The sequence below is a fragment of the Lontra canadensis genome, unplaced genomic scaffold (genome assembly GCF_010015895.1).
Source record: "Lontra canadensis isolate GAN:19392208 unplaced genomic scaffold, GSC_riverotter_1.0 scaffold15, whole genome shotgun sequence".
NCBI lineage: Eukaryota > Metazoa > Chordata > Mammalia > Carnivora > Mustelidae > Lontra > Lontra canadensis.
In genome coordinates, this window is record NW_022631009.1 from 17,378,588 (window position 1) to 17,522,766 (window position 144,179).

General features: G+C 42.6%; 1 protein-coding gene across 1 annotated transcript; it reads right to left on the minus strand.

Moving 5' to 3' along the window:
- Window positions 1-18,806: 18,806 nt before the first annotated feature.
- ATP6V1C1 (ATPase H+ transporting V1 subunit C1) lies at window positions 18,807-60,122 on the minus strand. The gene is made up of 13 exons (XM_032858552.1): window positions 59,933-60,122; window positions 43,472-43,642; window positions 42,422-42,489; window positions 36,185-36,270; window positions 35,463-35,557; window positions 33,742-33,833; window positions 32,629-32,727; window positions 30,781-30,849; window positions 23,656-23,748; window positions 23,473-23,566; window positions 21,970-22,067; window positions 21,028-21,154; window positions 18,807-19,709 (listed from the first exon to the last, which is right to left on the minus strand). Exons 2-13 carry the CDS (start codon window positions 43,601-43,603, stop codon window positions 19,614-19,616), a joined length of 1,149 nt encoding a protein of 382 aa, XP_032714443.1. The 5' UTR covers window positions 43,604-43,642; window positions 59,933-60,122; the 3' UTR covers window positions 18,807-19,613.
- Between the last annotated feature and the right edge of the window lie 84,057 nt (window positions 60,123-144,179).

The following is a 144,179-nucleotide window of genomic DNA, read 5'->3' on the forward strand; positions in this document are numbered from 1 at the left end:
CTGCTTCACAGAAATGCAGCCTTTCTTCTGTTTTGGAATTCAGGCATCCCCCCAAACATTCCCCCGCCCTGCTCCCAAGCCTGCAATGCCCGGTCTCCCTCCCCAACACCATCACCAGACCACCAGGTGGCCTGAGGTCACACGTGCCTTCTCTGGGCCTCAGCTTTCTAGATCATCACCAGCTCACCTACCCTAAGCAACCGCCATGACATCCTCTGGCCCCAGCAGAACATAAAGATCCTCGGTCCGCAAGGAAAGATCTGAAAGGGACCCCTGAACTGGAGAGTAAATGATATTCTGGATCCTTGCAATACCGCTGAAGAAAAAACCCATGAGCTTCTCCGGGGTTGGGATCTTTTTCTCTGGTTTTCTAACTCCTGCTTTCTAACTCCTGTGACCAACACACAGCAGGCACTGAATAAAGGTCTCCTCAGGAAAAGAATGAACGACAGCATCGCCCTGGTCAGTGCACTCGGACCTCCCTTCAAGAATACCGAAGTTCGGTATGTAGTCCACGAGCCACTGGTGGGCACGTCTAACCAGAACACGAGACCCGTAGCCGAGTTGAGAGACTGTGGGGGAATCATAAGTTCCTTGTCCTTCTGCCGAGACCATGTGAAGTCGCAAGTGTTCCTGATAGGGGCAGACACAGGCTGCCCTACAGAAGCCCTGTCAGCTCCAGGGTTTTACACCAGGTCAAAGCTTCACGAGAGACTCCATGATGGGTCAGTAATAGATGGTGGGAAAAGACATTAGGCTCGAGGGGCGCCTGGGGGGTTCAGTCAGTTAAGCATCCGACTCTTGGTTTCTCCTCAGGTCATGATCTCAGGGTCGTGGGATCCAACTCTGGCTCCACGCTCAGTGGGGAGTCTGGTTGAGATTCTCTCCCTATTACCCTCCCTTGCCCTTGCCCTTCCTCTCACCCTCCCTCTCATTCACTCATAAATAAATAAACAAACATCTTAAAAAACAAAAAAGAAATGGAGCTCTAGCTTCTCTCCGTGATTCTCCAGAAGGAGCACTGACCCCCCAGCCCTGAACCCATCTTCTTCAGTCAGAGCCCCCAGCTGCCACTGACATGCCCAAGAGAAAGGCCCAAGGAGGAAAAATGCAAAGGGAGAAACAAACCAGGTGGAAGGCAGCAGGGTTACCTGCACAATATGTTCCCCTGAGAGGGAGGGAAAAGAGTCACCCAAAGGGAGCTCGTGTAGGTAATGGAGACGCCATATTGATGCTTCGAGAGAGCTGAAGGTCCTGGAGGGGCCAAGCGCACTTTTAAAATAACTGATAACACATGTACAGGTTTGAGCAAATGTTATTTTACCAAGTTTTTAAAACGCAAACTTCGGCTTCCTTTAAGAGAGTCCCAAATATTCAGTGTCACTGTTGCCTTTGGGGAGGGGGAAATGTCGCTGACAAAAATGTACCAGGGCCTGAGTCCAAATGAAGCCAAACAAAATTCCATGGCCTGGTAGGTGAGGGTATGCCTTTTGAATTTTCAGGATTCTCCAGAAATCCATGCACATGGGCTGGATGACTTACAGATAATTTGAAAGGCAGTCCTCCTCCTCTTTGCTGTCTATCAAGGCACAGGACAACCCAGGCAAGTGGGGACCTCTGACAACCGATCACAGGACGCGGCATCTGCTAGCCAGGCATTCCGAAGGGCATCAGGAAAGAGGCACCGCTCCGAAGCGGGGCCCTCCCCCGTCTGGCTCCTGTGAGCTCTGAACCTGGCCTGTTCCTACTTTCACCCTCGTTCACGCCATTCCAGCCACATGGACCTGAACTGTCTTCGTGCAGGCTGAGCCATCTCCTGCCTGAGCTGCTCCCTCTGCTGGGAGGCTCCCACCCCAGGCATCCGTAGAGCTGGCTGCCTCCTTATCTCCTTTGTTCACATCTCTCTTCTCAGAAACACTGACCTCCTCCTGAAAACTACAAATCCCTCCCCCGATCTCCATCGTGCTTATCATCCTCTTAGACTCTCCGTTCTCCTTTGTTTGCCTGTGGTCTGTCCTCCCCTTCTAAATGTAAACTCCTTGAGGGCAGAGGCTTCTTTCTTCCTGTACACTGACTGCTATATCCCTAGCACCTAGATCTTGGCTCTGAAAATACCTCTTAAACGGATGAAGATTATGTATCAGATTTGAAAAGTCGCTTTGTCTTTTTGAGAGATCACAAAAGAACAAAGTTGAAGAGTTTTAAAATGTTATCCGTGATTTTTTTACCCACGTCCTCCTTGAAATACTAATACTATAAGTGTTTATCACAAGCATCTCTAAGAAGGCTAGAGTTTTGGCACGCCTGGGTGGCTCAGTGGGTTAAAGCTTCTGCCTTCAGTTCAGATCATGATCCCAGGGTCCTGGGATTGAGCCCCGCATTGGGCTCTTTGCTCAGCAGGGAGCCTGCTTTCCTCCTCTCTCTCTCTCTCTCCCTGCCTCTCTGCCTACTTGTGATCTGTCAAATAAATAAAATCATTTAAAAAAAAAAAAAGGCTAGAGTTTTTAAAATGGATACAAGGCTTAAAATATTAACTGATACTGTTTTCTGTTTTTTTTTTTTTTCCTTCCTTCACGTGCCTCATTCTGTCCACCACTTCCCTCCACCCCAGCTCTGCCTTCCACTACAACACATACACATCCTGTTACAGGTTTTTTTTCCCCCCACTTAAGCATCTAGACCATTTTGTAAAGCGAAAAATGCTACAGTGGGAGGAGAATAAAGGAATATTTTTAGCTTGAAAAGCCTAGGCCCTGAGAAAACTCAGAGTACAGATAAATCAGGGTGAACATAGGCCAGATTTTCATACACTCAGATTAGAAAAAGATTCTCCAGGCTTTGGGGGGCAGAGAGTAGGAGGGCAACAGGAATAGGGAGAAGAACCCAAGACATGGGGCCCTTGTACCTGACAGGGCCTTTGGTTGAGGAGCTAAGTCACCATCCTCAGCCTCTACCCCACTGGCCACCAGATACCACCAGGGCTGGGGAGCTCACTGGATGTTCTTCTCATTGACTTCCTGTTACAATACTTCTGGCTGAAAGTAACACATCTGTCTAAAGATAACATAACAACAGAGACAACTAATCATTTTATACGAAGTCCTAAGAAAGAAATCTTAAGGTTGGCTTGGCAACATAATGTTATTTAAGTTTTTTTTTTTTTAATTTATTTGACAGATCACAAGTAGGCAGAGAGAGAGAGGAGGAGGAGGCAGGCTCTCTGCTGAGCAGAGAGCCCGATGCGGGACTCGATCCCAGGACCCTGAGATCATGACCTGAGCCAAAGGCAGAGGCTTTAACCACTGAGCCACCCAGGCGCCCCAACATAATGTTATTTAAAACCCAGGCTTTTTCTTCTCTTACCTCAGAAGACTGGGTGGTTTTGTTTTCTTTTGTTTTTTTCTTTCTTTCTTCCTTTTTTTTTTTATAGGCTTGTCACCTCATGGATGCAAAATGGCTGCCACAGCTCCAGGCATCATATCTCATACAACTGCATCCAAAGATATAATGAAAGGAGACAGGAGAGGAAGATTCTTCTTGTGTATATTTCTTTTTAGTGGGGAGGAAAATCTTTCCTACATGCTTTTCAGCTGACTTCCCTTTACAGCTCGGTTATAGTCAGGACACACGGTGGTCACAAATCCCACTGAACCCTGCTAAGGCCAAAAAAGGGAATTTATTGATATGTTATAACTTAAAAATCCAGATACACATCAGGCTTCAGAAAATTCTAAATCCAGGGGCTCAAACTAGGTCAGCTGAAATCTATTGGTTTCCATTTTTTCAGTCTGCTTTGATTTTCCAGGTTGGCCTCATTTTCTGGCAGGCTCCTCCCTTTCCTGGTCAGGTCAAGATAATCACCTCCGTCTATGGGTGGCCATTCCATCCAGTCATCTGTCCCACTGGAAGGAGAGAGGCCTCCTGACCAATAGTTCCAGCAAACGTCCCAGGTCAATGTCTCAGGGGACTGGTGTGGGGCGGGTCCCCATCCCTGACCGCATGGCTCTTAAGCTGTGTCGTCAGCTGGCCTGCCGGCTCGGCACCACCTCACACACACCGAGAACAGGGGCTGGAGGACCGGGATACCATTACCCAAAGGAGGAGGGCCAGATCTGGGCTACGAAAAACGATCAACAGACACCTTGCTCGCCGTGTGGAGGACAAGCTGCTATACGGCAGAACAAAGGACTCTTTGGCGGACAATGACCACAGGATCGTCAAGGAGGAGAACAACATTCACAGTGACATTCCAGGGAGTTAAGAGGGATGACAGGTGTCCCAGGCAGAATAAGGGCCCCCTCAAAAGGTCTGCACCGTAGTCCCTGGGACTGTGGATATGTTGTCTCACAGGGCACAAGGGCCTTTATGGATGTGATGGGTCGGGGGTGGGGGTGGTGAGAAGCTGTGCTGTCCCGTGGCTGGCACTGAGCTCTAGGGAGCCCTACGCAGGGACCTGAGACAGACTGCTATCTGCTCCAGGGGGGGCCCAGTCAACAGCCAGCAAGGAAACGGGAACCTTTGTCGTACAACCTCGTGGAAGTGGATTCTGCCAATGACCCAAAGGGGGGCGAGGAAACGGATTACCCCCCAGAGCCTCCAAGACACAGCCCTGCAGACATTTTGCTTTCACTAGGTGAGGCTGCGTCCGACTTTCGACCTACCGAACTGTAAGATGATCAACCTGTGTTGTCAAAACTGCTGAGTCTGCAGTAACTGGTTATGGCAGCGACAGAAAACTAATACAACTGGAATGGCCCTGGCTAGCGCCTCCCGGACGGGAACGGCCTAGGGGCAGCGGAGAGGCCTCAGGGGCGTTTTGCCCACCGATTCCCCACTGAGAACGGCAACAGGTGCCTTAATGATGTGATCTCATCCGAGCCAGGGAGGCCGAGAGAAGAACCCAAACACTACTCACGAACAAAGGGGCTTCGTGCCAACGTCGCACGCCCCCGCAGAGGCTGAGTCAGGATGCAGCCCGTGGTGTGTGTCGTGGGAAAGCGCCCGAGCTCCTTCTACCACATCATGCTCAGCAAGTGCAGGAGAGACCGGAAATGGGCTGAAGACAACAACAGGCCAAAACACAGGCACACACATCCCACAGTGGGGGCCGAGGGCCAAAGGAGGCATAGGGGAAAGACTTCACAGGGCAAGAGAGAGGCGCATTCGAGCAGGCCTCATCGGAGCAGGCCCTTCCTAGGCAAAAGAGAAACATGCAGATGTGAAGGCGGCGTGGGGGCAGCGAGTCCTTCAGAGACAAAGAGAGAGAGAGAGAGGACAGAGGCTGGGGTGGGGTGGGGGAGGTGGTGAGCAGAGGAAGCAGGTTGACAGACAAGAGTAAGGCTGGAAAACAGGGTTGGAATCGTATCTCCAAAGGGCTTTGTAGGCCATGGTTAGGAGCTTAACTGTATGTGCAATGGGGATCCACGAAGATTCCTAAGCAGAGAGCTGCCTGGCCGGGCTACGTTTGTAAGAGCTCCTTGGGCAACACCCAGCAAGGGCTGGGGCTTGGAGACTGGAGGCAGGCAGGGGGCCCCTGCACCAGTCTAAGATGGAAATTACCAGGCCAGTAGAGAGAGCCGTTATTTGCTGAGTGTCCCATCTGTGTCTGGGGAAAGTGCTTGGTACTCACCGCCAATTCCCACAATGACCCGATGAAGGAGTTACCTTCTTTTTATGGATTGAAGAGACAGACTCAGAGAGGTTAGTTAGCTTGCCTAAGGTCACACAGCTACTAAATGGCCAAGTTAGGATTTTAATTTGAACTCCTGTCAAGGAGCCAGATGTTAAAACCTTTGCTTTGAACCACAGAAGAGGGAACAGAATTAAGAGCTATTTTAGAAATAAATGGATGGAATGTGGTAATCAGTTAAAAGGGAGGAAGGCTGAGGTAGAAGCATGAGGTCTCTGCTTGATTGATGAGGCGTGGGCTAGAACACAGGAGGTGCAGGTTGGGGGAACCTATAGCGATCCCCAACCAGGGGCAGCAGCACAGCCCTGGGGGCATTTGGAAATGGGCAGGGGTGGGAGCTGTCTTAGTGGTTCCAGTGACTGGGTGGAACCAAACATCCTTCCGGCTATAGGACTGTCCTACTCAGCAGAGAACGGTCATATCCCAAATGCCAAAAGTGCCCTTCCAAGAAATACCAAAGACAATCTCAAAGCACATCTACCTCCCAGACCAGAGAGATGTGGAAATGAAAGACTGAACTTCAGAAAATCATTGACACCAGAGTGCGTGAGATTGGATGACACTTAGGAGAACTCACAATGAGAGAATGTTCTGGAACACCTGCAAAGTCAGTATCAAAGTGTGGTCTCTGGAGCAGCCGCAGCATCACCTGGAATCCGGTTAGATGCAAAAACCTGGGGGGGGTGGGGGCACCAACTGGGGTACCCTCGGGGTGATGGTCGTGCAGCCAAGAGTGAGAACCGTGGTGGAGGGGCTGGGCAGAAGGTGGGGGAAACAGAGGAAGAGCAGAGAAGGAATGAGAGTTCCCGGGGGAAAAAATGGTCAGCAGTGACAGATGCTATGGAGTCAAGCAGAGCATCCACGACGGAACAGGATGCTTTCCACGACTTTGCCAAGAATAGTTTTAGTGGATGGGCAGAAAGTGGCAGCAGCTTGGGTCTCAGCAGGCTGAGGACTGTTTGGAGTTAAAAATAAAGAATGGGGAGTAAAAGGAAGAGAAGGGATCAGTAGTAACTTGAGAGGGACACAGGGTCAAGGGAGAATTTTTAAGGATGAAACAGAATTATATTTTTAATGCCTCAAATAAAAAGGGGAAAAATAAACAGGAGAGAAACGTATAGGAGTGCCAGAGGTCTGTGCACTGAGAAGTGGGCACTAGACAGTAAGATCTGAGCAGTGCTGAATGCGGAAGGGCAGGGAAATGCTGCCTGAAACAGGACACACCCTTCCAGAAATGGGAAGGACGGAGGCATCGAAGTTGGAGACATTAAGAAAACAAGGTCATTTAGCACTTGGCATAGTGCCTGGTGCCCAGGGAGCTCCCAGGACTGACAAGGCCCATTGCTTCAAGTTCCATCCCAGTTTGCCCACTCAATAGCCCTGTGACCTTGGGCAAAGTAACAGACCTGTCCAAGTGTGTGTCTCCCGTCCATGAAAGAAGAGGCCAGATCTCACGCAGGGAACAGAGGGGCAGGAGTTAGGAAAAGACCTTGAAAAATGAGGAAACTTAGAGCAATTCCTGTGATGCACGAGAGGCCGTTGACCAGCAACCAGTAAAAAGAGCATGTATAAAACACGATAAGAGGGTGCATGACCAGAAATGTAAGAGCAGAGTGGTGTCAAACTACAAAGTGATGTCCCAGCTCTGACCAGAGGCAGCTTCTGTACGTGTCCAACAACATACAGCTCCCCCGCCCAGGAGCTGCCGTGATGGTTAATTTTAGTGTCAATCTGACAGGGCCACAGGGTTCCCAGGGTTGGTCAAACACTATTCTGGGTGTTTCTGCACGAGATTAGCCTTTCAGTCGGTGCACTTGCGTAAAGCAGATTCTCTCCCTGGTGTGGGTGGGTCTTACCCAATCAGTTGAAGGCCTGAATGGAACAAAAGGCTGACCTGTCCCAAGTCAGACAGAATTCTCCTGCCTCATGGCCTTCCAGCTAGGACAGCAGCTCTGGTTCTACAGCACTTCTGGCCTCTGGACTCAAACTGGGATGTGGATCCTGTAGATTCTGTACTTTCCAGCTTCCATAATCCTGTGGACCAACACATTATAATAAATCCCTTTTGTATACGCATACACACAGTTGATTTAGACTGCAGAGCTCTACTTACACGGGTTTGTTTATGGTACAGTATTATAAATATATTTTCCTTATAATTTTCTTAGTAACGCTTCCCCTAGCTTACTTTATTGTAAGGAATATAGCACATAATCCATGTAACATTAAAAAAATGTGTTAATCAACTGTTATCAGCAGGCTTCTGATCAATAGCAGACTACTAACTTTTGGGGGAGTCAAAAGTTATATGCAGGGGGCACCTGGGTGGCTCAGTCAGTTAAGCCTCTGACTCTTGGTTTTGGCTCAGGTCATGATCTCCAGGTTGTGGGATCGAGCCCTGCATCTGGCTCTGCGCTCCCTGTGGAGTCTGCTTATCCCTCTCCCTCTGCTCCTCCCTGCTCTGTCCCCATCTCTTACTCACAAATAAATTATCTTACCAAAAAAAAAAAAAAAAAAAAAAGCTATACACAGATTTCCAACTGTGCAGGACAGGGGGTCGGTGGCTCCAACCCCCACATTTTTCAAGGATCACCTGTGTATCACATTGGTTCTGTTTCTCTGGAGACCCTGACGAATACACCGCCTAATGCATGATCTTATCATTCATTCCCTCGGCTTATGAAAGGATGTGAAATGGCTGCACAGCGACATAAAGTTCCAGGCAACTCAGCTTTCTTTTCAACGGCATTCCTTGTAGGAGGAAGAAGCAGGTTCATGGGAAAGGGGTGTTCTGAACCGAAGAGTGAAGACAGAAGAAAGAATAAGCAGAGGAATTACCAAGGTGGGACAATCCAAAGGGAGCCCAAATGTTAAAAGAAAGATTTTGACCAAACACAATTAAGAAGAAAGAACAGGGGGTAAAACCAGGAAACAACAACAACAACAAAAGCAAAAAAAACCCCCAAAAAACAAAAAACAGTGGCATCAAAGGCAGAGGAGGGGGAAGAGAAGTCTAATCAACGTTGCTGTTGCCCTACAATTTTAATGTGGGGTTTTAATGAGTTTTTGGAAGCTGATTAAACCAGGATGATGCTGTGCACCGTAGCACAGCTGGAGAGTTCACTTTCCCAGGCAGTAGGAACTGTAGCTGTGTGTCTGGGTGGCAAGATAAGAGCGTTCCAAATCATTTATTTTAGAAAATAAATTCTCACTCAGGGGCAAGCAGCCAACTAAGTTCTGGAAAGCTCGGACTATGGAAAATTTGACACTTCCTTTCAGCATAAGTACCTACGACACAGGCCCCATTCCAGAACCAACACGCACACTTCCCAAGCGGTCCACTCGCAGTGCTCCCGTCTCTCCAGAGATGCACCAGTTCCCCTGAAGAATGTGGGGGATCTGCTGTAGCCAAACAAATGCCTTGAATGACTGAAGAGGCAGAGGAAAGACGGAAGTTAGAGCGGTGGCAAATCACGTGATAGATTTTCACTTCCTACATTAAGTTAGTGGACGGAGATCACAGCCTCTGGTCTCTCAGCAAAAGGCCTGAGCAATCTGAAGCCAACAAAAAGACAACTTTTCTGAGGCACCTGGGTGGCTCAGTCTGTTAAGCATCGGACTCTGGGTTTCTGCCCTGGTGGAGATCTGAGTGTCCTGAGACAGAGCCCCACATGGAGCTCCACGCTCAGCGTGAAGCCTCCCCGATAGTCTCTCCCTTGCCATCCCCCTGCTCACGCTCTCTCTAAAAGAAATGAATAAAATCTTAAAAAGAAAAAAAAAAAAGGAAGAAGACAATGTTCCCCTTGAAGGAGTGTGGAAGCAAGAAATTCAGACATATTGGAAAAATCAGTTAGAACCCAGAGCAACCCTTCCATCCCCAAAAGCTCTGCTGTCATGTTGGCTTTCAGCGGAGGACAACTCTGCTGCTAGTTACAAGGCAGTTATGTATCAAAGATGATTTAAAATGCCATTTTATAAACATGCAATGACCGTGATTCTGAAGATATCAGGGAAGCTGAAAAAAAAATCTGTAATAAGCGTATAAATTGTTAGGTCCTGGTATCTTCACGGACATTCGCAGGAGAGTATTAAGTATGTTTACGAGACACTCTTAAGAGAGTGACAAGCCTGGGTGGCTCAGTGGGTTAAAGCCTCTGCCTTTGGCTCAGGTCATGATCTCAGGGTCCTGGGATCAAGCCCCGTGTCGGTCTCTCTGCTCAGCGGGGAGCCTGCTTCTCCCTCTCTCTCTGCCTGCCTCTCTGCCTATTTGTGATCTCTCTCTCTCTTGCTGTCAAATAAAATCAGTCTTTAAAAAAAAGAGAGAGTGACAAGGTGAAGAGCTTTTGGGGGCAGCGTCGGGCACCTCTCTGGTGTGGCGAGGGCCCCACAGGCCCCCCCCACAGGATGAACCAGCACCTGCTACGAACATGCCAAACATGACAGAGAAACTGCGGTTATAAACACATGAGTAAGCCTGCTGCTGGTGTGATCCTCAAGAAACGTAAATTAGACCTTACAAGGGGTTCCCCTGTAGAAGAACAAAGTCTCAGTTCACCACACTTGTACACCCCGCTCCGCCTGCGCTCGTTTCCCTTTCGACACCCCCTCGGCTCGGGAAGCTTCCGCCGCGATGACCGGCCATGTGGACTCTCTGAGCTAGTTCTCTCCTGGGGCACTTTGCATCTGCTGTTTCCTCAGCCGGGGATACTCTCCCCCTGTTCTGGCCGGCATCTGCCCCCCACCGTCTGCTGTAGCTCTCCTGACCCCCTCCCCACCCAGGTCACTATCACCTCCCACATTCAGAGGTGGACGGGTCTGTTGGCACCAGGCACCAGCCACCAGCAGGTGAGCTCCCCTCCCTGCTCACTCCTGCTCCTGCTCCTGCTCTGGCAACTGGTACTGAGCAAGAGTGGGCCGGGGGAAGGAGGACTGTACCCTCAGGAACGCACAGCACCCAAACTCATCAGTAACTGGCTGTTGAAAGAAGGAATGAACGAAGAAAGGATTCTTGTATCTAGACAAGTCATCGGGCACATGTACGCTAAACCAGGCCAGTGAATGGACCTTTTCCTCGGAGACTACTGGGAAGGCGGGCTGAGTGCTGACACGGTGTCCGGTGACATCAGAGTTCCCTGAAACAGCTGTGTACCCGCCCTGGAAACAGAGGAGGGCTCTGGCGGCGGCTGCAGCCTCGTCTCACTGGGATAAAGAGTGGAACGAAGGAAAGCACTAAAGATAAACAGAGATTAACAGAAAAGGAGACCATAAAAGCTCCCCGTGAATAGTGAGACCACGGAAAGGAGTAAAACCCTAAAACACCAAAGGGAATTCAAATTAATTTTAAAAACTACATTGACATAAACATATGAGCCAAAAATTGAGAAAATTTGTTGAAAATTTGAGTTTGTGCTTCATAGGTTTTTTGAAAAATAATACATAGATCATAATTTATTCTTGATTATACAATTCAGTGACTTTTGGTATATCTACAGGGCTGTCCAGTCATCACCATTATCTAATCCCAGAACATGTTTATTCCTCCAAAAGAGACCCTGCATCCATTAACAGCTGCTCTAAATTCCTTCCCTCTCTGCTCTCCACCAAACACTCATCTGTTTTGTGTATCTTTGGATTTGCCTAATCCTATCATCTCATGTGATGGGAATCAGACACTATGTGACCTTCTCCCTGGCTTCTTTCACTCAGCACAATGTCCTCAAGGTTCAGCCATGTTGTGGCATGTATCAGAACTTCATTCCTTTTCATGGCTGAGTAATATACCCTTGTAGGGACATACCATCTTTTGTTTACCCATTTACTCATCATAGGTGGATGGCCACTTGGGTCTCCACTTTTCAGTTATTATAAATAATTCTGCTACACACTTTCATGTACAAGTTTTTTTTTTCTTTTCTTTTCTTCTTTTTTTTTTTTAATGGTCTCACAAGAGTTCAGGCCACATTTTTTTTTTTAAGACTTTATTTACTTGACAGAGAGATCACAAGTAGGCAAGAGAGGCAGGCAGAGAGAGAGGGGTAAGCAGGCTCCCTCCTGAGCAGAGAGCCTGATGTGGGGCTTGATCCCAGGACCCTGGGATCATGACCTGAGCTGAAAGCAGAGGTTTTAACCCACTGAGCCACCCAGGCTCCCCCATGTACAAGCTTTTGTGTGAATCTATGTTTTCAATTCTTTTGGGGAAACATACACACACACACCCCTTGGAATCTGCCCATCATAGCTATTATCCTGGTGGGTTTTTAATGAAGGAATTTGCATTCTAAATAGATATAGTTAAAGGGAAACTAATTTCAATTCACATAAGCTAGAGAAACCAAGAAACAAAAGAGAAACAAAAATCAAGTAGTATAAAAAATACTACTAACAAAAGTGGCCATTAGCATGTTGAACCCCCTCTTCGAGGCATGTATCTTTTCAAAAAATCTGAACACACCTTGAGGTTGAACCCTCACAATATTCCTCACCCCTCTTCTGTAAATGAAGAAATGGAGTCAGACCCAGGGTGGGAGGCTGCCTAGATCACAGTCGGACCCGGCCCAGCAGACAGGGCCTGCTCCAAGTGGCCAGAAGAGAAAGGCAGACCCTTAGAGCATTCATAACAATTACCCATGGTCTAAATTCCCCCATTAAAGAAACTGCAGACAAAATTAAAAACAAACATTGAACAATATCCTTTCAGAAAACACACAGAGAGGCTAAATTAAAAAGAAGGGAACAACGCAGTTTGAACAAAGGGACTTTCTTCTGTGGATAAATGAGGAGGAGCTCCTCAGGCTTTGTGAGCAGTGACCTGACAGGCCTCTGGCAGCGGTGCGAGGTGGTAGGAAGGTTAGTAGAGAGAGAACAAGGCCAGTTAGGAGGCTCTCAAAACAAGCTGGGGAGAGAAAGGCCTGGGAAGGGGAGACAGGAGAGGAGCTCCAGAAGGCCTGAGTGCCTGGACGCAATGAGACAATGTGGGAGAGACAATGAGCACACAGCAGAGGGGAAACGCAGGGCTGGGGAAGGGGTTGACTTTTTGACCACGCCCCCACCTCCTTGGGCCAGCTGTCCTGCAGAGCGCTGCCACTGAGGCAAGATCCGGGCCAACACACCACCAATGAAAACAACCCGCAGATGGGTGCTATCCTTTCACATACAACTCTCCCCTTTCCAAGGTTCCCTGTAAATTGTCACTCTTCTTGCTAGAGAAGTCTCTAGTAAGAGCTTCTAGCTTGGACCTCTTCCCTAGTCTATGAACTTCTTAAATTCCTAAGGGAGTCAACAGAGACCGAACAGATGTCATTCAAGAACGTGTGCTGAGCATCTCCTTGAAGTCTCCCTACAGAGCCTGGCGAGCGAATGCCGTGCAGTGAGTGCTCAGTGAGCACTGACTGATGGGAGAAATTACATCCCCTTCAGAACCACACAGCTGTGTTTCCAATTCTGCTGATTCAATATTTCCCATCAGAAACAGCTTTTGGTCTTTCAATATTGCAACCAGTTTACCCTCATGCACATAAAGGCACAAAGTGTATGTAGTCGTCTCTTGGGACTGACGTGAAAGCCGTCTGTGTAGCAATCTGAGCCCCATCAACAGTGACTCAGAAAGCAATTCCGTCCTCGTGTCTCAGGCTGGCAGGGAAATCAAATCCGGCAGTCAGGGTGAACATAAGCCAGGCTGGCTCTCCCAGTTACAGGAACACAAAAAGCCAAAGGACATGGGGCATATTGGGAACTCAAAGGCAAGACACCTCACGACTCAAACTTATGACCAGCTAGGCCTGTGCTGGCCAGTGCAGTAGCCACTGGCCACAGGTAGTTATTTGCATTAATTAAAGATTAAGAATGCACTTCCTCAAACACAGCAGCCACATTTCAAGTGGACTACGGCCCCATGTGGCAGAGGCTACCACAGTGGGTGGCAGAGATACAGAATGTCCATCATCATGGAAAATTGTTCTGGACAGTGCTGAACCAGGCCAACTGTAGGGTTGTATTTGGGGCTAGGGAGGGGGGTGTAAATAAGTCTATTCTTCACTCACTGATATTACAGGTTGACTTTCTGGACAGATATCCTCAGGGATGTTTTCAGACATCTGATTTCACAGGTCACTAATTACAGTACTTTTTCTCATTTCCCACATCTCACTGTGCCTTTTAACTGCTCAGCATCACCCCCCCAGTAACAGAAACTATGCCTGATTCATAGTATGTGCTCAATTTGCTGAACAAATGAACATAGGTGCACACAGATGGACAGACATGTCGATATAGCTTTACTTTTTTCATTTTGTCTTTGGGGAAAACAGTCACTGGCTGGCACCAGTGTTTGGGATCTAAATATTGCTTCTATGCACACAGACACACAGGCTGGAGTAAGTCACAATGAATATAAGTTACCTAAAACTTTCTGAGAACTTTGTATTAATAACATTAATTTAAAACAAAACATCCCAGATCAGAATACTATTTGGTGTTTGTGGGCTTCTCTAAATTGACTGTATGTTTCATAACCAACCACGAGGGAGCGTGGGGGAATAAACTACCTGTTTGCTTCTAAATGGCACGAGGGCGCCCTCTTGCGGTGAAATGTAGTGCCCATGAAAACACAATTCCGTTTTAAAGAAACAAGTTACCTTCATGCTTCTAGCAATTCATTAAAACCTGTACTGACCTGTAACTACTCTGAGAATCAGCTCAAATAGGCACCTAGTTAAATATAAAATCTGACAAGTTGTATTGGTGAAAAAGATAATTAAGAATGATCTGTCACAGAATTATCCAAAGAGGTCATCCACATACAACTAGAAAAACAGTGAAATACACCAAAGTTGCTCTTTGGATTTGATATTCTAGAGAGATTCTGTTCACCCTCTGGTTTTAAAAAAGAGGATTTGTAAGTTCACGTCTATACAGTGTTTCCTTTTTTGACCTAACCTCAACAATAATCTTTGCTGCATCCAACCTTTCTCACTTTTGACTTAACACCCTTTGTTCCCTCATGCAAACCATTCTTGGAAAACCTGTTTTGGTTGTTCTTTTCCACTTTTATAAGCAAAATAAATCACACCCAAACTGGGTTTTCAAGAAAGGACAGGGATGTGATTTTGGTCACTTTAGTTTTTGCAAATTCCAATTTGATATTCTACAGCCTTGCAAGGGTAGAGGACATCTACGCTGATCAGCTTCTGCTGAGGCAGAACTTTCTGGTTCTGTTGATTAATAATGTAGAATGCTTCTTTAGGTGGCAGAGCTGGGGAAGCTGATTTATTCATAATGATCCTACTGAACGCCGTCTGTGTGAATGAGAAATTACTATTTGAACGAGACCTCAAGATGCTCCCAAATCCTCAAGCCAACGACCCTGTATCTGGGGGTTCAGGGGAAGATTCTCTCAAAGGCCGTCTCATTTAACTGGCTTATCACCAGCATCTGAGTCTCCTGGGTGTTTGTTAAAAATGTAGGTTATTCCTTCGATCTACACAGGACTTACATACCACATCCCTGTGGAGCTGGGCAACGAATCTGCATTTTTATTAAATTCCCCAAGTAAGAACCACTGTAGATCTAATCAATTTCAATTTTAAACTGTCGGATAATCTGTTTGTGTTTGCTCACGAACTTCTTCGTTTTAAATTTTCTTCTTGCATTATCTTAACCATTCCCGGTGTGGAGGATGTTGTACTGCTTCTCCTGTTTCACTTTCTTCTCCAACTAAACCATCGCTATTCCTACTGCTGATCACTTCCACGGTTTAACCTTGTTCCCTTTTTCTCCCACAAGTCATGGGGCCCAGATCCAAAAATAGTCTAAAGGTGAATCTGCTGGTAAATAAAATAGTCCTGGTGGGCAAAAAAAAAAACAAACAAACAAAAAACAGAATTACATTCATATATTAATCTAAAGCTATCCAGGTTAGAAAAATAAAGACCCTAAATAAGTTTACATTACTGAAATGGGTAAACTTCAGATTACAGACAACTAAATTAGGGAAGTTTTCAATGCACTTCCTTTAGAACATAATACAGTTACAGACCTAGGATAAACCATCTTTCACTGATGTTAACAGAAAAAAAGAACCACTTTTTTTCCTAGACAATAGCAAGGTTCTCATTATTAGCTATTCTATATTTGTATATGTGGTTTTTAACCTAGTGCATTTGACACTCTGAATTTTTTAAAGATTATCTTAGAGAGAAAGAGAAAGAACAGGGGTGGGTGGCAGGAAGGGGCGGAAGGAGAGGGGGAGAATGTCTTAAACAGACTTCACGCTGAGCATGGAGCCCAGTATAGGACTTGATCTCACGACCTCAAGGATCATGACCTGAACTGAAACCAAGAGTCAGAGACTCAACTGACTGTACCAACCAGGCACCCTGTTACTCTAAGGAAAAAAAAGGAAAGAAAGAAAGGAAGGAGGAAGGGAAAGAGGAACAAGAGAGAGGGAAGAGGCAAGAAGAGAGCAGAGCTAAGAGGAGAGGGCAGAGGAGAGGAGAGAGGAGAGGGGAGAGGAAGGGAGTGATGGGAAGGAAAGGCAGAAACAGCTGAGAATAAAAATAAATTAAAAATATAAACATCTAGATAAATTTATATTTTATTTCTAACATTTGGACTATTTGAAGTGAGAGCAAAGAAAAGTTCATGGTTGCAGAGTATCTGTGATGCACAAAGTATTACTTGAAAGGTATTAGTTGATATATGCTCGTTTGCAAAGCTACATGGGGGGTGCCTGGGTGGCTCAGGATTAAGCCTCTGCCTTCGGCTCAGGTCATGATCCCAGAGTCCTGGGATCGAGCCCTGAATCGGGCTCTCTGCTCAGCGGGGAGCCTGCTTCCTCCACTCTCTCTGCCTGTCTCTCTGCCTACTTGTGATCTGTCAAATAAATAAATTTAAAAAAAAAAGAAAGAAAGAAAAGAAAAGCTACATGGGAGTCTTCCTCCCAGACCACAGAGTGTCTGCCCAAGAGCAACTTTAGGAGGCAGGAAAACGCTCCAGGTTGAGGAACGTGGGCTCCTGAAAGTAGCAGGCAACAGGTACATCATCACCCGTCACCGACAGGAACGTCTGCGCTCCTACATTCCCTCCAAATACCAGCACAATTTAGTATCTCATGAACCACATCTAATGACTTTTCTTTTCTACATCACAGTCTTTCTTGGACTAAGCTGAAGGAAAAGTGTTTGGCTCACTCATACAGGACTCCACAGAGGGCAGAAGGCATGATATGGACAAAAGAGCCCAGCAGTCAGAAACCTTGGGTTTGAAGACTTACTCTAACCGAAAATCTGTGAGAGCTAAGAAAAGAAACTCACTAAAGTCCTTTGCCCCTAAGCCTCCACTAGTAGAATGGGGACCACCAGTCCCCCCAGTACAAACATGGGGAAGGGATGAGGCAACAGGTACTGAGAACACTGGCAGAATGGTCTCGAACAGACACCCAATAAATGTCTAATGAATCTCAAAGTGACCTGAGCCCCATCCTAGAGGAGAACCAGGAGACTCTGAACAAAGCAAGAGGAGTCGGAAGAGTCCCTTTCCAGGAACGGTAGCACCCATCAACAATTTATATAAAAAATCCAACATGGACTGAAGCTCAGAGATACTCAAACTGCTTTAACATTATGCTACATCCACAAAGTCTACTCTATGCACACATTACTTCCTTCCAACCTTCAAACTCCACAATGTCATGAATCTTGATGGTGAAAAGAAGCTGGAGGCACTCATCTAGGATTCTGAGTACATGCCTCAAGCGCTCACCGGGCACCATTTCAAAGCACTACATGTGCAGGTGGGATCTCTTTCACTCAGCACAGCAGCCCTGTTGGGCGGGCACTCTAGTTACCCCCATTCTATGAAGCAGGGCTGGGGTGTGGAGATCACAGGGCTCGTTAGCAGCAGAACTGGGCTTGGGCTCCACAAGAGCTGGACGGCTACATCTCAGCCACTCTGTGTCCCTGAGATACTACAGTGAAAGTCCTGACACACACTGGGATTTTAAACTTGAAGTGACCCTACCTACCCGCATTGGAACAATGTTACCATCCAGGTAAAACCCAGAAGTCACCACGCAGCCCACCAACTTGCTCTTCAATGCCAAAAACACAGCCTCCAGCCCAGATTATGCCCAATATCCAGAGACGAAGATGCAAAATATACTTGCAAAAAAAGACAGAAAACTACAATTTTCTGACACCAAAACCAAAAATCTTCAGCTACCTCTTATCCAAAGGAAAACTGAAAATAAAACCTGCATCCTCAAAATGTCTTAAACTTAGAATTCTGACAGGGAACTTGGCAGTATGTGTCAAAACTTTAAATATGCATACCCTACGACCTATGAAGCCCGCTTCCAGGGTCCCTCTTACAGAAATACTAACACATTTCCATACTAAAGATACCTGAAGAAGGAGGTCTACTGCAGCAGTGTTTGTCAAGAGCAAAAGCAAAAAATAATGCGAATATCCAGCCAGTCAGCTATCTTATGGGGGAAATACACGATGGAAAACCATGCAGCCAGTGGGGGGGAAAGAGGAAGCTCTAGACAGACTGCCATCTAGAGATTCTGGACATACTAGCAAGCAAAACAGCAAGTGATAGAATATATGCAGTCTGATCCTACATTTATTTAAAAATAAACTAGGTTTGCACGTGTGTGATACATACATAGAAAAAGGCCTGGAAGAACACATCAACTCCCTTCAGAAGAAATCGAGGGGGGTGGGCAGGCAGGCAGGATCATCTCTCAGTTTTTACCTTCTAGAAGCCTGAATATGTTCGAAGTTAATTTCTTTTGAAATAACATAAATTTGTGAAGTAAAAAGGATTTGGGAGGCTAATTTCTAGAAGGAATAGAATAGTTCAGAAATGCCCTTAACACAGAAACTCCCTTCTCCCATCCGCAGGCCTGGGAGTGCACAGGAAAGGGAGCACGGTCACAGAACCTCCTGGAAAAGCTCCTTCAGTCGTCCAGTTCAGAGATCTTTACAGCAAACTATGCCTCCTTTCAGACGACGTCATAAATGACATACAGGTCCCAACAAAGGCTTGTCTAGTTAAAAAATCCTAGGAAGGAAACATGTAAAATCAGGACTTACACAAAACAAATGACTGAAGCCGCAAGGTTTCACTACACTTTATTCGAAGTCGGCCCTACTTCCTAATTATTCAAGGGAACTCAAAATCTAGTGTCCAGACGTAAATATCCATCATGTATTGAAAAATAATCTTTACATTTGTGCTGTGACCAGAACTGGCACACTGACATCCTACGCGAGGCAGACACGATCGGTCGGCCCCCGGTACGCAGCAGAAGTCTGGAAGTGGCCCAGTAAGTGCGCTCTGCTCTCTTTTATAACCTCTCAACCCGGACCGTTATCTTGTGAAGTTACACACACCACAATACACCTTTGCACAGGTAATTTTATTCTCTCCTGTGGGTGTCAACAGTGCTCACAGATCGGAATTTGAAACATTCAGAAAGCACATACCTGAATATCATCACATTTCGTTACTTCATGATTCAGTAACTACTCAACAGTTATGTCTACTAAATACAGTGAACAAAATGGTACAAGCGTTTACCATTTCCTTGTAAACAAGGCTTTTGTGCACAACAGTAACAAATGGAATTAATGCACACCACAATATCAATGAAGAAAGACCTTCTCTTTAAATAAACTATTCTGTTTATAAATAAACTCTGATTTTTTTTTTTTAGTACACATTTACAGACCTGATCAATAAAAAGAAATAAGACATTTAAGAAGAAAATATGGAGAGATGGACCACAATGAAGAACTCACTAGGAAAAGTGGTCAGAAGCAAGCAAAGGACAATCGGGAGTTAAAAGTACTGTCATACTGCAGCCTAGTTCTGTTAGATTACACCAACACAAGGACAGGATTGTCTGGGAAGGAGCTCATTTTTACTTGAATTCCAGCAAGTTGCAATCAATCTTGTAGTACACATAGGGGTAGTATTCCTGTTGACTCAAGTTTAAGCCGGGAATATCCATAGGAGCCTAGAGAAAAACAGGAAAGTTATCCAAATGAGTACTGACAGAAATCAAAGGGAAGAAAAAATTAAGTATTACCATTTACCTTCTGATTGAACACCTACACTGGCGCTAGGTGTAGATGTTTATGCTAATTGATTCTGATTTGGGCATTATTACTCCTATTTTGCCAATGAGGAAACACAGTGGGTAGTAAAGCCAGATTGAAGCCCTCACAGACTCCAAACCCTGTATGTGTTTAACCATGACCCTATGATCCTTTTTTATGCATAATGTGTAAAATTATTTTTTAAATCTCGGGCTTGGGGTCTTCAGTTTATGGGGCATGTGGTTTCTTAAAATGTTGAATAGAAGAAAACCAAGTACGATTTTAATGATATCACTTACTATTTATGAATGTTTTAAGAATATACTGGTGGGAGGGGTGCCTGGGTGACTTGTTCGGCTGGGCGTCTGCCTCACGCTTGGGTTGTGATCTCGGGGTCCTGGCATCAAGCCCCAACTTGGCTCCCTGATCAGTGGGAAGTCTGCTTCTCCCTTTCCTCTACCTCTCTCCTCCACTCATGCTCTCTCCCCCTCTCTCAAATAAATAAAATCTTAAACGAAAAAAGAATATACTGGTAGGAAATTATGTATCAGATAGTTGAACCTCATGTATTTTCTTGACAATTACATGAAAATGTAGAAAGTAATTTCCTGCATTTTCTTCTATCAAGAAAAACTGGTGTGTCATGGGTTCTAATTAATGTAAATGTAAGTTACTACCATCCTAAAAAGGAAAAAAATCAAGATTATTTGAAATAAAAACTCACTACAGTTTTAAACATCAGCAAGAGTTTGCTTATACTGTTTGAAAACACACTTTGCTTACACTCACGGTCTGAAATAAGAAAGAAACATACCAGTTTAGAAAATACTTTAAAATACCCTTTAAAATACTCCTATACCGACTTTGCTACTTGTCCCAAATACAACTGAATTAACTACTTATCTTCTTCTCTGAAATTTAGTAACTTCGGTAAACAAGTAGGATAGTATGGCTGCTTGCTTCTTTACTTCTGCAGCTATAAACATCTGATCTATAGCAAGACAATGACTGGCGTAGAAGCAAAAGCACTGCTCTAACTAGTATAAAACACAGTAAACAATGTCAATTACCTGCTGTGTTTATCTAACAAATTAACTGAGGACCTCAAAGTAATAAAAAAAAATAGATTAAATAAACAATATTTATTATCCCTTTTCCATTTATCTCCTTCCAATAATTTTTTTCTGAAATTCATTCCAGTTCCTGCTCCTCCAAGGCACCTAAATAAGTGCTTACATCAATAATGGCCGCCGCGCTGCTGTCTAGGTGTTTGTACAGTTCGTGTAATACTTCTCTTAGTTTCTTCACTGTTTTCTTATTGGGCTGAAGGAGCATTGCTTGGAAGTTCACCGGCAAGCCATACCTTTTCAGGAAGCAAATGTTCAGTATGTAACACAAGTAAACATATAAAGAGATTTTCTTTTCAAAGCAAATATTCTTGTAGTCTTCTTTAATCAGTTAATAGAGAGAGGGTACCTCATTTTAAGGACAAGTTCAACTAATATACAGAGAAACTCTGATCTTCTCTGGTCCTCACTGTCCACTAGAAATCTTACCTTAAAATGAGAGCCCACTGCCTATTAGGATTTACTTTTAATTACTCTTTAATTTTGAATCTATGAGTACCCTCAGCAATAATATGTACGCTTAGGAGTCACCTTCGTAAGGAAATAACACAATTACATCTTGAAAAGTCAATGAAATTTACAAATGGCAAACAGAGCTACAGATAAGTATTTTGAACTACTTTTAATATGAGCAAAATATACAGAGGGTCACAAGATGATTGAGATTTTTAAGTATCTCAAAATGATAAACTACTTTAGGTTAATATGAAACAGCAATTTCAAATAAACCATCAGTATACCATGTACCAAACTACATGGAAAGTATATGAAAGATCTTCTTTTAAACAAATATTAGCTAACTACTTTATAATCTACTCTTAACTTTACACCAGCAACAAACCAGGGAGTACAGCAGTATGGATCACTTTTTCCAAACCTGGCATCAAGGGCAAGACTAATATGAAGGTAGGATACTGACAATCTCTCTCTCATGGTTGTCCTTTTGGTTTCTCTGCATCAATTTCCTATTACGGCTGTTGTAACAAAGAGGTCTAATGTAAAGGGATCCATAAACCCTTCATTTCCAAGTTTCTTGATCAACTTTCTTTACCTTAGAACAGACTCAACAAAAACCCTCAACGCTTTCACATGAATCCACGCAATAAACGCCTCACTGAAATTCACTTTCAGCCACCGTACAAGTGGTCCCTATAAAAAGGAAAAAGAAAATCACCAATTTGGTCTTGAAAATGGCAATTAGAAATAAATAAATCAAATATTTTTAAAGGAGTGACTATCCAGTAAGAATTTACAGGAGAATTAAATCACATAATAATTCACTTTAAAAACGTTTCATACACTTCATCTTAAGTAAGGTTAAAAGGTTAGCCACTACACTATAACCTCAGTAGACACCAAAATTCACAGAACCTATTTCACTACACAGAAAAAGGCGTAATAATGAAAGCAGTTTAAACTGATATACAATATAGATATGCCCTAGATTTGAAAACCAAAATATAAAAAACTTAGAATGCAATACATGTCAGACATTTAAAATAGAATTCAACTTATAAACAACTTCTCAGGAACAGGATAAACAGTTACATATTAAGTTATTTAATACATATCTCTAGGTCTTAATTTTTTCATAAAATATCAGGCATGTTGATCTAGATCCCTTAAACCTCTTCACATTCCGAATTTTTAATGATTCTATTATGTAGGATAACTTCTCTTTGAACTTAAAATATTTGGTATAATTGCCAGTACTAAATAAAAACACTCCTTTAAACAGATTTTAAAATAACTTAATACTGCCTTTCAGTACATAAAAGACATACGTGATCAGTTCAGCTGAATTATTTAGTGAATGTCACTAAGTTCATTTGATGTACCAACAAATTAATTTAAGCAAAAAGGACAAGACAATGTGAAAATCTTTGGTTAAAGTATCTGTTCTTTAAAAAGGCTCCGGACCTTCTTAATAAGTTGGTTCTACTGGGCATTACTTGGTTAGGATTAGTTTTCTCCCAATGGAGATGATATGGTTTATAAGTACTTAGGAGTAATTTTAAATGGGATTTGCTTTTATTTTCTTTTGCATTACAAGAGAAATAAATTTTCACTCATCACCCCTTTCATGCAAGCTTCTAGTCTTCACAGTAATCCAGCACTCAAAGATGACAAGGAAGTTGGCACCATCTTCCCTTGTCACTTTTCCACCCCCTTTCCCAATTTTGCCTCAAACATACGAACTCTCCAGTGGTTTAAAAAGAAATTCCTTCAGTATAATATTGCAGCATTAAAAAAATTTGCCACAAGGAAATGAAAATTCTTCCTGAAAGAACAATTACTCAGTTAAAATAATACCTCACTACATTGCATTTAAAATTAATTCCTGATACAGATTTGGATGGAGTAATTAACTTTAAGGCATGGATTTTCAAGATCTAAGTTTGCTTAGAGAAAATTCATTTTGGTTAAAAGAAAAAGTAATTAAAATCAAATGTCTTAAAGTAATATCAGTTTTCTCTTTTAAATAAAAAGGAAAAAGCAATACTGTCTTTTCTTCTGCTTAACACTGATAATACTAAATATTAAGAACACATACAAACTGCTTTTTCTTGTCGGTAGAAAGCCTGTTCATTTCTTCTTTATCTGCTTTCATCTCCTCTTCATTATACTGGAAGTCACGAACGATGAATCTGAATTTGCAGTGGGGGAGAAACAAAATTGTCTACACTGTGTATATAGGAGATCCAACCAATTAAAAAACAAAAAATAATAATCTTACTTGTTCTCCCTGGCTTTGTGTCTGAAGTCATCAACTGCCTTCCTGAACAAGGTGACATTACAAAGATAACTGTCTTGGTCCTCGGAGAGAACACTATGGGGAAAAAACCCAAAAAAGTCCATTTAAAGCTTTATATTGATTGCTCTCTTTCACACCAAGGGCAGAATTCACAAACAGGAGGAGGAACAGTAAGGTGTGGTAGCCCTTCCCAAACCACCTCCAGGCTAACCACCTGTACTGCCTCAGACACTGTGGGCGCTCCATGTTTATGATGTGTTACTTTACAATGCCTTAACAGCCCTATGCCATCTACCTCTTCCTAACCCAACGAAATCCAACATTTAATCAAGTAAAATGTCCAAACTCTAAGAACCATGCTTTCCCATCTATCAGTGCCAGGCCCGCTGAAGCAAAATCAGTAACTACTTTATTCCAGAGGTTCCCTGCTTCCTCGCTTATTAATAAGCACCTTCTTCTCTTCTGGAAACCAAATTCTCTCTACCTCTCTCCAGCCCAGCCCTGCCCAGCCCACGAAGGCCTGGATCACCCTCTCTGAACTGCCAATACCTCCTACCTTGGATCCTTCCTTCCCCGCTGCCCCCAACATCCTAACTCAAAAACAGACAAAGGCAATGGTCTAAACATCCTTTGACAAAACACTTTTCTGCATCTCAGGGCTTCCTCCTAGGCTCTAGAAGAATCCCAGCGAGGTGAGAACTTCTATCCAGTCATGGGTCTCGCGGACATCACTGGAAATACTTTCCCAGACATAACTATAGGGAAATTTTAACTGTCATATAAATTCCTATGGGGAAAAGCCGTTTGGAAAGGCAAACCATACTGTTCGTGCATACGAGAACTCTCGCTTGGCTCTCAAGTTACCTACAGCTACTCATGTAGAGAATCCCACAGGCGGGGTCTACAAAGCCATACACTGCATTGTTCAACAGTGATGAGGCTGGGGCAGGAGCATCACTTAATTTTGTATGGAGGGGTCTCTTTTCCCTTTTACTTTCCAAGTATTGGGTTTTTTTGTTTGTTTAGTTTTTATTTACAATGTGGTACTTCTGAAATCCCCAAAAATAATATTTTACAAACCTGAGTGCTTGTGGAATTCAAAGATACTTTACTAAATATGAGGGAGAAAAAAAAAAAAAAGCAAGTTTAGTTTTTCCAAGAAGTCTAAGAACTGCCTGGTTAGCAGTCAATTCAGGTAAATTCAGGAGGCAGTGACAATACTTAATAGCAGTAAGAACGGCTGTAAGAACTAAGGCAATCTGACTCTTCGTCTACCTCTCCAGCAGCAGGACCGGCACATGCCTCTGGGAGGACTGATCACTGTCATCGCTGACAGAGAGAAACTCAGCTACTCTGGATCTGGAACATTAAAACTTCCTTTTCAAAGAGGTGCCTTCTTGGGGCACCTGTGTGGCTCAGTCAGTTAAGCGTCCAACTCCTGATTTCAGCTCAGGTCACAATCTCAGGATTGCCAAGAACAAGCCCCCTACTGGGCTCTAAGCTGCAAGTGGAGCCTGCTTAGGAGTCTCTGGGTCCCTTCTCTCTTCCTCTGCCACTCCCCCCATCCCTCTCTTATTAAAAAGAAAAAAAAAAAGGTATCCTCTCTGGCTGGCTCTGTCAGTAAAGCTAGAGTGTGTGACTCTAGATCTTGTGAGTTCAAGCCGCACACTGGGTGTGGAGAGTATTTAAAAATAAATTATTTTAAAAACGTAAGAATTAGGGTGCCTGGGTGGCTCAGTTAGTTAAGCGTCTGCCTTCAGCTCACATCGTGACCCTGGGATCCTGGAATCGAGTCAGGAGTGAGGCTCCCTGCTCAACAGGGAGTCTGTTTCTCCCCCTGCCTCTGCCTGCTGCTTCCCCTGCTAGTGCTCTCTCTCACTCACTCACTCTCAAATAAAATCTTAAAAAAAAAAAAAAAATTTTTAAATTAAATTAAATAAATAAACAAACAAACATAAATAAATAAATAAATGGTGCTCTCTCAAAACTGTTACCCTTAGTTCTTGCTCCTGGTGCCTATCACATCCAAGGCAAGGCAGCTATCCAGCTGACAAAACTCAGTAACAAATCTTTCATGATCTTCAGGTCTCCCAGGCTTACCTCTGTAAAATGCACACTGTGATCCAAAAAATCCAAATCCAATCTGACAGGTGAGTGCAGACCCCTAACAATATTCCTTCACTACCATAGTTATCTTCTAACTTCACACAGTACTTTGCTGTTTTAAAGACCATTTGAAAAGCATCTGATGTCTGACACAGCTCTGTGACAATGAGCAGCGTGTCTATCATGTAGAGACCTGGGTCACAGCAAAGTTGTTTGGCTTATTCAAAATCCTTATGGTGAAGAAGCTAAGATTAAAAATTCAGTCTTAGGACTAAATCCTGCTGTGCTACCTTATTAAGAAAAAATAAATGAAACCATTTGCTTTTCCTTCTACCCCCAGAAAAGATATTCCTTAAAACATTATAAAAAACAAACCATGAGTCCTTGGTATAACAGACTTTCAATCATTTAACATGTACTGAGCCTCTATAAATGTGACCGGCTCTTGTTATGTACCAGGAATAAAACTAAGACAATTTGGTTCACGGACCTCAAAGCATGGGTCTAATCCAGGAAACAGAAATAAGTCATACAATACAGAATTGCAAATGTTACAATAGAAGATATATGTGACATATTAGGGCAAAAAGGCAACTGATACCATCTCAGGGGAGATCAAAGAGTTTCACAAAAGCAGTGATGCCAACCGGAAGTGTGAAAGACAGGCAAAGGAGAAAACATGCCAGTAGAGCCCCACATGCAAATGCACACAGGTGTGGAAGAACACGGTGCATTTGGGGCTCTGCCAGAAATAGCCAGAGCTAAGCGGAATACAGGGATGGGTGTGTGCACATGCTTGTGTGCCAGTAATAGACTGGTACACCACAAAAGTGAAAATGGCAGCAAAGCGGGAGACTGATGAGAGGGAAGAGAAGAGCGGAGATAAAGGAGACCAGCTAACGGCAATTCCAACAGTCCAGGCAAGAGATGGAGAAGCAGCAGCTGTAGCTGGGGGCGGGTAGGGGGAGTCAAAGTCAGTTGAACCATAAGAGGTTGTTGGTATGTGACCATTTTTAACCTACAAAACAGCAATTTTCTATGAGTCAACCAAATGCTACTGAAGGTAGAAATAACACGGCTGTTAGACTGGGTCGTGGGAGGGCAGGTGGGGAGGGAGAGGTACGAGTCCAAAATGACTGACTACCATGGTCTGGTTTGGTAACTAGGCACATGCTGCTGCCACACACTACAAGGGAGGGGGCGACTGAGGCTGACATTCGGGGGGATAATATCCTACTCATAGTTACCTGTGGTGCAGACACGTATAGTGCCCAGGAGGGACCCAGGTGTGAGAGTCTGAAACTATGGAGTTAGCCAGGCTACGAATGGAGACTTCAGAGTCCCAAAGCTGCAGGCAACGGTCAGAACCCTGGGTGTGGCTGAAAAGGCGCTGACAGAAGAACAGGCCGTCCCACTAAGACAGAAGAGTCCGCGTCTAGACTTGCCAATACTCAGGGCTACCAGATTCTCTTGAGCTCACTCAGGCAATTCAGGCGTAAAAGCCCGCAGGCTGCATTACAGATTAATTCAGGGAGGGAATGTACAGGAGGTCACAGGGGCAGAGATGATGGTGCAGGCAAGACAATAGCTAAAGTGATCACTCGAGAGTCCAGGCTCAGCGGGAGAAGAAACATGGCTGGAGGAAATCAACAATGTCAGAGCAAAGGGATAGGGACTAGAAATGTGGACAAGGTCAAAGAGCAGGTTCTGGAACAGCAGAAAAGATGGAAAGAGGTCTCAGGTCATGATCCCTGGGTCCTGGGACTGAGTCCCACATGTCAGGCTCCTTGCTCAGAAGAAAACCTGCTTCTCCCTCTGCCTGCTATTTCCCCTGCTTGTGTGCGCTCTCTGACAAATAAATAAATCAAATCTTTTTAAAAAATAACAAATAAATAAACAATGACAACACAAAACTCAAGTGGAGGTGATGATTTGTGAGCTGCAGGGATCGGGGAGATGAGAAGCCAGAAGCTGGAGGCATTTCAAATCAAGCCAAAACCAGCATGACCTTAAGTGACATTATGAAATCAAGGCACAGAAACAAAATGAAAGCCAGACGGAGAGGAAAGAGTTAAGAGAGTGTCGTCTTTGCATCTTGGACTGTGCCTGGAAGGGAGCTTAGTTTAGCTTAACCCAGGCTGCACCAGTCCTACTAGGTTCAAATAAATGATCCAAACGCACTGCTTCCTTTAGTTCTGCTGTTTCACAGTAGGAGCACCCACCTCACGCAGGTATAACCAGGCCTGAAGGAAACTGCCATGTCTTCAAGACATTTCATGGCATTTTCAGTCACCCACGTGGGTAGCCATGCTTCTGGAGCTCAGCGCTCTGCCCACTGCTTCGGACTTCTTAGCTTGGTCCTGAAACTCAGAACTGCCATCTTCTCTGTCCCTTAATTAATCTTTCTATGTCACTGCCAAGGTATCTCTCCTGCCTTTCTTCATAAAAGTTATCTTTGCAATCCCTGCTCTGAAACACAGGGAAAACTTTTCTCTGCACAATGGCAAGTACAGGTTTTCCTAGGCTTTTGTAGCTGGGTTCCTCTAGCTCCCTCACCAAAAACCTCTGGGGGACACCAATGCGTCTGTGGTACTGTTTCCAATAACACAGAAAAGGCCAAAGTTAACTAGTGATCAGACCTGGTCAGACTACCTTCACAAGGAAAAGCAGACAAAAAGGAAAGTGGCAATCCTGAGTGCAAGTGAAAAACACCTGTCTCTGAACAGTTTTTCCAACAAGAAGCAGAACAGCAGAACAGTAGCCCAGCCTCCACTTCCTTGGCCATAACTGTGCACAGCACTGACACACGGCTCTGCGCTTCTCCATACAACAATGCTGGGAGTTCAAAAGTGTCCAATGATTTTAAGACTTAAGTAGAATATTTTACAAATAGCTGGATTCTAAGCATTTTTTGAGTGAAATTATCTCCTTCAGATTTGAAGACCATATTTTTCAATTCATTCTTCTACCTCGCAATTTCACTTTCTTCTTCACTGCTCCCAAGAGTAAGGACTCAAGTGCCAAAAAGCAACAAGTAAAAGTACTACTTACTTGAAAGTACTACTACTTACAAGTGACTTAAAAATGAAGCACTTTGAACAATTACTAGCATATAGAAGCAACTCAAAATTGTTAGTTATTATGATAAGCTAAAAATCCAGCATCAAGTCTTAGAGATGCTTCCTGAACAGTGGACAAAATTCCAAATTAAGCCACCCCAGCCTGTCTGCCCCACATGAGTGAACCAGCCTGTCACAGGGCTAGGGGAGCTGCTGCTGTTCTTGTGGACTAAATTTAAACAGCTGAACTTCCATGTCAGTGGTTCCAAGTGTCTTCTGAATAGAGACACAAGCAAAACAGAGGTTCTCACGGACCAGTGGTCAGGGAGCACTTACTCGTCATTTAGAAGACAGGTGCTGTCTATACTGAACTCTTACTGGTTGGGATTTCTTTCCTTTAAGCTACTAGAGTAACGTTCAAGAGATGAAATCTCTGAAGTAATATATTTAAAGTTCTTCTTTCAGAGTAAATCTGAAACTTATCTACATACCACTCCCCTGGACTTTGGGTCTGGCATATATACAACCTGTGAGGACATTCTGTAAACACTGGGTCCTTGGGTCTCCTCCTTCCCTGCCTCTCAGACATAAAGTCAACCTCTATGGCTTTAATGTTCTACAGAGTACAAAGGTATAAGAAGTTGTCATCTGTCAAGATAAACAGCTTCAATGGGAAACTATATGAAGATTAAGGCTTTCCCTTGGTCTTCAGCTGGTGTGAACGGAAGGTACTCCCCAAACTGCGGGGGCGGAGGGGATTGTGATGGGCAGAGGTTTGTGGTTTAGTTCTCAAACAAAAATCAACATTTGTGAAACTACAACAATCATATTACCTTATATTTTGTATAACTTATCAAGACTTAAAATAGTCTCATCGTGTGTACTGGGAAGGTGCTATGTGCATTTTACAGACAAAGAAAAATGAGGCCCAGAGAAGGTAAAAGACTTACCCCAAGTCACACAGCAAGTTGGTAGCAGAACCAGCAACAGAACTCAAATCCCTGGATCCAGCACTCTTTCCATTATACTAAGCTACCTCCCATATGACACAATGAAACTGGAAAAGAAAATATTGCATGGGCCTAACCTTACTAATACCACCTCTTTACTATGTGCTATAACCTTTTTCTCCCCACAAGTTGCCACCTCTTGAGGCACAGCCATACAGAAGAACCCTAGGGGGCTGCATATACACTGTATTTAATACTTTCTCAAAGAACATCTCACAGTACAAGACCCAACATTAAAAAACCTGACTTTTAGTCCTAATTTGTCATTGGACATTGGCACAGCCAATGCAGTCAAATGCCTTGGGCCAACTATTGAATTCTTCTGTATTTTTACTTCTTTATCCACAAGAATAACTGACCCAACTCTTCACAGAATTGTAAATATCAAATTAGACAATGTATATCAAGCCACAAATTTAAACACTTAGTACAAGTTTTTTTTTAATGCAAAATAAGATTAGGTAGAATCCACACTCACTGGAAAGTGAAAGCAACATGATATTCTAGCAGCCATTTTGATATACTTCCTTTGCAAGAGAAATGAAGAATTATAGACACGGAGTAGATATACAATAAATATCGAACAAAGAATTTTCAGAAGGTGGCACAGCATGGCAGAAAAAGTACCACACCAGTGACCTGGGTTCTAATTCTAGCCCTGCCATTAATGAGATGTGTGACTCTGGGCAAACCCCTTCACTGCTGTGGCCTCAAACTTCTCCATCTATAAACATGAGACAGTACAGATCAGACTGTACAAGGTCCCTTCCAGAGGTCTGTAACTGTGATAACTATTAACTTTATAAGGTGAAAAAGATGATCCTGAAACCACAAATTTACAAAGAAAAGATAAAGCTATTTCCTAACCCAACATCCCAATTATAAAAAGGAATTCTAGGAAAGAAACGGGTTTTACAAAGACTACTACTTACTTGCTAGACCTTGGAACTACCATTTCAGCTAGTGTTTCGTACTGCTTAATCCAGTCATTGTGGTTTAACCTGCAGAAAAAATACAGTAAGTAGCGGAAAAGAAGAAACAATCCCTGCCACATCCAGAAAGAGAAAAAAATATGGGACAAACAGGAAATTCAACTAAGTATACCTCAAATCTATGTAACCAAAAACAAAAAAAACATTTTTTGAGTTTTATACTGAGAATGAATTTCAAACACAGTGAGTGGTGAAGCAGGAACTACAAATACAGTTCACCACTCTTACATCCAGTAACTATTGCAAAAGAGGCACATCCTAGAACTAAGTTTGGAAAGGAAGTAAGCAAAGTACAGATTTTAAATGACTTTCAAACTTCAGAGTTAATATGCTCATTACCTTATTAAAAATAAATTAATTTAAAGGCCATATTGAAATCTCTATCATGTCTATTCACTCGCTGGATCAAACTGTATTTACTAAAAGCACAGCGTACCAGGAAGGATTGAGTAAATTAAGTGACAGCAAACCATGCTGTACAGAACATTGTGCAACAAGCCTCCATAGAGACCAATGGTTTTGGGTGTGTGCAGAAAGACAGTTATGTTTGCAATTTAATGAACTTCAGTATTTGTAGGTCACAGAGGGAATAATTCAACACAAGGTATCCTAGGTCCTATGTTTCAATTACAATGCACAGAAAACTAAAAATTTCTGATCTTAAACACAAACTTTCAATAAAGATTGCAGCAAATCTTTCACCCAAGGAACGTTATTTTCCTACACAGTATAAAGACACAGATATACAGAAGTTTATTATAAATAATCAGTGCTCTAGTATTCTGCAGTAAAGGGAGAAAAGCTGATGTCAGATAATATTGCAGACACGGTAAATTCAATGCAGGTGCTTTTTCCCAATATTCCCAGTTTCCTAACCAGATAAAAAATGCAGAGCAAAGCAAAGGATGAATTTGTGCAATGATACTATGAAGAATCCCCAAATCTCTCACCTCAGTTTGGATCCTCCAAAGATTTCCTGACAGCGAGACTTTAGTCCAAGTCAGAAATGAAACCATTAATAGTGTTTCTCTCTCATACATACACGTGCAGTGTGCACAGAGTTCTAATCCTTCCTACGAGTGTCCAAAGGTTTCATTTTACCAAGATTAACTATGATCAAAGACTAACAAAGAAGACCTAATCTGAAGATTTCAAAGGGTTCTCTAACCTGGCAAACCATGCCCAGAGCCTATGCCTGTTTTTGTAAAGACAGTTTTCCGGAAACACAGCCACATCCATTCTGTAGGTACTGTGTATGTCTGCTTTCAGCTACAACCAGAGAGTTGACATGGCAGAGTTGAACAGCTGTTGAGACCCTTGGGCTTGCAAAATGTAAAATATTGACTATATGGCCCTTTAAAAAATAAATTTGCTAACCCCTGGCCTAATGCATCCTTTGCTTCTTAAAGGGTTTAATTCATCCTAACCAATCATGAAGATTTTTCAGAAAAACAAATACAAAGAGCTTCTTACTTTGAAAAATCTAAAGTCTGTATTTTTTTTTAAAAATCCAATAATTTAGCATTATTTAATTTTTAAATAAGCCCACTCTACTAACCTGTTAACTTGGATTAGAATCGCAATTTGTAACTGATGTCTCCATTACCAGATTATGAACTCAATTCTACTACGTGTGCCATAGGAATACATGTTGGTTCACAGAATGAAGGACAATTTAACAGTCCCTTTACCACTGGGTTCTAGTGGACACTTCAAATTCCAGTATCAGATACTAACATTTTTCTTATATTTTAACAAATAAAAAACTTTTGTAATTAAAGGACATACTTGGGAACTACAACCAGTAACGTGACGAGATACTCTGAATCAAGAACAAAGTCATCCTTCTTCACAATTTCCGCTAAACTTCTAGTTAGCAAACTTCCTCTGAGGAATAAGAAAAAAATAATCAGGCTGATAATGCCTCCATAACACAAGTAAAGAAAGAGCAGGCTAATTACATTCACATATATATACTATATATACATCTTATGAAATGGATTAATCTTATTAATGTCTTTACTTTGTAAGAAGTCAAAATTTAACTATTTCCCATCCCCACTATTAAAGAAATGTCAACATTTATCAAAATTTGCCTCTAGTATCTTCCTTTGTGTTTGCTTTAATTATTATAACTCAGCTCTTCTCTTGATTACATATATAATACCTCGACTGGGCAAGTGTTGTTCATTATATGTCAATTAAAGTCTATTTCACGATAATTACAAAATTATATCATCTAAGGACAACCTCTGATTTTCCTCCCTCTCCCTGGGTATCATCTGATACTAGGCAATTTTGGTGAGTTAACCCAATAATCAACTCTTTCAAATCAGTCTTCATTTGGTCTCCCAGTACATTTCATAATGAAAATGACTTGCCCTGTTTGTACCACTGATGGTATCCAACCAATTTTCTCTCTGGAATATGAACATGTAACTTGAACAGTTAAATGCTTAAAGCTACATTTGCAGTAGTCATAGTACAATGAGATCATGAAAACATGTTCTAGTTTTTAAAAACCTAACATGTAAAAAAGCTGAATCTGCAAAACAGAAAAGCACATAAATTACACTGTAAAAGGATTCTTTGGTAGAATTCATTTAAGCAGCAGGTAATAGTTATGCAATTAAACTATGATTTAATTTAAAACAATTTCAGACAGTTTTTCGGTAAAAACTCAAATGCATAAAGGTATAAACTAAACAAGTACAATAAATTAGCCTCGCATCTGTTTTGACTAGCCTGAGTTAATAAACTTTTCTCCAGAAGTAAACAAACACTATTCTGATTACAGAAACAGCATAAACTGGAATTCACTAGACCCCAACAACAGCTCGTTCAGTGCATGCTAGAGTGCTTCCCCAATTCTTAATATTAACATATACTTGATATGCTTACGCATTCTTCCGTTCCAAATTCTGAAGATTTCCTTTCAAGTTATTATATGCGGATGCTCTAGATTTCAGGTCATTGTCAATTTGAGTCACTCCCTTTAAAAATGAAAAAGAAAAATAGGCAAAATTTTCCTAAATCTGCCTATACTAACACAAATAAAGTAGTCGTACCTCAATATTTACTTTAAAAACCACCATCACTGGTTGCTGATGTAAGAACTATTATTTTAAAAGCACAACTTTAAAAGGTCATTTTAAAATATAACCTACTTCATTTTTAAAAAATGAAATTTTTTCCATTTAAAAAATAACCTACTTCATTTTTAATAACCCTGATAATTTCTATATGAATCTTTTCTACCAAAGATAAAGTTTTAGTTCACATATATTTTAATTACTGTTATGACATTACCTCTTAAAACACGTAAATGGAATCTAGGCCACTGGGTACAGAAATTATTAAAAGGCTTTAACTTCACAAGGCTGAAGGATGAATTTCCCAAAAGTAATAAACCACACAGTTTTGTTGTTCACAACACCAGTTATTACACAAACTATTTTTGCAATTAAATTACAATTGTGGATGAATATATTTATAAATGTTACAGAAGCTGATTTTTCAAAAAGAGGCCATTTCTAAAGCTATTAACAATTTAGGAAGAAAGTACAAATTGAAGATTTAACATGTGAAGAACTAGTTTCAACTCAGCTCTACTATTATTAGCTGGGTGGCACTGGGGTAAGTCAATTCACCTGTGTGAGCTACTTTCCTCATATATACTAGTATCAGATAATGATCAGATCCTTGATAAGGATCAAAAGAAAATAAGGCTCAGTCATACTAAGAGCACCATATTATATAATCAAACTACTCATTTTCATTAAATTAAAATGATGGCTTCAGTTTTAAAATCCTTAATAATCTACTCATTTATATATTTAACTCTAGAGCATACTGTTCAAATAGTCATTGGGAGCCAGGAAACAAATCTGTCCAAGTGATTTAAACCATAGTTTTCACCCAGATTATAACAATGTTGACAATTAAAAGGGCACTATTTGCCCTGTTTATAGCTTCAGGTAAGACTTTTACATTTTCTCTCAAGTTCAAGGACTACAATATAAAAGGAACTCTTAACTTGGTGAGTTCATGGATGAGCTTTACAGATCTGCGCACGCCCTGAAACTGTACATAAAATCATGTGTATGAGAATACATGCATTTTGGGGGGGCGGGTAGAGGACTGATATAGTGAATGTCAAAAGGGGTCAGAGAACCCATAAAGTTTAATGTCTAATTCAGACTATACATAACCATGCTAAAGTAATCATTGTCATCTATCTGAATGACTAGTAAATCTTCGATTCCAATTTCCTGTTCTACACAATCTCAATTACCCTTAAATTTGTATAAACAATAAACATAGAATTTTAAAGTTTACTTTCTTACTTAAACACCGTTGAATACAATATTTAAGTTAACCCCTTGAGTAAGTGGTTAACTGAAAGTAACCACAACTTGGATAATGTACACAGCAAAAGTGTTATATTTTAACATCTTTCTTTTTTGGTAAAGCTGTACTAAGGGTAGCTCCCATTTGCATCAATCATGTATCATTTAGCTGCTTTGTCAAAGCCTAAAGAGTATTTCCCAGCTAAATACTTACAAAATAAATAAAGCCATTATAAATCAATGTGTCCTACCCATGTCATTTTTTAATCTTACCTTGGCAATTATTTCAGAAATATTTTTCAGGGACTGCTTGATTGGATACTTAGCCATGTCCCACTGAAACCTTGTTATATAAGTAACCAAGTCAACTGAAATAAGGAAATAAATTAATTACCGAGAAGCAACAGACTGTTTATAGTTTCCAACACAGCAGTAACTTTCTAATGCTGAAATTTGCTTTGAGAAAATCAGTAAAGATGTCATCATCGCTGGAGAGTCCTGATTTTAAAAACGTGGAACTGTATTAAGTAACATGGATTAATCAACATTTTTACCTTGTAATCTGACTCTCTTCTTACTCAAAATTCTGTATTTTTATATATACACGTGTATGTGCATATTAGTGCTCCTTCTAATCTGAGGGCTTAAAAAACAGAAAATGCATATACCCATGATATGTCTCATATGTAGGAGAAAGAGACACAAAGATAAGAAACTACTGCAAACTATCTCCTCAATAAGTAGAATTTGACAAAGGTATGTTCTTTCTTTGCCAACTTACTCCAAATGAAACTAAATCTTTTAAAACCAGGTGATAATTGTTTCCAGGAGTCCAAACTTCAACAATCTTCAAAACACAAACCCTTCCACATTCAAATGAAAAAAATAAAAAATGCAGAGTCAAAGAGACACTCAACAACTATTCCCTGTTTTTGTAGCTAAGTCATTCATTCACCTTATGTAAGTCAGTATCAAATCCTGAAATATTAGCTTACCTCCATTGGCCAACAGATTCTCTTGAACTTTATCTTTACTATCCTCCAATACATCAGCCATATACTGAGCCACTTTTTTAACCACCCTTGGGAAGAGAAAGAAAAAAAAAATCAACAACCATTTTCAGGAAAAAGACCTAAATTCCATGCTATACAATGAACATATCTCATATACACATGAATCTGACTATGTATGTTCCCATTATACCTATCTGTATAATACAGAACAAATGAGTCATTACTTCTATAAAAAGGTTTTAAGGATAAAAGGGACAAAGATTTTGTTATATATGTGAAGATCAACTGAGTAACTGTAGAATTTTAAAGAGACTACAAGCGGTATGTTTATTAAGTCTAGAAAGAAAGTAATGACAAACTAGTGAGAAAAATACATTATATGACAAAAATGGGTCAATGAATCTGACTGCAAGGACCAACAACAAAGGACGGTGGCTGGGAGCTAGCATTCATCACTTAATGTGTTTTCACTTAGGACAAAAGAGATCTGACAGGCAACAGAATACAAGCAACAGTAATGATGAGTTGCTATATTATTTATTCTTTAAATATTTATTGAGCATCTACTATGTGCAAGGAACAATGTTAATGCCCTGACTACTGAGGCACCTAGATATCATCTTGTCAATCCCTTCATTTTATGTAAGTAAAGATGCCAAGATATAAAGAGTACAAATGACTTAATCACAAAGTCACAAAACCAGCTAATGGCAGAGCTGGGAGTAGAAACATGCTGCCTGGACTTTGGTGTTCTTTCTCCAGTTCCATGTCTGCCTCTAGCCCTGGTTGGGATACAAAAGTAAACAAGACAAAAAACAAACAAACAAAAAAGCCACACACACACACACACACACACACACACACACACACAAAACCCCCCACTAGTTAATTACTGCTTAAATCAAAATGGAGAGATACCAAAAGACACAAATGACTAAATACAAAGCAATCTATGGTTAAGTGCCAGCTGAGAATACCAGATTACAGAGAGAGAAGCATAAAGGAAAAAGGGACCACTTCCAACTATTGTAATCAAGAAAAGCATAATGACTCATGAGCAGGGCAATGAAGGACAGGAATGGTTTTGAAAAGGTGATCAGATGGGAAGAAAGTATATTTTTGCTGCAGGGCATCCTCTGAGTCAAGATCAGGAGGAGAAGAAAAGAAAAGGCATTCAGAGGATGACAAGGGATCCAGAACTGCCCAGAGTGCTGTGTTGAGAAGGAAGTTAGGCTGGCAAGGAAGCCTGGAGCTGGACTGCAGATAGCTAGCCTTTGATGTCAGACTTCAGAGAGAAGTGTAACATGGTCAAAACAGGGCTTTAATCTGAGGACCACAAGTTCAATGGCAGGGAGGGTAGACAAATTAAACTCCTGCAAGGGAAAGGGCGCCTCGTGGCTCAGTCAGTTGAGCATCCGACTCTTGGTTTCGGTTGAGGTCATGGTCTCGTGGGTCCTGGGACGAGTCCCGTGTCTGGCTCTGTGCTCAGTGGGGAGTCTGCTTGAGATTCTCTCCCTCTGCCCCTCCCCTAACTCGTACACATGCGCCCTCACTCCCTCTCAAATAAATAAATAAATCTTTAGGGGAAAAAAAGAGAAAAGAAAAAGAAACTCCTATAACATGAACCAATAAGGGCCAGAAAAAATCCTATGCTAAATGAACTCAAACCTAATCAAGTACAACTACAGAAAAAATTATGTAAGCTGCTAAGTCTTCAACACATTTAACTTGGGATTTGTACATACACTTGGCTGTGTCTCCAAAATTCATTTATCCCTTTAGAGGAGACAAACCATTATTCCCATGTAACTTCACAAGTGTCTTTTAAACAGAACCATTTGCTATGAACATGCAAAAATGGTCACATGTTTACCACAGAAATAGTTCAGAGTGTAGAATTGCCTTGTGTCAAATTTATAAACCGAGTGTGTAATTCAGAACGTCCCAATTTCCCTGTGCATCTCTACAAGAGTATCTATGTCAAAGTACACATGGTTGCCTCAAAAACTGCTGATTAGATTACTTGATAAGTAAAAACTGGAATTTACTCCACGTATCACAGTGTTGAGACTTTAAAAACTGGAACATTTAAGTCATTTAGCTACCATCTGTCAATTTTACCAAGGTCTAACAACTACAGGATTTTTAAATTCCTCATACGTTTCAAAAAAACTGACAGACAAGATTGCATAACAGTGCGGAAAAGAAAAGCGGACAAACTGCATAGGTAACTTTTAATTCCACAACCAAATGAGCTACATTTAACCTAAAAACTTTCCAGATTCCTTCCCTGAAAAATGTGAGCAAACCTTACACTCTATTCAGGACACTGCAATGGCGACTTAAAGACCTAGAGCGCCACTGAGGTGATTAATAAGGTTCCAAATAATTACGTTCTCAGGGACCTCCCTTCCTCACTGTGATGAGGGAATGGGACTGTAGGGAAGCTCATCAGCTCAGAGATGACAACTACAAAGGGTTTCCTCAAACTTTTCTCAACTAAAAATGTCTCATCAAGAAACCAAGAATGTTCACACCATCAATTATTTCCACATTTGCCCTACAATGAATGCATGGACTCACCAACTGCAAAGTTACTTTTTCTTTCATCCTTTCACTCATTCTTCTTGCCAAGTCCCTTGTCTTATTTAAGGCTTTTATAATAATATATATTATAATATCTCCTGCTTAATCCACTGTACACCTGTCTTTTTTGCCTCTGATATTAAAGACCATCAGTACATCTTTAGGTCTACTTACTTACTACACACTGCTATGTTCAAAGGTCTCTTTGCCACATCAGCCTCTATTACCCAGAGACGTTGCATTATGGTGATTCTATCAGAAAAGCCTAATAGCAAACATTCCAAGCAGACTCAAGAATAAGTTCTCTTAGAGCTCCAATCAAATATACATTTCTAAGACTCTCCAAAATTCCATATCTTACAAAACTGTACTTTTTTACTCAACCCCTAAGTATTTAAGTGCTCCCTATCCCATGAGTCAAAGGGATTGCAGACAAAGGCCCATCAATCAAAATGCAAAAAGTGATCAAGGATCCCATTTCCATCTTCAGCTGAAATAAAGAGCAAGTAGGTGTTAGGAGTGACTAAAACTGTAGTTTAGAAAAACTCTTTTACTATAACTGAATTTTAAAGACAAGAGTATCACTCTTGTCTTTAAAATAAATGGCGTAACATTTTATTGGGTCAAAGACTTAAAATTGTTAGGATGCCAATACTCCCCAAACTGACCTACAGATTCAACACAATCCCCATCAAAATTCCATCTGACTTCTTCCCAATTATTTGACATGATCCTAAAATTCATATGAAAATGAAAGGAGTTTAAGAACCGCCTTTAAGAACAGTTTAAGAAAAACAGAGAATTCACACTTCCTGATTTCAAAACTTACTACAAAACTGCAATAATAAAGACAATGTGGTGCTGGCATAAAGACAGAAATAAGGATTAGAAAGAAATGTAAAATAAAACTGAGAGACCATCACTAAACATTTATGTTTAGTTGGTTTTCAGAAGGGGGCCAGGACAATTCAATGGAGAAAAAAGTCTTTTCAACAAATGGTGCTAGGACAACTAGATACCTACATGCAAAAAAAACCAAAACAAAACAAAACACGAAATTGGGACTCCCACCTCATATCATACACCAAAATTAAAAAGGATGTAATAAGACCTGTGGCACCTGGGTAGCTCAGTCAGTTAAGTGTCCACTGCTGATTCTGGCTTAGGTCATGATCTCAGGTTTGTGGGATGGAGCCCTACAGCAGGCTCCATGCTTGGTGCTGTCTGCTTGAGATTCTCTCTCTCCCCTTGCTACTTCCCCTGCTCACACGCACACACTCTCTCTCTAAATAAATAAAATCTTAAAGAAAAAAAGGGGGGGATGTAAGACCTAATGTAAAAGCTAAAACTATAAAACTCATGGAAGAAAATAAAACTATAAAACTCTGTCACTTTGAATTAGGCAATGGTTTCTCAGACATGGCATCAAAAACACAAGCAACAAAAAACAGATAGATACATTGCACATGAAAATTAAAAATTTTATGATTCAGGGGCACCTTGCTGGCTCAGTCAGTGGCGCACTGACTCTTGATCTTGGGACTGTGAGTTTGAGCCCTACACTGGGTGTAGAGATAACTTAAAAATAAAATCTTTTAAAAAAATTTTGGGAGGCACCTGGGTGGCTCAATCGGTTAAGCATCCAACTCTTGATTTTAGCTCAGGTCATGATCTCAGGGTCTATGGAGCCCCATATCAGGCTCTGTGGTCAGCAGGGAGTGTCCTTGAGATTCTATCCCTCTCCCTTTGCTCCTTCCCCTGTTCGCATGTGTGCACTCTCTCTCTCTCCCTTTAAAATAAGTAAATAAATTTTTAAAAATAAAAAAATTGTGCCTTGAAGGACACTATCAAGACAGTGAAGACAACCCACAAAATGGAAGAAAATATGTGCAATTCACATCTGATAAGTGATTTGTCTCTAGAATATATAAATAATTCTTACAATTCAACGATAATAAGACAATTAAAAAATGGGCAAAGGGTCCAATAGACATTTCTCAAAAGAAGAAACACAGATGGCCAGTGCAAATGCATGAAAAGATGCTCCACACATCACTAATCATTGGGGAAATGCAAACAGGAAATGCAATGAAATAATACTACATCATATCCACTAGAATGGCTATAATAAAAAAGATGACTGGTAAAAAGTCTGTTAATAATGTGGAGCAATTAGAACCTCTATACACTGTTAGTGGGACTATAAAATGGTGCAGCCACTTAGGAAAAATTCGGCAGTTCCTCAAAATGTTAAAAATAGAGCTACCATATGACCCAGTAACCCCACGCCTAGGCACATACCCAAGAGAAATGAAAACATAGGAATTACACAAAAATTTGTACACAAGGGGCACCTGGGTGGCTCAGTGGATTAAAACCTCTGCTTTTGGCTCAGGTCATGATCCCAGGGTCCTGGGATCAAGCTCCGCATCGGGCTCTCTGCTCAGCGGGGAGCCCGCTTCCCCCCACTCTCTCTGCCTGCCTCTCTGCCTACTTGTGATCTCTGTCTGTCGAATAAATAAAATCTTAAAAAAAAAATCTGTACACAAATATTCATACCAGCATTAATCTTATTAGCCAAAAAATGGAAATAAACAACCTAAATGTCCACCAACTGATACATGGATTAATAAAATATGGTATGTCTGTACAATGGAATATCCTTTGGTAGTAAAAAGAATTATCGACACATGCTACAACATGGATAAACCTTGAAACACTATGCCAAGGAAAAGAAGCCAGTCATTAAGAGGCCACATATTGTATGATTCCATTTATATGAAATGTCCAGAATAAGCAAATCTTACACATATGTCAGAAAATAAAATAGGGAATAAGGGGGACAAGAAACAGGAGGTTTGTGATGGTGGCAGTGGGAGAGTGATGAAAATGTACTGTACTGACTGTGGCAATGGCTGCACAACTCTGACTTTAACTAAAAATCACTGTACAGGGCGCCTGGGTGGCTCAGTGGGTTAAAGCCTCCGCCTTCAGCTCAGGTCGTGATCTCAGGGTCCTGGGATGGAGCTCCACATCTCTTCACAGCGGGGAGCCTGCCTGCCTCTCTGCCTACTTGTGATCTCTGTCTGTCAAATAAATAAAATCTTAAAAAAAATCACTGTACACTGTACATGTGAATTGCATGGCACATAAGTTATATCTCAGTATCAATATTAAAAAGACAGTCACCATTTTCATACTTCAAACAGCTGTATTTTATTGTACATAAATTGTACCTTCATGGGGTGCCTGGGTGGCCCAGTCAGTTAAGCATCTGCCTTCAGCTCAGCTCATGATCCCAGGTCCTGGGATCAAGACCAACATTGGGCTCCTTGCTCAGCAAGGGAGCCTGCTTCTCCCTCTCCCTCTGCCCCTGCTACTGTGTGCATGCTCTCTTTCTCTCAAATAAGTAAGATCTTTAAAAGTAAAAAAATTTTAAAAATTTAAAAAGAATCTCCATTAAAAAAAAACAAACTGTACCTTCATAAAGAAGATTTACAAAGAAAAAAAGTCCTTATTTTCTAAAACCATTCCAATAAGCGAAGTATTACATGTGATAATAAACCCAATGTCCAGGTAGCCTGATAACAGTGACCCTCATGTGGCTCCAGTCTACACATACAAGTACATTACCCTTCTACAAAGGCGTCCAGTTTAGCCAGTTCATCTGACAAACCAACCAAGACATCCAGTGTGCCAACCTAGAAGGGAAATATACCATTTTACTACCCAGATTTCATTCCACCCCTTTTGTTTTACAAGGCGATACAACATCTTGATTTAGAGACCACAAATCTTAAGTTTTCCATATCTTAATTTCATCATGTGCAAGTGTGGTTAAAAAAATGTTTGTCAGATGTTTCAAAGCTATTTATATGTATAAGATAATCCTCTAATTCATGGGTACAACCACTATTTAAGATGTGCAGATTCCATAATGGGAGGCCTATGCCTCTGCCTGTACTGTCCAGTGACAAGTGTCTCACCTGAGGTCATGGTTACAACAGCAGCACTTAAATAGGGGTCCATGACTATCAGTGTCCCAAAGGAACTTATAACTCCCCAAATATTAAGAACCAGCAGTTTTAAGTATTTCTTAAATGAATATGATGTATAAACTGCCTGCTAAGTTAACCAGCAAAATAAAAATATGATTTTTTCCATTCTGTAAAATTACTGAGAGCCTGCTTCCCTTTGAGGCTGTTAGGTTACAGTCCTTCAAGAAATGTTAAATAAATTAACTACATTAAATTACTAGGTGAGATTTGCCAAGTATGATTAAAGAGGTACAGTGTTAAAACACATTACTGAATATTATATGAATTCAATTAACAAAACATTGGGTTCACTGTGAAATTTAATATATATTACTAAGACTTTTCACTTCTGAAGATCATATTTGTAAATGTAATCAAATATTTTCGTAAGATTTTGCATCACAATTACAATTTAGAAAAGCACAAAAGTCTTAAAAAATGTCCTCTCATTTTGATAGTTTACTTCTATAATCTCAATTTCCTCATTATTTAAAAACTGAAGATCAAAGAGACAAGTTTTCAATTATGCCAACAGCTAGAAATGAGCTTTATTTTGAAGGAACCCCGATATCTCATTTCTTTTCAAAGGTAAGCAGAGACCTCTTTGTGATGAACTCATATGCTATTCTGCACCACGCAGTTTTACCTTTAAGTCAGGAATGTTAAACTTTGAAGCAAGAGCAAGATTGTTGTTCTTTGTAGTTGCCGCATGCAGTTTCTCCCAAGTTTGCTGACATGTTTTCTCTCCAGGAGCAGATATAAGCCAGAACTCAGTCATATTTGTTACCAAGTATTTTTTCCAAAACCAAGAGTGACTCTGAAAGGTAAACAAAACAAAAAATACCTTCAATACCATTTGTTTCTAAAGTATTTCAGAGTCACAGGATAAGATAAATATTAACCTGTTTCAAAATTAATCCAACACTGGCAGATAATCCCAAGCAAAGTCAAATTTACTTACCTGGAAGTAAATCCATATATATGGTAGAAGGGGATTTATTTATGATACTAGAAAAAAAAATGACATACTTTACACATGAAATATCTATTTTTTTAAATTACAGAACATCTAAAATGGGAATTACTCAAAGAAGTGAAACTGAAAATACCAGCTACCAACAGTTTCATTACACTAAAGAAGTAGAAGAGTCACAAATTTATAGGTTTATCTTAAACTTTTAAGATGTAAAACCAAAATAGGAAATTTAAAAACATGTGTAACTTTTACCTTTGAGAAGGTAACTCAAGGTAGGTAACTCCTTTGAGAAGGAACTGAATCACTGCATTTGAACAGTACCCACTAAATAAATTTGTCACATCTGGCTTAGCAACTCCTACAAAGTTACCAAATTGGTTGTTAAATTTAATCCATATTCAAACTAAAGGAACCTCTTCAAATTCCTGGCATAAACTTAGTAGCCACCAAACATTTATAAATTTGCAAAAAAAAATCTTGCCAATTGCCTCACACATAAAAAATACGATGGGGGTGGGGTGGGGTGACACACCACCACTGGATCTGAGTGAGAGGCTGTGGATCCCCTTCCAAAAATTCCATTAAGACACAATGAACCCTCGGGTGCCTAGGTGGCTTAGTCAGTTAAGCTTTTGCCTTCGGCTCAAGTCATGATCTCAGGGTCCTTGGATCAAGTCCCACACTGGGCTTCCTGCTCAGCAGAGAAGTGGCCTCTCCCTCAACCTGCTGCTCCCCCTGCTTGTGCTCTCTGTCAAATAAATAAATTAATTGGGGCACCTGGGTGGCTCAGTGGGTTAAGCCGCTGCCTTCAGCTCAGGTCATGATCTCAGGGTCCTGGGATCGAGTCCCACATCAGGCTCTCTACTCAGCAGGGAGCCTGCTTCCCTCTCTCTCTCTGCCTGCCTCTCTGCCTACTTGTGATCTGTCTCTGTCAAATTAATAAATAAAATCTTTAAAAAAAAAATTAATTAATTAATTAATTAATTAAATCTTAAAAAAAATAAATAAAGAGGGGCGCCTGGGTGGCTCAGTGGGTTAAAGACTCTGCCTTTGGCTCGGGTCATGGTCCTGGGATCGAGCCCCACATTCGGGCTCTCTGCTCAGCAGGGAACCTGCCTCCTCCTCTCTCTCTCTGCCTGCCTCTCTGCCTACTTGTGATCTCTGTCAAATAAATAAATAAAATCTTTAAATAAATAAATAAATAAATAAAGACACAACCATCCTCTTCTACAACTTCCCTCCCTTCCTCACTCCCTCACACAGAAAAATAAAAGTATAGAGTCAAATCTATTCAGTCTAAGTAGGTAAAGTACCAAACCCCTAAAAATGAAAATGTTACCATATCATATTTCCATTTTAATATGCCTTCATTAGAACCACCATAAACTTTCCGACTACCAGTGATTGTTGAGGCTCTCCTGAATAGAAAATAACTACCTTACAACATTGTCCTGATAACAAAAATGTGGAGACTCTATAAATTTAAATTTCCTTTAAAATGTAAAGTATTACAGCTAATCATAATGAACTTTTATCAATTTCATAATTTCACTCAACCTACTTTTAGATTTATAACTGAAGTAATCCCATGCAATTATTATACAACTGAAAGTGCATTCTATATATTTATCTTTTTCCAACTTCTGTATCTATTATATACCAGGTACTATTGTAAATGTTTTATACATTATTATCTCGATCTTCCCAACACCTCTGAGATACATATCATCCTCCCCACTTATAGGTAAGAAATTCAGACAGGTTAAACTGGTATAAATATAGATGGTGGTATTACTATCTCAGAAATTTTACTCTAAAATGATTTTTCCAACATTAATGATAAAGATGCATTTAAGAGCTACACTCTATCAAATGATCAACAAAATAAACACAAGACTTGTTTGTGATGGCAAGCCCTGACAAAGCATTTGGTCTGGCCAGAAAACAGTACAGATTAACTGGCCATCCATGGAAGGAAGCCACTCAGAGCACCAACTTCTAAAGAAGCCATCCAGAGGTAAGCTTTGACTTGAAAACAAAACCATTTCTAGAATACCTGAGAAACTTCAAATGTTAAATTTTAAAGCTATTATATAAATACCATTCTACCCATATTCTTTTCCAACTTAATTTTTTCATTCAACCTGTTTTCTGGGATTATTCGTGGTGATCCATATATTGTAGTTCATTCATTTTAAGTGCTATAAGGTATTTTATGAATAACCTAAAATTTATTATACATTTTCTTCTGGAAGGATAGTTACATTTTACTTTTTGGCTATTATAAACAATTTGCAGTGAACAACCTTATGCATGTCTGTTTTTGTGAAAGAGTTTCTCCAGAACAGAGAGAAGTAAAACAGCTGAATTAAGTATGATAATATGGTAGACCATCTTCAAATATGGAGGTGACAAGTCTTTCCATGCTTCAATACAATGTGACTGCCACTCCTTCCATCAAAAGGTGGATTCTATTTCTTCTCACCTACAATCTGGGCTGGTCTTGTGACTTGCTCTGACCAACAAAACTCAAGGAAGCCACACTATGTGAGCTTAGGGCCCAGGCCTCAAGAGGCGTTGCAACTTCCACTTCTGTTTCTTGGAAGGTCCCCAGATCACCATGGAAGGAAGCATGTAGTCTAGTCTATGGGAAAATAAGAGGCCACAAGGCAGAGAACCAGCAACACTAGGGCTGACAACCAGCATACGCTGTGAAACAGCTGAGTTTCTTGAAACTTCCAGCATAGTGAATGTTCCAGCTGAATGCAGCCCTATCAAGCCCAAATGGGACAATCAGAAAACGCACTGGGAAAACCCAAAGAATCAGGGGAAATAAGAAATCACTATTTTAAGCCACTGAAGTTTGGGGTGATTTGTTACATAGGAGACAATGGACAAACCATCATCAACTTTGCTGGGTACTGTCAAACCGTTCTCCGAAGCAGTTACCAACTGAAGTTCCCATACATTGTTCATAAATAGATATTTACAGGAAAATAAAGAAACATGTATAGGAGAAAGGTACATCAGCTATGTATTTAAGATTTCTTTAAAAAAATATCTGGGGCAAATATGGCAAAATGTTAATACCTGTTAAAAATCTGAGTAGTGGGTACATGGATGTCTGCTGATGTGAAATAGTTGAGCTTTTCTAAATACTTGAAGTATTTCAAAATTAAGCATTTTAACTGTTATAAGAACCTAATTACCTTATGATAAAATAAAACAATACCTAGCAAATTTATAAAAATTAAATTGTATTAAACTTTCAAATGGAATATCCAGAAGAATAAAGTAGTCATTACTATGTTAATCCTCTGACCACAATTTTCTGTTTAATACTAGTAGACACTTTCTAACCTGTTTATGTTATGACCAAGCATAATAATATACTGAGCAGAAACCTTTATGATGTTCTGGAATTTTTAAAAAATATTTTAGGGTCATATTCAGCAACTCTAATCACATAAGGTTGTAAGGTAAGAGCTTGGGCTACACCTATATTAACTACAGGATCCATTTCAGTTAAGTTGCTTTTTAAATTAAATTCCTGATGAAATGTTATGGGTCAATCTCCTGCTTTCCTGTCATTGCCTAATCCTGTCCTCTACTGCCTAAAATCCTGGGTCACCTCACCTAAGCTGCTCCAAACCTTGCTATCTTTTCACTTGTCTTTGGCCACTTCAGCATTGGCTTTTCCCTATCTCCTCCATTTAATATTCTTATATTTATCAAATCTAGCTTTTTTAGCCCAAACACCAATTACAGGACTACCTTGAATTTTAAAATTCTTGGTTGATTAGAAAATCCAATAACATCTTTCAACCTCTTTTAATAATTCAGATCTTCTATGTAACAGTGGTTTTTGGAAATTTGAGGTTTTATTGTAATTATTTATACAAATGATTCAGTTAAATTATATCTGATGACATTTTATACGTCCTCTCCCCTTGAAATAGCAGGTGATTAAATTCTTCCTGAGATTTTTTAAATTATCCAAACTGCAGCTTCTTCCAAGACTGTAATAATATGAGCTATTACAGTAGATGTCACTATCATACCATTTAGAGTTCTAGAAAATCTTTCATCCAATAGGTTTCCAAAGTATTTCAAGAAATTAAAAAAAAAAAAGAACTCCATTTCTTATTTATAAATACCTGTCCTGCCCTATTTCACTGAGCTTTTATCAGGATCAAATGAAATAATGTCATGATAATTCTAAGCCAAAGTAGAGTCCAGTATTGTCTAGAAAAGGGGTACCTGAGTTTGAGCCCCACCTGAGATTACTAAAGAAAAAAAGAAAAGGAAAAAAAAACACATTAAAAAAATGTCTAGGGAACTTACAGAAAGTATTCTAATTCCATTTTTCTTTTTTTTTTTTTTAATTTTATTTACTTATTTGACACACACAGAGAGAGATCACAAGTAGGCAGAGAGGCAGGCAGAGAAAGAGAGGGAGAAGCAGACTCCCTGCTGAGCAGAGAGTCTGATGTGGGCCTCCATCCCAGGACCCTGAGATCATGACCTGAGCCGAAGGCAGAGGCTTATTAACCCACTGAGCCACCCAGGTGCCCTCTAGTTCCATTTTTCAACTAGAGCCCTCTCCAGGGTCTTTTTGGCGATGGGGAGGAAGAGGTGTCCTCTGTTTGGTACTCTGTTATAAACATCTCCTATACTATCTCATTTAATTCTCAAGACAGCCCTATGAGCTAGGCAATAATACTTGGAAAGGTTACTAATTTACCAAGGTTACACAAGTGGCAAATGGGGTTCAAATATCACTGTGTTTGACTGTAAAGGCTATGTTCTTTCTATTGTGTCATGCTAGAAGAAAATGTTCTGCATTCAGACCCACCTGAGCTCTCCTATTTGGAGAGATCCACTTGTAACCTTAAACCCCTTCATCCTGTTTCCTTCCAGGCTCCCAGCAACCTGTAGGCCCAAGGAATTCTGCTAGATAAAGGGACCTGATTTGAGCTTCCTTTTTCCCTTTTTGTTTCAGCAGGATCATCACAATTTCAAAAACAGCAACACCCAGCATCCCAAACTATCCTAGCTGCTGGAAGAAACAATGATATCTCCAAACAGAAAAGGAAAGTAAAATAAAATAAAATAAAATATTCAAAAGACCTAGAGATATAATTTAAATTAAATTTAAAAAGAGACCTGGATTTCAGAAAGAAAAAGTCATAAACTCTGAAGTCCATAATAGTTACAATCTTAACTTTATCCATTCTCATTAGTTTCCTCATCTGTGGAATACTACAAATCTCTTCACAGAGCTGATGGAAAGAATCAACAAAATGATGAATGTAAGAAATGCCCATGAAAACAGCATCAGGAAGTCTCCTGCAAAATCTTCTTTTCTCTGTTTCTGAACAATGTCCACTGTTATCCTGTGGACACAAGTCACATAAAAAATTTCTCCTTGGGTGCCTGGATGGTTCAGTGGGTTAAGCCTCTGCCTTTGGCTCAGGTCACGATCTTACGGTCCTGGGATGGAGCCCTGCCTCAGGCTCTCTGCTCGGCAGGGAGCCTGCTTCTCCCTCTCTCTCTGCCTGCCTCTCTGCTTACTTATGATCTCTCTCTATATATCAAATAAATAAATAAAATCTAAAAAAATTTCTACTTGAGGGGCACCTGGCTGGTTCGCTTGGTAGAGAGATGTGACACTACATCTTGGGGTCACTGAGTTCAAGTCCCATGCTGAGTGTAGAGTTTACTTAATTTAAAAAAACAAAAACAAACAAACAAACAAACAAAACCTTGAAATTTAAGAAACTTTAGGCTCAGTTCCAAATAAAATTTATCTCTGCAGACAAATATTCGTACATGCTTTTTAGATCAGCAAATGAAATCCATATTGCTAAACACCTTTCCCCTTTTATCTCAGCTGCATGGAAACAGTCAAAACTGGGTGTCCACTGGTTATCTTCTCATCACAACATAGACACTTCCACCTCCTCTGTATGCTTCAGATGACTTCTGTTTTTATTCCTAATAATTTCCCTTTATGTCACTGAATATACTGGAAGTCAGGCATATATACAAATTGTATGTTAAACAAGAGAGAAAATTAAAAGGCACTCCAATCAAATGTTGAGCTCCTCAAAAATAAGATCTAGGTCTAAGTCCTTCTGCTCTATGTGGGTATAAATGTGTGTATACAGGGTGCCTGGATGGCTCAGTCAGTTAAGCGTTTGACTCTTGATTTCAGCTCAGGTCATGATCTCAGTGTCATGGGATCAAGCCCTGCAATGGGCTCCACGCTCAGCTGGGAGTCCACTTTTCTTTCTCTGCCCCAAATTCTGCTTGCATGTTCTCTCTCGAAAATAATGTTTTCTAATCTTAAAAAAAATGTTTTTTAAATGTGTGTATAGTTTTGCTCTTGAAGATGTTATCTATACTCAAGGGAATTCCAGGCTAGATGCTAAACATTCTCCCAAATTTTTATCTCCAGCCCAGGCCCTCCATTGCCTCGAGAACTATACCCAACAAGCCTCCTCAACTAAGTACAAGATGTCTCCACTTGGATGTCTCAAAAGCACCTAAAACCCAACATTTCTAGTCAAAACTCATAATCTCTTCCCCAAAACCATGTCCTACTCCAGTGTTCCCTGAGTCAGTCAGGTGTACATACCCCTGCAATATTAGACAATTAGAATTATATGATGACAATGTCATCAAGGTAACAGCCAATACCTATTGGCCACTTCCTATTTACTAGCACTAGTCAAAACCCTCCATACATATGAACTTATTTCAAACAAGCTTATCAGACAGGTAGTAGTTAAAAATGAAGAAACAAAGGCACAGAGAGTGCCTCATACATTAGATAAATCATATAATATGTATCATGATTTGCTAAGATGGTATCATATCATTAAATGCTAAGAATGAAATGTATTTTATGTTTTCATAGCACCTTCTTTTCAGTATTTCCCTGAGGAACACTTTTTATTAATGTCTTTCTTCCAAATAAACTGCCCCTTCGGGTAGGTGGGAATTTTTGCTCACAACTCAGTATCCTCCGTACCTAGCACAGAGGTCAGTATGTAGAACCTCAAAAACTATCTGGCGAATATTCTCTTTTTTTAAAGATTTTATTTCTCTGAGAGAAAAAGTGTGCGCACATACACTCATGAGTGGGGGGAGGGGCAGAGAGAGAGGGACAAGCAGACACCCCGAAAAGCAGGGAGCCCTACACAGGGCTTGATCTTGAGCCCTGAGACCATGACCTGAGCCAAAGTCAGATGCTTAAACAACTGGGCCACGTAGGAGCGCCTGAATATTCTTGAATGAATAAATCACTATGCGGATTAAATGAGATAATACAGTTAAAGTACCTGGTTTATCAGGTACTTTAAAGTACCTGGTTTATCACTGGTTAACTCCCTTCACTTTAAATCAACTTTATTGAAATATACTTCATATACAATAAAATGCACTCATTATAAAGGTACTGTTTAATGAGCTGACAAACGTACACGCTTGTGTAGCCACCACCACAACCAAGATTAAAAACATTTCTGTGATCCCAAAGCCTTTCCTTGCACCCAGTCCCAGTCAATTCCTATTGCACTGCCAGCCTGGACAGATGGTGATCTGCTGTCACGCTATAGTTTTGACTGTCTACAAATCGTTGTAAATAGAAACTATATTATATATTCTTTGCATCTGACTCCTTTTGCTCACAAATCTTTGACATTAATCCATGTTATATGATGAGTAGAAGTACACCGTTTCATTGCTTATGCTTCATTACATGAATGTACTACAGTTTGCTTATTTATTTGTCTGGTGATGGACACTTAGACTGTTTCTGGTTTGGGGCCTTTGACAATAGAGGTGCTATGAACATTGCACTACAAAGCTTCCTATGAAAATGGATTTTCACTTCTCTTGGATAAACATAAAGAAATGGAATTCCTGAGTTGAGTAATTAGCATATATTTAACTTCATAAGAAGCTGCCGAACTGTTTTCCAAAGTAGATACGTTAACAAAGTATGCAAGTTCCAGCTGTTATACGGGCTCACCAACACTTACTGCTGGGAAGCTCAATTCTGCGAATTTACCAATTTCTTCTTTTATAATATATGCTGTGGTGTAAGAAAAATTTGCCTACTCTACAGCTTGAACCACACTGAGTTTCTTGAATCTATGATTAGTTTTCATCAAATCTGAAAAAATTTCATCCATTATCATTTTCAGGTTATTTTTCAACTTCCCTTTCCCTTTTTTTGAGACAAAATTCACATGTAAAACTACCCAATACTGTCGCACAGGTCAAAAAGCTTCTATACATTTTTTCAGTTGCTTTTCTAGGCTTCAGGTTGGGTACTTCTGGCTCCCTCTTCTAGATTGCTGAATTCTTCTTTACAGTATTCTGCTATTCATCTCGCAAAGTGAATTTTTCACTTTAGATGTATTTTTCAGCTTTTTAAGTTCCATTTTTTCTTTTAAAGTAGGCTTCAAAGCTGGGCTTGACTGTAGTAATACTATGAGCACAACAATGAAAATGTATTTCTTTGGTAATAAGGGGACAACTGTTCACTTTTATTTAAAAAAAAAAAAAAAAGAACAGATAAAGCCTGAATAAATGCCCCACACATTCATACATGTGTCATTAATTTAGAAATATATGGCATGGTTACATGACGGATAAAATACAAATTCATTTTAAAGCATTAAAAAGACATAATTTGCCATTATTAATGCCAGTTCTATAATACACAAATGATTTTTGTTCCGTGGCACTGAGAAACATGTATCAACCCACTTTTTCGCATGCTTTTTATGGCAGGTTATAAACTTAAAATGTGAAAAGCAGCATGAAATATGAAATCAAGTACAGAACAAAATAAAATGAGTGAACTCTTGCTGTGCTCAAGAAATGCAAATTCTTATTTTTTGAAGGACAGAATACAGAGGATTTTAAATACCCAACATAAACATAGCAGATGGCTTTGTGACCACTGTGTATAGAGTTCTGATTCATTCCCAAAACATCCCCTTGAAAACTTTTTGCAGCTCTAAAAATATTGGTAATAGAAGGCTTAACAACTCACATAAATGTACACTCCTAGTTTCCTTCTTTCTTGGAAGTAAGACTCAAATCTGCCTGTCCTCACTGTCATCACCACTAGTGTATTTCTCTTAGTTTTTCTGCCTTACCTTCACAATCTTCCTGACCTCTATCAACCTTGACCTCAGGCCTGCCTGCCTTTAGTTCTCTTCCTCCTTGCCTCTGCTCAGACAGTCCATTTTGCACAAAACTTCTCTTCTTGTCTAAACCAACTCAAACTTCCCTTAACAAAAAGATTTTCCCAACTAAGCCTAACCATGCACTAAATCCACTATTATAATCCCAAACCAGTATGTTCCCACCAACCCATTTAAACCCATGTAATTAACCACATTAAATAAAGCAGACACCTTTTGGTGTTTTGTCTCATATCTCTTGTTGAGTTTAACTGTTTTCAGGGCCATATCATTTATGTCACCAAATGTTGTGGGTGCTTAAGTTTTCAGAACTGTGATAGGATCTAAGAAGCAAAACAAATGAAATGCACTCCCTCTCTTGAAGGAACTTACAATCATGTGCACACAGGTCTATATGAGCAGATAGGTCTGTGTGTGCCATTAGAGGTAGAAGGAAAACTTAACGCAAGTGACAAGACAAAAAAAGAAAAATCAAGGCAGGATACGTTGGAAGGTTGCCTGAGTGGCTCAGTCTATTAAGTATCTAATTCTCGATTTCAGCTCAGGTCATGATCTCAGGGCATGTAGATCAAGCCCCGAGTCAGACTCCGAGTCAGGCTCCACGCTCAGGGCAAAGCCTGATTGCGTTTCTCTCCCTCTCCCCCTACACCGCCCCGCTGCTTGTGTATACCCGCACTTTTTCTCTAATAATAAATAAAATCTTAAAAAAAGAAAAATACATTGGAGCAAAGGAGGAACACAAAAGAAAAAGGAAAACCTGGGTACAAAGCTCTGAGATCGTTTATTTACTGTGTCAACCCACTACTGGGAATTTGAAGGCTGTAGATTATTTTCCTACCATAACTGATCTCAATATAAAGAAAACAGTAAAGCAGTAACTATCACAACAACATAAAAGATTAGGATAGTAAGGTCAAAGAGAGATCTCTGTCATGTCTTCTTGAAGGTGTGACCCTGACCCAACACAGCGGCAACCACAGAAAACAGTACAGCACCCCAGTAAGTTTTCCAATACTTAACTGATTTCAATGCTTCCAACAAACCAATAGTCTCTGAAATGCAACCACTTTCCACAGTAAATAAAATTTCTCAACAACTTAAGACCGAAGGTGGTTTACATGCAAAACAACCTCCTTTTCAGTCCTTGAAAATACCAAGTTTACTAAGTGGCCTATTGTTTACAAGTGCAAGAAGAAACACCTCAGATGTCAGCGAAATATCACACAGCCTTCCAACTGTGACACATCAACCTTTAAGAGAATTCATCAGTGCAAAAGATTTACCACCATCCATTCATTTTAAAAAAGGTGCCACATCCTACCCCAGAAACTGTTAACACCATAAAAATAAAAAGTAAGAACAACTGTTTCCTCGTTCAATGTTGAAATTCTACCCTTCAAAACAGAAGCATCTTAATTGAGATTGTGGGAAGGACTTACTGGTAATAAAACTTGTTTAAAAGTTTCCAATAGCTAAAAAGAGAATTTTACCTTTCAAGGAGTAGTTTCATGATTCATACAGAACAAAACTTAGAAATTGTCAGAACATATACCTTCTTCAAATAAATCTTAATCTCTGACTTTTTGTTTTCAACTGCAATATTTTAAATTGCTCTATAATCCCATTACAGATTACCTGAATTTCACGCCAAAAATACATTTAAAGGGGCGCCTGGGTGGCTCAGTGGGTTAAAGCCTCTGCCTTCAGCTCAGGTCATGGTCCCAGGGTCCTGGGATCGAGCCCCGCATCGGGGTCTCTGCTCCGCAGGGAGCCTGCTTCCTCCCCTCTCTCTCTGCCTGCCTCTCTGCCTACTTGTGATCTCTCTCTCCGTCAAATAAATAAATAAAATCTTTAAAAAAAAATACATTTAAAGATGGAAGACAATTTTATCTTTAACAGACATATTTTATAAACTACCATCTTTTTTGATATAAGCAAATACCATGAGCAAGGGAGTGCATGAGCAGGGGAGCACTGGGGGTGGGGTGGGGGCGAGCCAGGCAGAGGGAGAGAATCTCAAGCAGACTCCCAGCTGAAAGCAGAACCCAAAGCAGGACTCAATCCTAAGACCCACCAGATCACGACCTGAGCTGAAATCAAGAGTTGGAAGCTTAGGGCGCCTGGGTGGCTCAGTGGGTTAAGCCTCTGCCTTTGGCTCAGGTCATGGTCTCAGGGTCCTGGGATCGAGTCCCGCATCGGGCTCTCTGCTTGGCGGGGAGCCTGCTTCCTCCTCTCTGTCTCTGCCTGCCTCTCTGCCTACTTGTGATTTCTCTCTGTCAAATAAATAAATAAAATCTTAAAAAAAAAAAAAAAGAGTTGGAAGCTGAACTGACTGAGCCACCCAGGTGCCCCTAAACTACCATGTTCTTATTTCACAGTTGGCTAAAAATAAATTTGTAAAAGCCAAGCCTTAACTTTTCATAAATATCACTTATAAAAACTGAGATGTTGGGGGGTGGGGTGGTGGATTGTGTTCGGGCATGTTAGGGAAAATTTCTTGCAATTTCTGGTAAAGCTAGGTGAATTGGTAGACATGGCAGGAGGACACTGTATACCTATTACTGAAAGTAATCATCAGGACCTTCTGAGCTCCCAGAGACTTCCTCTCTGCCACAGGCAACTCAGCAATGACCCAAGGAACGAACAATTCCTTCCATGCGAGGGGAATCCCTGAATCTACACTCATGGCTCCCAAAGTGTTACTTCCCTTTCATTTTGGGCTGGTATTTTGTAACACTGATTGGACCGCAATACCACATTCCACCAGAAGGTGCTTTTATCTCTAACACAATGTAGCCTGAAACTCACCAAGTTACAGATTTTCAAGTTAGTTTTTCCCAATTCATCACTCCAGTAAGCTTGAGATTCTGTCTGATAGCGACAACCACTTACTGAATATGCGCTATGTGATAAGCACGTCAATATGCTATGCAATTTTGCCTTTAACTTCTTCAAAGATGTTATTATCACCCCCAGCTGTAGATGGAAGAACAGCTAATGAAATCATCTGTCCAAGATCACATGACTAGAGACTATACATATTTTACAGCTAGTTTATTAAAATACTACTCTTAACTTCTATACCCTCAACATCTAACTGAGTATCTGTCACTTAACAAGCACTCAAATTTCTGTCCAACAAATAAATGGTAGCACCACAGGCAAGTGTTTCGTGACCAAATGGGACATCTCTCTTCCAGGAGAAATGTATGGGAACATTTTAGGTTGTCCCAACGTGGAGGCTACTAACTGCATTTAGTGGATGGGGACCAAACAACAGACCGTCCTGTCCAAAATGCCAGTAACACCTGTACAGAAACATTAAGCTATTGCCTGGTTCATAAAGAAAACCTTCATGGTAAAGTTAATCCACCTGCTAATCAGCTTAATTTACAAATAACTTCCTATTCACTGATAGCTTACTTCCAGTATCTTTAAAACTACACCAGCTTCTTTTTATAAAACACTGTTTTTTGCACTTACCTGGCATTTTATTTTCAAATATACACACACCCCATTTTAGACAAAGAGCTAATGCTCTTTTACCCACTGATATAGCCAAAGCACTTCTCTTCCACGGCTCACCTGGCTCCTTTTGGAACTCAATAAATGTACGACAGATTTACACTGTGATATAACATTAGAAGTAGATTACCACTAGAAAATAATTGTGCTTCATTGTCAAGAACATAGTTTGAAATTTCTTGTTCCAAGGCTCACTCGTGTCAATAAGAAATTTTAGAATGCCATGGGTCCTGACCCGAGCTATCTTTCCAAGGGCACTATATTAATAGTTTCTATTTCTACTACGTCTTAAAAGTGTTGTTGAAATGGGAATCTAACATGAATTAGTTTACATCTGAAATAGCATATAATTCCACATCCAAAGGGTGAAAAAGATTTACTTCTGCAGACAGATCAAAATATGTACAAGAACAAAATTTAACTAGGAAATACTAAGTCAAAACTGTAGCTACCCCTAAACAGACTCAAGTTCAATAGGAAGATGCTTTGGAACTGGTGGACTACAAGGAGATCCCTCTGCAAAGGTTTATTTTGGCATTCCAGTTTTGCTCTTTGGCCAATGGAATTATTTCACAAGTTACGGAAATAATCACAGAATAGTATTTTTGAAGCCCTAAATTTTCTTTTTGGTTGTAAAAGCCAATGTCAATGAGGTTCCCTAAAACTGATGTGCCAAAAATTAAAAACAAGCATCTCCTGCCCAGTTCTAAAAGCAGAATTACACTACCTACCTACCTCTCGGCATTTGCTTCTGTCAGATCCCGAGTACTGTTTCTTTAGATTTTACCTAGTCCCTGCAAGATACACCAAAAGAGAAAAAGATCCAGGAGTTCGGAGACACCACCCCAAGGCTCGGTCTTCAGCACCACTCGAGACTTGCTTGTTGCCAAAGAACTGTGATTGACAACCTGAACGCGGTGAGCTCCACTCTGCTGCTCTTTATCTTCCCCAGCGCAACTGTAAACTGACTAGCTTGACCCAAGCTTACAGAAAAGCAGTTTTTTGAAAGCACTGACCACCAATGCCAAATCCCTTGAAGGTGTCCTATGAGAAAAAGTTCACCAAAAGTGCTAACGTGCTGAATCAGGAAATTCACCCTCTCTAGATATGGCTGTGGTTAAGTATTATGTAGGTAATCAGCAGGAAAAGTACACCAGCAGTCAGCACCCTGTGAAAGTTCTGCCAGACTGAGACAAATCTGTTTCTAGTTCCAAGGGTCTGGATAGGTTCCTATCTATAAAATGAAATGCATTTTCATCTACTCTCTCTCAAAGCCTGTCAGGACAAAATAAACATGAAAGGTAACTGAGTCTACCCTGTTACTACTATTCAATAAAAGGTATTCTGGAGGAGTAACATTACCAAAGGGTAAGTCTGGAAGGCCAAAACAGATTTTTGCAAAGGAACCTTCAGTCAACCCCCAAATGATCCAGCCTTCCCTGTCCTCGGGACTGCTTAGGAGGTAGTTATAACTACCTTCAGTGAAGGATCAAAATAGAATCTAATCACTCTTTCCCTTCCCCAACTCCATAGCTCCTCTAAAAAAGTGAATATGGTTAAACCTTCTCCTTAATTCCTTGGTGGAAAGAGAAGGTATCCCACCTTCAAATCCTTCCATGGCTCTCCATTTCCTTCAGGAGGAAACTACTAAATTGCCTTACTATCTCTTGGAATTACAACAATGTCCTCCTGAAGTGGTTTCCCCTCATTCAGTTTTGCACCCTCCACATTCTCACTAAATGTTATTTTTAAAAACCATGTCTAACTCACTCTACTGCCTATCATCCTCACTGGCTTTCCTTTGCTTTTAGGATAAAAAGCCCTGCTGGGCCCGATCCCAGCCTTCCCCAACCTGCCTCTCTCACACATTTCTCTCCGGATTCGACCCTGCTAGTCCTCCTACTTTTCAAAAGCTTTATTCCTCTTCACATCTCAGGGTACTGACATACGCTGTTCCTTCTGTTTTGAACGTGTTTTACGCACACTTTCACACCCTTTTTAGCCTCTTTTCAGATGTCAGTTTGAAAGTCAGAGGCTCCAAAAAGCCTCCTTTGAACTTCCTCTAAAGGCCATGTCCTTTACAAACTCTTTCACACCACTGTTATTCCTCCCAAACACATTTCACACTTGCATAATTATTAAGACCCATCTTCTCCACTCGACTGGAAATTCTATGAGAGTTTTCTAAACCTTCTAAACCTTCCTACCAGCATAGCACTGGGTATATAGCTCAATATATATCAGTAGAATGAATGAGTAAATATCAAAGTCTTCAGTATCTGACCCCACTTTATCTCTCACTTCTCTGAAATTCAAAATCACCGCAAACCTGGACTCCCCTAGAACCACTCTTTCTTTTCATCTTCAGGCGTTCAAATCCTGCCTAGATGGCTTTCCCTGCCTAGAAAGTTCTCATTTCTCTCCACCTGTTAAAATCCCACTGGCATGCAGAGATCCAACCCCAGTTGCCTTTCCTCCAGGATATTTCCTGACAGTGTCAGTTCATACCTCTGTCCCTGCTCCACAATTCCAAAGCACTTAGCAATTTTTTTGATAATTACATACAGCCTCATTGTACTTCAATGTGTCGTGTGTGTGTGACTTATCTCCCCAACATTGGTTCGAACTCCTAAGGCTGGACTGTTTACAGCCCCGTTCTTGCACTCCCAGAGTAGTGCTAAGTACTGAGTTCTCACTGAAACATTTGATTTTTCCCTATCATACCAGAATTTTCCTCTGAAAAGAGTATCTGCTTCTCTTTACCCGTTTCTCAGGTGATTCAATTCGCCTTACGTGATTCCCCCCTCAAGTTCCTTTCCAGGGGTTTCTTGCCTATCTTTCCCCCATCTAATAAAAAACAGTTTGAGTTTTCTGGATTCTCGTTCTTTCCCCTGCCTACAAAGGCCCTGCATCCTCTGGGAGAGTCCCCTGCCTGTAGTGAAGGGTTGCTAGGCCCTTTAAACTGCCATCATCCTACTCACAAGCGCGTATGCCCAGTGAAGACTCTTGAGCTCGCTGTGACCTCACACACACCACCCCAGATCCTCATCTGGGCCACTCTGTCGCATTTCATCCCTCTAAATCAAGGGGCGTGGATTCGCTCCCCTCACCCCTTCCAAGGAGAAATGTCCCAGACCCGCAGTGTTTCTCCTTCCTGTCTCGACTATTCAGTACCCCCTAGGGCCATTTCTTTTTCCCTTCTTCCTCTTCCTTAGAACCCACGCCCAAGGTTTTAACGAACCAACGCCGAGAAACCAGACACAACGATGCAGCCAGCTCCAACGCCACAGCCTCGGCCCCTGCACCCACTCCCATCCCTCCCAGACGGCGACCGCAGCGCAAGGTTCGGCCTGGCCATCCGGGGTAACCATCGCTCACTGACCCAGGAAGGTGTCAAACGACGAAGTGGCTGCACTAACAGGTACGGAGGCGGTCAGCCTTGCAGACGTTAACGGCTCAGCGCTCCATCCCTGCCGGACCTAAGCTCCGGCCTCACGGCTTTCTCGACCCCAGCGCCTACGGAGCAAGTCACGTGCCAGCCGGAGCAGTCAGCTGACCGCGGCGCGCGCCGCTTCGCCTACGCGCGCGCCACTGCGCAGCCGCAGCTGCCGTCGCAGCGGCGACCTCCGCGGAGGGGCGGGGCCGGGAGGTTCTCCCGGGAGCCCGGGAGCCCGGGAGACCCGGGAAAGCTGGCGGCTGTGGTTCCGGGGTGGGTGGGCTTTGCCGCCTTTGCTAGTGTCCTGACGCCGTCTGGTCCGCCTCCTGTGAACGTCATCGCCACCCTCCCTAACGTTATCCCACTTTTTCGGGTTTCTGTGGGTCAGACTTTGTCTCCAGCCCCCTACACAGGCTGCTCCACTCGGGGTTTTCTCCAGGCAGTCCTGTTTTCTGAGTAATACCCTTCGCAGTTTACTTTAGCTTATTCACATTTTCCTTCCAGTCCATTATAGTTAATTCCGTAAATGTTCTTGGAACATACTGTGCACTAAGCATTCCGTTAATTTATTTTTTAGGATTTATCTACCAGAGCGAATCACTCCTTGCCATGAGAGGGCACGTTATCTAGTTCAGGAGTATGTGTGGCGCGTGGTGAACATCATAATAGTTGAAACCATATTACATAATGAGAAACCAAAAAAGGTTTCAGAACAAGGGTATGGACAGGGGAAAACCATGCTCTTTGGGAGAAAGAGGTAGCAAGCCGCTCTTCTGAACCCTGCATATTTCATTGGCTTGGGAAAATAAGAGGGTATTATTCTAATTTAGAACATAGTTTTAGAAACGGTAGAGAACTTTGGAATTTTCTTATTTAGTCCTTTTAGATTTACAGATGAAGAAAGTGAGGAACCAGAGGTCACAGAGCTGTTTAGCACGAAAGCATAAACATGCCTCGTTTTAAATCCTCGTTCTACTACTATCTGTGTGACCTTAGGCCTCTAAAGTTCAGCTTCTTCCCCTGTGAAATGGTGGTAATGATACACACCTTTTAGAGGTATTGTGAGGATTGAAGGAAGTATGCATTTAGCACGGTAGCTGGCACACAGAAAACACCCAGTAAATGATCACCAGGATTACTGTACATTACGGGACCCAGGTTTTCTGAGCTATCCCATACCTTTCCTGCTCCTGTGTCCCTGTAGAAATTCACCCCGAAATTTCTTAAAACCTCAGTATTAAATTGGACAGAAAGTAACAGCAAACAAAGCTATCCACAACCTGATTTTTTTTTTTTTTTTTTTTTTTTTTACCAATTCTGGATGAAGTTCAGGCAATTCTGACAACCAGTTCTGTAACACAGCTTTGGACACTTGTCAGGAGTTCCAAAAGCTTTATCTGTGCACAAAAATGGGCCTAATGGCAGTATTTTGTTGGTACTGTACTGTCCAATAAAATTTTCATCCGTGATAAAAGTGTTATTCTGTGCTATGGATATGGTAATATCCTTACGTGGCTACTGAGCCCTTGAAATGTGGTTAGTGTGACCAAAACTGAATTTTAGGGGCGCCTGGGTGGCTCAGTGGGTTAAGCCGCTGCTTTTGGCTCTGGTCATGATCTCAGGGTCCTGGGATGGAGTCCCACATCGGGCTCTCTGCTCAGCAGGGAGCCTGCTTCCCTCTCTCTCTCTGCCTGCCTCTCTGTCTACTTGTGATCTCTCTCTGTCAAATAAATAAATAAATAAATAAATAAATAAATAAAATCTTTAAAAAAAACTGAATTTTAAATTTTATTTCACCTTAATGAAATTTAATTACACACGGAAGGTTAGTAGTAACTGCTTTGGATAGTGCAATTTTAGGGTCTGCATTTGAAATCTTTTGGGGTTTTTTGTTTGTTTGTTTGTGGCCCTGAAGCAGAATTCGCATCTCAGTTTTTTAAATTTTATATTCAAGTGCATTCACTTCTGACCTCCTGACACTTTCCAATGTTTTAAATACCATGCTATACTTAAGAGACAGTGTAATGTAGTCAGCTCTAAATATTACTAGATCTAGCATATCTCATTCCAAAATTAGCAAGCATATTTAATATAAGCAGGGTATGATTGCTTTCTAATGGCTTCTAATAGTAAGAGAATGTGTTTTACAGAAAGAGAAGAAGCTCACTTTTCTATACTGTACATAGGAGCATGCTAAGTTTGTCAGTGTGTATAGCAGACATGCCATACTTTTCACTCCATTTCCAACTATCGATATACTCCCCACCAGGAAGTACTTTTTAAGCTTAAAGTCACCAAAAAACTGCATAGAGAACATCTATTTTTCCTCACAATTTCTTCAAGGGAAAAAGATAAGTGTTTTTATTAAACAAAGTGGGGAAAATATTTGAAACTAACAGCACAATAGAAATCAAAATCACTTCGCCCTCCTATAATATTAAAAATATCTCGAAAGTTGGTACTGGTATTCCCCTGGGAAAGGAGATGTTCTTGCTTAGGAAAACACTTTGATAAACTAGCAAAATGGAAGATAAGCTGAGCTTGGGTAAATAGAGACAAACCAAGACATAACTAAACTGGTTTCCAGATTGGAAAGAAACAGAATTGGGGTGAAGAGGTGGGAGGAAAGCATAGGGAAGTGAAGGGAAGAGAGAAGAGAAAGGAAGCAACATGGTAAAGGGCTTCCAAAAGCAGGATTGCTGAGAACTCCATTTGAGATTGCTGGCATGTAAAATCTTCTGCCATCTGCCCAAATTTTTGATAAAGTCTAAGTTCAAATGCTTCATATAAGCTTTTATTTTGTCAAAATTTCTGCCATCAAGTTACATTACATAAAGAGCTCAGACAAATGAAAAAGAACAATCAGTAAGATCCCAACACACAAACGAAGAAAGACAAACAATTAGGAAAAGAAGAAACCACTGGCTAAAACATACAGGAAAATATTCACCCTTATTAGTGTTCAAAAATATATATAAGACAAGGGTGCCTGGGTGCAGTTAGTTGAGCGCCCGACTCCTGGTTTCAGCTCAGGTCATGATCTCCATGTCCTGAGATTGAGCCCTACGTGGAGCTCTGCACTCAGCATGGAGTCTACTTAGAGTTTCTCTCTCCCTCTACTCCTGCCCTTCCCTTCTACGCGCGCATGTGCACGTGTGCTTTCTCTCTCAATAAATAAGTCTTTAATATATGTGTATGTATATATATATATATATATATGACAGTATAAATATCTACAAAAATAATATATATAAAGGAGAACCTTTATTAGCAAAGATAGAAATATATACATAATAGCCAATGCTGCTGAAAACGCGGTGAGATAGACTCATACTGCTAGCGGAAACGTAAACTGGTACAACTTTTACAGTCAGTAATTTGACCTAATTTGAAGGTGAAGGTTTAAAAATATTCATGTATTTGCTCTACATTAGGTTGGAAGTAATTCACAAGATAGTAAAATATTTATGCAAAATATGTTCATTATATCATAAAGTCTATTTTCATCAACAACAACATCAATTAAAGACTTAGTCGAAGACCTAAGTACCCTATGATAGTGAAGTGTTGAACATGGTTTGAGGTTTACATCTTGAATGTTTGGAGTTTAATATTCATAATTAATGAATAGAAGACACTAAACCAGTGGTTCTCAATCAGAGGATATTTGGCCATATCTGGAGACATTTTTGCTTGTCACAACCTGTGAGGAAAGGGATATTACAGGTATTTAGTAAGTAGAAACTAGGAATGTTGCTAAACATTGTACAGTGCACAGGACAAGCCCCACAGCAAAGAATTATCTGATCCAAAATGTCAATAGTGCTAAGGAGTGAGAACACTGGTACTAGACCCATGATATTCTCAGATTCCAAAGGCTTTTTTTTTTTTTTAAGATTGATTGATTGATTGACTGATGTTAGAGAGAGAAAGATAGAGGGCATGGGAGGAGGGGCAAAGAGAGAGGGAGAGAGAAATTTTAGCAGACTCCGTGCTGAGTGCGGAGGCTCACACCATGCTCAATCCCGTGACCCTGAGATCACAACCTGAGCCAAAACCAAGAGTTGGATGATTAACTGATGGCACCACCCAAGCACCCCCCAAAGTTTTTTTTAACTTTTATTTTTTTAAGTAATCTCTATGCCCAATGGAGGGCTCAAACACATGACCCTGAGATTGAGAGTCACACGTTCTACTGAATAAGCCAGCCAGGCATCCAATGAGATTCCCAAATTCTTGATTACCAACATGATACATAATACTCTCAGTTTTTTGTCTTTTTGTTTTTTGTCTTTTTGATACATAATACGCTCAGTTTTTTGCCACTTTAATATCTACCTCTACTGTTGTCATAAGAATCTGGGGTGCCTGGGTGGCTCAGTGGGTTAAGGCCTCTGTCTTCGGCTCGGGTCATGATCTCAGGTTCTCGGGCTCTCTGCTCAGTGGGAAGCCTGCTTCCCCATCTCTCTCTCTCTCTGCCTGCCTCTCTGCGTACTTGTGATCTCTGTCTGTCAAATAAATAAATAAAATCTTAAAAAAAAAGAATCAAATGGAATCTTGTAATAAATTATAGTCACATTGCCACTTTGGGTTATCAACCAGGCTCACTCACCAGCTAAGAAATTGGTTCCCATATGCCAGCCTCATAGTGAATTCTGGACTTGTCACAGTGACAATTTTCTATATACCATGCCCTGTGCTTGAAAAGAATAGAAACAGAAAGGTTTTTTTAAATCAATAAATGTCAACTATTTAATGAATAATGGCTTTCTAAAAATAGATTTACATTTATTCCTACTATAATAATTAGTAGATCTTAATTATTTTTCATAATTAGAAAGTATAGATAAGCAAAAAGAAGAAAATGAACATCACCCATCATTCCACAAAGCAGGGAAAATCAATTTGGTACATCCTTCAAGAATATTTCAATTCAGATGTGTGCACATATGCAACCTTTGGCGTAGATTCAGAATAGCAAGTGGGGAGTGTCTGTGTCTGATCATCCCCAGAGCAAGAGTCTAGGACATCAATTCTCCTGGTGCCTCAGCTGGGCTGTCAGCTGAAGGATGTCTGACATTGTCTCCATTCCTTCCCTGCTGTTAACCAGGATCACCTGTAATACTTCCTCATTCATAAAGTTTTTTCTGAGCCCCATAATCATACATATAACAACAGCAATTAGAGCTGGACTTCTAAAGCGCTTAGTTTTGTGCCCAGCACTGCTCTGTGTGCTTTGCATAGATTAATTCATTTAAACCTCAAAACAACCCTTTGATGCAAATATTATTATTAACCCCTTTTTACATATGAGGAAACTGAGGCATGAGGTGATAATGTAATTTTACTAATTAGTAAGGAGCAGATCTGAGTTCTGAACCCAAGCTATCTGGCTTATGAGTCCATGCTCTTAACCTCTGCAACATAAAGCTTCTTGCATTGTCTCTTAGATGTATTTCTTTTACACTCTGAATTCTCATGGCATTCTTACGGCATTTAGCTAATTTCACTTGCATTACAATTTATCAGTTTTACCAAGACCACCTTTTACTCAGTCTTGAATGTGCAGTGTACACAGTAAGCATCCAATAGATGATTAAATAGATTCTACAATTAAAGGAAAGGTTGGATTTTCAAGCATTTAATAACAGAGGGGCAGGGAAGAGGTCACTGAGTAATTAAATCTGTCAGCTCCTTTCTCCTGTTCCCTGTGTTATTGGTCCCTGAACTAATAGAAATTATCATCTTTGTCATTATCTCCTTGGAAATGTTATGAAACCTTCTTGGGAGCAGCAACTTATATTCATAGAAGTCGAAAGATAAAATATGTTTTTTTTAAAAGGAGTTCAGCCCTTTCACCTGTATTTCAAGATTTTGTTCACTTTATTATTAATTTCTAATTTGCTCATCTTGGCTTTAAATAACATATAAGGAAAGTTTTGAACAACTACTGTTCTGTACTAAGAAGTGGCTGGCTACAGACGAAATCTGTTCAATTTTCATCTTACTTACACCAATAATCTAAAAGTAATAGCGCAAGAAATTAGCATTCAGTAGTTACAAGGAGCCAATCTGTCAAAGAAAAGACGGAAAAAACATGCAAAATACAACTGATAATAATTATAAACATGTTTTCTTTAGTTGTCCACTTATTGTTACATCTAATTCCTCAATTTACCAACATATATCTTTCAAAACAGTCAATAATACAATTGATTTACTGAAGTGAAAATATGTTTAAAAACAAATAATGAACACTTATTTTAAGTACCCTTTCAATACTTTCATCTCAGCCCTTACTATTTTATTAAATGTATTGATTTACTCCTGTAAGCAAACAATTCTTGATGGATCTCTCACATTGTTGCATGCCCTGTTAGTAGAGGCACTAAATGCCTTTTTAAAAAAAAAAGACTTTATTTATTTATTTGACAGACAGAGATCACAAGTAGGCAGAGAGGCAGGCAAAGAGAGAGAAAGGGAAGCAGGCTCCCCGCTGAGCAGCGATGTGGGGCCTGATCCCAGGACTCTGGGATCATGACCTGAGCCGAAGGCAGAGGCTTTAACCCACTGAGCCACCCAGGCGCCCTACTAAATGCCTTTCTCCCATACTGTCTTTGCAAAGATGTTTGTATAGCACACAGCATTGGAACATAAAAGTAATGTCTCCCTCTGAAGTACTGGACAGCCATGCTCACTGTACAGTAAGAAAGATTTGGGTTCCCTGCCCATTAAAGGGTTACTCTCCCGTAATGAAATCAACTGTGTGTCCCCACATCCATCCAGGCCCATTCATGTCCCCGCCGTGGGGATTGGGGGAAATGATGCAAATATGCTGATAGTCCTGTCATGTACTATGCTGTGAGTAAAAGTCTTCTGTCTCTGACCCAGGAGTCTTGTGTCTGCGGCTAGCATCCATGAAACTCTGACAGGCCAGGCTACCTTGTAGGGTTAAATCTCGGACACTCCCCAGTTCTTGATAGGGTTTGTGACAGGAAATAATACATCAGAGACACAGTTTTCTGGAAGGGGAAGGATAAAGATCTCATGGGCTGATTAATGGAATTTACAGTATGACCATGAAAATAGATAATAAGCCCAATTGTACGGTTCCCAGGAATCAGTTGTAGACTAAATTGTATGTCTGCTGAGCAGTAAATGATCGTCTGCTTTATAGGCTGTTACTGAGGAAGATTTGAGGAGGGGTTGCTAGCCATGCAGTCTCAAAAACTCCAGATAGGGGGCGCCTGGGTGGCTCAGTGGTTAAGCCTCTGCCTTCGGCTCAGGTCATGGTCTCAGGGTCCTGGAATCGAGCCCCGCATTGGGCTCTCTGCTCAGCGGGGAGCCTGCTTCCCTTCCTCTCTCTCTGCCTACCTCTCTGCCTACTTGTGATCTCTCTCTGTCAAATAAATAAATTAAATCTTTAAAAAAAACAAAACAAAACAAAACAAAAACTCCAGATAGGGCTATGGTTGTTATGCTGCTAGCTCTTCTCCAGGCAGAGGCCCTTCCTCACCATTCTGGCACTTGGCCTCAGGTCCTTTTATAATAAAAGGACTAGCCTTTTATAATGGCTAGTCCTCATACTTGTCCTGGGTGAGCAGAAGGTTACCCCCACCACCACCAATCAAAGAACAGTTACAGAGATCATAAGGATAATGACCGCTAGGTTGAGTACACCACTCACCAAGTCTCCCTAGAGTGGGGGCATAATAAATCACTATAAGTTTATAAAAATGTCTTGTCCTTCTTGCGTGGTTCTTGCAGATGAAAGGTCTGGGTGAGAGAGGGAATGACTGGGGAAAAGTCGAAGGGGTATGGGAATGGGACACACTGCTGGAATGGGACACACTGATTTTGTGATGCAGGAAGGAGAAAAACCCAGCTCCTGAGCAGGTAATACCCCAGACCTTAGCAGGTGTGGAGGAAGAAGGGCCTTGAGGATCTTTGTCCTATAGATCATTCCTGGAGCCTTCTTTAGGCAGGAGAACATTTTATTGTGATTATCCTAAACTGTTATAAGCACTTTCAATTTAATCCACTGTCTTCTGCTGCAAGATGGCTCTGAGAACAGTCTGCGGTTTGATCAGCATTTCCCTTAATCTTACCAGCATGTTTATCTGAAATAGCAAGGAATGGTCCCAGCTCCCACATGTTCCACACAAAGCTCCTGTCAACAGCTCCAGATGTCTTCCCTAGCCCCATTCCTATAGTCCTTGCTCAGGCATTCCACGGGGTGGATAAATGCCACCTGCCTGGTGACATGGACAGACAATTTTAGTCTGACTTCCCTCAGGCAGCTCCTTCTTAAACAGGACTAAACTCAATTATTCAAAGTGATCTGAGAACTCTAAGAATCAACAGCTGGTGGGCGGCCATGTTAGAAGTACTATTGAGCTATGCACACTGAATAAAGTAGGTTTAAGTTGGTGGGGGGGCACTCACAATTGTGAACAACACTTTCTTTCCAGGGCTACCATGTACACCCCCAGGACTGCATTGCTTGCCTGGCTTCCAGGCATTATCTTGACTTACTTCCAGAAACACAGTGATTTGCACCTTGGGAATGATCACGAGGCAATCAAGGGTTTAAGGAAACATGACTAGTAGTAGACCTCAAATGCCTGTGAACCCAAAATGAAGTTCAAAATCAAGACTTTGATTACCTGGAAGATCCTCCCAAAAGGATAACAGGCTCATTTTTTATGCACAGTTCGTGTTTGGTTACTGCTACAATGAAAGGAGTTCAATTAGAAAAAGCAGTATGAAATTTGTCCCTGAGTTTAACTGAAGTGGCCAGTGACACCAACTTGGCCCTGGAAAGCAATCAGCTCAGCCTCAACTAACTGGCCAGGGATATTATTGATGGGGGAATTGCTTTAAACTTCTTCCTCATGGACCAAGGCAGAGTCTATATGGTTGTTAATACATCCTATTATACCTACAATAATGCCTTGGGCCAAGGGAAAAGACCAGTGGAGAAACTTGGGAGAGTCTCTGGACCTCTCTTAAGTTAGACCCTGGTGTTTATGTGATCTTTTGGTGGGTTGATTCTAAGATCCTGGGATAATGACTGAGGCCATTGCTGTAGGATGGCTGTCTCCTCTCGTTGGGATTGCTGTTCATAGTGGCTTTAATAAGATGCTATATGAGACATATTGAACATATTTGGCCCCAGCCCCTGTCAGTTAGGTTAATCAGAATGGCCAAGGGAATGGCAGACATATTTATGAAAAAATTCACAAGAAATCAAGATGGTGTAGAAAGGAGTGGTAGATATCACTGGGAGATAATGCTTCATGGGTTTCTTGCATTTCTACTGTAGTTCTGGACTCTCCTTTTTTTTTGTCCCTCCATTTTCAGGTCCAGTTGATTCAGCAGGTAAGTTGTTACACACTTTTTAGCAGATTCTGACCTCCACGGCAACAATCCCGCTTGGACTCTCTTATTAAGGATGTTTGTGTAACAAACAGTATTGGAAGATAGAGATATCATCTCCCTCTAGAGCAAAGTTCTGGTAAGCATTTTTTTTTTTCAAAATTAAAACCTTTACTCTTTCAAAGACACTGTCAAGAAAAAAAAATACAGGGGCCCCTGGGTGACTTAGTGGGTTAAGCCTCTGCCTTCGGTTCAGGTCATGATCTCAGGGTCATAGGATCGAGCCCCGAGTTGGGCTCTCTGCTTGGCAGGGAGCATGCTTCCCCCTCTCTCTCTGCCTGCCTCTCTGCCTACTTATGATCTGTCGCTCTCTCTGTCAAATAAATAAATAAAATCTTAAAAAAAAAGAAAGCAAAATACAAACTATAGAAGGGGGGAAGATATTTAAAGCATTTTTAAAAGATTTTATTTATTTGTTAATTTGAGAGAGAAAGAGCACATGCAAGCAAGGGGAGGGGCAGAGGAGGAGGAAGAGGAAGAGGGAGAGAGAATCTCAAGCAGACTCCATGCTGAGTGCAGAGCCCCACACAGGGCTTGATCTCCCGACCCTGAGATCATGACCTGAGCTGAAACCAAGAGTTGGGCACTTAACCAACTGAGCCACCCAGAAGCCCCTTGGTAAGCAACTTTAAAAATAAATATTTGGGGTGCCTGGGTAACTCAGTTGTTAAACATCTGCTTTTGGCTCAGGTCATGATCCTGCGGTCCTGGGGCAGAGCCCTGCATTAGGCTCCCCGCTCAGCGGGAAGCCTGCTTCTCCCTCTCCCACTCCCCCTACTTGTATTCCCTTTCCTGCTGTCTCTCTCTCTCTCTGTCAAATAAATTAATAAAAAAACTCTAAAAACCCAAATATTTATTTTAGAATAGTTTCAGATTTATAGAAACGTGAAGACAGCAGAGTTTCCAGGAACACTCAGTTTGCACTATTATCATTCTATATTAGTATGGTACATTTGTCTAAGTAAGCTTTCATGCCATCCAGTATGAAAGATTTGGGTGTCCTAAATTCAGTGTCCTCTTCTGTGATGCAACCCACTGTGTGTCCAGACACCCACCTGGGTCTGCCCACATCACCCCTGAAGTTCAGCAACAGGACTCTAGTCCTGAACTTTATAGCAGCAAAAGGCACCGATGATGTGGGACCTGGATTCCGAAGTAGGGATCTTCAAACAGAGTGAGGATGGACTTTGAAAAGTACAATTAGGGGTGCCTGGGTGGCTCAGTGGGTTAAGCCTCTGCCTTCAGCTCAGGTCATGATCTCAGGGTCCTGGGATCGAGCCCCGCATCGGGCTCTCTGCTGAGCAGGGAGTCTGCTTCCCCCTCTCTCTCTCTGCCTGCCTCTCTGCCTACTTGTGATCTCTCTCTCTCTCTCTCTCTCTGTCAAACAAAAATATAAAATCTTTAAAAAAGAAAAGAAAAGAAAAGAAAAGTACAATTAATAGCACTGTGTGGAGGAGGAAAACAGTATGTTGAACACAGATTAACATCTGACAAAATATTCTTGGTAACTGATTGGAGAACATGAAAGTTTTGTGATTTATCAAGAGTAAGCATGGGCTAGATAAGGGCGGGGGGTGTAAGCACGATCTCAGACAGTGTGTTAGGCAGGGACTTGATGCAGCAGGAAAGGTAGTGCTGGCTCTGCCACTTGCTATTGTGTCTGAATCTCGGTTTTCTCATTTATAACCCCTGCAAGAGCATCCAAATATAGCTATTGCTCTGTAAAAGCACATAAGATGGGGGCATCTGGGTGGCTCAGTGGGTTAATCCTCTGCCTTCAGCTCAGGTCATGATCCCAGGGTCTTGGGATCGAGCCCCACATCGGGCTCTCTGCTCAGCGGGAAGCCTGCTTCCTCCTCTCTCTCTGCCTGCCTCTCTGCCTACTTGTGATCTGTCGAATAAATAAATAAAATCTTTAAAAAAAAAAAAAGCACGTAAGATGATCTTTTGGGTTTAAAAAATAATCCTACAAAATTAAATCCTATGAAATTAAATCCATGACACTACCAAATCCACTATAGCATATAATTTTTTTTTTTCCTGGCTGCACTGTTTACTAGCTGTATGATCCTGGATCAATTTTAAATTCCTAACCTGTTACATGATATGAATATTAGCACCTCATAAGTTTGGAAGTTTGAGATAATGGAAGTGAGAGTGCTTTGAAATCATACTTGCTATATAATTTGCATTACATTTAGAATTATTATATACATTCTCCAACCAGGCTTTACAAACACACACACACACACACACACACACACACACACACACACATCAAAAAAGGGAATGAGTACAATGCAGAAGTAAAAGGGTGAATTAAGAAAAGGAGGTAAATACTAGCCAGATATAAGTGAAAATAACATCAGCAACAGGAAAGCAACCAGGAGTGAACCTGCTGGTTGGAATTTAGGCTCTATTTCTTCACTTTAGACCATTAAATAAGAGCTGTGACAAGCTAAGGTTTTCTCCCAATAAATGTAAAATTTGCATTCCAGACGAAAAGAATAGTCTCTCCCTCCACCTGTAAGTTTCTGGAGACTGATAAATTATAAAGAAATCGTTGGGTGGGGGGTTGGGATTGGTTGACTGGTTTTGGGAAAGGATAAATATGAGCAAATATCTTCAATCCATTATTTATAAGCAGCCTGATAATTATATGTGATTGTATTCTAAAATAAAACAAATACCTCCAAATTTGGAATTTGGAGACACTGTTTAATTCACCTTTTCCTCAGCAGCCAATAAGTTTGGGCCCAGAAAGGAGGAGTCGCACAATCAGTCCCCTTCATACCTATGGTTCTTTGATAAGAAGTGTAAAATACTATTTTGTAAATCCTTGCAACCACTTTACAAATATCAGAAAGTTAATCACTAGCTGTTTAATTTGATGATTCATTAAATGCTTTTTTAAGAAATTATGCCTACCTACCCCAATCGCACCCATCCATCTACCCTCCCTATCACCCACAGAACTTGTACTAGAAACCCTAAGGCTTCTTGTTAAAAAGACATGTTAGTGGAGCCATGAAAAAAAAAAGCTGACTTTGAATTCTGGGGGATTGTGGCTTGGTTGTCTGCACTTTATTTTATGTTTTAAGATTTTATTGATTTATTTTGAGAGAGTGAGTGAGCACGAGCATGGGGAGGGGTAGAGGCAGAGGCAGAGAGAGAATCTCAAGCAGACTCCACACCAGACACAGAGACCCTGAGATCATGACCTGAGACGAAGCCAAGAGTCAGATACTTCACTGACTGAGCCACCCAGGTGCCCTTTGTGTATGTGTATTTTAATAGAACTTCACTAAATTTGTTAAATCTTTGCACTAGAACCAGTTCAATAACAGATGTGAATCTCTGTGCATGGTTTTATTATTCATGTAGCATTTAGAGTGTAGTATTTCTGCACCCAACAAATATTCATAAGTGCCTGCTGCATGTCAAAACTGTACTAAAAAATCTGCTGTCATTTTTTGGAGTGTCTACCACCAACTACATTAAAAGGCCCTTTCAGAGAGGGACCCTAAGCAAACATTTCTTTGTAATCCTAGAGACTGATAATGTAACCTCCACTTAAGAGTTGCCCACTTGGGATCCATTCACTCCTCCTTCCTTTCTAACAGAATCCTAGTTTTGTCCAGAGACCCATCAGTAGAGCCAAGTACTTCAGAGGAAATTATCAGGAATAGATCTGATTCCTCTGAAGGTAATGCCATTACCCTTACCAAGATTGTGTCAGGTATTTGCATGATGACCTATTTCTGGCCAATGAGGCATGAGGGGAAGTCTGCTGCGATGCTTTGGCAAGTTTCCTGCCTCCTCCAAGGGTGGTACAGGAAAAGGTGGTCTCCTTCCTCCAAGTAGTTATGATTCTGTGATATCTGGAACTGTAGCAACCATCTGGCTACTTCTCTAAGGAAGAAGTTTCCTCTGGGGACAGCAGAGAGGAGAAATGGGAAATACTTGGGTCCTTAATTACTTTGTTGAGCCTCTAATCAACCAAAGGCAACGTCTACTCTACCTCAGCACTTCTGATTCATTGTCAACACCAGTTTGAGTCTGTGTTTCTGTATTTGCAGCCACTGCATCCGGATGGTTCAAGATGTTGTTGACAATGACTGGGAAAAATAAAACGATAGACTTGCCATATTCACAGATGGTGCTACTGACCACAAGTGATGTTTATTTGTGGGGCTGGGAATAAAAACATCAATGTAAGACTTACAGTCTTTACTCCACAGAGCTACCCTCTCTCTCCTAAGTCCCTATAACCTCCATGTATGCCTTTCAGATGCAGGAAGGTCAGGAGAAGGTGAGTGGCTCACACAAATGTCTAGTGGCCACCACTGTTCTCTTTGGCCACCACCACCCCCAGCTGAATCTGTCTCCTCGCTTGGCTGACCTGACACTTTTTGACTATATCACTTTTCTTCCTTACATATCAAACTGTTCTCCCTCTCCTTCAATGGCTCCCTTCCTCCGCTACTCACGAAAGATGAATCTTTCCAGAAATGCCTGGGTGGCTCAGTCGGTTAGGCAGCTGCCTTCAGCTCAGGTCGTGATCTCAGGGTTGAGCCCCACATCAGGGTCTCTGTTCAGCGGGGAGCCCGCTTCCCCCTCTGCCTCTCCCCACTGCTCGTGACTGTTCACTGCTCTCTCTCTCAAATAAATAAATAAAATCTTTAAAAAGAAGAAAGATGAGTCTTTCTAAAGAATGGACTCGGGGCGCCTGGGTGGCTAAGTGGGTTAAGCCTCTGCCTTCGATTCAGGTCATGATCCCAGTGTTCTGGGATCCAGCTCCGCATCGGGCTCTCCGCTCAGCAGGGAGCCTGCTTCCCTCTCTCTCTGCCTGCCTCGCTGCCTGCTTGTGATCTCTCTCTGTCAAATAAATAAATAAAATGTTTTTTAAAAATAAAGAATGGATTCTCCATTCTCCATTTCTCCCATCTTACTAGAGTTTGTGGCTTCTTAGCAGACAATTTCTCCTGGATATTGCACTCTAATCAAAATCAGTGTGTTTGAAGTCAGACCTACCAATTTATATCTGAACACCATCTCCTTTATCTGGAAATGATACTGTAGCTCTTTCAAGATTAAGATCTTGATTACGATCCTCTTTGATCTCTCCATCTTCCCCACAATCTTCATCTGGCTCCGAGTCCTAACAAGCCCTCTTGCATAATTTCTCTTACACACACCCCTTTCTTCTGTTCTTACAGCCACTACCCTGGTTCAGGCTCTGACTTTATCTCTTCAGACCTGGAATACTGCAGTATCTCTAAAATGTACTCCTCTCTGTGCCTTCCCCCTGCCTGGCCCCCAGTCCTTCCCACATACTCCAAAACAGCTTCCCAAATCAGAAACCTTCAGTGAGTTCCCACTGCCTTTAAATTCATGTCCAAACTCCCAGGCCTAGGAAGGTTTCAAAAGGAGACCCAAGTTATCTTCCCAGGCATGGCTCCAAACATGCCTCTCTCCAAACTCCTCAATCCAGACAAGCAAATGTGCTCCTCAATTTCCATGTATTCCTTGTACGTGGAAAATGTACGTATGTTTTCCTTCCTTCAGCCTTGGGTGTACACTAGACTCCCCTTTGCCTCTTCCCTGTCTCCCGCTAGCAAATCTGGGCCTAAATTTACCAAGGCCCAAGTAAGAGTCTGGAAGTGTTCTGGTTACCTCATATGGAAGTTATTCATGAAGGTAATAATGATGATTTAAAACAGTAAGTACTCTTCAGGGGCTCCTGGGTGGCTCAGTTGTTAAGCGTCTGCCTTCAGCTCAGGTCTTGATCCCCGGGGTCCTGGGATCAAGCACACCCCCCCCCCGCTCAGCAGGAGGCCTGCTTCTCCCTCTCCCATTTCCCCCTCCTTGTGTTCCCTCTCTCGCTGTGTCTCTCTCTGTCAAATGGATAAATAAAATCTTTAAAAAAATAAAAATAAATAAAACAGTAAGTACTCTTCAGTGAGCGCTTACTCTGTGTCAGCCACTTATAAAATGTGGATGGTAAAACCTACTTAATGGAGTTCCTATGAGGAGTCCACGAGCAGATGTACATATGAGGCTGGGCCCAGACCCTGGTATATGTGCCGAAGGTGCCCAATACAAATCAGCTGAATTGTCACTAATTACACCATTGAAATGTCGCAATGAGGTTTTGCTTCCGGTCAAAATGCCATGTCTTGTCTGCTCAAAACAGAATGAATGTGGGGGGAGTGCCTAAGATTACCGCTGGGCTTGGGAAAGGAGAGACCCAGTTCTGGTTCTTACAGCGTCCGCAGCACAACTTTCTGAGTCTTAGACAAATAATTGTGTCATTGTTCCAAATCACATATATGCAGTGATATGCTTGTTCTTTATGTTTCGTGTATGTGTGTGTGTGTGTGTGTGTGAGAGAGAGAGAGAGTAAGAGAGAGAGAGAGAGAGATAGCTCTTCACTTCCTTGTTCTAGGCACCAAAATGCAGAAGTCAAATAGCATTAGGGAAAAAGTTCTTTCCAAGATGATTAGAGGAATAAAATCATGCGGGAGACTAAAGAGAAAGCTCTTTTCTGGTGGGCAAGAGCTCCTCATAAATTTTTATCCTTTTTAAAATAAACGACAAAGTTTTCCCCTCGTGCTGTATTTACTCTTGCTGTTTCTCAAACCAAAACACAACTTAAAAGACCCGTTACTACATAGGAATGTTAACTACGTGGTTTGCATGCTAAATCTGGGACAATCCTTACTCACATTCCAACTCTAGGGAAGAAATTAGCAATTTAAATCTCACTCCAAAACATACTGTGGATTTACTCCTCAGAAATTCCCCCCAAATCCCAAACTGCATTCAGTCACACCAAGGTTAGGACATTATGAGTTACATGATAAGGATTTGATAATAAGTAGATATTTCACCCTTTATAAAACTGAGATAGGAAGCATAGTTAGAATTTAGAGCTGCTTAAAAAAATTCAGTTAGTCCAAGGAAAGCCCTATCGACCTGGTGCTTTGAAAAATTTGGCACCATACATTCATGAATGACACAGGATTCAAAAATCCTGGAGGGGGAAGGTCCACTTGCCCCAGTAGGGGCCTGGATTATAACACACAGGAATGCAATCTCCATCTCTTGGGAAGTCAGGTATAAATTAGCAGGTCAAGGACAGCTGAGTTGTTCTCTGGAAAGCTACAGCATTCTCTTCTATCCCAACATTCTTATATAGTCAAGACTCCCGGATTAGGTTTTATCCCCAAATCTCCTAGGGTGCTTGTTAAAAATACAGATTCTTAATGTTCAACTCAAGGCCTGAAAATCTATATTTTTAACAAACACCCACGTTTTGGCTGACCCATCCTTCAACCCACATCACTTTGCAAAGAAGTTTGTTTGTTTGTTGTGGTAACAGATCTTCAGGCTTTCTGATTTGTGAAGCACGTTCTCCCAGCGTGCTGAAGATTCCCCAGGTGTGGGGCTAACATCCAGCTCTTTCCTCTGAAGGAGGTCTTTCTCCTCTTTCTCCCTTCATCAATATTCACCTTTTCTGTTGTATCTTTTCTTGGGGGGTGGGGGAGGGGATGAAACTCTTCCAATGACTCTAAGAGGAAACCGGTAGCAATTACTCATGTGATCCTTTATCTATGACTTTCAATGCCTTCATTACTTTTTTTTCCCTTCCATGGATTCCTTTTCAGAATAATGGTTTTAAATTCATAAAGTAAAAAGGAAACCAATTGTATTGAAATACTGCTCTCAGATATGTTCTAAAAGGTGCAAGAGTCACGTGTTCTTCTTCATTAATATACTAGAAAACAAAATCTAGAGGCATGTTTAGTTGTTTTCTTAATTTTAAAGTATAGGGAGTATAAGCAAGATTTTGAAATATTCATAGCAACTTGAAAATATCTACAATTTCTATTGATGACAAAGTCTTAGGCAAGTGTTAAGTTTTGTTGACTACATTCATAATTAAGCTTTCAGTTTGATGAGAATGAATATAAAGATAAAATTTTTTTCTTCTTGCAAGTTCGTGGACTCCCCCTGAATTCAAGGTCCTTATGCCTTGGGTTCAGGTTGGGAAATATTGCCTTAATCAAATGGCTTGATTAATTGTGGAAATTCCAATCACCATGGTTGGCCAGTACAGGCTCTTTTTACACAAATAGGATGGGTTAGAGTTTTTTAGCCGTAAATCTCTGACAGTTACCCACCATATTGCCTGGCAGTTAGTAAGGGATCACAAATGTTTTGGAAGTTTCTCTTCCCTGGATATTTATCTGTCCTGTGTCCCTTTGCAGTTTCACCTTTTCTAGTGATGCCCCCAGGCCTTCCTACCACCATCCCATCCCACTCTCATCCCATCCCATCCCATCTTTCTAGGCTCCCAGGGCCTCACTGGACCAGGCCCCCTGTCCTCGCCCCAGGTCTAACTCCATGCTCCAGCCTCTGCCTCTTCCACTCCCTCCCCTTTAGCTACTACTATCCACTCTGTCCCCTGCATAGCTCCTGTCCCCTCTGAGAGTTACCTGGCTGTGTTTTCCAGTCTGCCAACCAGTGCTTATAAAACCCTTCAGTGGTCTAGTCCCATGAGGGGTGTGAAAAAATATCATTTCTCTTGGCCCACTGATCCACCAGATTTGGAAAACATTTTTTTCACCCTTTAGTCATAGGCATTAGTGACAGACACGTCAGCAAGTTATCTGGCTGTAGTCTCACTGCACACCAAAGCACTGACCCGGCCAGCTTCTCTAATTGAGTGCCAAGCCCCCAATTCACACCCACATAAAAACAGGCAGTTGGGATGGGGGGTGAGGAGGGAGGGAGTAAGGGGATGGAGGGTAGGAAGAGAGAAGTTTCCACATTTACACAGGAGGGAATTTAGATATGAGAGGCTCAATAACATGTCCTAAATCGAGAATACTAATACTAATACTAATACTAATAGTATTATATTATTATCTTATTAATAAGTCTTGATACAATAATATTATTTCAGAGTTGGTGGTTTTTCACTTGTATTCCCTGGAAACAGATTCTGGGACCAGGAAAATTCATAGGAAAATGATGTATCAGGGAGTGTTCCCAGGAAAAATCATTAGGAGAATAAGGAAGTGGGGCAGGGAAGAAAAGAGGACCATGTAAGGGAGTGACACGAAACAGAGGTGACTTGGGGAGGGGTAAGTCACACCTCAAGGGTTGTCCCATCAGAGGACAGGGATGGGAACAGGTATAACCCATACCTGCCAGTCATAGATTAAGGGCTGCCCTGGTTGGTGGGGGGGAGGGCGATGCAGGGAGGATCACCAGGGAAATCCGGTTCCCTGGAGCACAGGTAAGACTGGCTGTGGCCGAGAAGGTGTGGCTGATGGTGGAAAGCACACCCAGAGTCAGTGCCCTCTGCTGGCATCCGCTGAAGGCATCTCAAAAAAGGAGCAGCGTTATGAAAGAAAAGAAGAAATAGCTCTGATTTTGCTGTTTTATTTCCACATGGATACCAAACTCATCACTCCCTGAAGAAGCGAAAGCAACCTGAAGAGGGTAAGGTGCATTGTTCTCACAGTTGGGAGGCCTGGGGCTCAGCCCTGGTTTGGGCAGCAGCATGACCCTGGGGAGACACTGGAGGAGCCAGTCAGTCTTGGTGGCCTTCAGCTTCCCCTCAGGGACCCTGCACAACCTCAGAGGCAACAATGGAGATGCTAAGTAAACATTGGTTGGTTGACTAAAATTGTGTTATTTCAGCACCATAGGAATTTAGGTCGTGGCTAATCTCCAAGCTCCCTTCCTGCTGGGTCTTTAACAGGGAGACTTCCTCTCGGTTTCCATGTTTCTGTTATTCTTCTAGAGGAGTTTTCTTTTGTGTATGTGATTCAGCTCTTCAGAGGGCCCCGTGACAGTCATATGAGATGTGTTTAATTTTGTACAGTTTAATTGCATATTAGCAACAGGGTTTACTAGATGACTCTGCTCTTCCAAGGAAAAATCATTCAAGATTTTTGTTCTTGGAGACTTAAAAGAGGAAAATATAAATGCCTATTTTCTTTGCTAGTATCCATGTTGTGATAAAGAAATAACAAAAAGTGGCTTTTTCTCCAAAATGTATGAATAAACGACTTTTGTATTCCATTCTCAGGATGGGATTTATGCTCTTAGACTTGACTCCAGTTCTGTGGTGTTCTACGAAAGGTTTACAACTGGAATGAACATCGTCAATGCTGTTAGGTGAGGCAGAGTTGGGAGTGAGGAAGGTCTCTCCCTGGAGGGGCAGACACACAGGTGTGGCCCAAATCCCCCTTCAAGGAGGGATGCACTACCCAGCTGGGTCAGCTCCTTCTAGGTGGGGCCTCAGCTGCTTAAACTGCTCCATCCAAGGTCATGCCCTGGCCGGGAGAGCCTGAGTCTGGTGACTGAGAAAAGTGGGGATATTAAAACATAACAGTTTTGGCCTAACTGGGGAAATGATGACAATAAATGCATGCTCCAGATTTTTCTGTTGCATTGCTAAAGGCTTTGTTGGGTGGGTGTGGCAGCTAACTTCTTCCTCAAAGCTGTCCTGCTTCCTCTCACATCCTTTTACAGGTGCTAGTCTCTGTTAAACATCTTCTACCCAAACCCCCACAGACTCTAAGCTGTAACAGTTGGTGCTGGGGGTGGTCCCAAAAAGCAGGCAATAAAGTGAGGGTTCAGAAGTGGATCCCACACCACCGGGCTGGTCATGAGGACCCCACTCATCACTGGTGGCCGCTAATACCAGTGGCCATTCAGCTGTTATTTCTGCCATGGTGGGCGGGGTGGGGGATGATTTGGGCATGGGTACCAGGAGGAGCAAATACACTAGTGGGTGCAATGGATAAGTTATTTGAGACTTGAAAGGAAAAGGTAGAGACAAGGGTAACGGGATTGGGAGGCTACGGCCAAGTCTCACTGACAGCTACACAATGTTGAGGAGACGCTGAGGTGAAAACCAAGTTTGAGATCGAGGTGTGAAAGCCAGAAGGCTCATGGATATTCGAAGATGCTCCTTTAGTCCGGCAGCATTGGGACAAGAGAAGTGTTGGACTTCTTCAGCTAAGAGATTGGATTCATAAAAAATGAACGCAGGTCTGTGTCAAGATCAGGGCCTAGGTTAGAAAATCCTTTAATCTGAACAGATGGAATGAGACGTTTTGGTGGATGTCTCCAAAGATTTTGACATCTCAGAGTCTGGTCTTCCTAAGCCATTGGCCACCATAGGACTGGCACGATGGGCTCGTGAGTAGAGAGGCCATGGTGACAGAGACGGAGGTGTAGAATATTTCCAAGAACACATAAAGGTGTTCTTCGCCTTGTACAGTAATGCGGGGTGGTAAAAATGACCATGCACCCAGGGGCATCTGGGTGGTGTAGGTGGTTAAGTGTCCAACTCTTGATTCGGCTAAGGTCGTGATCTTGGGTCATGAGATCAAGCCCCGCATCAGGCTCTGTGCTCAGCTCAAAGTCTGCTTGAGACTCTCTTTCCCTCTGCCCCTGCCCCCAGCCTGTGCATGCAATCTCCCTCTCTCTCAAATAAATAAGTAAATCTTAAAAAAAAAAAAAAGACCATGCACCCCAAAACCACGCAAAGCAATGTTAACAATCAACGGGAAAAATTATGATTGTACTCCAACTTTTAAAACCTCTGTCCTCAAAAAAATGAATAAAAAAAAGAATAAAAATCAGATTTTAAAATAAGGTTTTGTCAAAATATTAAAAACTGTGTTACTATTGGTTATAAATGTATAGGGAACTGAAAAACAATAGTACAGCTAATATATATTTAGTAAACTGTAACTTGAAACATGAGAAAGCCTGGAAATTAGCAGTTTATTCCTGTGTAAGTAAAGTTAGCAGGAATAGTTTGGACAGTGTTTATGTTCTTGCATACTTTTCGACATGGAGAGAGCATCTTTTTCTGCCTCTGTAGAGAACTGTTATATTCTTTTCTAGGTCTGGATCAGCTTTCCACAGTTAACACTTTGCGGTTCTAATGATATTGAAATTGAATTGCATGAAAAATTTCGAAGAGTTGTTTCAGCATGAAGTGTTTGCCAGGTCCACTTCCTCTGGGACAGCTCCATCCTCTCACTCCTCCCACTTTATTTATTTATTTATTTATCCGACAGAGATCACAAGTAGGCAGAGAGGAGGCAGAGAGAGAGAGGGGAAAGCAGGCTTCCTGATGTGGGGCTCAATCTCAGGACCCTGGGATCATGACCTGAAGAGGCTTTAACCCACTGAGCCACCCAGGCGCCCCAGCTCCTCCCATTTTCTCAGTCCTGTTGCTACCTTTGGCCTTCACTAAGTTCCTCTGCTGTACATCTATCTAGAGCCCTCTCTTTCCCAGGGCAGCTGGGCACGTGCTCCCACAGTCAGTTCTTTCTTCTGTAGTTCCTTTGACTCAAATTACACTTCCAGCATTATCCCTTTTGGAATTTCCTGCTGCGCTTTCATCTTTGTTGGCCAATTCCCTCTTTCGAGCATCCATTATTGTCAACTGTACCATGGGTTTCTCCGGGGGAAACAGGCAATACAACTAGATGCTTGGCTCCCTGTGTGTGAACTGAGCAAAGAAGGGCAGTGAACAATGGCCAAATGACTTTTTTTTTTTTTTAAGATTTTATTTATTTATTTGACAGACAGAGATCACAAGTAGGCAGAGAGGCAGGCAGAGAGAGAGAGAAGGGGAAGCAGGCTCCCCGCTGAGCAGAGAGCCCAATTCGGGGCTTGATCCCAGGACCCTGGGATCACGACCCGAGCCGAAGGCAGAGGCTTTAACCCACTGAGCCACCCAGGCGCCCCAGCCAAATGACTTTAAAAGAAGTGATGTGATCAGTACTGATCATGACATGCATCTTCTATTTACATAGAGATTTGTGGACTAAAGAACTAATGTTGGGTTTGTACTCTCTGCACAGTTAACATACTGTTAAAACTGAAATTTGAACCACAGTTGTTGGGGGACTGGTGTCATTCAGCTGAAGTTTGTGCATATTGGAACCATGCAAAGCAAGGACTCACTGTACTTCCAACACTTGCCAAGACTGATCTAGCGAGGCTACTGTCCAATGGCCAATTTATCTTCAGCAGAGATCAGTACTGAGGCCCTCATTCCTCAATCAGGCCAACTGGCCACTTGATGGCAAGTTGGCCACATTAGGCCCCTTCCATTTTGGAAGGGCCAACAGTTTGTTCCCACAGGACCATATTCTGGGATGAGCTTTCCTCTCCTACCTGTACAGCCTCATCCAGCACCACTATCTGAGGACTTACACAGTGTTTGGCTCACAAGGACCAGATCCCACATTGTGTCAGACAAGGGAACCAACTTAACCAGAGAGGAGTGGTGGAAACAGGCCATGACTATGGGATCCACTGATCCTATCCCCCAAGACACTGCCAGCCCGGTGGGGTTGGAACACCCTGCAAAAGACAGAGCTGAAGTCCCAGCTAGAGACTTTACTCTGTGAGGACGCATCCTGGAGAGTGCAGCATGTGCATCAAACCAACATCTTTAGGTAGCTTTGTGTCCCCAACAGGAAGAATAAATAAGCCCAGTTGGCCCTATTTACCATCATTCTCATTGACCAACTTTCAAGGGACTTTGTGTTTTCTGTGTCCACATTGCTGGGCTTTGCAAGATTCGAGGTCCTTGGCCCCAAAGAGGACTCAGTTTTGCCAGGGAACCCAGAATAAGTGCATGGAATCATAAACTACAGCTGTTGCCCAAACACTTTGCACTTCTTGTGTCCAGGGACCAGCAGGCAAGAAGAGAAGTCACCATTTTGGCAGGGATAACTGACCCTGATCATCAGGATTGGGTAAGGCTATTATTGAACAATGGGGCAGGGTGAAATATGTGCCCAATCATGACTGTAAATGGACAGGTACAGGAACCTGACCTGAGAAGGAATTGGGGACCAGGGCTCAGGCCCCTCACTGATGACAGTCTAGTTCAAGCCCCCAGGTGAGTCTCCAAGGCCAGAAGAGGAGGTAACCAAGGGTGAGGGGGATCTAGAATAGATAGTGAAAGAGGAAAATGATGCAGATCAATTGTGGCCCAAGACCAACTGTAGTGATGGGGACAAAATTTGTTTCTCCAAAAGTGTACCTTAAGAAGAGAGGCCACTGGAATCCTGAAAAACCTGCTTTCTCAATACACATGGAGAACGGATCCAAGCAGCATAAGGAGATGGAGGACGTGGAGATACACGGCCCAGGACCTCCCTTCAAGGAAGGACAGAGGTGCAGCCCAGCTACGGGGAGAGGGGTAATGTAATTTTCCATATTTCAACTTTGTTTTAGAAGTAATGTAATGTTTTTTAAAAAGTTTATTCTGTGATGGTGAAGATATTGTCATTGGAAGAAAGCTCTCAGTCCCCCAAATATAAGATCTCCAGTAAGCCAGATTGCAGAGATCACTATACTAAGTTGTGAATGATAATGCTGTTTATTTATATGATATGTCATAATATCATATAAATATATATGATATATATGATGTATATATATATGCATATATATATAAGCATTTTTATATTTACAGGGTTACTCGTTCCAAACAGCCATTCCACGCACTAAGCAGATACTTATAGTCTCTCTTTTAAGAAAAAAAAAATTAAGAAAAACTGCAGAATGTCTGGGTATAAATCCCAGAGAAAATTCCCCACTTGTGCCTAAGGCGAAAATACAAGGTTATTCATATAACTGAACAATTGAAATAGTGAAATGTGGGGTGCCTGGGTGGCTCAGTGGGTTAAGCCTCTGCCTTTGGCTCAGGTCATGATTTCAGGGTCCTGGGATCTCCGAGAGTCTGCTTCCTCCCCCCCCACCTCTGCCTACTGCTCTGCCTACTTGTGACCTCTCTCTCTCTCTGTCCAATAAATAAATAAAAATTCTTTAAAAAAATAGTGAAAGGTGGGAGCAAACTAAATGCCCCTCAGTAGGGGAATAGATAAATAAAATGTGATATATTCATAAATTACAACACCATATAGTTAGTTAAAACAGATGAAATACAATACATAATTTATAAAATATATCAATCGCAATATAAACTCTGAATATTGAGTCACTGAATGAAAAATTTCAGAATATATGTATTATATCATTTAAGTAAATTTTTAAAATAATATAAAAACATACTAAACAATACATATATAGAACTTTTAAAGTATTTCTAGTTCTTTTAAGTTTGTTTATTTATTAATTTTTTACTAATCTCAACATCCAGTGTGGGGGCTTAGAACTCACAACCCCGAGATCAAGACTCCCATGCTCTTCCGACTGAGCCAGCCAGGTGCCCCAAGCTTTTTAAGTATTTTTAAATAGACTGATTAGATACACAGTATACTCCCTGGAAGGTTTCAGGTGGTAGAGTGTAAAGGCAGGGAGGATCCCTTGCTTTGCAGGAATTTTTCTTCGATTCAGAAATCTTGAGTGGCTCTACTGGGAGCTGGCAAAGAAAGAGCTCATTGAATTAGGGTCTGTAAGTAAGCACAGCCTGATCTTTTTAACTTCCAGACCCAGGATCCTCATTTCCCTTTCTCCAGGTCTAAGCCTCTTCTTCCCATACTCAGATTTCTGATTCTGGAATACAGTGTATGCTCCCTGGAAATCTGAGGCAGAGGGATGCCCCTTACTCCCCAACCCTGCCTGCCACTCAGTGCCTCCACACCCCCATCACAATGAGGTTTAGTTCTGGGGTTAAGCCCAGTGGCAGTGAGACTGCCACTCACCACTTGGGGTGGTCATAGGGACCCTCTGTCTGCCACCCCCTGACTGTACTTCTTCTATCCTGTTCAGTGGGGCTGAGCCCTGCGCTCAGGGAGAAGCAAGAAAAGGAAAAACAATTTTATCTTTCCCTAGTCTGAACAAGAGTACCCAGAATCAGCTACCACTCTCTAAGATCTGGCTCACCTAATTTATCATTCCTAAAGACCACTTAACAGTATGTATTTCTTACTTCTTTTTTTAAACCCTGTTCTAACCAGAATGCGTTTGAATTGCTTCTCATTTCTAATAGGTTGAAATTATCAAGGTATCTGAGATCATCCCAACCACAAGAGTTTGCAACCCAAGGAACAAAGGGAGCAAAAAATACTATGTCAAAATAGTTTACATTTTGAATTTTAAAAAGCAGTTATTTGGGGGTTTTGAGACACTAATGTATTCTTTTTTAAAGATTTTATTTATTCATTTGAGAGAGAGAGTGAGAGAGAGCATGAGCAGGGAGGAGAGGGAGAAGCAGTTTCCCCACTGAGCAGGGACCTGGACATGGGACTTGATCCCAGGACCCTGGGATCTCGACCTGAGCTGAAGGCAGATGCTTAATTGACCGAGCCACCCAGGTGCCCCAAGACACTAAAGTAATCTCTCTACCAAGTTCAACAAAAGGGATAGCAGAGAGCAGAGAAGATTGTTTTTTTTTATTGAGAATAAAGATCACCTCTATTTCACAAGACTGAGACAGTTGAGAATTAAGTAAGACAGGCTTTGCAAAGCATTTGGTAGTTTGCCTGGCTCATAGTAGGTACTTAATAAACTCAGCTGCCATTCTGTCTTGGTGTACCGTATTGACTCTTGGGTTTAGTTTAAGAAGATTTCTGCTCTCTCTAAAGTAGCCCTTGTCACAGGTTAAGTGCAAATAAAATACCTGGGGATTTTGTTGAATTGTAGATTCTGAGTCAGTGGGTCTGGGGTGAAGCCTGACAGTCCAAATTTCTAGCCAGCTTCCTGATGTTGCTGATGCTGCGGGGAAGAAATCCCCTGGAACTATCAAGATTCTGCCTCAGGGGTTATAATCATTCCTAGAGCAACTGGCTGGCGCTCAGTCTGAAAAGTGTGCGACTCTTTTTCCCCCCTCTTCTTTTCCTTTTTTTTTTTTTCCATTTCATTTCAGGTCAGATATTTGATCAATACCATATCAGAGCATGCGACTCTTGATCTCAAGGTCATGAGTTTGAGCCCTACATTGGGTGTAGAGATTACTGTTTTTAAAAAGGATCATTCCTGGGGTGCCTGAGTGGTTCAGTGGGTTAAAGCCTCTGCCTTCGGCTCAGGTCATGATCTCAGAGTCCTGGGATCGAGCCCCACATCGGGCTCTCTGCTCAGCAGGGAGCCTGCTTCCTCCTCTCTCTCTGCCTGCCTCTGCCTACTTGTAATCTCTGTCTGTCAAATAAATAAATAAAATCTTAAAAAAATTTTAAAAAAGATCATTCCTACTTATTTCTACCCAATAGTTGTGAATATGTTGTTTTATCCCATGTGCCTTCCTTGACCCCCCCAATCATCGACTTGAGTCCTACATAACTTTCAAGGAGTAGTTTAAGCCCCACTCTTGATAAAAGCTTCTTCCCCAATTTGTGCAGCCCTAAATAATTAATATCATCTCTGAAGCCTTGAATCAAATTTAATAAGACTGGAGAGAGATCGGATAGTTAACCTAAACACTTAGTTAAAGTGGGGATATAATTTAAATATCTCTGCTTTAAACTTTTAATAAAAATATCTAAATACAAGTGTTGACCAATTTTTTGTTTTATTTTGTTTCATTATGTGAGGCCTGTTCAAGTCATTCTCCACTGAGAAGTGCTCTGGCTCAGCTTTCTTACTCAGCCATCCCAGTCATACATGGTTTAATTCTTCTGGGTCTGATATTTTTTTCTCATATTTGCACAGACTTCTGGCCACACCTAATTTGACCACATTTTTAAAAGGACTTGCCTTCGTTTATTTAATTTGTTCCATAGACACTGCAATTCGTTCTTTTTGCCCCCAGATTTCACTTGGCTTCCTAATATTTAAGTTAAATCAGGTAGTTACAAGAACAAGTCCCCAAACAGGGCTGGAAACAACCACAACCAACTGTTGCTAAAAGTATGATTCATCTGTGAGAGAGGAAGTTGGGGGTGGGGGAGACCTGCCAACGTTGCCCCTCTCCTAATCCCAGGAACCTACGAATGTTACCTTATATGGCTATGAAAATTCATAAAGGGAAACCTCACTGAACATGGACTCCGGAGGCCAGAAGGGGGAGCCCTCAGGCACTACCACTTGGTATCAAGGACGGACCCCAACAGGAAGAATCCTCAGTTAAGGACCTCAACAGGAAGAGAGGCATGTTGCTAGTTGATACTACTTTACTACTCCAGCAAGAGAAAGGAAGATTTTTCTCTTTGCATGGCAACAGCCCAGACAATGATAGACGGTCACAACTCAGCCTATGGAAAGCCAGTACAGTTTGAACTCCCAGTTTATTCCAATGGACTTTTTGTTTATAAAAGCCTTCCCAACTTCCCCCCTTTCCTCTGTAAGAGAGCATTCCTCTCCTTTGTTCTCTGGATTTGCCTATGGCTTTTGCTATAGCTTGCTTGTTCTGAGTTGCAAGTTCTTTGCTATTCTCAAATAAGCCCATTTTGCTAGTAAAATAACTGGCTGTTTTACTGTCCATGTCAACATGGCAAATAGGATTTTGCAGATGTGATTAAGAGAAGGATTTTGAGATGGGGAGATGATCCTGGATTATCTGGATGAGCCCAACATAATCTCTTATAAGGGTCCTTATAAGAGTGAGGCAGGAGGGTCAGAGTTGGTGGTATACTGTGTAGCTATAAAAGCAAGAGGTTGGAGTGACATGAGGAAGGGGCCATGAACCAGAATATAGAAGCTGTCTAGAGGCTGAAAAAGGCAAGAAAGCAGATTTGCCCTACAGAACTTCCAAGGGAAGCAGCCTGTTCAACACCTTATTCTGAGCCCAATGGGACTGATTTCAGACTTCTGACCCCCAGAGCTGTAAGATAACAGAAGAGTGTTGTTTTAAGCCATTAGGTCTGTGGTAATTTGCTGTCGCTTCCATTGGTACTAACACAGGACCCAAGGGTCCCGCTCTGGAGAGGTACTCAGAGTGCTGTGGGCAGGGTGGTACTGAGGGAAAGTGTTCATTCGTCTGGCAAGTGCAGTCAGCGAAGAGTAATCAAAAGCTCTTCTACTGTAATTCATTTGGCACTGTATTTTGTTCACTAATTCTTTCATATGTCTTGCCAGAAGGATGGGGAGATTTTTTAAAAAATTTTTATTTAGACAACATGTAGTACATCATTAGTTTTTGGTGTAGTGCTCAATGATTTATGAGTTGTGCATAACACCCAGTGCTCATCACATCTCATGCCCTCCTTAATGGCCACCCCCCAGTTGCCCCATCCCCCCATTCACCTCCCTTTCCACAACCCTCAGTTTGTTTCCCAGAATCCAGAGTCTCTCATGGTTTGTCTCCCTCTCTACTTTTTTCCCATTCAGTTTTCCCTCCCTTCCCCTATGATCCTCTATACTATTTCTTATATTGCACATATGAAACCATACGATAATTGTCTTTCTCTGGATGACTTTTTTCACTTAACATAATCCCCTCCAGTTCCACCCAAGTCAATGTAAATGGTAGGTATTCATCCTTTCTGATGGCTGAGTAATATTCCATCATATATATGAACCATATTTTCTTTATCCATTCATCTGTTGAAGGATGTCTCAGCTTCTTCCACAGGTTGGCCATTGTGGACATTGTTTCAATGAATATTGGGGCACAGGTGCTGCTTCTTTCCACTACATCTGTATCTTCGGGGTAAATACCCAGTTGGTGCAATTGCAGGGTCATAGGGCAGCTCTATTTTTATCTTCCTGAGGAACCTCCATGCTGTTTTCCAGAGTGGCTGCAGCAGCTTGCATTCCCACCCACAGTATAAGAAGGTTCAGGATGGGGAGATTTTTGAGGGCATCAAGATATTCTTTTACTGGCTTTGCATCTTGAGAGATAGCATTTCAAGTCAGGAACTAATCACTTTAGTTGTGTAGACAGTCTGTGTGGAATGTTTGTGGCTTAATCTTTAGTATATTTAAAAAATATATTTTTTCCTGTCAAGAAAATTGGCTTCTCTACTGTGCTAAAAACTTTTCCTCTAGGAGACCTGAGATGGAGAAAACATAGCAAAGGTTTTGTAGGCCCACTGGGCTGCTTTCTGCTATTGCCAACACTGTGGCCTGGAAAGTGGTAGGTAACCTCACTTATCTTCATTCCTTCTTACTAAAATGGTGATTATGATAATATCCACCTAATAGTCTTACTGGGAGGAATAAATAAGTACAAAAAAAATTCCTGGTCTATAGGTACATAATAGTGCTAATGAATTCTTGCCATGGTGTGTTTGTTGTTAGAGATAATGTTCTAGAATGGTGTGAGGGAGTAAAAGAATACCCATAATGAGAGTACAGATCACCAGATCTTTAATATTTTAAAGCTAGAAGGACTCTTAGGGGTTGGCAAACCCTGGCCCACAGGCCAAATTTGCCTGCTTTCTGTTTTTATAAATAAAGTTTTATTGGAACACAACCATTCATTTACCAATCGCCTATGGCTGCTTTTGTACTACAAGGGCAGAATTGAGTTGAGTACTTGTTATGGAGACTTTATGGCCTGTGAGGTCTAAAATAATATCTGACCTTCTACAGAAAAGTTTTGACCACCTGATTTAGAACACCTAACTTTACAAATAAGGGGGGAAAAAGCCTCAGTAAGATTAGGGATCTGGTCCAAGGTCTCATGGCTGGTTAGGGACAGAACCAGGACTATAACTCAGATGCCTTGACTCCCAGGTCAAAGCCTGTATGAGGCGGAGAAAATGGCAGTTCTCTGAATCCAGCTCAAAACAGGGTCTTTTGGTAGAGTTTAGCTCTGATCTAGGCTTCTGGGGAAAAGACTGCCAGGTGCCCTCCCCAGACACTCCCTGGCTGGTTCACACCTTCACATCCCACACATGCAACTTGAAGACCTGCCCTAGAAGCAACGTTCACGTAGAAGCAGAAGGATACTAGACCGAATGCGAAGCCATATGAAGAAATAAAGAGCACCAGTAACTAGAACTACTAAGATAAATACAAAACCAGTATCATATTTTTAGTTGGTAACTCATTTATCCCCTATATGGTTTAAAATGCAAATACATAAACAATAATTACAGATCTACATTCATGGGCACACAATGCATAAAGATGTAACTTGTCACAATAACAATATCCAAGAAGATTGGCATTGCACAGAAACAGAGTTTTTGTATACTACGGAAGCTAAAGTGGTATGAATTCAAAACTGATTGATTGCTGTATTTAGGTTAAGAGTTGAATTGTGATCTTCAGACTAACTACTGAGAATACGACTAAAAACAAATCAAACATAAAAAGATGGACAAGGAAATAAGAAAGGAATCAAAACCCTACACTACCAAAAAAAAAAAAAAAATCAAACACAAAAGCAAAGCAATGATAGAGAAGCTGAGGAGCACTGATCTCTTTCCCAGGTTCTTCTCTCTTTTTTTTTTTTTCTTTAAGATTTTGTTTATTTATTTGACAGAGAGAGAGACATCGAGAGAGGGAACACAAGCTGAGAGAGGGAGAAGCAGGCTTCCTGCAGAACAGAGAGCCTGATGTGGGGCTTGATCCCGGGACTCTGGGATCGGGACGAGCCAAAGGCAGATGCTCAACAGCTGAGCCACCCAGGTACCCCTCAAGGTCCTTCTCTTGATCTAACCTTTGTGTTAACGATTGCAAAATAGGATGAAATTAAGACGAGGCCTATTGAAAAATATTTTGCAATGCTTCTCCAGCAATCGGGTGTCACAAAACAGAAGTCATCGCTCGTTTCTCTGAGCATCCTGCTCATTCCTAGGCCCTGTCGGTTCTCCTTTCAGTGGACTGATCTGCTGGGTGCTTCTAGTAGGTCTGTTGGGCAGCCCCGGCACCGGTTGAATTCATTTCATGAGGTTTTATTATGCTGTTTGAAAGATGTTTGAGTTAACTTTTTTGTATTGTTTTTGACCATGATCTTACTTCCGTGTCCTTCGTGTAAAACATTCAAAATACCAGAAGAAGCTCAAGTAGACCGTGAATGAAGGGAAACTGCCTTGTTATGTCAGGGTCTATGATAACTGATGTTAGCATTTGAAATTCTTGAGCCCCTTTTAATAAAATTGGGTGTCAGTGAAATGAGATTTGGGAACGTTTGGCTTCTTTCTGCATAGGATAGAAACCCCAAGGTAAGCTGAGATAAGAAGAAAGCCTGTTGGTTCAAGGAGCTGAGAAGTCCAAGACTTCAGGCGCTCAAACTATGTCATCAGGATCTCCAGGTTCCCCCAAAGCTGGGCTCTGCTGCTTCTGTTTTGGCTTCCTTCTGAGACAGGTGCTCCCCTGTGCTGGTGAGACTGGGGCAGCTCTTCCAGCTTCACATCCTTCCAGGTTCAGGTAGAAAGGCAAAGTCCTGGGACTCATTCTGACTGGACTGGTTATGGTTCCTAAAGGGTTTGGGACACTGATATCCAGCCCTGTCCTGGAGTCTGAGCCAGAGCCCCACCCAGAGCACAGGGACAGAGAGTAAGGGCAGGGGTGGCTTCCCTAAAGGAATTCAGAGTATTACCAACGGAAGGGGTAGGGGGCGTGAATATGGGGTGGTCTGTGCACTCCTTCCCACGTAGATGGCTAGATGGCAAGAAGACCACTGATGTTCACACACTCTTCACACAGATGTCCCAGAGGGGAGATATTGGCAAGAAGGGAGTCAGTCCCAGGATGTTAGAAGCAGCCGTGTCCTCAGGGACTCTTTAGGCCAACCCCTTTTTTTGTGCAACTAAAGAAGCTGAATCCAGAAACATTAATGATGTCCACAAGGTTACCACTTCTTAGTAGCAGTTGGTTGGGAGGTGGGGACATCCAAGTGTTCTGATCTTTCATGAAGACCCCTTCACTAAGTACCCCTGGCAGAAGAGGTTAACTAGGGGCACCTGGTGGCTCAGTGGGTTAAAGCCTCTGCCTTCAGCTCAGGTCATGATTCCAGGGTCCTGGGATGGAGCACCAAGTCAGGCTGCCTGTCCAGTGGAGTCTGCTTCTCCCTCTTCCTCTGCCTGCCTCTCTGCCTACTTGCGATTTCTGCCTGTCAAATAAATAAAATCTTCTTAAAAAAGAAAAAGAGAGAAGAGGTTAACTAGTAGAATTTCCTGAGTGCCCTAAGATAAAAATCTTCCTCAAGAAAGGACAAAGATTATAACTTATACTTTCTCTATCTCCCCATATGTGCAACAAGATGAAGTAGATGTCTGTATATGCATGTGGGCAACACATATAGATTTGTATGTAGATACTGCATAGATCTATGTATGTGGGTATATATATATATATATATATATATATGGTGTGTGCATGCGTGCGTGCGTGTGTGTGTGTATACATGGCAAGAGAGAGAAAAAGAGACTTTGATTGCATCTTAGGCTCATGCCTGAGTAGAAACAGTTAAGTAAAGGGTTCCCCCCACCGCTTCAAAATGCATAGAGTTATAGGATAATTATAATTCAACACCAGGGAGAAGGAATTGATTATCTCCAAGTTCCCCCACAGTCTGTGTTATTTTTATTGATTTTTCTGAAGCTCATTTCCAAACATCTGAGTAAATATACAAAATAAATATTCCTCTTAAGTCATTACTATCGCCGTTGGGGCTGGAAGCCAGGCTCTCGCATCTGTCCCCTTTCCCATACGCATCAGTGAAGGGCCAAGTGAACAGACGGGCTTGTGTGCTCTGCTGGAACATCTGGCGAGCTTGGGCTGGGATTGGCTACCATCACCGATGTGGCCTGGCACCGCGTTCCACTGGAGGCTCATCTAGGCACTGCTCGTTGGATGATATCATACCGAGACAGAGGAAAAGGCGCCGAACGGAGAACGTGAACATGGAAATCTCACACTTGAGACAGCAGGGTATTTGTTCCTCTGATCTAAGAGACTTCAGATGAATCTGATCCAATAATCCAACAGGGGTACTAGGCCCAACATTTGACTTTTTTCTTTTTTCTCTTCAGATAATCCAACATGCAACATATCCTACCAAAAATAAGCCTTGTTAAGACCTTCTTCTGTAAGTTGGCCGCTCCCCTGGACATTTCACTGTGACCAGTAGTCTTGGCTACAGTTTTTAGGTATGGATTACATAAGTTTCTAAAGGGGCTCTTTGACTTACCACTTTTTTTTTTTAAGATTTATTTATTTTAGGGGTGCCTGGATGGCTCATTGGGTTAAAGCCTCTGCCTTCGGCTCAGGTCATGATCCCAGGGTCCTGGGATCGAGCCCCGCATCGGGCTCTCTGATCAGTGGTGAGCCTGCTTCCCTTCCTCTCTCTCTGCCTGCCTCTCTGTCTACTTGTGACTTCTCTCTCTGTCAAATAAATAAATAAAATATTTTTAAAAAAGATTTATTTATTTTATTTTGGGGGGAGGAGAGGAAGAGAGAGAGAGAGAAGGCCAAGCGGACTTCCCTCTGATCGGGGCTCAATCCCACAACCCTGAGATCAGGGCCCAAGCTGATACCAAGAATCGGACACTTCACCGACGGAGTCACCCAGGCACCCTGACTTATAGCTTTATAAATGTATATAATAAAATGAACTTGGTACAGCCGTTTCAGAAGACAGGTTGGCAGTTCCTTATAAACTAAATATACCCTTGCCACACCATCGAGCAATTGTGCTTCTTGGTACTCTATTTACCCAAAAGAACCCAAAGCTTATGTCCACACCAAAACTTGCACATGGATGTTTCTAGCAGCTTTATTCATAATCACCAAAACGTGGAAGCAACCAAGATCTGTTTCAGTAGATGAACGGATGAATAAACTGTGGTTCACCCAGACAATAGAATATTATTCAGCACTAAAGAAATGAACTGTCAAGCCTTGGAAAGATATGGAGGAAACTTCAATGCATATTATTAAGGAAAAGAGGCCAATCTGAGGCTCTATGGGGGATGATTCCATCCAGAATCAAGGCTCAAGGCTCTATGGAGGATGATTCCATCCAGAATCATAAGATCAGTGGTTGCCCGGGACAAGGCTGGGGGTAAACAGGTGGAGCAAGAGCATTGGGGGATATGGTGAAAATACTCTGCACGATACTACAGCGGTGGATATATATTATTATACGTTTGTCTAAACCCACAGAATGTACGACACCAAGAGTGAATACAGAGATAAATTACGGACTCTGGGTGATGATGTGTCAATGTAGGTTCATCAGTTGTAACAAATGTATCACTCTGGTGGGGGATATTGGTAATGGGGACAGGAGGTATATGGGAAATCTCTGTACCTTCCCCTCAATTTTTCTGTGAAGCTAAACATGCTCTGAAAAGATAAGATCTTAATAATACAAATAAATAAAATGAACTCTATGCAACAGCCACCAGTTAAATTGAAGCTGCTTACACGTATTCATTCATTCTAAAACTATTACTGAGTGCTTCCCACATTCTAGGCGCAGGGCTACTGAGCCAAGGGTAGGAAGCAACACCTCAAATAGTACACAATTGTTTTTATATGAACCCGTCATCCCTGTGAAGTGAATTGGTAGAAACTGTTCAATATTCTGATCCAGAAGTCTCTCTCTGTGGTTCAACTCAACTCCTTTCCTTCTGTCGTCCAGTGAACCTTTCCTGCCCCACTCAAGTCTGTGCTGTCCATAGCTGTTAACCCCAACTGCAGAAAATTCTCTCTCCACTTGTATGTAAAGTTCATCCTCTAAGTTCAGCCATCTCTTTGGCAATAATATTTATGAATATGCACTATGGCAGGAATCCACATACTGCTAAATCCACATAATTTAGAAAATCTCTACTCTTTCAATATGTATTTTTCAGTTCAGGCTGAAACCATGTGTTCTGTCACCTGCTCTGCTCTAGAAATGCAGCTCTCACAGTCCCTCCAAACTTCGGTAGAGTGCTGAGAGGGCTTTCACAATCACTCACTCTCTGAAGGAACTGAAAAGCTTCTAAGTTGAGAACAAATTCCAGGTACTTTAATTACCTGGTAGCGTTCCCTCTATTGCTAAGAAGTTCTTGAACTAGATGATCCTTCCTGTTCAACATCATCAGGAGCTTCCTCTACAGTTGGCATTCTTCTGACTGCCCCAAATGGCCATGATTCCCTTCCATAGTTCTACCTGAAGTAGGGGGGTGTTAATATTAATACCTTGTTTAGTGCACTAAACAGGAACTAGATGGTCCAGGGATGGTCATCGAGAGAAGGTCAAGGTTTCTCATTATGAACTTCCCATGAGACTCTTCGGGATCTTATGCCAATCTCCCCTGCTCCCCTGACCTGCTCAGCTGGATGGTCATTCAAGCTCCAGCTCAAGCCCACTTGCCACAAGTCTATGATGGACTGTCTCTTTTCCTTTATGCGTTTTTAAGAAAATGTTTTATTTTCAACAGTCATATTTAAGGTCAAGGACACAGTCCTGAAAACTGCATGAAGTTGACAGTTTTGAATGGCCGATTTGGACAATCTGAGCCATGCAATTTGCAGCCCCTGCTCTAGCAAATTATCTGAAGACTGCTTCTTCTGAAATTCACTCTTCATAATTACCAGGACTTGATCAAGTCAGCTGGCCAAAATCGACCAGGTTTTTAATTTATTAAATAAAAGAGAACTGTTCAAACTGTTTATCCGGTAGATATCACTACTCTCTGTCTGTACTGGTGTCCCAGGCTCAAGGCCCCCAGTGCCATCAAACTTGGTGTCCATTTGTGGAGGGATGGATGAATAAGTAGGTGGGCTGCATCCTGTGGGATCCTGTGCTGCAGAGAAAACAACAAATGAGATGACGGACAACAATTCTTAGCTCTTTAAAAAACACAGTACTGGGTGAGGAAAGAAACAGCGGGGAAAAAAATAAAACAGTAAGTGTATATACACAAAACACTATATTTGTAGGAGGAAGGCATATTTAAGGAACACAGGAAACACATGAAAGTGGATACTTAAGATGGGGTGTGGGCTGCGGTGATAAAAGGGAAAAAATAAAATACAAGAGAAGCCTTGTTGAAATTGTGATCATAAGGTGGTGTGAATTGAGGATGAGATGGACACTTTTGAGATCACAAAAAAGGCATCAATAAATAAGAGTTTTCAGAAAAATCATCCTGTAAGTTAGTGTTTCCCAACAAGGTTCCATGGTACTTGAACATCCTGAAAGATGTTAATAGGTATTCCCCAAAAGCAGATTCTATGATCAAGCACATTTGGGAAACTTAGGTTAGACAAAGCTAATCAGGGTTCTTCACTTTGGGTGCTCTTGGAGCACATAATGCATAGTGTAATCCAAGATGGATATATGCAGTATTTCCCAAACATCTTTAATCTTAGAATACTCTTTGCCAAATGCCATTTTTGCAAACACAGAGTAGGAAATTCTCTTCTAAACATTTACCCCAGTTAACTTTCTTCCTTCAGGACAATCTTTATAATCTATCCCTACCTGTGCTCCAGGCCTCATCTCTGCCGTGAAGAACCCTTTACAGCCCACAGGAATCTGTATTCTGATTTTATTGCTGCAACTCTCTGGCCTTCAAACTGAGACCAATGAGCCATAAGATCAGAATACTTCACTGTTGCTGCAAAATACTTATTACTGCGGCACTAAGATCAGAATACAGCAGGAGACTTCACTGCTGCTCCTGCATAGTCTGTTTGCTTTCTTAAGGATGAATGGGACGTTATCGTTCTTCTACATCCTAGCTTTTGGTTAAGTTGGCTTGAATAAATTACAGGGAAGGTCCTTTCAACATATCATTTTACCCCATCTATTCAAATCAGATTACAGTAATATTTACTGCCTGTTTCTCTCACTGGCAGGTGAGGATGGGTGAGTCATATTTACAAAGCATCCTAACAGCCACGGGGGTGGGGAGAAAGCTTTCTTCACAGTGTTTTGAAGCTTTAATAAATTTAAAGAAAAATGAGAGGGCAAAACAAGGTGCTTGCAAGCTTCCAAACATGGCTTCAAGTTGGTCAGATGGTTTCTTAGCTTTGCCTAGCTCTGTCTATCCTCACTAGTATTCAATGATGATGATGGCGATGAAGAAGAGGAGGAGGCTGGAGGTGGTGTGGTAGCTACCTTATAAAGTCCATACTTTAGGCAGCTGCCATGCTAAGCACATCTGCTACCTTCACAGGTTTAATAAGAGAGGTCACTAAAAAGTGCCTTTGACCAAAACCACCTTCCCCACCTGCCTCCCGGAGACCTAAAATTCCATCTTTATATACCAGTTCCTGTAGCCCCTTCTACATTTGTAAAAATGTCACAAGTATTATTCTTGGTGATACCTTTGTATAAATTTGTTTCTTGTGGATTTTATTTACTTTTAAAAAAATATTCTATTTATTTGAGAGAGAGAACGAGAGTATGAGTGGGGAAAGGGGAAGAGGGACAAGCAGACTCCCTACCAAGTGGGGAGCCCCACGCGGGACTCGATCCCAGGACCCTGAGATCATGATCTGAGCTGAAGTTAAACACTTAACCAACTGAGCCACCCAGGAGCCCCTGTTTATTATGGATTTTAAAAAGTCACCCAGCAGAGCACCTGGGTGGCTCAGTGGGTTAAAGCCTCTGCCTTCAGCTCAGGTTATGATCCCAGGGTCCTGAGATCGAGCCCTGCATCGGACTTTCTGCTCAGCGGGGAGCCTGCTTCCCTTCTTCTCTCTCTGCCTGCCTCTTTGCCTACTTGTGATCTCTGTCTGTCAAATAAATAAATAAAAATCTTAAAAAAAAAAAGTTACCCAGCAGAAGACATTGTTCAAACATTCAACTTTGATTATGATGTGAGGGAGTACTCTTTGGGAGAACAGAGACAGATGAAAGAAAGCAATCCAGTTTTTCCTCCCAATTTGTACTTAATTAAATAATTGACATTCACTAAGAACTCACTATTTATATTTATAAAAAATATATTTTATCTTATTTATAAAAGATACTTTCAAGGTCCCTGGAGTTTTAAAGATCAATATAGATTGCAATCTTTGCACTTAGGACTTATCAAGGAGGCAATCACCAATAATTATAATATGATAAAGTGCTTTAATAAAGACACGAGAATTATGTATGGAATTATGCTGAGCCCAGATGCTCAGCACAGAAGAGTTGCTTTTTTCTCCCTGCTTCCCTGTGGGAGACAAAGACAGCATCACAGAGAAGCATTCTGTCTTGGAGGATAAGTAGGAATCTTCCAGGCAGAGAGTAGGAGATGACAATGGTGTGCTAGTGAATGTTGAACAACCGAATGCCAGGAAGGGGGGGGGGGAATAAGGCCCCGATGTGTAGGATTTGCTAATTTCCATGGTGTACATTTTCCTACTGTGGCAGATTTCAAGGTACTAGCCACTGAACGGAGTTGGGGCCAGAGAGGTGCCTGAGCTAGTAAGCGCCAGCTCCGGCGCACCACTGGAGAACCAGATGGAAGGAACAGCATGTGCTAAGGCGTGGAGGCCTGAAACAGCTGGTGATCAGTTGGCTCTTGTCCTGAAGGGTGTGAGTTAGGGTCTGGAAAAGAGATGGACATGGGGAAGCTCACACAGTCTGAACCAGATAACCCCTAAAGACTAGATAGGTGTAGCCTGTGTGACGAGAATCATGAAAGAATGTGGAAAGTGGTTTGGGAAGAGATTACAAAAGGCATTCAACTTTTGCAATTTTCTCCTTTGCGCAACTGACAGCAACTGAAACCATCCAGGATTTACCTCTAAACTCTAGTGGCAGGGCGGAGGAATTACCAGAGGACAGGGAGATTGGGAGGAAGGGGATTGGTTAGTAAATTTTCAAAATAGTCTTGAAAAGAATGCTAAACTGCCAATGCTTGGCGCCTTTGGGCCACAACTCAACCATTTCAGTCATACTCATATATATCCCATCTCGTGGGTTCATTAACTCAGGTCTCTGGAAAACAACAAAAGAAAATAAAAATAATTTTTAAAACACGGCTAAATATAAACTATGCAATAGAGTGCATGGCTCTCTCAAACAGAAATGTTCGCGTATATTTTTATATACAGTAAATTCTTTTATGAATCCCTGTTCCTCCGCAACAGGGAATGCTTTATCTGCTTCTGTTTATCTTCTTATTACAAATTCTTATTGCCTCTTCCTGAGTATCACACTGGCCCCATTAAAGCTCCCATATTGGTGATAGATTTGCTTGATGTTCAATTATGCAAGTGCTCACCCCCTCGAAGCTCAGAAAAGTTTGTTTTCGCAGCTGCAGTGCCCCCGCTGCTCATTACGCTGGGCCAGATTTCCTAGGTGGGAAGTTCTGTTGCTGAGCTCAGCATCTACCCTGGAGATATCAGACTTTCTCAGGCCTCCAGCCGAAGCCACACTTCCAGCCCGCAGATGCACGGCCAGCTGTGTGGACCAGCCTCGTGGCCCTGGGTCTATGTCAGCTGCCTGGCTGGAAGGCTCCTTGACTAGTTCCCTGGTCAAGAGTGGTCCATCAGATGGTCACCTAACTGCAGCCGCTGCCACACATTACTGTGATGCTTTCCAGGGACCGGAAATTAACCTCGTGGGTGGTCCTGTGATTTACAAAGGGAGGGGAGAGTGTGACAGTGTCTGCAGAACCCCATACCATCTCTCTCTCTCCCTCTCTCTTTTTCTTCCTCTCTCCTTCTTTCTAATTTTTTCCCTGTTTTCATTTTCCTTCTGAATTTGGCATCAGAACCAAGCGTTTATTACCAAAGGCTGCATTGCCCAGCTCCCTTAACTTTGGTACCACCAGCAGGAAGAGGAGAGCTCAGGTGGGGATAGCAGAGGTAAGAGGAGAGCTCAGGAGGTGAGGAACGGGTGGAAAAGTCCACTGCTGCTTCTCAATCCCTCTCAACCCCACCTCTGAGCCAACGAGGCAAGTTTGCTCATACCTCCCATGAACTCTACCCCAGGGTCTCTGCCACACTGGAATGCAGGGGTTGAACTTGAGGACCCCAGGGTCTGACCGCCTGAGGCAAACCTTGTTCTGTCACCTGCCTGCAGCATGGCCTCAATAGGACTGCAAGGTTGAGCAAAAACAAACAAATGCAAACAGAAGACTCATTTAAATTTGTCAGATAAGCAATGAACACTTTTTAGTGTTCTTATCTTTCTAGTGTAAGTACCTTCCATGCAATATTTATACTAACCTATCATTTGTTAATTATCAAATGTAACTGGCTGTTCTGTATTGGATTTGGCAAACCTAGATCTCAGGCAAGTTCCTTCACTTCTCTTGTCCAAATTTCCTGGTCCAGAACTTGAGAATAATGAGCTGCCTACCAGAAAGGACTGTTATCTTGAGGATTAAATGAGATAATATACAGAAAATGTTAGGAACCTGTCTACTGACCCACACTAAGAAATGTTATGTGGATATTCAATATGGTACGGTGGAATGCATGGACTTGGGAATCGTGTAAGACCAGGTTCAATGTGACCTTAGGCAAGTTACACTTCTTTGTACCTCAGTCTCATCATCTGCAGAATGGGGATAGAGTCCTTATGTTGTTGAGAGGAGTAAATAAGACTATACATGGAAATTATTTAGCACAATGCCTGGCTCATAGTAAATGCAATCAATAGTATCCTATGTAATATATAGTCATAAGAACACCATCCTCACTTCCTCCATGAGCCATCTTTTTTCTTTTCATGTAAGCTTTATTCCCAACATGGGGCTTGAACTCACAACCCCGAGATCAAGAGTCACATGCTTGGGTGCCTGGGTGCCTCAGTGGGTTAAGCCTCTGCCTTCGGCTCAGGTCATGATCTCGGGGTCCTGGGATCGAGTCCCGCATCGGGCTCTCTGCTCAGCAGGGGGCCTGCCCCCCCCACGCCTGCCTCTCTGCCTACTTGTGATCTCTCTCTGTGTGTCAAATAAATAAATAAAATCTTTTAAAAAATAATAAATAAATAAAAATTAAAAAGAGTCACATGCTCTACCAGCTGAGCCAGTGAGTCCCCCCTCTGTGAGGCACCTGTGCCATGCATCTTTTCCATCCTATTCCAACAGGCACTGATTTCACTCCCTCTGAATTTCTGCAGTCCTTGCTGATTTTACCGTCAGCTGAACCCTTGACTATATTCCACCATGCACTGTTTGCTAACTGTCCCGTTCATGGATGCCTTATCTCACCGGTCAGATCCTGGAGGCCTCTTCTTCTACCTGCTGCCTTCTATGATGGGCACCATTTTTGGTACCTATCTTTTGACTGATTAATTTTTTTGTGCCATCGTCATGGATGTGAGGACCAAAAGAAGGAGTCAAGCCTGTATCTCCGATGATCTACTTCCTGAGATGGACTGTGCAGACTCTCTCCCATATGTGGAACCCTGCAGAAACCATTCAAAGTGTCAGAGCTACCACTATTGTGAGCTCGGTCAAGCAAACCGCTACGTTCGTTGCTTGTCCTCTCCAAGCCTCCGGCACTGGTAGGCTCTTCCTCTCAAATCCTGCTGGTGAGGCTTAAGACATGAAGATGTTCAGCACACAGGTACTGAACAGATCAGTGACAGTGCATTGGAAACAGCCTTAGTCCCTTAAGAAGGGAAAAAAACAGGAGGTTTCGGTACATCAGAACAGGGTAAGAACAGTAAAACCTCTAGACCAGTGAAAACAACTTGGACTTAATATTATAATCATCTGAAGAGCTTTCAAAACTACCAAGATTCCAATTTAGTTGGTCTGGGTCAGGGAGCCCAGCTGTCTGGAGTTTTGAAAGTTCCCCCAGGTGACTTAAATGGGCAGCCGTGACAGAGAAACTCTGCTAATACTGCTTTAAATGGAAACCAACAGCCTGCCTGACATGTGATTTTTGGTAAGTGCAGAAAACTGAATTGGCAACAGGTTGAGACCTAAATACCATTTCTTTTTCTTTTTCTTTCCTTTTCTTTTTTTCTTTTCTTTTCTTTTTTTTTTTTTTCTCCTGGACAGTAGATAAAACAACTCTAAAATGACTTGATGTTCTTCCAAATTACTGTGTAATTAACTATCACTGAATAAACTTCTTGCAAGGCTTTGCCAATGGCATATTCCTATATCCTGCTTGGTGAGCCCATGGAGAGCCAATTTTCCAGTGTGGGGTAAACTCTGGTCTGTGGGTACTGATTACTAAAATCACCTGCTGGCCCAGATCACAAAACTGGAAACTGTTAGAGCTGGACGGGTTGGGGGACGCTGGAGCAGAGCTGTTGAATGGGCACACAAATCACCTGGGGTCTTGTCAATGTCCACCTGCCAACTCAGTGGGTCTGGGGAGGGGCCTGGGAGTGTGCATTTCCAATAAGCTCCCAGCTGGTCCCAGACCACATTTTGAATGCAAGGCCTTGGGGTAAATCTACCTAGTGGAGCTTTTAAAAATTTCTCGTGCCTAAGCCCTATCCCAGACCTAGTGAATCAGAATCTCTGAGCATCAGCATTTTTTCCAAAGTTCACCAACTGATTCTAATGCGCAGTCAAGATTGAGACTCATCCATCTGGCAGCCGGGGAAAGTGATGCACATAGAGATGAAGGAGTAAGAGAGCCGGTGAAGGGTCTGATGCCTTGAAACCTGCACCACCCACAAAACCTTCCTCTTCCATTGACACAGAAAAGTAGATTAGCAGTCGCCGGGCCGGAGAGAGGAAGGAAATGGGAAGTGACGGCTAATGGACACAGGGCTTCTTTTGGGGTGATGGGAATGTTCTAAAATTAGTCCGTGGTGATGGCTGCAGAGCTCTGTAAATGTTCTAAATGCCACTGGGGGGTGCACTCGAAATGGGTAAATTTTATGGTATGTGAATTAGACCTCAGTAAAACTATATAACACACTTTCTTTTTCCTTTTCCTTTTTTTTTTTAAGATTTTATTTATTTATTTGACAGACGGAGAGCACAAGTAGGCAGAAAGAGAAGAGGAGGCAGGCTCCCCACTGAGCAGGGAGCCTGATATGGGGCTTGGTCCCAGGACCCTGGGATCATGACCTGAGCCCAAGGCAGAGGCTTTAGCCCACTGAGCCACCCAGGCGCCCCCATAGCACACTTTGTTTGTTTGTTTGTTTTGTTTTTTTAATTTTTATTTTTTTAATTACTTTTCAGTGTGCTAGAATTCATTGTTTATGCACCACACCCAGTGCTCCATGCAATACCTGCCCTCCAAAATACCCACCACCAGGCAATAACACACTTTCTAAACATCTGCTTCCCCTCACTATCATTTTCCTTGATCTGATTAAAGAAATTCTAACAACAGCAGCGGCTAGAGGCGGAGAAAGGGGGGTGGGGCAGGGTGTATATAAAGAGGCTGGCACCTGCTTGGATGCAGGCTAATTCAGGGGTGTTTCTAGCTGAGCTTCTTCCTCCCCGGGCCTCATTAACTACCATAATTTTAAGGCATCCTGGGGTCTTCATTCTGAACGGGCTTTCAGCTGCAGGGTGAAATTTGGGGTTGAGTCATCAAAGTTTCAGTCTCTGTCAGGTCACAGGCATCTCAAAAGCAAACCTCTCACACTTAGGGAAAGAAAGACTGTTCTCCTATGCAAATGAGGGCTGCCATAAGATGATTTCCTGGAGATGGCTTTTCACTTCAGAAAACCAGGAAATAGGAAGTGAAACTTTTTTCCCATGGAACTTGTCACCATCATTTTAACATATCTATGCTGCAAGCATATTTATATTCCAGAAGATTAAGTAGATCCCAGTAATAAATAGGTTTAGGGTGATAAACACTCAGCAATCTGTTCATAACTGGTAGGCAAAGTGTTTAAAAGGGTAAGGATTTAACACAAAAATAAGAGAAAGAGATCCTGAAATTTCACATTCTTAATCCTCTTCACAGCAAAGAGTGGAGATGTTAGGGAGAAATATCTTCATGGGATCTGATAGAGTCTCCTTTTTTAATTTTACCCAAAAGGGGTTTCAAATGACTCAGCCCCACTAAGATTCCAGAGCATTCCATGCCCTGAAAGACATTCTATTCTACCAGTTAATTCCTAAAGCTCAACTCTAGACAGTCGGGGAGCTGTTCCTCCAGTCACTGGACTTAAACTAATTGTTAATCCACACACAATTTCAAGGCCATTAACCAACAGAGGATTTCTTTATACACCCTCTTCAAAACCTTTCTCTTAGGAATCCGAGGGTGAAAGAAGGCTGTAATTATTCTTTCATTGCTCCAGTGAAAATGGGAAGTCTTAATAGATTGATGTGAAGGCAGGTATTCAAAACCATTTATTTTTTGGGAAAGGACCAAAATCCCTTTCAGTTTACAGGATGAATTTCCCATCCACTGAGGTTGCTTAAGAAGTCTGCAAGATAGGGGCGCCTGGGTGGCTCAGTCAGTTAAGTGTCCAACTCTTAATTTTGGCTTTGGTCATGATCTCAGGGTCCTGAGACTGAGCCCTGCACTCTGGGCTGGGTTGGGAGCCTGCTTAAGATTCCCCCCCACCCCACTCTCTCTCTCTCTCCCTCTTTAAAAAGTGTGTATATATATGTATGTGTATGTGTATATATATATATATATATATGTGTATGTGTATATATATATATATATATGTATATGTATATATATACACACTTTTTTATATATACATATATGTGTGTATATATATACATATATACATACATATATACACATATATGCGTATATACATATACATATATACACACATATACATATATACATATTTATAAATATATATTTTAAATATACATATTTCTGCGAGATAAGCCACATTTGTTCTGTGGCATCTTTTAACCTACCTTTAAGGGAAGATAGACACATGGAAAGGTGGGTTTTTTTTTTCTTGTTTTTGCCTTTTTCTGGAAGAAGCTAGAACAGGTCCTTGTTACTCAAAGCTGGTGTCTGTGGACCAGCAGCCTTGGCAAGACCAGGGGGCTTGTTAAAAATGCAGGATCTCTGGGGCGCCTGGGTGGCTCAGTGGTTAAAGCCTCTGCCTTCGGCTTGGGTCATGATCCCAGGGTACTGGGATCGAGCCTCGCGTCGGGCTCTCTGCTTAGTAGGGAGCCTGTCTCCTCCTCTCTCTCTCTCTGCCTGCCTCTCTGCCTACTTGTGATCTGTCTGTCAAATAAATAAAAATCTTTAAAAAAAATAAAAAAATATAATAAAAATAAAATAAAAAAAAATGCAGGATCTCAGGCCTCTCCCCAGAACTACGACATCAGAACCTGTACTTTAACCAGGTGCCAGGTGATTCATATCACATTAAAGCTTGAGAAGCACTAGTCCAGGTCAACGTTGTTGAACTTGGCCGCACATTCTAACTACTTGGGAAACTTCTGAAAGTTCCAGACTCTAGACCAATTAATCAGAATCAGACCAGGCATCAGTAGCATCAATATTTTTAAAGTTTCCCCAAGGATTCCAAAGCACAGCCAAAACAGAAATGAATGGTTCTGGGTCAGGTATCAGCAAACTTTTTCTGCAGAGAATCAGATAGTAAATATTATAGGTTTCATGGTCCGAACTATTTTAATCACAATTTCTCAGCCATTGTAGCAGGAGAGTACCCAAAGACAATATATAAATGAAAGATTATGGCTGTATTCAGGTAGAGCTGACGCCAGACGCTGATATGTGAATTTCACATAATATCATGTGTCATGAAAAAAAAAAACTTTTTTTTTTTTTTTTTTTTGTATTGTGTCAACAATTTAAGCACACAAAAACCATTCTCAGCTTGAAGGTCATACAAAAACAGGTGACAGGGTGAGATTTTGCCCTCCAGCCCTGGTTTGCCCATCCCTTAACTAGGTCACTTTTTCTTACCAAAGGGAGGAAAAAGCCCTGAAGACTTTCACTTTAATTTAGGCTGATGCATAAGCCTAACAGCCAGCCACCAAATACCAATTAGCATTCTAATGCCGGGAGCTTGATTTGAATGCTCGCTCTGTCCAGGACACCTTAGTGCTCCTGGGATGACCCCAGGTGACTAGCGAAAACCTAAACGGGAGTTCTCCCACTCAGCTGCCCCTGCTCACTTCGTTTTGAAGATTTGGGTTCACACAGCTCAGTATCAATCCAGGCTCGTTGCCCGCAGGACAATTCATTGGTTGCGTGGAGGAGTTTCAGAGGAACTAAAGAAAGTTAAATTCCTGTCCTTGAAGGTCTTGAAAGGTAATGGGTGAGAAGACAAAAGATGCTGTAGGAAGCTGCACATATAATCAATTATACTTATTTTTTCTTGCTGGCATTTTCATTCTAAATAGGGAAACGCTTAAGTGAGCCTCCGGACCATGGTCCTCTATCAGATTAGCAATGAGCTTTAATTGGATATATTCATGCCGGTTTTCTAAAGAAGTGATTCATAGACTTACACAGCCGTCAGGGGGAATAAGGGTCATTTAATTTTCTCCCTTGATTCAGCCGTGGTGCTGTGGTTTTGTGTGTGCGCGCACATCTGCTTTCGGAATGATTTAAAGCTGAGGTGTATCATTTAGCATTTCCTTTCCCTTTAAGATTTAGAAGTGCCCTGCCATTGTTCCCACTCCCGGCCGTCTCCGTTGTGATCCGGTGCCGCAGCAGAGGAGCGGCCCGATACTAGCCGGGCCCCACTAGCTTCCGTCCCTGACCTTTCTGTAGGCTGCCTCAACCGGCTCTTTCTAACTTTCCTTTTAACCCTTTTCTGATGACTTCAAGAAGGAAGTCTCAGTTAGCTACTAATTGCCTTTAAGACTTCTCTAACACTTGCTACTTTTTAAATAAAATTTTAATTTTTTTTCTTAATAATCTCTACCCCCAATGTGGGGCTAGAACTCTGACCCCAGAGATCAACAGTAGCATGCTCCACGGACTGAGCCAGCCAGTAACCCCACTATTTTTTTTTTTTTTAAACATAAAACAGTCTTAGCGCTCAGGGCCTATGGTCAGCAATGGTATTCAGCTGGAATTCAATGACATCATTTTATCATTATTGTACTACTTATCTTTATAGTTAGCTCTAACTGAGCTATCCATTTAAAGGAGTGAAATAGAGTTCTCGAAATGAACTGATGTAATCATGGTACAAATATATTTAAGTTTATAAAAGCAAAGTGATTTAAATAAAAAATTATGGGTACCGCAAAAAAGGAATAATTTGATGAGATGGAGGTATGAACTCACACTAAGGTAATCATGTTGCAAATATAAATGTATCAAATCAACAAAGTTACACAATGTTACGTCAATTATAACTCAAAATAAAAAATAAATATAAACATCATGTAAATATTACGTGTCTATATGTACAGCAGGTATGTTCATATCACAAACTGTGACATGGTGGGGAAGAAGCCTTGGGAAGAAGAACAGGAGGCTAATGCAGCTCAAAGTCAAACAGCTGAAAGAATTTAGAGGCTCCAACAGCCTTTCAAAGGAGGTAGTGGGAAGATAAAGAAGAGGACCAGGAGGAGGAGTTGGGCAGGGTTGAGAGGTCAATACTCTTTGTCTTTTCTCCAATCCAATCAGAAGGCCACAGAAGGCCACTGAAACTTAACTCTTTAATTGCTCACAAAAACTATTAAGCGTTTAGGAGCCTCTTCTCGTAGTTGCTATTTTAAGAGAGAAAAACAAGTAGCAAAGAAAGATAGTTTATAGGTTCTTTTCAAATCAATAAGAGGAAGGCAATATATGCTCAAGGAACAAAATATGGGTTTAAGTGTGGAGTTAGAAATAAAATTTGTAAAGTATCTTGATAATCAACCATTAAATACGAATTAGTAGAGGGCGCCTGGGTGGCTCAGTGGGTTAAAGCCTCTGCCTTTGGCTCGGGTCATGATCCCAGAGTCCTGGGATCAAGCCTGCAACTGGCTCTCTGCTCAGTGGGGAGCCGGCTTCCCCTCCCTTCTCTCTGCCTGCCTGTCTACTTGTGATCTCTGTCCAATAAATAAACAAAATCTTTTTTAAAAAAAGAGATTAGTAGATATTGTATTAACTAATAGTTAAGTAGCATTTGTCAGTTTACAAACAGCTTTTCAAACACATTTTTGATATTCACTTTTGTTTTTTTAAAGATCTTATGTTTTGTTTGACAGAGAGAGAGCTGGAGAGCACGAGCCGGGGATGCTGTAGAAGGAGAGGGAGAAGAAGACTCCCCACTGAGCAGGGAGCCTGATGCAGGACTCAGGACTTGATCCTGGGACTCTGGGACCATGACCAGAGCCGAAGGCAGAGGCTTAACCAACTAAGCCACCCAGGTGCCCCTTGAAACTCACTTTTATAATTGTTATTGATTTTCTTTTTTTCCCTATATTACACATTAAGCAATTTGTGACCCGCAGAGATCACATTGATTTCCAGATATTACACAGTTGAAGCTTGAGTTCAAGTCTCCTCGGTTCCAGAGTCCACCCTCTTCTGGCTCTGCAGGCAACAGAACCACTACTGGACACAACAGGTAACATCATAGAAGTGTTTTGAGAAGAAGAGACATGTTTTTCTTTATTGGCAAATACTTCTTGAGGGCTTACTGTGTTCCAGAGGCTAGGGGGAAGCCACACAAAGGGGTACGATGCAATTTCACAAATAGAAGTTAAAAAGTGATAGAGACAGAGCTTGTGGGGCCACCACAAATGGCTTTTAGGCTCTGCATCCCACAACCTCCAGTGCACTTGGACGTCCCCTGCGGTAGCCCAGTGCTGGTGGGGAAAAGGATGTTCTCAGCTCTCAGCTGGGAACTGTGAAGGTTTTTAGAAAGCAACCAAGCAATTCTATTAAAATTTAAAATACACAGATCCTTTCAGCATGAGGGGAGCTTTTAGGGTATTGGTAATCTTCCATTTCTTGATCCAGGCTTTGGTTACACAGGGGCATTCAGTTTGTAAAATTCAGCAAGCTGTATGACATATAAGTTATATTTTAATGTGTATTATTCCTGTATGTATATTTTAGTAAGTTGTAGACAATAAAAACATACCTTCTGATCCAGGAATCCTTTTCCAAGGGAAGATCTTCCATAGAAACGGAATGTTTATTTAAACGTTTATAGTGACAAAATTTGAAAACATCATGAGAGCCCATTAATGTAGTACTTGTGGCACACCTTTTTGAGGAATAGTATTCACCCATTAAAAATAATCCATTACATCTCTAAAAAAGAATGAATTATATGGACTTGGAAAGATTTCCGTATTTGTTGTTGAATGAGATCTAGAGAAGTGGATATATATAATTTCATTAAAAAACAACATAAAAATTCCCCAGTACAAATACATCAAATGTCTCTATCAGATGCTATGGCACTGAGAAATGAGGGATGAACATACACAAAGCAGTTAACATTGATTTGTGGAAATAGGGGAGGGGATTAATCTGATTCTTCTGCTCATTATGAAGCAAGCATCATAACGGAATTTTTTGAAAATAGATTTTTTTTTAAGATTTTACTTATTTGTTAATTTGACACAGAGAGAGATCACAAGTAGGCAGAGAGGCAGGCAGAGAGAGAGGAGGAAGCAGGCTCCCCACTGAGCAGAGAGCCTGATGCGGAGCTCGATCCCAGAACCCTGAGACCATGACCTGAGCTGAAGGCAGAGGCTTATCCCTCTGAACCACCCAGCCACCCCTAGATTTTGTTTTTAAAAATGGTTTGAGATTACAGAGAAATTGTTAGAGTACGGAAAAATCGAGCAGCTAGTACAGATTTCCCATATACCTCAGCCCTGTTAATAGCATGTGACATTAGGATGGGACATGTGTTACAATTAATCCACTAATATTTCAAACATTATTATTAACTCGAGACTATAGTTTCTTCAGACTTCCTTAGCTTTTACCCCAGGATCTGTTTCTGTTCTGGGATCCCATCCAGGATGCCACAGTACATTTATTTAATTGTCATGTCTCCTTGACTCCTCTGAGATAGTTTCTCAGGCTTTCCTTGTTGTTGTTCATTGAAGTATAGTTGTTACATTAGTAATGTAACGTTAGCAATGTCACATAACAATGTTACATTCGTTGCAGGTGTACAACCCAGGGATTCCTCAACTCTGTATGTTAGGCTATGCTCAGCACAAATGTCTAGGTGCCATCTGTCAGCTGTCCATGTTCATGATGACCCTGATAGTTCTGATGAGTATTGTCAGGTATACTGTAGGCACGGAGATGTGAGGCTAAACATGTGCGGTGGGTGGTGGGCATTAACTCAGGACAAATTCTGTTAACTGGATGGGTCTCATCAACCAGGCGGAAAGGCAAGGACAGAAAAGAACCAGCAGCCTGGGGGGACATGTGCAGCTCTTCTTTCACAAACGGGAAATCAGATGTGGAGAGATTTTTGTATGAGGTGGTGTGGCTTGGTGATTTAGCTGGTGGATGCAAAGTCAGCCTGCCTGGCTCGCATCCCAGCTCTCCACCTGCCAGCATGTGGTCTTAACTAAGGTTCTTAAACTCTCTGCATGGAAGTGTCTTCACCTCCCCACCCTTTATTTTCTACGCCAGGCTCTTACTTATTTCTTTCGTTGCAGATGAGAACAGGCAAATTAATTTGTCTGATTACTTGCTCTTTTGTCTGTCTCCCCAGTAGAATATAAACTACACAAGGTAGCAACCCTGACTCTCTTGTTTACTTTCATGTCCCTGTACCAACCACAATACATAACACATACTAGATGGTCAATAGACACTTGTTGAATGAATGTTTGGCTGGATGCGTAGATGGTGTAAAGATGGATGGGTAGATAGAGGCAGGGATGAACAAAGACAAAAATAAAGTTTCTGAATCTGCAGGTTTGGGACCCGACCAGGTCACATCTACCCACTAAAACCTATCCTAGAAAAGTCTCTATAAACCTTTGCTATGATCTGCTTCCAAACTCATTTATTTGTAAAATGTCCTATTTTTTTATATTCCTTGCTAATATACTATATCAGCATACAAACCTAAGAATATTTATCCTTTTTATTTTTTAAAAGATTTTATTTATTTGAGAGAGGCAGAGATAGCGAGAAAGAGCATGAGCAGGGAGGAGAGGGTGAAACAGACTCCCCATTGGGCAGGGAACCCCCATGTGAGGCTCATTCCCAGGACCCTGGGATCATGACCTGAGCCAAACTTAATGTACTTAGCCACCCAGGTGCCCCCTAAGAATATTTCTTAAACATGGGATGGAAATCATCTATCATTTGAAGGAATGCCCTGCCTACTCTATCTTTCAAATATAGTGTCCCAGGTGCCCCAAGACATTTTTTTTAAGATTTTATTTATTTGTCAGAGAGAGAGGGTGGGGGAACAGCAGGTAGAGGGAGAAGCTGGCTCCCCATTGAGCAAGGAGCCAGATGTGGGACTCGATCTCAGGACCCTGGGATCATAACCTGAGCCGAAGGCTGTTGCTTAACCAACTGAGCCACCCAGGCATCCCTAGAGATATCACCAGCTCCTAATATTGCCCCTAGCACCAGGCCCTGATGTACACTTTTTATTTTTTTAGAATTCACATTTGTGAAAGATTAAATGGAAAGTGGGACTACAGGAGGGGGAGGGTAGACATGTGATCCAAAACAGCCAATCGGATGCTCACACCAAGCCTTATCATCTCTAAGGACTGGCACAATAGTCCAGTGCGGGGACACTATTCAATATGGCAGCAGCGGGGTTGACTGTCCACTGGAAGGTGAAAGCAGGTGGTGGTTTCTTCAGCAGTAATTCCACAATGCTGTGTTGTTTTTCCTATGGTGTGACCCGGCCATGTTTTTCCTGCTGCTCAGTTCTCATGGCTATTTTCTGAGCCCCATTTTCCACCCTCCCATTGATTCTGTGAACACAATACCCTTCTAGTACATTCCAGTAAACAAGTTATCAAGAATCTGCTTCTGTAGTAGACACTGTGATGGGCTCTCCAAAGTCCCTTTCAAATCTGAAGAACTTATTTTCTCAGCTGTTGAGTAGGCAGCTGGCAGGCAGCCCTCAGCTGTCAGCCCTCTTCAGAGTGGCCTCAGCCAAAGAGAGTCTTATTACCCAAGATCACACCTGCTTTACTGGACCAATCTGAATCCAGAGACTGGTCAACATAGGGCAGAAAGACCTGGCCCCTTAGCCCAATTCAAGTGGGATTGACGCATGAAAAACACAATGCTCAGATCTTTTCAGATAAACAATGAAACATTCTTTAAGTAAAAGTGTGTTAAAAGTACTATATGAAGATACTTACAGCACAAAGTTATCCGTTATTTATCTGACGTCCAAATTTAACGGGCCATCCTGTACTATTATTTGCTAACTCTGGCAACACTAAACTCAGGGCAACTCCAAAGGTCCATCCCAGCTTCAGAGCATTCTGTGGGCTCGGCTGAGGCAGCATTTCAGCTCACCTCCTGTCTCTGCGCATGCCTGCTTCCGTCTCTTCTTTTCCTTTCCTTAGGTGGTGACCCCAACCCCAGCCTCCGGAATAGCTGCTGCAAGTTGACCTCTGTCTCAGAGTCTGCTCCCCAGGAAACCCGACCTGTGACATGTCTCTTCCTCACAATAGGGTGACCAACTGTTCTGGTTTGCCTACAGCTGGGAGGGTCCTCAGATGAGTCAATGATCCTACCTTGCAACCAGGAATTCTAACAAATAGAACTCCTCATGGCTTGGGTGACCAGACAGTCACTGCCGCTTGCCCTCTGAGGGCCCAGCATGTGGGCCTGGCTCTTGCTTTATTCTCTGATCCCAGTTCTCCCATGTCCTGCCGCAAACAAATCTTTGTACTGAATCCAAGCCTGTGCCACTGAGGCTCTGAGATCCTGCCTTCCATCACAGGAGATCAGCTTCTGTGCTCCCTGGAACTCTGAGGCTGTTACTTCCTAATATCGGCAATTGTCTGGAGGCTAGACTCCCCCTGTTCTAACTGCAGGATTGGTCTACCCAACCCCCACCCACTTCTATTACTTACCTCCAATTATACTTGAGATTTCTATTGATTAATAGCTCAGATGTCTTCTCCAGGGTCAATCTCTCTTTCCAGAGAGGACTTCTTCTTTTTCCTTTGTTTACAATTTTATTTTTAAATAATTTCTGCACCCTTCGTGGGGCTTGAGCTCTCGACGCCAAGATCAAGAGTCTCATGCTTTACCAACTGAGCCAGCCAACCAGGTGCCCCTAACTTACTTTCTTGTAGAAAGAGAAAGAAAGTGCTTGAGCCAGGGTGAGAGAGAGGCAGAGGGAGAGAGAGAATCCTGGTGCAGGAGTACAAAAATAGGAAAATGCAGCTCATTTGCTTCATGCTGGGATAAATTCAGGCAGAATTTATACTGTGAGGTGCCCTATGGGATCAGGTCAAGGCTGGGACTTAACCTGAAATCCCATCCTATGTGTCCTCTTCCCCATCCGTGTTCTGCTACTCCCTACTCCCTTAGCTGTCTCCCTTGGAAATAGTCCTTTAATAAGTCACTTGTACCTGAGTCCTCTTCTTAAGCTCTAATCCTAGTAAGTCTGACTTAAAACAGTAGGTAAATAAATAAGTAGTGATAAGTTGTTATCAGTCTATGAAGAACTGAGTATGGGGATAGAGGGACCTACTGGATCCCAGAGTCTTATTTGCATAAGAGGCCCTCTGCCCCCAGAAAGACTGAGAAGGGCTTATGATAGATGCTGAGGTTAGAGGGTCGGGCCGGGTTAGTACTTGGATGGGAGATGCTGAGGTTAGAAGAGAAGGGAGAGATGAAGCCACCCTAACCCCTCATGAGACCAATCAGGGAGCTCCTGGGAAGTTTTCTTGACTCCTATGAAAGGTTGGCATGAAGAGTATCTCACAAAATCACCTACCATTTGGGACAGAAAAGGGATGCCTCTTTGCAGCTTTGGGGTAAGCTATGGGGCAGTGGTGGTTGCTGGCTAGTACTGCCCCGGACTCAGCAGACCCTTCCCCACCCATCAGCCTTAGCTTCCCAGGCTCCTCTCGGCCCATGCAGGTCTGACCCTGGCCAGGAGCAGCTCCCTTCTGTTTTCTGCTGGGGTAGGCAAGCTTCATCATGCCTTTGTCGAAGCCAGCTGTTTTCTGCTGGGGGACAGGAAGCAGGGAACGGGAATCCTTCCCAACACTTTACACCTTGTGGCAACAACTCATTTGCCTTTAGGACTTAGCTCTAAAATTAGCTGTTTTGTGAAGTCTTCTCTACTTCCCCAGGCAACACTAGTCACCTCTGTATTCCTACAGTGTCCTGCCAAGGCACGAGCTATGGACTTTTTAAAAAAAGATTTTATTTATTTTTTTTGACAGAGAGAGACACCGTGAGAGAGGGAACAGAAGCAGGGGGACTGGAAGAGGGAGAAGCAGGTTTTCTGCTGAGCAGGGAGCCTGATGCGGGGCTCGATTGCAGGACCCTGGGATCATGACCTGAGCTGAAGGCAAACACTTAATGACTGAGCCACTCAGGCACGTGCTATGGATTTAACTGTCCCCTTTCCACAGGCAGGGAAAATTGGAGCCTTTACAGCAACTGAAGGTGGGGTAAGGGTGGAAAGCTGTGGGCCTGGAGGTGGGCACAAGAACATTCTATATCACACAAGCCAGAAGGGGCAAGAAAGTTTCCAGATGCCCCTTCCAGGACTAACTGGGTGAGAACAGAGGATCCAGGAACGACGGCGATGAAGGCCAACTAAGGAAAGGTTCCTTGGAGAGGTGATAATGTGGGTTATTTTATTCTGCTACTAAGACCTTTGCCAAATGAGGTTTCCAAATTGAAATTACTCCTTGGTGTGTCTTTTCTCTGGAGCCTCTAAGGGCCTGTGGACATGAGCACCTGACTCCATTTGTCTGTCTTGCTCAAGAAGGTCCAAAGTGTGGCTTTTCACCAAAGTATCCTGGATTTGTCCCGTTTGCGCATGGCGCTGTACAAAGCAAATTAAAGAGAACTCAACCCTGTTTTACGTCTGTCACAGGGTTCCTACTAAAGTTTGCATCAGTAGCATCCCCCATTTATGCAGCACCTTACAATTCATAAACGACCAAATTGTTTTAATTTTCATGCAACATCAAGGCGTTCTGCTGTAAACCCATGTAACAGAAGAGGAAACTGAGGCTCCCCCAGGTCAGGCACCCCGGGAGGAAGTGCAGAGCCAGGATTAGAACCCAGATGCCCTGTACTCCTTTAAAGAATGACCAGCAAATGCTCCCTGAGGAAAGGCCTTGCTTCTACTCTTCTAAAAGCCTGAGAAAATTCTAATTACTTGACTCCTGGAACTCAGGAAGACCTTTTTGACTGTGGTTTGTGTCGTGGCCAAAAAAAGCATTATCGCAGGGCCTTGTAATTAGAGGGACAGTTCGCAGCGTGCCCTAACCCAACTGAGAAGAGCTCAATCATAGGTCGATAAATAACCCTGTTCCATAAAGAAGAGAGGCTTCCAGAGAAAATAAACAACAGCAGATTGCTCCTTGCAGTAGGAATGTTCCAGTGTGTGAGTACAAATAAGATGCATTTTGTAAAGAAGGAGGAGAATGATGTGAAAAAGAACTGAGAGGGGATACCAAGGAGGAAAACTCAGGATAGAACCATAGGCAGAAAGATAAAGACAGAGAACATGGTCCAAGAGAAAGGCCATGAAATGTCAAAGGTAGACATTTACTTAACAATCTGAAAGTAAGAATGAAAAACACTGTGAGGTTCGGTCTTGAATCAGTGGGTACTGAATCCCACAGGGCGATTGTGCCATGAGAGACATCCAAGACGCAACAGGGCAAAGATTCCAACAGTGGCATTTACTGAGTTCTTGCTAACATGCCAGAAGCTTGTCCTAGGGCTGGAAAGATATAATGTCATTCATGTGCACAACGACACTTTGAGAGTTTTGTAAACTGTACAGATGAGAAGCTAAGGCACAATTTCGGGACCTTACTCAAGGTCAGTCAGCGAGCTGGTGTGAAGACAGGAGGTGAGCCCAGGGCTCTTGAGCCAATGCTCTTAACCTGTGTGGCTCAGTCCCCTGCTGTAGGTGGCCTGCCTTGACAACAAAGGTTTATCAGAGAGAGTTCAGACTAAGGTTTCAATGCAAAGAGATACAAAGTGATCTTAAGCAAAAGGCTGGGACTTGGGGGAGGAGTCTCTGGATTGAAAGCACTAGAAACACAGCTAAGCTCAAAGGGAGACTTGGCAGCAGACTGAGGTGACTTCCAGGTTGAAGGAAGAATCTGATAGTTAAGGCTTGGGAGCTCAAGAAACAGGGAGTCTCTGAGATTTCAGCCCCCAGAATTAGGGGTGTGAGAGGTCTCGGGACTCTCCTACCAGTCATCCTGCTTCCCTCCTTGAGCTGACTTCATTTTCTCCTATTGCCGGAGGGTTCCTTCAAGGGAGGTGGTGGTGAGGTGGCCTCGGTGGCTATGTGCACATCCCCTGACAAGAAACCCCACAAGCAGAGAGAGAAAAAACAACAATAAGCACAAAGCAAAACAAAAAAACTCTTCTTTCCCAACTTCTTTCCCTTTTCCCCCAGAGGTAAAAAAAAAAAAAAAAAAAGATCCTAGGGCAGAACTGTAATTGGTCCAGCTTGGGTCATGTGCTCAACCATGGGCCAATCACTGTGGCCCTGGGGGCAGGCTTCTGTGATTGTCAGCCCCCATCACTAGGGTTGCAATGGGGCTGTGACAGAGCTTTTCCCAGAAGGAGAGAGCTGCTGTTCTGCTGAGAGTGAAAACCAACAATTTCCATGAGAAATTGGACACCTGGCAAGAAGATTACAAACATCAGAAGAGATGCAAAAACAGCCAAGATAAAACAGTTGACAGCAAGGATAAAATGCTCGATAAACTTTGGAAAGAGTATATAATGAAAACGGGATTTAGGCATGATGAGAGGAAATTTATCTAACAAAGTAGAGGGTCTAAAAGGCAATTTAAGAGATGAATTAGGATGTCAGCTCTGAAACCTCTAAATTGTTCTATTATTAAGACAGGTGCATTCTGGGAGAATTAACTAATGCAGGGGCATGCTCCTAGTTCGTGCCCACTAACTACTAATTCATTTTGATGACAGGTTTTATTAGAAGTTATTGCTTGCAGCACTTACATATTTATAAAGTACTTTTAGCAGAATAATTTGCATATGTAAAGTTCTGCAGAAATTGCAACCAGTAATAATTTATTATTGAGTCATTGAGCTTATGTTTATTCTTTCATGCATATATTTATTCATTTACCTGTTAGTCACTAATGGAGTGGATACTGTATTTCAGGTACTGTGTTGGGCACACCTGTTTTTCTGCCTTCAAGGCACTTAGAGTACAGGGGAGGAGACAGCTATGAACTGTTCCTGGATAGGTATATAGTGGACACTGTGGAGCACTGCCAGGTCTTCCCTTCAAGACTGAGACACTTTGGGGCGCCTGGCTGGCTCATTCGGTGTGGCATACGACTCTTGATCTTGGGGTTGTGAGTTCGAGGCCCATGTTGGGTGTAGAGATTACTTAAATAAACAAATAAAAAAAAAAACTGAGACTCTTTTGCTCCCACTTATAGGGTGTGTGCTCATGTTAAAGGCTCACAGATGAGCCCACCCTCAGGAACTGCCCTTGGCTGATGGGAGGTGCTTCCCCCAAGGTCCTGACCTCTAGAGCTGGGGCAGTCCACATCCTATGACTGGTCAATGACTGGGCACTGAGAGGGTCTGATGGCCAGTCTCCTTGCTTCCCCTGGAGACAACAATGAAGAGTCATCCTGGTCCCAGAGCTCCTTGTGGGATCAGCGGAGGCCTCTGTTACAACCATATCACTGTCCAGCTCCTTCCTTGGCCCAAACTGGTTCCTCTCCCTCGCTTACAGGTGTTGTTCCTGAGAATACGATCCCCAAAACAGTCTGCATGCAAGTCTCCTCTCCTGAGTCTTTTACAGAAAACCCCACCTAAGATAAGAGACAACTCAGAAAATTCTTGTCAGGTAAAGCTGCCATATTCTCATATTGCCAGAGCCTGCTTTCCAGATAGAAAACACTAGTCACCTTGGAGCAAGTCTTTGCTTGAATCACCTGGATACTCCCTCTGGTTGTTGTTGTTGTTTTGTTTTGTTTTTGTAAATATAAGAAAGAAGGTACCCTTTGCTTTAAAGGAAGAGATTAATAGAACATTCTTTGCAGCATGAGAAAGCTTGCCCCTCTCAATCATTCCAGCCTATGCAGCTGGTCCGCTAAGGAGAAAAAGGGTTATTTTGCATAGCAGACCAGGAGTTTCCCAGGAAGGGAGGAATAGAGACTTGGACCCTCTCCCCTGTGAGGGTCATTGTTATCATAAACCCCTGTGATAGATAGGATGGTCCCTACTCAGGTCCCCTGGTGAGAGAGGAGGAAAAGGCCCCAAAGAGGAACTTAACCAGAGCAAAGGGAGAGTCCCTGGAAAGCCCCTCCTGTCCTGGGCGACCTGGTATGCAGGGTGGGCTGTGACAGAAAAGATGAGCCCAAGACTGTAAGTTAAAGAGTCAAAGAGAAACGTTTCTAACTCAGGACGCTTCTGAGGGATCTTCCCTCAGAGGACGATGAGGAATACGACATTCAAGGCTGTTCATCCCCGTAGCAGGCAAACGTACTATTGTACAAAACCAACTTTTAATACCGACCCTATAGAATAGTAACAGAGTCAATCACAGAGTAAAATTGGGGCCTACTAGGGGGCTGCTGACATTTCGTAGCTCTCGTTTTCAAATTCAGGCAACCGGAGTCCCACTAATCTGGGAAAGGAGGCTGTGAGCAATTTGTTTCACACCCAAAAGAAATCCAGTTGTATTGGTACTTTAATCTTGTAGAAGGGGCTGTACAGGTGGCAAATAATTCCAAAGCAATGTGAGGAGTATTTTAGGACGAGGAATGCCTGCTTCCAGAGAGAAAGCCTTCCTAGAGGAAAAGAAGCAAGCCAAGTGTGGTAGGCTGAGCAGGAGTCAGCAGATGAATGATGAGAGGTGGTCATTGGTCAGAAGGGCATCCAAGACTTCCCAGGACAAAAGCACAGAGGCGGGAAGGCATACCGTGCCCGTACATAATCTGTGTGGATTTAGACCCCAAGAGGCTCCAAAGCAGTAACTGGAGACAGGGTGAGACAACAGAAGGCCTAGAAGCCAGGACAAGACACTGCAACTTGCCCAGGTTACCACATCTTGTCCAGAAAAGCTGCAGTTCCTGACTTTTATCAGACAGACCCCAATTTCTTAAGTTGGCAATTTAAAAAAAAGTTATTTTTAAGTTGTGGGAGTTAGATAAAACATCTTTAGATTTGCCCACAGGCCTCTTGCTCAGGACTTCTGTTGAAGAACAGATAAGTGGAAAGATCGTATCTCATATTAAAAGTTCACTCTTGGGGCAGTTGGGTGGCTCAGTGGGTTGAAGCCTCTGCCTTCGGCTTGGGTCATGATCCCAGGGTCCTGGGATCAAGCCCCACATCAGGCTCTCTGCTCGGCGGGGAGCCTGCTTCCTCCTCTCTGCCTGCCTTTCTGCCTGCTTGTGATCTCTGCCTGTCAAATAAATGAATAAAATCTAAAAAAAAAAAAGTTCACTCTTGGCAGTATGATTAGAGAAAGAGATGAGACAGGAAGATGGTTAATTCAATAAAATATCTGATGAGACTTGTGTGTGTGACAAGAGCTGGCATCACAATATCGGGTTGTGGACCCTAAGCTCGGTGCAGGAGGCAAATTGAATGAACAATCACACGTATGTGTGAGTACTCACTGTGAGCTTACTCCAGGGAAGAGAGAAAGGGGAGGGCCTACATTATGGCTAAAGATGGAAGAGAACCGGGGCACCTGGGTGTCTAAGCCTCTGCCTTCGGCACCTGGGTGTCTAAGCCTCTGCCTTCGGCTTAGGTCATGATCTCAGGGTCCTGGGATCGAGCCCCACATCGGGCTCTCCGCTCAGCAGGGAGCCTGTTTCCCCCTCTCTCCCTGCCTGCCTCTCTGCCTACTTGTGATCTTTCTCTCTGTCAAATAAACAAATAAAATCTTAAAAAAAAAAAAAAAGGGATGGAAGAGAACAGAGTAAAGGGATATTTGGAAAGTTTGGTAAAAATTGAGCTGGAAAAGAAAAGAGTGGGGAAGTTTCAAGGTCTTATTTGGGAGAGTGGATAGATGCTGTTTTAGAAAAAAACTGGTCACTGGGACCTTTGCCACTATCGAGAGTTCCATAAACAGAGTGAGCATGGCTTCAACAGATGATGCAAAGAAACACAAGTTAAGACCTACCTTTTCATTTCTGTCCTCTTACTGAGCCATCCAAACAGTCCTATTCATCCCTTTCTGGAGATATTACCAGCCCTGCCTAGTTCACAAGGATTCGTCAGGCTGCTTTGGAGAAACAAAACCGACAGGAGTATATAGAGAGAAGTAGAGAGAGAGAGGTTTATTATAAGGATAGGTTCACATGGGCACAGAGGCTGACAAGGCCCCGGATCAGCAGGCTAGAGACCCAGGGAAATCAATGGTGTATTTCTGGTCCAAAAGCCAGCAGGCTCAAGACACAAGACAGCCCATCTTTCAGATCAAGTCCAAATGCAGGGAAAAGCCCAGTGTCCCATCTCGAAGGCAGTCAGGCAGAGGACTTGGTTGAGGAAAGGCAGCCCTCTTGTTCTATTCAGGCCTCCAACAGATTAGATGAGGTCCCACCCACTGTAGGGAGAGCAATTTGTTTTACTCACTCTATGGATTCAGATGTTAATCTCATCCAGAAACATCTTCACGGAAGCATCCGGAATAATGTTGGACCAAATGTCTGGACACCCTGTGATCCAGTCGAATTCACATATAAAATTAACCATCACAGGACTTTTGAGTATAAAATGAAATAACTGATTTGAAACTACCTTAGACAGTTCAAGGGCCCTGCAAATATAATATAGTAAGTGGAGAAAGAATTCATTGCTTATAAGCTATTGTTGGATATTCTCCTATAAATCCATTGCCTCTCCTGCCCTGGGTGTGGAAGGCTGGTCTCTGCCAGGAGCAGTACATGGACTCCCTGAGCCTCTGGTGTCTGGCTGGGAGACAGAGCAGAAGACCAGGAACCAGAGGAGGCAAAGGTTGGGCGGTGCACTTACTCTCTCATGGGAGGCTTAGGTCCTGTTGGTGTCCCCTCTTCCTTGCTACGGCTCCCTCCCCTGCCCTATCAGGCCTAGAGCTAACAGCTTCCCTCTGCTTGAGCTTCTGGGTGCTTCTCCACTTCTGGTTAGGCTCTTACCCTCTCAAAAGAGCAGGTACCCAGTAACCGTCTTGATAAATATTGATATTAAATTCATCCCTGAGCTCTGAGGACATTCTTATTAATTCTATCTCTAATCTCAAATAAATTTGTGCCATTTTTCTTCTTTTAATAATCACCACTTTTATATGTTTGACCCTCAAGAAACTCTCATAACTCAAAGGGAAGAGTGAGCCACCTTTGCAAGGAGTGCCTGATGCTAAGGGACAGGTGGTGTGCATATATATTAAAGCTCCTGATAACAGTAGGCATTTGCATATCATAACTTCTTCAAATACTGGGTCACTTCTTGGGGTAGGCAGGGCTTGAGCACTACGCGAGTGGTGACAGTCCCCAGCCACAGGTTTTCAGGTTCGGTGGCAGGGTCTCAGCCGGCTCCTGGAGGGCTGTCTCCTCTGGGGCCTCGAGGACCACCTTGCGCATGCTCTGTGGGCCCTCGGCTCATGCCACTTGGCGCAGGGGGTGGCGGGCAGTGGCTGGGTGACAAGCCTGCGCTACCGAGGCCCCCACTGGCCAGGAGAACGGAGCCTGCGATAGATCCTTTAATAACAGCAACTACTGCACCAGGAACTGTGGCTTTGTGCCCGAGGCTGCGGTCTTCCTGACCTATTGCTTGCCATCTCCACTGCTGATACCCAAGTCCATGCCTCCATCTGTCTCCTGGGGGACTGCAGTGGCCTCCTAACCGGCCCTGATGCTCCTGTACCAGGGATTTATCTATGGTCTCCGAGATCCCCTTCTAAGCTCTTCTCTGTAATATGGACCTGGGACAATGCAAATTTCATTCCCCTCTCCCTGGCTCTTACCTGGAAGCTAGCCGGCCTCCTGCTGGGTCTGGCCCTGTGAAGCATTAGAAGGAGACAGAAAAGTGGGAAGAAGGGAGAAGGAGCTTCTTTCCTGTTTTATGGTCTTGCCCCAGCGGCAGCAGGTAATTGGCTCCAGGGACTTGGAGTACTTCCAGCACCCCAGGGGCCAGTCCTGCCCACTCCCTCACCTGCTGAGCAGGCCGCTGAGAGATAGGAGAACCTGCAGAGCCACGCTCCCTGGGTAAGAGCCAGAGAGCAGCCCCTCTTCGGAACTCTGAGCGGTTGGCTTCCCTCCATGATCCCCATCCCCGCACCAGCTCTAGGAAGCCCCTCTTCCAAGCTCCTAGGAGCCCATAGGAGCTGCGGCTTGCAGTTACCAATCCCTGGCTTATTACTCTCTTCCTTTTTTTCTTGTACTTTTCCTTTTATTTTCAGCCTTCTAAGGCCTGTGAAAAGCAATTCTATTAAAGCCCTCTGTTTGAAATACGTCCCGTGATGTTTCTGATTGGCCCTTGGCTGATGCACTTTTTAAGCCACTTTCCACTTATCAGCCAGTTATCTTCTGAAATGGTGCCTCCGATCGCATCACTCTCCAGCCCTGCCCATCAAGGTTCTTAGTTTCTAACAGTGGAAACCGGAAACCAGCGCCCGCTGACTTCTGAACAGAAGAGGAATTTACTGAAACTGGGAAACTTGGAGAGAATGAAGAGGAAGATGGGAGACCAAAGTGCAGAGGAAGGCTTGCAGGGTGAAGCTGCTGGAATGGTTTCCTGAGAAGGCAACCCCTGCTTCCTTTCCACGGGAGGCTTGGGGCCGCCGCGGAGGCAGCCATCCATCACCCTATGCCGGACTCTGCTGCCCTGGCTCAGCATCCCTGCGCCCTCCTGACAGCACCGAGGCTGCCCTAATAGTTTCTGCTGGCCTTGCATCTTTGAGACTCGCTCTGATGATTCAAAGTCCCACACTGGGGCACCAGATCAGCCTTGTTCTAAATGTTAGGCGAGGCCTTCTCATCCCTTCGAAGCCTTGGCTTCCATAGCAGGAACTGGGACCCTGCCTTCCATTATTTAGTGGTTACCACAAAGAAAAAGAGCTTTGGCATGATGGCCAGCCAGTGACAAACACCTGCCAGGCTGCCTAAAACCCTCCAATGGCTTCCCCTGCCACTTAGAGCAAAATCCCCTAACTGAGCCTTCACGACTGGCATGATCTGGCCCATCAAGATTTCGGACCTCACACCACGCCATTCTCGCTGGCTCGTGTTCCCATCACATGGACTTTCTGTCTGTCTTTGAACATGCCACACTCATTCCAGCCCTCAGTCTGGAAGGCCCTTCCTTGATCTTTCCAAGGGACCTCCTTTTTACTACTAAGTCTCAGCTCAAACATCTCCTCAGTGAAACCTTCCTAAAGGAAACCACATCTTTCCTCTGCATCCCAGGTTTGCCCTGATATCTTCTTGTGTGTTTTTTTGTTAGTTTGTTCATTTTCTGCCTTGCTTTCTGCAGAAGGTGACTCCTACCTTGTCTGTCATTGCTGCAGTCTCCCCGGGCACTGGGGAGTGTGCCTGGTGCAGAACAGGTGCTGAATATTTGTTGAATGAATGCATGGATGGCTGGATAGCATGAGTCTGTTTAGGATGGAGCTCTCCTCGATGAGGAAAGAAGCATAACAGTTTCATAATGGAAGCAATGGAAAATGGGATTCCACGAATGCTTTTTAAAATCATTAACTTTCTGGGATCCATCTATGACATTTCTTTTGGAGGTTTTACTAAGGAGTTAGGGATCTTGGGGAGGTCCTAATAAGTCTGTTTGTTTGTTTTTTTAAGATTTTATTTATTTATTTGACAGACAGAAATCACAAGTAGGCAGAGAGGCAGGCAGAGAGAGAGGGAAGCAGGCTCCCCACTGATCAGAGAGCCCAATGCGGGGCTCAATCCCAGGACCCTGGGACCATGACCTGAGCTGAAGGGCAGAGGTCTAACCCACTGAGCCACCCAGGTGCCCCAAGTCTGTTTTGATCTTCTGGAGAAACCATGGGTTTCCTTCTGATGACCACCAGCTTGTAGTCCTCCGTTCTAGCAATTAAAGTAAAAGGAAAAATTGAGGTAGGGAAAACCACAAAGTGCACCTTATTCATACTGAGTATGCAAGAGGCTGTACAGTTACAACTGTTACAAGGATAATACAATTGTTGCACGGATTCGTGTCAGACACACCTGAGTTCTACTCCCACATCTAATTCTTATTAGCTGTGTGTTGTTGGCTCTGCCACTTTAGCTGGGTGACCATGGGCAAGTTACTGAATCTCTCTTTGCTTCAACTTCCACGTTTGCAAAATGGGAATAACAACAGCACCTACATTATAGGGTTGTTGTGAGGACAAAATTAGTCACTATATAGAGATGACTTAGAAAAGTGTTTGGTATATGTGCTTTGATAAATCACCATATAAGCATGAGCTATTATTATAGCTAGGATTGTATCTGTTGGTTGAGAAAAGAAACTTGGCCAAGATAGAAATTTACTGATGTCTCATATATGTTAGAGGTAGGCAACCCAGGGCTGATGTAGCCATTTCACAGTCATCAAGGACCGAAATTCCTTCTTTCTTCACTACCATCTAATACATAAGTTGTAGCCTCAAAGCACAAGATGGCTCCTGAAGCTCCTGTCACCATGTCTGCATTCCAGGCATCAGGAAGAAGGCTGAAGAAGGACCTCATGGCAGAGTCAACACTCATTAAAGAACCTTCCCAGAGGACCCACACAGTGTTCTCACTGGCCAGAACCAGACAACATGGCCACACATAGCTGGAAGGGGCACAGGAAAATGCAGTTTTCACAGGGCACATTGCCATCCCAAGTAAAACTGGTCTTGTGCTCTGAAGAAGAAAGAGAGAATGGATATTGCACCTTGTGCAAGTTACTTAACTCCCCCTCAATTTTAGTTTTTTATTTTTTTTTTTTTCATTTGTACAGTGGGAACAATGGTACTTATCTCCTACAGCTAACTGGAAGGTTACGTGAAATAAAGCCTAAAAACTGCTAGCACAGTGCCCAGCACATACTAAATAAACCTGTATCATAAGAAGGACAAATGTATGTCTGAATACTTGTAAAAAGAAGCTAGGCAAAACCAAAAGAACCAAAAGTAGAAAAAAATATCCCTGCCAATAAAGTACTGATTAACTTCAGAAAGAAACCTACTCTGTCTACAGGTTCTTCTACCTTTTCATTACTTTGGTGCTCTTTATCTCAACTGGCTTTCAACTGACAAAGTTCCAGCTTTAAATATCACATCACCTTGCCATCCGACTAACAAAGGGCCACTGTGTGTCTGGGTGGGACCGTCTCAAACTCGTGGTTCTGAATCGTTCTGATCTCACCCACCATCCAGCTTCCATCCCACTGTGTCCAGGGTTCTAGACCAGTGGCTTATGAACCCGGCTGATCCTAAGAGTCACTCACCTGAAGAGGTTTGTGAAAATACAGCCTCCCAGTCCCCACTGCAGGAATCAACCTGAAAGACTTCTCCATCTGCCTCAGCTGTGTCAAACGGACTCTGGGATTTTGGGCTAAATGACTCACCAGCTTGAACGTTTACATAATACAAATGAACCTACTTTGAAACATAAACACTGGCTGAACGTTATGAGGGCCAGGCATCGTTCTAAGCATGTTTCATGGGCTAACTCATTCAGGTACTGTGATTCCCCTTCATGCGGATCGGGAAACTGAGGCACTGAGAGGCTAAGCAAGTTGCTCAAGGTAATGCAGAAACTGGGAGCTAGCATTCAGCCCAGACAATCTGGCTTCTGAAAGTCTGTGTGCTTAACCCCTATCCCTTTCATGCTCCGATCTATATAGAAGAGTGGAGGCCCTCCAATACAAATTATAAAAATCTGAACAGACTTCCTCTTGGCATCTATCAAGTAAATTGCAAAATATTCTTACTCATGATCGTTTATCTTCCCAAGCATGCTTCGGCACAGGTAAGTGTGTTATAAAAGTATTTCAAGGCAAGCATCAAAAATGGTGTCAAAACGATATTTTTTTTTTAAAGATTTTATTTATTTATTTGACAGACAGAGATCACAAGTAGGCAGAGAGGCAGGCAGAGAGAGAGGGAAGCAGACTCCCTGCAGAGCAGAGAGCCCGATGCGGGGCTCGATCCCAGGACCCTGAGATCACGACCTGAGCCGAAGGCAGAGGCTTTAACCCACTGAGCCACCCAGGCGCCCCTCAAAACGATATTTTTATGTGTGTGTATGTTTGCAATGGTTCTTTACGTAAAGAAATATATCTGCAGGGGCGCCTGGGAGGCTCAGTGGGTTAAAGTCTCTGCCTTCCGCTCAGGTCATGATCCCAGGGTCCAGGGATGGAGCCCCACATCCGGCTCTCTGCTCAGCAGGGAGCTTGCTTCCCTTCCTCTCTCTCTCTGCCTGCCTCTCTGCCTAATTGTGACCTCTGTCAAGTAAATAAATAAAATCTTAAAAAAAAAGAAATGTGCTTAAAAAAAAGAAATATATCTGCACACACATATATACACATATATATACATATATATACACATACGTGCTGTAGAGGGAGGCCTACAGAAAGTCTAAGGGAAAATGTAGCAACATGTGACAGCTAATTCTGTGTGGTGTTTATTTATCTGAAAGACACATTTGAATTTTTCCTAACAAAAATTTCTTAAATTTTAAAGATAAGGCATTTTATATATTTTAAAGCAAAGACAGTATAAAACAGCAGCTATATCCTATTTTCTTGGTGAGTCTTGCAAGCCCTTCATTTGAAATTCCTCCTGTAAGATCCTTCACAAAGAAACCTGAGGGGCACCTGGGTGACTTAGTCATTAAGCGTCTGCCTTCGGCTCAGGTCATGACCCAGGCCCTGGGATGGAGCCCCGCATTGTGCTCCCTGCTTGGCGGGAAGCCTGCTTCTCCCTCTCCCACTCCCTTTGTGTTCCTGCTCTCGCTGTCTCTCTCTGTCAAATAAATAAATAAAATCTTTAAAAAAAAAAAAGAAATCTGATGGAAAGTCTGGATTACAGGTATGTTTGCCTGGTGGGCGACTTATTGGTGCTAGAGTGTAATGGATGTGGGTTTGGATCCTAGCTGTGACATAGATGTCAGACAGGTTACTGAATGGCCCAGCCTCACGCACGCTCAGTTGAAAGGTCCAGGGGCCGATCCTTTTGCAGGGCTGAACACACGTATACAGGTGTTTAATATAAGCCTACGACCATAGTTAGCAAGAAGCAATCATCATCCGAACATAACTCAGAATTGGTAAGTGCCAATCACCAAACCAGCACCTTTTGGCTAATCATAAGGATTATAAATAATTTGTTAATTAGAATTAAGCGTCCACTTCTGTGAAGAAGTTTGAGGGATGGAAAAGGTCAGGCTGCCTTCGGGGATCCTGGCGAGGTCGGTCGAAGGGTTGTTTCTAGTTCAATGCATGTATGTTCCTTGGGACAGGCAGTCACCCTAAGCCCTGGACTCCCAGCTTCTGAACTTTCCATTGTCCAAAACACAGATTTGTGTGAGTCACACCCTCGTGTGCCTTTCTGCTGTGTCTGCGGCCTGGCTGTTTCCATTCTACCCACGGCCATCCCCACCCCTCCTGCTCTAATAGCGGCTGTTAAGGCCTTGCTCAAGTCGTCTCTCTGCTTCCATCTGGAGTCCTCCCCACCCCCAACGCTGCAGAAATTGCGGTCTGGAGGGTTACCAGTGACATTCTTCTTGCCACATCCAGGGTTCAGCCTTATCTTCCTGGACCTTGCTCTATCAATCATCACTCTCTCCATGTCTCCAGGCACCTTTCTTTCAGTCTATAAATATTCTCCAAGCTCTGGCAGCTTAAAAAAATAATAAAAAATTAATAACCTTCGCCTCGTGTCGCTCTGTGGCAACTGCCACATTTCTGGAATTCCAGCTTCTTCTTGGTCAAGAGTTTCAATTCTGGAAACTTTAGCTCCCATTTCTGCCATTGGTAACTGTAGGATCTTTTGCTTCACCTTCCTGTGCCTCAGTTTCCTCCTCTGTAAAATAAGGCTACGATTACCATCCACCTGTCTGGTTGTTGTGAGAATTAATGCATCAAAGCAGAGCCTCGTTATACAGAAGGTGATCAATGTTAACTATGATCTGAGTCCCACATTCTCCCTTTCATTCTTCGGTGTACCAGAACCTGGCTCAGGACTCATCACTCCTGAGACACTTCTCAGAAAAGGTCACCCGTGACCTATTCCTTGTTAGTCAATGGCCCTCTGTTGCATTTGACATTACTGGTTATTTCCTCCTTCCTGAAACTCTCTATTCCCTCATCTCTTGCCATATCCTGCCGCGTACCCATGTCATGATGCCCTAGTTAAACTGAGTGTGTGCACGCGCGCATGCGTCCATACATGCACGCACGCACGTGCACACATGCTCACCTTCAAACCTTTGCTCTTGTGAAACTATACCACCGCCATCAGCGCCCAACCCCTCACCCTCCAGAGTCTCTTTCCCTCATGCCTTCCTCAGGTTAACTTCCACTGATCCTTCAAGATTCCTCTCAGACCTTGCTTCCCCTGGAACCCCTCCTTAACACTCTTTTCCCACCAAAGCTGGGTTGGGCGTCCTTTCCTGGTGCTCATGTATCACTCGTGCACTTCTCACGCTGTGTTATCATTCTGTCTCCCCAAAAGACTGTGCGCTACTTGGTAAAAGTAACAGAATCATTTCAGACTCCTCTCTTAGTTTCTAGCACTTGATAGGGTGTGAGATACATAGTAGGAACCCAGTCAGTGTCCATGGAATTAAGTAATCAACTAATTAGTACCAACCTCCATCTATATCCCCTAAGTCTTAGGTAGTAGATGCAGAATGACACGACTTGCCAGGAGTCAAGGGTTTAGAAGAAGTCAGTGGCAAGGAAAAGAATAGGCTGGGAGCTCCTGGCTGGCTTTGCTGGTAGAGCATGCAACTCTTGATCTTGGGGTTGTAGGTTCAAGTCCCAAGCTGGGTGTAGAGATTACTTGAAAACAAAATCCTTTAAAATAAAAAAGAATTTTAAAAAAATGCATAAGGGGCGCCTGAGTGGCTCAGTTAGTTAAGCTTCTGCCTTTGGCTCAGGTCATGATTCTGGAGTCCCAGGATCAAGCCCAGCATAGGGGCTCCTTGCTCAGTGGGGAGTTGGCTTTTCCCTCCACCTGCCCCTCCCCCTCCTCATGCACGCTCTCTCTCTCTCTTTCTCTATCAGATGAATAAATAAAATCTTTTAAAAAAAAGAATGCATAAGGCTTGACCACGTGTGGTAAGAAAGTTGGCAGAGATGGGCAGTTTGGCAGGATGGGGGAGGCTATCATGTAGAGAAACTCTCAAAATGGAGAGGCAGCATGATTCGGAAAACTGACTTCACCTTCCTTTAAGCTCTCAGGTTCTCACAGAAAATCACTAGCTGAAAAGAATGCAGAAGACATGTAAAGAAAAGTATATTCCCTTTCTTGCTTGCTTCTTTCCAAAAGAGCACAGTTAAAATGATAATGCTTGAAAACTTCTGGGTACATGCTATTTGTTTCTTCCAGATACATGCTATTTGTTTTAAAGGATAGAAAGAAAGAAATGCGAGAAAGAAAAATTTGTTTTCAAAAACTTAGGAGAAATTCAGAACATTCTTGGCAAGCTGATATATATTCCCACAGGCACAGTTTATTATCTGCTTGTGGGCATCTCCTTTGCAAGCCTGCTATTACTCCATCAAGCACAGAACCCAAAGAATGTCTGGATATGTAGTAACTTTGTTACCAGTGATTTTCCTCCAACATTAAGGCAGATTCACCATGAAGAGAAATTCACCATTCCTAAAACTAGTCATCAGCTAGAGGCGTTGGGCATTAATGCTAACAATTAAGCTTGTGTAAATCAAAACTTCATCTTTTTAATAGTGCATTCACACGGCTCAGAATTCAAAAGATGCAAAGGAGTGTACAATACAAAAATTTTCTTCTCATCTGTCCTTTCAGAGTTCTGGTTAGACAAAAGGACATATAAACATGTACATTTTCTCCCCGCTGTCTGCTTTTTGCTATATCCAACTATACACTGGTTCTCAAACCTTGCTTTTTTCACTTAATAATGAGTGCATGAAGGAACTTTCTTATTTGATTGGTTACATGCTATAGATACCCCATGATTTATTTAACCATTTCCCTGCTCACAGGCATATAGTTTGCTTCTAATATTTTGATGCTCAAATAGTGTTGTAATAAATAATCTTTACATCCATCATTTTGCATGTGTGCCCAGGTATCAGTAGCTTAAATTCCTAGAAGTGGATTAGCTAAGCCAGGGGGAATGTTCATGTGTAATATCCTTAGCTCTTGCCAGTGTTCTCTCCAGGGAGGTGATTGTACTATTTCACCCTCCTGCCTGCCTCCTTAGATCTCCAACGACAGTGTTAGCTGACTTTCTAGGCTTTGCCAATCTGGAAGGTGACGAATAACATCTCCATGTACCTCTAGCTTGTATTTTTCTTAATTTGAGTATGGCTATACTTCTTCTTTTCTCCTTCTCCTTCTTCTTCTTCTTCTTCTTCTTCTTCTTTAGTTCTCAGGGCTATGCATATTTCCCCCTCTTGTTATAAAACAACCACCACAACCACAACAATAATAATAGCTAACACTTATGGAGTGTCTTACCATCTGCTTAGTACATTACAGGCATCTCGTTTACATCTCTCAACAGTTCTGTTGTTGGTTTTTTTTCTTTTAAATATTTTATTTATTTATTTAATGGAGAGAGAGCACACAAGCAGAGGGAGCAGCAGAGAGAGAGTGAGAAGCAGGCTCTCTGCTCTGCAGAGAGCCCCAACGTGGGACTCGATCCCAGGACCCCGGGATCATGACCTGAGCCAAAGGCAGATGCTTAATCGACTGAGCCACCCAGGGGCCCCAACAGTTCCATTGTAGGTATCATTACTATTACCGATTCACAAATGCGGAAACTAAGATATAGGGAGTGGAAGTACTTGCTCAGGGTCTCAGAGAGATAAACAGCAGTGCCAGGGCTTGGAACCAGGCTCTGTGACCACAGAGTCCATGTTCATAGAAAGGAGGCAGCTACACGCACTCATCAACAACCACACCACAGAAATAGGGGCTGTCAGGCATCAACTCCCAGATTCCCTCCCTGAAATTCCACAAAAGTAGCTGGCTAACATTCTCTCACGCTCTTACCTCCTTTTAAGGTTACTGTCTTCTCAGGTTCTAGTCTCCTTTCGAGATGTGCTCTTTAGGGACCACACTATCTCAGGGACCCAGAGCTCCAGAAATGCAGCCACGTGAGAGGAGTAATTGAGCATCTGAGTGGACATCAGATCACAGACAGCAACCCCAGACCTAAAGGAAGGAAGTAAAGTTCATTCGTCAAACATTTACTGAACATCTATTATGCACCGGGCACTGGGACACAGCAATGAACAAGTCAAACCAGGTTCCTGTTCTTATAAAAATGATATTGCATTGGGCAATAAATAAATAAATAAGAAAAACATTGGTAGTAATAAGCACAATGCAGAGGGCTAAAACCTTATAGTTTGGTAAAGAGGGGCGTCTTCGGGCTGGCTTGGTGGGGAAGTCCTCTCCAAAGGAGGCGGCAGGTACACTGAGAAGTAAATGATGACGGGAGGGAAGCAGCTACTGTGGTTCAGGGAAGAGCATTGCAGCAGAGGAACAGCCACTGCAAAGGTCCCAAGTCATGAACAGGCTGAGCAGATCTGCTGAAGGGAGAGGCCGGTGTACCTGGAGCCCAGAGAAAGGAAGCAGCGTGGTTCTGTGAGAGATGCGGCCAGAACTTGCCTCAGGGCTCTGAGGAGCGGAAATGAGAACCTGGGGAATTGCTATGCCCAGTGGGAAGCTCTGAAGTCTTAAACTGCTGTGGGGGATGGGAACATGGGTCTGTGTGTGACCTAATCTGATTTCATTGTTTTTAGAAACAATCCCTTTGGCTGCTAGGAGGACAGCAGATGATAGTGAGGCAAGGCAGCAAACATGGAGACCAGCTGGAGGCTATGGAAGTGGCTTGGACGGGCAGAGACCATGAAGGCTTGGACCAGAGTGGTGCTTCTCAAGCTTTAGGGCTTCAGAATCCTCTGGGGGTCCCTACCCCACTGTTCCTGATTCTGGAGAGGACTCGAAGATTTTTGCATTTCTAACCAGCTCCCAGATGGTCTCCTGATCCTGCTGGTCTGCAAATCACATGGCAAGCGGCATTGACTAGACCCGAGAGGGAAGCAGTGGACAGATTTCAGCATATCTTGGAAGTAGAGTCTGCAGGACTTAGTAATGGATTGCAGGAAAGAGGAGAATCAAGGGTGACTTTGGGGTTTTGGTTAAGCCACGGAGGAAACAATACTATGGGGGTGTGTCCTGAGAGGGGAGAACGCAAGCAGGAGCAGATAGAAGGGGGCTAGAATCTGGAGTTCTTCTGCGGGCATGTGGAAATGTCCGTCATGAGGTGGTGACTTCTGGTGCTGGGGTGAGAGGACAGGCCTGCGATGTGACTTAAAGTGACAGCACGGGAGGAGGGGGCCCGGGGAGAGCGTGTCCTTGGGGAGGAGAAGGAGTGTAGGGTAGACCCCTGGGCATCCAACATGTAGAGATTCGGGAAGAGCAGGGGAACCTGTGGGCAGGCCACACAGCTGGAAGCAAGGTGCAGGGTGAAAGGCCAGACTGCAGAGGAGAGCACCCACCATCTGGGAAGGGAAAAGAAGAACCAGCGAAAGGGAGGGCAGGACACTGTGAGACTCTGGAACCGTAACCACAGCTAGGTTCTTCAAGCATCCTGAGCAACCATCAACTCCAAATGCTTTTCTTCTGGGAAAGTGAAGAAGGTGGAAATCCCAGCGATTACAGCTCCCTCTCCAGCCAGCCTTGAGTCCTGGAGTGGTGGCAGCATTTGAAAGAAAGAAATAGACTGAGTTCTGGGAGTTGGACCTGGAAAGGAGACTAGGGATTCAGAAATGACCATGGATGGCTTCTCAGATGGGAGGCCTATACCATTCTGGAAACTTCTTCACGTTCACTTCGAAGAACAAGCATCCCTGCTCCTCTCTCCAAGGGCAATTAATTATTCACCCGGTGTTTGTGAGCGCTGGGCCTCTGAGCTGAACCCTGGCTCCACGGAGGTCTCCTCCCTTGTCTGCATTTTTGATGGCTTCCTCTGGCCTGGCTCCTTCCCCTCAGACTACAATAATGCCACTCTAACCTCAAATAAAGCTCTGTTCCTCCACCCTTCCTCCCCTACGTACTGCTCTCATTGCTTTTACCCCAAACTTCCTACACTGATGCTCATGCTTCCTTACTTTCTTTCTCGTCTGCACTGCCTGGAATTTGGCTTCTGTCCCTGCCACTGTCTTCAAAGCCACACAGCCACCTCTTAACTATCAAACCCAGGATCTGCTCCTGTAGGTCCTTGGCTCAGCAGTGTCTGTGCTGCATTTCCCACAGGGATCACCCCCTCCTTCTAGGAACTCTTGCCTCTACCATTCCACACAAATGCTTTCTTCTCCCACAGTGTGGCCTTGGGGTCCAGGACCTTCTAAGACCCACCACTGGTGGTCTGGTCTCCTTCTCTGCCCTCTCCTGGATGATCTCAGCCATACCATTGCACAATCACTTGGCCATGAACTGATGGCTGGTGACACTGGCATTTGCAGCTGCCTGTTTGACATTTCTGTGTTCCGCAGGCATGTCAGAGATATCCGAAGCAAAACCTAGGGCCACAGTTTGTACTTAAGAAACATACATTAAGTCCATATTTGATGAATGAACTGGTTTTTTTTGTTGTTTCTGGTTCATGCCGATCTCCTACCTATTAAAGAAAAGGCAATAAGCAATACACAGAACACAAACATCTCTTCCCCTTCTATCTGTGTTAATGGAGTGACCTCACACCCTCCTCTCTCATTGCATCTAATTGGTCACCCAGGCTTGTAGATTCTATCTCCAGAATGTTTCTGGAATCTTACTGCTTTATTCTTTTCCGTTCCTACTCTGCTGTTACTTCCTTTTCTCCAGGTGACCAACGGGAGCCTAACTCGGTGGTTCTCAAAGTTGACTACACATTAGAATCACCTGGAAGATCTTAAAAGACATCCAGGCTCACCTAGACTAATTAAACCTGGATGTCTGAGGGGTGAAGTGTGAGCACGTGTATTTCTAAAAAGCTCCACAATTGATTACAGTATGCAGTCAGATTTAAGAACCACAGATAGTTTCCCTCTTTAGTTATCCAGTATTTCCCTCCGAGAAAATCATATCTCTTCTGTTTTAAATCTTCAGATGACTCCCTACATCTTATAGCAAGATTTTAAACCCAGGACCCAGTTTCAGGGGGTCTGTGAACTCCATAAAATTATACTCAAAAAAATATTTTTTAAAGATTTATTTAACAGAGATCGCAAGTAGGCAGAGAGGTGGGCGGGAGCGGGCGGTAGGGGGGCAGGGGCAGAGCAGGTTCCCTGCTGAGCAGAGAGTCCCATGCAGGGCTCGATCCCAGGACCCTGAGATCACTACCTGAGCCGAAGGCAGAGGTTTAATCCACTGAGCCACCCAGGCGCCCCTATACTCAAAATATTGTAGGGAGATGATTAATCCATTCTCAAGGAAGTCTGCTTCAAAAAAAGTAAGGAAATACTGGTAAACTCAACACTTACTATGTGCTAAGCACTTTAACCTGCAGGAGTCATTAATATTCAAAACTAACCCATTAGTAGAGTGTCACCTCCTTTTTACAGATGATGGTTAAGTAACTTCCCCAAGTCAGCAAGCTCTTGGAGTCTGGATTTACACCCAACTAGATCTACTATTCACCACGTCCCTGGTTTGCAGGACTAATCCAGACCAGGTAGTTCCGGCACACAAGGCCCTCCTCCACCTGCCTAATCACTTGTATCCCTCCTCCACAGCCATGCTCTGGCCACCCACTTCTTTCCATTTTCTGAAATCACATAGTCCAAGCCTCTGTCCCCCATACATGCTGTGACCACTCTCTAGAATGTCCTCCTTACACTTCCCTGCCAAGCAGAATCCTACTTACATTTCAGGACTCAGCAAAAAACGTTCCCTCCAATTCTCTGAATCCTTGTCTCCCCCTCCCCGCTTCGCCAGAAGACCTCGATTATGGCACTTTGAGCATCAGATGATAGAGGGTGGTGTTCTCATCTCTCCCTCGACAGGCGGAATTCCTTGAGAGAGGCAACTGTGTCTTGTTCATCTGAGACATCCCAACATTTCACAGCACCCTGGCCCACAGGATGGGCTCAATGAATATTTGTTTAAAAAACAATATAATTTAATTGTATGAGGACCCAGGTTTGATCCCCAGTATCTCCACAAAAAAGAAAGAAAGAAAGAGAAAAGAATATAATAGAATTTGAGTGTGCTTTCTACTTACTAGGGAGTACCCGTGTTCTAAAGTAGGAAGAGGAGGCCTTTGTCTTATGAGAATGACGTTTAGGATGTTCTTAGGTTGCCAAGATGTCCCTGCCGATCTCATAGAGTTATTGTTAAGATTGGATGAAATAATTATTTAAAAGCACTCAGCATTGTTAAACACACTAGGAAAAAGAAAGCCTGAGTATGAACTAACTCTCTGCTCACGTCCAGTGGCTAATGGGCCATTATGAATGTCAGGAAATGTAGATTTAACAACCAACAGCTACATGCCTTACAAAAGTGTCTGTCATTGCATTGGCATCTCCTGCTCTGAAGCAAACAATTTCCTCATTGCTGTGGCATTCTGCACAGCTGAAAGAGCCACACCAGGAATGCTCCATTGAATTAATACTTACTTAAAATTGATTTTGTAAAACATGTCTCAAGTGTCCTGAGAGGTTCAGGCAAAGTTGCTTTTACCAGGGGTGAGCAAACAGAGGCATTGGGGTGCAGCTGGACATACATAGGCCTTTATGAAGCTTTCTGATTTCGATAGTATCCTGTTGAGGGATGCCTAAAATAGAGCACTTGGGAATGAATAAAACTGGTCTTTTAATGAAAATTATAAAATTGTGGCAAACTCATGAGGTCAGACATATCTTAATTTTGAATGTTCTCACTCAGTTTCCAAGTGATTTAAAAAATTAGCCTAGCTTGCCTCACTTGCTAATGAAAGACTGGGAATTTTCATTTGTGGAAAGTGATTTCTAAGCCCAATCCTTCAGGCTGGTAGCAGAGAAAATCATTAAGCTGATGATGGCATAATACACCAAGCATCACAGAGTGTGAGGCATTTGGCAAATGCCAAGGAAGAAAGAGAGAGAGGCAGTGGAAGGAAGGAAGAGGGAGGGAGGGAGGAAGTACGGAAGGAAGGAAGGAAACTAATAACTGAAAGTCTACAAGGACAGAGTGAAAGGAAACATTACTTGACTCCCCTCCAACAGACAACCATACTGAAAAACTTTTTCACTGGAAGAGGTATAAGCTGTATCATGTGTGCACACCCACACTTATGTATCCTTGTGTGCACACACACAAAGTAGGATATTAAAAGAAAGTCTCATACTGTAGAGAAGGATCAGAAAGACCAAACCAACACCAGACCCTCATTTAATTGTTTCCCGACAACAGTATGATGAGCATAATGGTTAAGAGTTCTGGCTTGGAAGTCAAACTGCTGGGTTGAAATCCCAGTTCTACTTCTGACTGTGGTAGAGATCACCATCTGTCCTCCAGTATCCATTCTCCCTCTTTCCCCTCAATTTTAACTGGACATGTGACCTTCAAGAATAAATACTACATTTCCTAGCCTGCTTTGCAACTAGGCAAGGTCATGTGACCACATTCTGACCAATGGGATCTGAACACAATCTCCAGGTCCCGCCCTTGAAGGGGCGAGCTGCATGATCGCCCTTTTCCTTTCTTCCTCTGTAGGAAATACAGCAGAGATGTTCCTCCATCCTTGACAAAGAGGAATCACATAGCCCCTAAGGAAGGCAGAGCGACATGAAAGAATTCTGCCACCCCAACAGGGTCGAGCAGGCTTCTCAGCCTTGGACTGCTCATGATGAGACTAACATAAGAGAGAATTAAACTTCTATCTTGTCTACGTCATTGTTACTTTGGGCGTTGTTAGCAGCGGAACTGACATCCTAACAGAGTAACTGATGAAAAGCAAGTTGCTTAACCTCTATGGGCCTCCCTTTTCTCATCTGCAAATTGTGGAAAATACAGTAACAGTAAATACAGCAGCAGTAATAATATCTCCCCCCTAGGGATAGGGCATGTAAAATGTTGAGACCAATTCCTGGCACTTAGTAAGTACTCACACATGTTAGCTACTAGGAATATCGAAGTTGAGTTATTGAATGGTATTTATATTATATACGTAGCATGACAGTAGTCTCTGGTAGTTCTAAGCTCATGATCTCAGACATCCTCTTCTCACTGGCGTTTAAATATCTGTGTAAATTTACTAAACACTCTTACATGGTATTTGGTGGGTGGGTATCAAGTTGTATGCCGTGAGCATGATATAGATTATTGTTTGCACATCCTGTGTAAATAAATTCCAGAATGTGCCTTTCTTAGTTAAGAAAATTCAGAAGAAGCTTAAAGTTAACCATGAAAGGTACAGACTTGAGTAAATTCCGGGATGGGCAGCTTTGAAGCCCCACTGAAGCCAGGATTTATGTCTGTATTAGGAGGCTGAGAGTTCACAGGGATAAACTCAACATGTTCAGAAGTGATTTCACCTCCCTGGCCCTCCCCAAACTCAGTCATCCTCCCCTCCTTTATTAACACAAACTTTACACTCTGAAGAGAACTCAGCCCCAAGCATGTGAAATAAAAAAAACCTCTCAGGTCCCTAAGACCTGGGGGCTGAGCTGCTCTTGTGTGTGAAGTGAGGTGGTTCCCCCCTCAAGTGGTGCTCCTCCCAAAGGCACCCAGGTTTGCAACCTGCAAGAACTTTCTGGAAGGAAACAGTAAGACCTAGAGCCTCTTCTTTATTTGGGGTGGAGGGGCAGAGGGAGAAGGAGAATCTTAAGCAGGCCTCACACCCAGCACAGAGTCAAAATCAAGAGCCTGATACTTAACTGACTGAGCCACCCAGGTGCCCCCCAGCCTCTTCTTTTACTTTCCAAAGTTAATGTGATATTCCTGCTGGATACAGGTTGCAGCCCCAGGTGGCTTAGACTGAGGCCAGATGGCAGGAAAGAACAGCCAGCAGTGCCCCCGCGAAGGCTCAGGGTCAGAGGAAGGAGCAGTGTCCAGAGCTGGTCTTCTCTGGTCTAGCCATGTGACATTACGGGTGGGCCCAGGGAAAATGGCTAATGGTCACTGAGAATGTGGGTCCCCTTGGCTGTGGAGCAGTCATATCCAAGCATAATGCAGGGCTCCACTCTCGTGAAGCCTGTGTCTTCTACTGTGTTCAGGGGCTCACCTGGACTGCCCAGGGCTGACCAGCAGGCATGCCTCAATGACTACAGTAGGTCCAGGAATGGATGGGGCCTCCTGATGAGATAAGGCCTTGCCCTGCTGGGTGCCTTTCTGCCTTGGGGCTCTTATATCTTTAGATGCCACAGAGGAGAAGGGCTTATCAGTAAATAGAATGATAGCCTAGATTGATCCTTAAGACTGAATGGGCTCTCTTGGAATCCCTAAACTTATCCTAAGAAGGAACCTCAAGAAGGCGAAGAAAGAAAAGTAGGAAGGAAGAAAGTATCTTCCTGTTTTCTTGGATATACCTTTAAAAATATCTCTGGAAGGATACATTAGGAACTAGAAACAGTGGTTACCTTTTGAGGGTTGCGGTAGAATTGAGTGGATGGGGAACAGGTGAGACTTCACTGTCTTCTTATACTTTCTGGATTTTTGGAAGCATCTGGGAAACTGAGTCAAAAAATTAAAATAGAATAAATGAAAAGCAATAAATAAAAACTATGTCTTCAGGTAATTTAGGGAGGTTAAGCAAGGGTGAGAAGAGGAAGGAAGGGGAGTGTAGTAATTACAGACCCTGTTCCTAGGCCAGGCTCCACCTCGATATAATGGAAGGCCAAGATGCAAGGAAATGTTGCCTCATTTTGGACCTCCATCTATTAAAATAGTTACAGTTATAGGGCACCTGGGTGGCTCAGTGGGTTGAGCCTCTGCCTCTGCTCAGGTCATGATCTTAGGGTCCTGGGATTGAGCCCCGAATCGGGCTCTCTGCTCAGCGGGGAGCCTGCTTCCTCTCCTCTCTCTGCCTACTTGTGATCTCTCTCTCTCTGTCAAATAAATAAATAAATCTTTCTTAAAAAAATAGTTACAGTTATAATCTTGTCTCTGCTACCTCTGAACTTGCTCTTAAATCTGGGCTTTCTTTGTCTCTCCCCTTCATTACTCTGACAGCCTTCCAACAAGCCTCCTTGTGCCAAACTTCTAATCTCTCGAAGCCATCCACAAAACTTTAAATTTCTTTTTGGAAATGAAAACCTGATTGCACCCCTCCAGGCTCTCTCCATGCTTAAAGTCCTTTGTAGTTGCCCACTGAACATATGATAACATCTAAATGCCTTCTACATCCTTCCAGGATCTTGCCACTCTCCCACTCACCCTGCTCTACCCACACATGGCTGCTGGTGGTTTTCTGAATGGCCCATCCTGTCATGCTCTGTGGCTTTCCATATGCCATTCCTTCACCCTGAAGTTCCCCTTCATGTTTTGTCACCCTGGAAAGCTCCATTCTTCTGTCAGGATTTGGTTCAAATGCCATCTTCTCTGTGACCCATCATGGCCCCTTTTCTCATCCCCAACCCTGGCCCATCATCCCACAACACTTTGGACACATGCCTATTAACTTTTACTTCATTCTCTTAGCTCTATTTCTATAGTTTCATTAGACTTTCAGCCTCATAAGAGCAGGAGTCATGCCTTAATTCATCTTAAATACTTTTTTATTGTTTAAGTACAGTTTATGCACAATGTTATACTAGTTTCAGGTGTACAACATAGTGATCTGATGGTTCTATACATTACTCAATGCTTACTGTGACAAGGTAGTTACCATCTGTCAGTCACCATATAACATTACATATACATTTTAAAGACTTTATTTATTTGCCAGAGAGAGAAAGAGCACGAACAGGCAGGGGGAACAAGAGGCAGAGGGAGAAGCAGGCTCCCCACTGAGCAAGGAGCCCGATGTGGGGCTCGATCCCAGGACCCTGGGATCATTATCTGAGACGAAGGCAGATGCTCGACTGTCTGAGTCACCCAGGCATCCCACAACATTATATATTTTTAAAAGATATTAAGTAATCTCTATGCCCAACATGTGGCTCAAATGGACAAGTTTGAGAATCGCACGCTCTCCTGACTGAGCTGGCCAGGTGCCCCCACCATACGATGTCATTACAATATTATTGACTATATTCCCTATGCTGTACTTTTCTATTTATCTTTATACTTCCAATACACAGAAGAAAATTGGGTTGTAAATGGATGAACAGTTTGCTCCAAATGACATTCCCAAGATTGGCCACAGAGAGCAACTGCGGAAGGTACCCTAAGGTTAAACTTGCCTTCCAGAATTCCGTAAACTTGGCTCTGTCCCTGTCTAAATAATAATGAAGTTTAAACACTACAGTTGGCTCTGTCCCTGACTAAACAATGGCTGGAGTTTAAATTGTAGCCAGATAAATCCTTAGCTTACTTTTTTTTCCTTAGTGATTAAGTCCTTGAAGGAGATATGGCCTGATACCAAGGAGCAGTATGGTTTTAGGCACCACGTGAATGCTTTGGAAAGTCGGGCCGTGTCACATTCCTTAGTAACAGCACAGTGATACTGTAGCAACAGGTAAGGTCCAAGAGCAACCATGTGTGGACAGATTCACTTTGGGGGAACTCCAAGGAGTAGAGTAGGGGTGTTTTTAGTTCCAGCTTGGAGAGCCAAGTGTGATTCTCACATGGTACTTCTCTCCGTAGGGTAGGGGAGGTGAATGTTAATGGAATTCTAAACTGCTGAAAAACTAAACCCCACGGAACTTTGTGCAGAACACTTTTTTTGTGATTTTTTTTTTTTCCACTCTGGTAAAATATACAGAATTTGCCATTGTAATCATTTAGGGAGTAAGCTTCAATGGCATTGACTACATTTACAATGTTGCACAGCCACTGTCCATTTCGACTTGTTCATTATCCTAAACAGAATCTTTGTCTCTACTCCATGTCTGATTTCCCCCCTCCTTCCAGTTCCTGATAACCTCCATTCTACTTCCTCTCTCTATGAATTTGCCTCCTCTAGGTACCTCCTACAAGTGCAGTCATACAGTATTTGTCCTTTTGTTTTTGGCTTATTTCACTTAGTGTAATATTTTCAACGTTCATCCATGTTGTAGCAGGTGCCAGACTGTCATTCCTTTTTATGGCTGAGTAATATGTCATTGTATAGATATACCACATTTTGTTCCTCTGTCCACCCACTGGTAGACATTTGGGTGGTTTCCACCTTTTGGCTATTGTGAAAAATGATGCTATGAACAATGGTGTACGAGTAAGTGAGTCCTTGCTGTTCATTCTTTTGGGGTATATACCTAGAAGTGGAAGGTTTTCTACAGCCGCTCCACCAACTCACATTCCCACGAATAATGCACAAGAGTTCACTTTCTCTGCACCCTTACCAACATTTATTCCACCCCCCTGCTTTTTTTTTTTTTTTTGAAATAACCATCCTAATGGGTTTTGTAGTTTCCATTTACATTTCCCTAATGACTAGTGATGAGCAGCTTTTTCACGTGCTTACTGGCCACTTATAGATCTTTGGAGAAATGTCTGTTCAAGTCCTTGCTTCATGGTTTGTTTGTTTTTAAGAATTTTATTTATTGAGAAAGAGAGAGCATGAGTGGGGAGGAGGGGCAGAGGAGGAGGGAGAAGAAGACTCCCTGCTGAGCAGGAAGCTGGACACAGGTGGGACTCGATCCCAGGACTCTGGGATCATGACCTGAGCCCAAGGCAGATCCTTAACCTACTGAGCTACCCATGTGCCCTCTTGCCTCATGTTTTAATCAAGTTATTATCTTTTTCTTGTTGAGGTGTAGGAGTTCCTAATATATTCTGGATACTAATCCTTTATCAGATAAATGATTTGCAGAGATAATTTTTAAACTCCATTCAGAAGGGAGCAGTAATGTTATATTCAGTAGCCATCAAAGTGGTGATGCCCAGCCTTCTGAATGCTAAAATGAAAACTATGTTGCCAGCTGGAAGACTCGATCCCTTCCTGTCAGCACCTAAGAACTGGGGGCAAGCAACCAACAGCAACAGGTGGCAAGAATGAGAGCCCAGTGGGGTCAAGGCACAAGGGGAAGGATGACCAGAATTCAGAGGGTCAAGGGAAAGACCCCAGAGTTGCCCCTCCCCATCTCCACAGCTGCCTCAGATGTTGACTAAGAAAGCCTCTTCTGATTCCTCCTCGCAGTGCCCACCTGAGGATATCCTGCCCCAACTTCTCCCCTCCCGACCCTGATCCCCAACTGAGAGTCCCATGTTATTTTAGGCCAGGCTTTCTTTTCACTTTGTTTCTGGGGCCTCATTCATTCAAGGCTGACAATGCAGCTGATTAGAAGATGGCTGAAAGTTCCCATCTCCCCGAAACAGAGCTGTGGTTAAGAACGGGGCATCGGGGGGCACCTGGGTGGCTCAGTGGGTTAAAGCCTCTGCCTTCAGCTCGGGTCATGATCTCAGGGTCCTGGGATCGAGCCCCACATCGGGCTCTCTGCTCAGTGGGGAGCCTGCTTCACCCTCTCTTTCTGCCTGCCTCTCTGCCTGCTTGTGATCTCTGTCAAATAAATAAAAAAATCTTAAAAACAAAACAAAACAAAGGGGCATCGGCTGGAGCCCCATGGTTGAGCTCTGTCTTTGAAGCCATTGGCTGTGTCTGGATCCTGGATCCCCTGTTTACGAGCCCTGTGATCTTGGGAAATCACTTCTCTGCATCTCATTTGTTTCATCTGCCAAACAGGGATAATAATAGGATCCACATCAGAGGGCTGCGGTGAGGATTAAATGAGATACTTCCTGGAATGTGCTTAGACCAGGGATGGCACGTTGTGAGGGCTTGATAAGCATTAGCTATTATTATCTTCTCTGCATCCAAGGTGCTTCTTAAGTTCTGGAATTGGCACGTTCCCGCGAGTGACCCCACACGTTACTCCTCCTCTGCAGTTCTACTGGATGCCTTTCCCAGGTGGCTGACTGCATGGTCTACGAATAGGTAATGATGCAGCCAATGACGTCCAGCATCATAGTCAATAACATTAGAAACTGAGTCACAGTGCCCAGATAACAAAGAGAAGAGGCATTTGTCCCAGAGGAAGGTGAATCACTCAGAACCATGCTACAGAGAGCACCGACAACACTCTGTGATATTTTCCTTGACTACCCAAAATCCCGCTGCATTCTCCTGGGAATGTGGTTATCAATTTGCTGCTGCAGCCGAGCATCATTTAGGGCACTGGAAACCCAACCATGGAACACCGAGGAAGAGACGCATGGCTCCTGGCTCAGGCCAAGATCCCCATGGCAGAACAGCTAAGAGTGTGAGTACTAGAGTCAGGAGTCCTCAACACCACCCACTCCCCCAGCCCCCCTGGCTCGGCTATACATCTGCTGTGTAACATGGGCAAGTCGCTTAACCTCTCTGGGCCTCAACTATTACCACCTGTAAAATGGGGGTAATGGTACTGCCCACTTCACGCTATTTTGTGAGGCTAAAAAGAACTAATACATGTATAGGACTCGGAATAGTGCCTGGCATAGAGGAAGCCTTCTCTTAAAAATACATGTAACACTCTGGATTCATCAACCAGTGAGCGAACACACAGTAATGGATATCAAAGAGAGACAGATGGAGAGGGTGACCCCAGGTCCTCCAAGCAGCATGTCAGGCTATATGGTGAGGGAGAAGATAGCTTGTTGCCTTGCCTT

Bases quoted from the DNA above. Each gene is read 5' to 3' on its own strand.
- ATP6V1C1 (XM_032858552.1), bottom strand. From the start codon at position 43,603: ATGACTGAGTTCTGGCTTATATCTGCTCCTGGAGAGAAAACATGTCAG. The intron at 32,728-33,741 runs GTAAGCATATCA...CTTATTCCTCAG, and splicing joins AATTTGGAACGGAAGAATGC to AGGAAGTTTGCTAACTAGAA. The intron at 22,068-23,472 runs GTATGTGTTCTT...TCCTTTTTATAG, and splicing joins CCGACAAGAAAAAGCAGTTT to GGACCACTTGTACGGTGGCT.